Below are 128,792 nucleotides of genomic sequence, written 5' to 3'. Positions count from 1 at the left end.
GAAACTTAGGCTGGACATCAATAGTTTCTGTTTTTATTTTTAGAAATTCGAATTAGAAGAAGTCTTGACCTTGTGGCCTTAGCAGCTGAAGGCGGCGATGGTGGGGAGAATGAAAGGGGATACACAAGTTAAACAAGTGAGACTACTGTACGTAGACCCCCGTCTGGGACAGCACATAACCAGTCGCCACATTCCGGTGCTATCTTGCAACATTCAAGTCTCTGAAAAATCTGACCTTGGCCTAGGCAAAGGCCTAAGGTAAGGGCCTTTTTAAATTTGTCTCCTTTAGGCTCGGTATCGTGCAGTACTGAATTAATAAAGCAGGGTTGGGCTTGGCCCAGTGTAGGGATAGGAATACTTCATTGTCACATGTGACTAGGCGCAGTGAAAACACAATGTATACAAATAGCGGCCACCTACACGGCTCCTTCTTTTGTCCCCACCCCCCTTACAGTTCCCCCACGCTGGGCCCTTCGTTCTCCCAACACTGTGGGTCTCCGCGCTCCCATTGACCATTGACCACAGGTCGACTAGCGAAGCTTTGCCGCCACCGAGGCCTCACCGCTGTCGACGCCCCACTTCACGCCTCCCCAGCCGCGGGCTCGGTCGGCCACGCCACCTGACCCGGACCTACCAGCGAGGCCCCGACCCGGGCATCGAGACCGCAGTGCCCGCTCCGGCCGCGTTCCCAGTCCTCAGCCGCGGCCTCTCCCTGCAGCTGCTGCCGGCTGCAGTCAATGAATTCGTTCACCCGGCTGGTACAAGGCTGCAGAGTTGACTGGAGGAACAACATAAACAGCTAACATGACAGAAGCCCCTTCTGAAGTAATAAGTAAATGGCTTTCTTGATCGTAGGCACTAAGTTGAGTAAAGTTGACCTGGAACAACATGTTGGTCAGAGCAAGTGCAGGTGATATATTCCCTTCATGCGGCATGCATCAACTGCCTTCAGATTCCTCTCAACCCTAGCAGAATTAGGTTTTCCCAATATTTCCTCCTGCTGAACTTGGGATCATTTGATTATTTTGGTCTGAGTTTATTATACAAAAGGAACAGCTCAGTCAGTTCAGGAAGTAATATTACTGAGGTAGTACCAAAGGTTGTGGTTCAATGGAGTAGACCCAATGCATTGAAACACACCCCAAGAGATACGTTGGTGTCGAGTGGCTTCTTGGGTTTTATCCAGATAGATGAGAACTTGAGTTTTAGCTTTAGTCTCTCGATGACTCGGGCTATTTACCTTTGAGTGCCAAAATCCATGGGACGGGTTCTTCCTCATTTCTGATGCTTTTCCTGTGGTTTGTCTCAGCTTGGACTCTACACAAATCTACACCGCGTCTTTGCTTAAAACAAATTGCTGGAAGAACTCAGCGGGTGAGGCAGCATCTACGGAGCCAGCGACTGTTGTGACCCTTCATATTGGTTGATCTTTGACCAAATTCTTGATATTTTCTGGATATAGAAACATGTAAAATTCTTTGGGGATTGAACAGGCAAGATGCAGGGGGGGGAAAAATCCGATGTTGGGGGTGAACCAGGGGTCACAGTTTAAGAATAAGGGGTAGGCCATTTGGGACTGAGATGAGGAAAAACTTCACCCAGAGAGTTGTTAATCTGTGTAATTCTCTGCCACAAAAGGCATTGGAGGCCAATTCACTGGATGTTTTCAAGAGAGAGTTAGATTTAGCTCTTAGGGCTAAATGAATCAAGGGATATGGGAAAAACCAGGAACGGGGTACTGATTTTGAATGAACGGCCATGATCATATTGAATGGCGGTACTGGCTCGAAGGGCCGAATGGCCGACTTCTGCACCTATTTTTCTATGTTTGCCCCACATCCTTTCAGTAATTTAAAAAAAAAACCAAATATATAAATAAGTGGTATCAGGACCTGGTAACGGGAGGTAAAATAACAAAAACAGACTTGGTTGGTAGTCCCCTTTCTGCGGAGTTTAATGTTATAATAGAGCGATTGTTTCTATTTTCTCTCTCTTTCTTTTCTAGGGTCTATTTTCTCACTTTACTTCCTTCTCTAACTTCTTTCCTAAGGGGCTTTCTTTTCCCAACACTCTTGCACTGCACGACTCTCTTGCACTTTCTTTACTTTCCTTACTTCTACCTTTTTCTTAAAGCTCAAAAAAATGAAGCGGTACAAAAAATGTATTAAGATATATGTGTTGTGTAGGATTGTAATTTACCGTACTTCTAATAAAAATAAAATTAAAAAAAATAAAAAAAGTAATTCTCTGCCACAAAAGGCATTGGAGGCCAATTCACTGGATGTTTTCAAGAGAGAGTTAGATTTAGCTCTTAGGACTAAATGAATCAAGGGATATGGGAAAAACCAGGAACGGGGTACTGATTTTGAATGATCGGCCATGATCATATTGAATGGCGGTACTGGCTCGAAGGGCCGAATGGCCGACTTCTGCACCTATTTTTCTATGTTTGCCCCACATCCTTTCATTTATTTTGTCAATATTTATTAAAATGTTAGATTTAACATTAGTAATTTAGTTGGGATCAATGGTCATTTTCAGAAGACAATCCAAACTTAAATACCCTTTACAAGTTGCAATGTTTCAATCCTGTTTTCAGACCGTGACCCTGGCCCTAATCACCTCCTTCCACCTCCCAAGGTGGTGAAATATTTCCTGTCTTATAAGGAGTAAACACAAATGCTCAAAAGTTGTAAACAAGTTGACAAATAGTAAACAAGTTGCTTTCTCCTTTTTTCCCCCTCCCCTTTCCAGCTCTCCTACAGCCCAGTCTCCGCATCTTCCTTTCTTCTTCCCGCCCCCCATCAGTCTGAAGCAAATATAGCATCTTTGGTCTGAAGAAGGGTCTCGACCCGAAACGTCTCCTATTTCCTTCACTCCATAGATGCTGCCTCACCCGCTGAGTTTCTCCAGCATTTTTGTCTACCTTCGATTTTCCTGCATCTGCAGTTCTTTCCTAAACAAGTTGACAAAGTGATTTAAATACATTATAAATTCTGCCATATGTAAACAGTCGGTTGGACTTTAAGAGTAAAGATTTTAAGCCTCTTTAAAACGCTGGTTCGGTTGAACACGTCAAATTCATGTAATGGGACTAGAGGAGATCACGAACTGCAAGAGTTGGTGCAAATAAATGTCTGCGGTGGTGGGCGGTCACAGCCAAAGATCCTATAGCAAGCAAGATAGATCACTCGACGTAGTACGGTCATGGGCAGATTCATGAGTCATTTTAGGCCCCATTTCTGTAACCGGCTTCCGTCGCCGCACCAAAGATCCCATAGGATAATATTGCGGAGACAGAAGCCGGTTACGGAAACATCCTCGTAAAAATCAAAGTTATTTGGGAAAAATGTTCTCCTCATTTTCAGAATTATAATTTATAACAGAAATATAATTTTTAACAGAATTAACAACTGTTCTCCCGCAACGTTGATTACACTGCGAGTCGGGTTACTGAAATGGATGAAAAAAAGGCCCACGTTCCGCTCCGCTGCGTACTACACGTCAGCCCATTGCATTTAGCAGGATTGGTCTATCTAGCTTGCCATTGGAGAGGCGATGGGAGGTGATAAAGCAGCGACAGCGCCATCAGTGGTGGGAGGCGTTACAGGCAGTGAGAGCGTTGTCGGTGGTGGGAGGTGGTACAGCGCCTCTGTGGTGCTGGGAGGTGGTACAGCAATGACAGCGCCATCAGTGGTGGGAGGTGATACAGACAGTGACAGCGCCATCAGTGGAGGGAAGTGATACAGCAATGACAGCGCCATCAGTGGAGGGAAGTGATACAGCAGTGACAGCGCCATCAGTGGTGGGAGGTGATACAGGCAGCGCCATCAGTGGTGGGAGGCGATACAGCAGTGACAGCGCCATCAGTGGTGGGAGGCGATACAGCAGTGACAGCGCCATCAGTGGAGGGAGGCGGTACAGCAGTGACAGCGCCATCAGTGGTGGGAGGCGATACAGGCAGCGGCACCGCGGTGGGATGTGATAAAGGCGGGACCCGGACACCGGAAGTGTCCCCACATCCCCAGAGCTTGTCTGGAGGCGAGGGTGAAGTGATGGCGGCTTCGCTGGAAGATGGCGAGGTGCTGGACTCGGATTCGGAGTCGGACTCGGACTCTGAGATGACGACCGGCGCCGACCAACAGGTACGGGAGAGGCGCGGTGTGTGCGGTGCTGCAGCGCTGTGCCGGGAGCGCGGCCTGGTGCAGCTGCGAGGCTGCAGGAGGAGGCTCTCCCGGTAAAGCCGCTGCCTACCTACCTACCCCACACGTGGAGGTGAGAAGGGCCCAGGCAATGCGAACAAGAGCTGCCATTCATTATGTTTGATGTCTACACATGTATCATGCCGGGAACACACCATCCCTTTCTCAAATACAATCCCTATCTTTGTAGACCCCCCCCCCCCCCCGATACATTTTCCCATTATCCATGTTGAAATTTCAGTTCCATGTTTGAATTCTACAATTAAGATTTAGCATTTACCATTTGCATTTATCAGAACATTGATAAATAAATTATCTGATTAAAGAAATGTATACTATGGATATGGTAATCCAGCCCATGCGTAAATCATTTTGCAACTTTGCTGCCTTTTTCCCCGTCTATCCCGAGGACCACCTTTCTAATATTTCTAATATTTAAGAAAGAACTGCAGATGCTGGAAAAATCGAGGGTAGGCAAAATTGCTGGAGAAACATGGAAAATAGGTGCAGGAGTAGGCCATTTGGCCCTTCAAGCCTGCGCCGCCATTCAATACGATCATGGCTGATCATCCAACTCAGTATCCTGTACCTGCCTTCTCTCCATACCCCCTGATCCCTTTAGCCACAAGGGCCACATCTAATTGTCTCTTAAATATAGCCAATGAACTGGCCTCAACTACTTTCTGTGGCAGAGGATTCCACAGATTCACCACTCTCTGTGTGAAAAATGTTTTTCTCATCTCGGTCCTAAAAGATTTCCCCCTTATCCTTAAGCTGTGACCCCTTGTTCTGGACTTCCCCAACATCGGGAACAATCTTCCTGCATCTAGCTTGTCCAACCCCTTAAGAATTTTGTAAGTTTCTGTAAGATTCCCCCCTCAATCTTCTAAATTCTAGTGAGTACAAACCGAGTCTATCCAGTCTTTCTTCATATGACAGTCCTGACATCCCAGGAAACTCAGCGGGTGAGGCAGCATCTATGGAGCAAAGGAATAGGTGACGTTTTGGGTCGAGACCCTTATATCAGACTGATGTGGGGGTGGCAGGGCAGGAAGAAGAAAGGAAGAGGTGGAGACAGTATGCTTTGGGAGAGCTGGGAAGGGGAGGGGAAGGAGGGAGAAAGCAAGGATTACCTGAAATTGGAGGTCAATGTTCATACCGCTGGGGTGTAAACTACCAAAGCAAAATATGAGGTGCTGCTCCTCCAATTTGCAGTGGAACTCACTCTGGCCATTGAGGAGGACCGGGACAGAAAGGTCGGATTCAGAATTGGAGGGGGAGTTGAAGTGCTGAGCCACCGGGAGATCAGGTTGGTTAATGCGAACTGAGCGGAAGTGTTGGGTGAAGCGATCGCCAAACCTGCTCTTGGTCTCACCAATGTAGAGCAGTTGACCCCTAGAACAGCGGATGCATTAAATGAGGTTGGAGGAGTGGGGGGATGGGGAGTGAGAGCGGAACTACGGGATATAGAGGAGAACCTGTTGACAGCCTCATCTGTAGTCGAGGAGAACCCCCGTTCCCTAAAGCATCTGCACCCAGGATGAGTTATTCCAAATCAGTGCATCGGAGATGTCCTCATTCTTTAGGGAACGGGGGTTCCCCTCTTCGACTATAGATGACGCTCTCACCAGGGTCTCTATATCCCGTAGTTCCGCTCTCACTCCCCATCCCCCCCACTCGCAACAAGGGCAGAGTCCCCCTTGTCCTCACCTTCCACCCTACCAGCTATCACATACAACAGATAATCCTCCGACATTTTCGCCACCTCCAACGGGATCCCACCACTGGCCACATCTTCTCATCTCCTCCCCTTTCCGCTTTCCGCAGAGACTGCTCCCTCCGTAACTCCTTGGTCAATTCGTCCCTTCCCACCCAAAACCACCCCCTCCCCTGGTACTTTCCTTTGCTACCACAGGAAATGTTACACCTGTCACTTTACCTCCCCCTCGATTCCATCCAAGGACCCAAGCAGTCTTTCCAGGCAGAGATTCTCATGCACCTCCTCCAACCTCATTTAATGCATCCGCTGTTCTAGGTGTCAACTGCTCTACATCGGTGAGACCAAGCGTACGCTTAGCGATTGCTTCGCCCAACACCTCCGCTCAGTTCGCATTAACCCACCTGATCTCCTGGTGGCTCAGCACTTCAACTCCCCCTCCCATTCCGAATCCGACCTTTCTGTCCTGGGCCTCCTCCATGGCCAGAGTGAGTCCCACTGCAAATTAGAGGAGCAGCACCTCATATTTTGCTTGGTAGTTCACACCCCATCGGTATGTACATTGACTTCTTCAATTTCAGGTAGTCCTTGCTTTCTCCCTCCTTCCCCTCCCCTTCCCAGCTCTCCCACAGCCCACTGTCTCCGCCTCTTCCTTTCTTCCTCCTCCCCCCCCCCCCCCCCCCCCCCCACATCAGTCTGAAGAAGGGTCTCGACCAGAAACGTCACCTATTCGCTCCATAGATGCTGCCTCACCGCTGAGTTTCTCTAGCAATTTTGTCTACCTTTGATTTCTAATACTTTAATTTCTGTTTTCATTTTCTTCTATACTTTTACCATATTCATTTATTCATCTATTCATTGATACTTGTGCATGTACCTCCACGATGCCTTTCAGTCCTGCAATATTTCAACATTTCTGTTTCCTTATAAATAATGTACATTACTAATTTTGATTGCTCCACCATTGATGGTCAAATGTCAAGACTATAAATTATTGTTTTCCCTGAACACACTCCAAGCCTCTATCTTTTAAGACACTTAACAATTTCTCTTTGATCAAGCTTGTGATTACCTGCCCCAGATCTTGGTGTTAAATACCAGGGTCTCAACCCAAAACGACACCCCTTTCCATCTTTCCAAAGATGCTGTTTGTCCCGCTGAGTTACTCCAGCTTTTTGTGTCTATCTTCGGTTTAAACCAACATCTGCAGTTCCTTCTTACACAGTTTATCATACAATTTGCATGAACAAAATATTTGAAAATTATGATTTTAAGAATTTTGGGGTAAATAAAGTTAAGAAATTAGAGAGTGGAGGGAGAAATTGACAATAGTTAGATTATGTAATAATACCTAGTGATTACTCTCATGGCATAAACGGCTGAAAAATAAATAATTGATTAAATTGTTTGAGATATTCATTCTTGTTAATTGTATTTTACTTCTTTCAAAGATTCAGCAACCTGCTCTTCCCAACTATCCTGCAATACTGTTTACTGCGCAAGATGATTTTCAACCTCGTCCATCATCATTTGATTTGAGCAGTCGTTACCAAATCATAGAATCTGACAACTCGAGCGAAGACAGTGAGCAAGACTCTGAAGAAGAAGAAAGACTCTTGCGGCGAAAACGGCAGAAATGTTCACACAGCGGGAATGTGCGTACAAAATCAGCGGTGATGCCTTTTGGCACAGATGGGGAAAGTGTTGCACCTTCTGGCAACTTTGCCAAACCGGCTGGTCGCAAAGTTAACAATATTTGGGGCTCTGTGCTGCAAGAACAAAATCAAGATGCCGTGGCAACCGAGCTAGGAATTCTGGGAATGGAAGGCAACATTGACATGGATTCTCGTCAGTCTGAGACTTACAATTATGTACAGGCAAAGAAAATGATGGAAAAAGAACGTCAGGAGGAGGAAGAAAAGGAAATGACTAAATTAGAAAAAGAATTGGATGACTATGTTCAGGATGGAAAGGGCAGCAATCGCCAGCAAGCATGTAACCCCAACAACCTCAAGCGAAAAAGGCCTGTCAAAGAGCGTCTGGGTGAAGTACTTGAAATGGACTATAAAGGAAAATGTGATATTACAGAAGATGATAGTCCAGATAAGATTTCTGATGAAATAGCACACAGGTTAGTTGGCGCTGAACACTGTTGGAAATACGTGTTGCTAACGTGCCATTAACAGTTTGGATACATTTAATGTGGCTCTCAATATTTTTCACTGCTCAGTGTGCTCGGAGCCTTTGGCGTGTCCAGTGTAAGCAAGAGTTATTACATTTTGATTCTGTCCTGTTTATTTTTTATTATTACTCTTTGACAAATGAAGTCAGTAATACTAGAATATAGAGCACATTTCTTGCAGGATCAGGAAGTGGCCTATCAAAATGTCAAGAGAGTTTTATTGTCATGTGTCCCAGATAGGACAATTAAATTCTTACTTGCTGCACAATAGATTATGTAAACATAGTACAAAACAGAAGATAAAAGTTCAGTGTGTCTACAGACCATTGACCATATATACACAATAAATAGAAACAGACATAGAAACATAGAAAATAGGTGCAGGAGTAGGTCATTCGGCCCTTCGAGCCTGCAATATGATCATGGCTGATCATCCAACTCAGTATCCTGTACCTGCCTTCTCGCCATACCCCCTGATCCCTTTAGCCACAAGGGCCACATCTAACTCCCTCTTAAATAAAGCCAATGAACTGGCCTCAACTACCTTTTGTGGCAGAGAATTCCAGAGATTCACCACTCTGTGTGAAAAATGTTTTCCTCATCTCGGTCCTAAAATATTTACCCCTTATCCTTAAACTGTGACCTCTTGTTCAGGACTTCCCCAACATTGGGAACAATCTTCCTGCATCTAGCCTGTTCAACCCCTTAAGAATTTTGTACGTTTCTATAAGATCCCCCCTCAATCTTCTAAATTCTTGCGAGTACAAGCCAAGTGTATCCAGTCTTTCTTCATATGAAAGTCCTGACATCCCAGGAATCAGTCTGGTGAACCTTCTCTGTACTCCCTCTATGGCAAGGCAATAAACAGATATAGTGCAATAATAATAATAGACTGTTAATGTTCAGAGCTGATTTGATGTTGTGTTTAATAGCCTGATGGCTGTGGGGAAGAAGGTTCCTAAACCTGGATGTTACAGATTTCAGGCTCCTGTACCTTCTTCCCGTTGGCAACGGTGAAATGAGTGTGTGATCAGGATGGTGTGGGTCTTTGATGATGTTGGCAGCCTTTTTGAGGCAGTGATGCGATAGATCCTTTGATGGTGGGGAGGTCAGAGCCGATGATGGACTGGGTAGTGATCACAACAGTGGTCACTGGACACCCTATAATATTTCTTATGGGCAATAAGTTACTGCCGTATGTCAAATATGCTATAGCTGAAAATCAGACAATTGAAAAGTGGGTATGTTTCACATGAATCTTATAGACCATATATTGTGTTTTCAAAGTTGCTACACATGGGTCAGTTAGTAGTAAATATGTGATGGTTAAGAAATTGCTCAGCATTTTGTTTTTGCTTTTGGCCTCACAAGGCAAGGCATGTACTTCAATGCTTCCGCTACAGTGCTTGTACATACCAACGTACTCTGCCCACCCTCTGTTGCATATATGTTCAGTCTTATAAGACATAGGAGCAGAATTCAGCCCATCGTGTCTGCTCCGCCATTCGATCATGGGTGATCTATTTTTCCCTCTCAACCCCATTCAACTGCCTTCTCCCCGTAACCTTTGACGCCCTTTTAATTCAAGAACCAGTGAATCTCTACTAAAAATATCCAATGACTTGGCCGTCTGTGGCAATGAATTCCACGGATTTAGTGCCTTCCGGATAAAGAAATTCCTCCTGATCTCCATTCTAAACATACATCCTTTTATTATAAGGCTGTGCCCTCTGATCCAAGACTCTCCCACTAATGAAAACATCCTCTCCACATCCACTCGGTCGGCCTTTCATTATTTGGCAGGTAATCACTTTAATTACCCGTAATGCCAAATAAAGTAATATATTAATTGCAAATTACAAATGCAAATGACCAATCAATTATAATGCATCCAAATAACAAAGTTATGATAAACAGTGAAATGAATTAGAAGATAATCTGTTTCTGTGATGTTCTTTTGAGATATACTTATTGACAAGGACATCGAGAACTCGGCAGGAAAATTTGAAGCAGTTTGGCAAAGGTTTAGGTCTTCAGGTTCTGCGAGGCTCCAAATATTTTATACAGGTGTACTGTTCATTATCCAACCTCTGATGTCTTAAAATCTAATCAGAAAAAGAAGATAACAAGAATAAACTGAACCTGGCTTCTTCCTCCCCCACCCCCCATAAGGGCCACATCTACCACCCTCTTAAATATAGCCAATGAACTGGCCTCAACTGCCTTCTGTGACAGAGAATTCCAGAGATTCACCACTGTGTGAAAAATGTTCATCGCATCTCGGTCCTAAAAGACTTCCCCCTTATCCTTAAATTGTGACCCCTTGTTCTGGACTTGCCCAACATCGGGAACAATCTTCCTGCATCTAGCCTGTCCAACCCCTTAAGAATTTTGTAAGTTTCTATAAGATCCCCCCTCAATCTTCTAAATTCTAGCGAGTACAAGCCGAGTCTAGTCTTTTTTCATATGAAAGTCCTGCCATCCCAGGAATCAGTCTGGTGAACCTTCTTTGTACTCCCTCTATGGCAAGAATGTCTTTCCTCAGATTAGGAGACCAAAACTGTACGCAATACTCCAGGTGTGGTCTCACCAATACCCTGTACAACTGCAGTAGAACCTTCCTGCTCTTATACTCAAATCCTTTTGCTATGAATACTAACATACCATTTGGTTTCTTCACTGCCTGCTGCACCTGCATTCCTACTTTCAATGACTGGTGTACCATGACACCCAGGTCTCGTTGCATCTCCCCTTTTCCTAATCGGCCACCATTCAGTTAATAGTCTACTTTCCTGTTTTTGCCACCAAAGTGGATAACCTCACATTTATCCACATTATACTGCATCTGCCATGCATTTGCCCACTCACCCAGCCTATCCAAGTCACCTTGCAGCCTCTTAGCATCCTCCTCACAGCTAACACTGCCCCCCAGCTTTGTGTCATCCGCAAACTTGGAGATGTTGCATTCAATTCCCTTGTCCAAATCATTAATATATATTGTAAATAGCTGGGGTCCCAGCACCGAGCCTTGCGGTACCCCACTAATCAATGCCTGCCATTCTGAAAAGGACCCGTTTACTTCTACTCTTTACTTCCTGTCTGCCAGCCAGTTCTCTATCCACAGCAATACTGAACCCACTATTCCATATGCTTTAAGGTTGCATACTAATCTCTTATGTGGGACCTTGCCGAAAGCCTTCTGAAAGTCCAGATATAACACATCCACTGGTTCTCCCTCATCCACTCTACTAGTTACATCCTCGAAAAATTCTATAAGATTCGTCAGACATGATTTACCTTTCATAAATCCATGCTGATTTTATCCAATGATTTCACCACTTTCCAAATGTGCTGCAATTCCATCTTTAATAACTGACTCCAGCAGTTTCCCCACTACTGATGTTACGCTAACTGGTCTGTAATTCCCCATTTTCTCTTTCCCTCCCTTTTTAAAAAGTGGGGTTACATTAGCTACCCTCCAATCCTCAGGAACTACTCCAGAATCCAAAACGTTTTGAAAAATTATCACTAATGCATCCACTATTTCTGGGGCTACTTCCTCAAGTACTCTTGGATACAGCCTATCTGGCCCTGGGGATTTATCGGCCTTTAATCCATTCAATTTACCTAACACCACTTCCCGGCTAACCTGGATTTCACTCAGTTCCATCTCATTAGACCCCCGGACCCCTGCTATTTCTGGCAAATTATTTATGTCTTCCTTAGTGAAGACAGAACCAAAGTAGTTATTCAATTGGTCTGCCATGTCCTTGTTCCCCATGATCAATTCACCTGTTTCTGACTGCAAGGGACCTACATTTGTTTTAACTAATCTTTTTCTCTTCACATGTCTATAAAAACTTTTGTAGTCGGTTTTTATGTTCCCTTCCAGTTTTCTTTCATAATCTATCTTCCCTTTCCTAATTAAGCCCGTTGTCTTCCTCTGCTGGACTCTGACTTTCTCCCAGTCCTCTGGTAGGCTGCTTTTTCTGGCTAATTTGTATTATTCATCTTTTGTTTTGATACTATCCCTGATTTCCCGTGTTATCCACGGATGCACTACCTTCCCTGATTTAGTCTTTTGCCAAACTGGGATGAACAAGTTGGTCCCATGGTCATGTGGGACAGTAAATCTGTTATTTTTTAATATTATGCATATGGTAAAATATTTTTCCTAGATATTGTGAACTGCACATTCTGCTTAATTAAGATGAGAAGATTTGAGTTCAAATTGGTAAAGGTTTGTGATTAGGCTTGCCTAAAGCTAAGAATACCAAATCCCATCTGTTAGATCACTCGTGTTCCAAATAACATGTCGGGATGATAAATCAAGTGTTCAAGAGTATTTATTTGTCATGCACACAATATATGAACCGGAACAATTAAATACTTGCTGCAGCTTTAATGGTGCATAAAATGCAACAATAACAAATTTAACATATAACAAGTTAGTTTAGTTTATTGTCAGGTGTACTGACGTACAGTGAAAAGCTTTGCTGTTACATGCTATCCAGTCAGCGGAAAGAGTATACATGATTACACTCAAGCCAACCACAGCGTGCAGATATAGGATAAAGGGAATAACGTTTAGTGCAAGGTAAAGTCCAGTAAAGTCTGATTAAAGATAGTCTGAGGGTCTCTAACGAGATAGATTGTAGGTCAGAACTGTTCTCTAGTTGGTGATAGGATGGTTCAGTTGCCAAATAACAGCTTGGAAGAAACTATCCCTGAATCTGGAGGTATGCATTTTCGCACTTCTGTACATCTTGCCTGATGGCAGAGGGGAGTAGAGGCAGTGTCCGGAGTGAGTTAATCTAAGTAAACTAGACAATGTTATTGCAAACACCAAATTACGTAGAGCAATCTTAGTCCTGCAGTCCTCAGTGTTGAGGTATGGTTGTGATTGGAGTTGTGCGGGATAGTTCAAAAAAGGTGGATGGGAGGAAGGTGTTCTTTAACCTGGTGGTAATGAAATCTTCCTGCAGATCAATTTGATGATGGGAAGTCAGTACCCGTGATGCACGAGGCAATGTCCCATCACTTTCTGCAGCCTCCTTCATTCTTAGATGTTTGAATTTTCTAATCAGACCATGATGCAACTAGTCAGTCTGCTCTCCACATTACAATAGGTGCAGGAGTAGGCCATTTGGCCCTTCAAGCCAGCACCGTCATTCAATGTGATCATGGCTGATCATCCACAATCAGTACCCTGTTCCTGCCTTCTCTCCATATCCCTTAACTCTGCTATCCCTAAGAGCTCTATCTAACCCTCTCTTGAAAGCATCCAGAGAACCAGCCTCCACCGCCCACTGAGGCAGAGAATTCCACACACTCACAACTCTTTGTGTGAAAAAGCTTTTTCTAATCTCCGTTCTAAATGGCTTGCCACTTATTCTTAAACTATGGCCCCTGGTTCTGGACTCCCCCAACATTGGGAACATATTTCCTGCCTCTAGCGTGTCCAAACCCTTAATAATCTTATATGTTTCAATAAGATCTCTCATCCTAAATTCCAGAGTATACAAGCCTAGCCGCTCCAATCTATCGACATATGACAGTCCCGCCATCCCGGGAATTAACCTTGTGAACCTACGCCGCACTCCCTCAATAGCAAGAATGTCCTTCCTCAAGTTTGGAGACCAAAACTGCACACAATACTCCACTACGGCCCTGTACAACAACAGGATGACCTCTTTGCTCCTATGCTCAACTCTTGTTATGAAGGCCAACATGCCATTCGCTTTCTTCACTGCCTGCTATACCTGCATGCTTACTTTCATAGACTGATGTACAAGGACCCCCAGATCCCGTTGTACTTCCCCATTTCCCAATTTGACACCATTTAGATAGTAATCTGCCTTCCTGATTTTGCCACCAAAGTGGATAACCTCACATTTATCCACATTGAACTGCATCTGCCATGCATCTGCCCACTCACCCAACCTGTCCAAGTCACCCTGCATCCTCATAGCATCCTCCTCACAGTTCACACCACCACCCAGCTTTGTGTCATCTGCAAATTTGCTATTTTTACTTTTAATCCCCTCATCCAAATCATTAATATATATTGTAAATAGCTGTGGTCCCAGCACCGAGCCTTGCGGTACCCCACTAGTCACTGCCTGCCATTCTGAAACGGACCTGTTAATTCCTACTCTTTGTTTCCCGCCTGCCAAACAATTTTCTATCCATGTCAGCACCCTACCCCAAATACCATGTGCTCTAATTTTGCCCACTAATCTCCAATGTGGGACCTTATCAAATGCTTTCTGAAAGTCCAGGTACACTACATCCACCGGCTCTCCCTTGTCCATTATCCTGGTTACATCTTCAAAAGATTCCAGAAGATTAGATGATTCCCTCTTCGTAAATCCATGCTAACTCAGACCAATCCTGCTACTGCCATTCAAATGTGCTGCTATTTCATCTTTTATTATTGACTCCAGCATCTTCCCCACCACCGATGTCAGGCTAACAGGTCTATAATTCCATGTTTTCTCTCTGCCGCCCTTCTTAAAAAGTGTGATAAAATTAGCTACCCTCCAATCCACAGGAACTGATCCTGAATCTATAAGAACATTGGAAAATTATCACCAATGCGTTCACGATTTCCTTCCTTAAGTACCCTGGGAGCCACTTCCTTAAGCACCCTGGGATCCAGACCATCAGTCTACCCAACACCATTTCCTGCCTAATGTGAATCTCCTTCAGTTCCTCCGCCACCCTAGATCCTCTGGCCCCTAGTAGATCAGGAAGATTGTTTGTGTTCTCTTTAGTGAAGACAAGCCAAAGTACCTGTTGAACACATCTGCCATTTCCTTATACTTATAGAAGCTCAATACATGCTGCAACATGGTTTTTGAAGTTTCAGAGCAAGTGTGGGCACTATGCAAGAGACTATTCTTAGCATTAAAACGTGGCTGGTAACTGAAATGGCATCTACCAGAGTAGCCTAACGCTGTTAATGCACATTTCAATAGATATTTGGCCACATGTCAAATCTAAGGAAGAGGTGGCATTGGTGAGCTTTCATCGTGATTACATTAACATGCTGGGTTCAGTACAATCTTCAGAGAATGCTCCATAGTTTCAATATGTCTGTATCGTATCTCCAAAGAACTCGCTTCCTCACTACCAAGAAAAGTCACTAGTCAGTGTGGTGTTGCACTATATTCACAGTTAAGTTATAACATTTCAGGCCTGGAAAACTGTGATTGTGGACATCTGTAAGTAGTTCTGCTTTTTAATTTTGAGAGGACAATTGCAGTTGTATGCTGTTTATTTATATTATCAAGAACAAAAAATGTATTTCGCTAAGACAGTTATAATATATCTGGCGCATTGACCTGACCTTTGTTTTGGAGGGGATAGAGACCAGGTCACTCAAGTTTGGAGCTCATATGTTTATTATCATTTGCAGAAAATAATTTTAAAAAATGTGCCCTATCCATAATTTGACCTCAGCATAATTAATTGCTTTGATGAATATAAATGTTGTTAAATAAGTGATGTAGAAAGCTGCTCTCAATTTTTTATTTCAATTTTCAGACTCCGAGAGCCAAAAACTGCCTTGATTCAAAGGGTTGTAACAGCCATCGGGAAGAAGAAAGCAATAGAACTCTTGGTGCAAACAGCTGAGGTTGAGCAGAATGGCGGACTCATGATTGTTGTAAGTAACAGTTTTTCTATTTCTTTGTAATGATTTGTCAAATACAACCTATTTCAGTGATAACTAAAAACATCTGTAAAGTCTGTTCAGTTAAGCAGTATTGCCCGTTAATGATGGGAGAGTTATATTTGGCGTCTGCACTTTCGAGTTTGGGAGAAATAATGGTGCCAATATGTCTTCCTTGCAATGTTATTTTTATTGTGTTGCAAGTGATAGCTTGTGGAAGAGACTTGCTCCAAGGAGACGTGGTAATAGGGAAGTGTGGCAGTTAAGATAATTGGTTTTCATTAATAGAATTTCACCCACTTTAAAACTAAAGGCATTGCTCCAAATTTGTTTCTTCTCTACAGGATGGCAGTCGCAGAAGAACACCTGGTGGTGTTTACCTACAGTTGTTGAAAAGTACTCCAAGTATCACTCAAGACCAAATAAAGGTCAGTGATTAAATATTTTTTGGTTATTAATGTAATAATTTTATAAATAAATTAAAAATAATTAAATGAATACATTTAAAAATGGTCAATATTTTTTCTTTTAACTTACCACTTGCATAAATAGAAACACTAGGAGGCAATAGTAATTGAAATGAAAATGTTTTGCTTTACTTTTCATAATCACTGCACTCCACCGCCACGTCATGGGAGACGATGGGTGCTCTATTGTCTGGGCATTTTTGTTCCTGATATATGTGAGCCAATCTAGTGCAGACTACAGTGTGGATGTGAAATTTTGCTTCCTCATCACATAACCTCTAATCTTTATATGGGAAGAACTGCAGAGGTGTACATGTATTAACAGCGTTAGGCTACTCTGGTAGATGCCATTTCAGTTACCGGCCACGTTTTAATGCTAAGAATAGTCTCTTGCATAGTGCCCACACTTGCTCTGAAACTTCAAGAACCATGTTGCAGCATGTATTGAGCTTCTATAAGTATAAGGAAATGGCAGATGTGTTCAACATCTATTCAAATCCATTCATGGCCTTGCACTAATCTCTATCTCCAAACTTCTCATACCTTTCCTCTGACACCACTCCCTCTCTCTATTCCAGAACTTGGATTCCATTGAGTGATTTTCTGTTAATCAAGTGGTTAAACTCTCAAAGCGTTATTTAAAAAATGCAAAATGGATCATTTTTTCCCCCGTAGCAAGAAGGCTTAAACTGTACTTATCTAAAAATAAAAGCATCTCTTGATTTACATCAACAGGAAATATTTTATGATGAAAATCAGAGGGAATATAATTCCAAAAAAGCAGCGAAAAAGAGGAGGCGCCACATAATTGGAAAAAAGATGAAGCAGGCAATTAAAGAGCTGAATTTGCAAATGGATGATGACGCTTCACGAGAGACTTTTGCTAGTGACACAAATGATGCCTTGGCTTCTGTTGAAGATACGGAAGAAGTTCAGATGGAAAAATCAACATTAGATCCAGAAGATGTAATTGAACTTGATCATAGTAATGACCTGGAAATATTTTGAATAATGCTGAACACACTGATATTGCAACAAAACAAATGTAATTCGTATTCCTGTATTGATTTCATTGAAATTTCCATTTGAAATATGTTACATTTATAACACCATAGTTTCATTTTTGATTCTTTAAGGTGGCAATTGTTTGTCAACTTGTGAATTAGTGTCTTCATTGTTTCAGTCTAACAATATTGCAAAAAAATCTAGCATCAAACAACATTCGTTATGGCAACAGGTTATTTCCCTTCAACATTCTGTAAATTTAACTTTATGTACATCATAATTTTCTACTCTTTCAGCCAACTTTTTATAATGAATTAAATGCAGATACTCTTTGCCGCTCATTTTATCCTTTTCAGCAGAATGATTTTGATTTTAAATACAACAAAAATGACTGCCAAGTTATAGGGATCACAATGTAAAAGCTACTCTGACCACTGGTAAGAATGTTAGTGAAGATTTCACATATAATTATAGAACATCGTCTTAATTAAATATAATCAAAATCAGATCAGTTACCATGTGTTCAGTCTAAAGAAGGGTCTCGACCCAAATCGTCACCCATTCCTTCTCTCCAGAGATGCTGCCTGCCCTGCTGAGTTACTCCAGCATTTTGTGTCTACCTTCGATTTAAACCAGCATTTGCAGTTCTTTCCTACACCATATGTTCATTGGTAATTGGTGATCATTTCAAGATCCTGAGGCCTTTGCTGACACTGATGCCTGGTCATCCTTGACAAAGACACTCCGAACACAGTTGAAATGCCTTGGCTACCCTCGGAGGTGGAAAATCTCTGAGGTAAACTATCTAGCTGAGGCAAACATGATAGCCTGACTTGCTTTCAGGTGATGTTTGCCATCTACCTCCAAGCTGATTTCAAGTTGAATTTTAAATCAACACCAAATATAACTCCATCATCCTAGCCTAAAATCCTCATCTGCTCCCTGGCTGAACGTTCAACTGAATTTACCATTTGCCTGCTGATACCAAATCAAACTTTAAATGAATACCCAAAATAAACCACTCATCCATGTCCTGCCTCTTGGGCAGCTGCCTCCATGTGCTAGAGTCCCGGGTTCAACCTGACTAGGTGCTGTCTGTACAGTTTGTATATTCTCCCTTGGACCTTGTGGAGTTTCTCTAGGTGCTCCGGTTTCCTCACATTAAAAAAGACGTGCAGGTTTGTACGTTAATTGGCTTCTGCAAATCGTCCCCGGTGTGTCAGAAAGAATTAGTGCTGGTTGGCATGGACTTGAGCCAAAGTTTAAGGAACCAGCTAATGCTACTATCATCCTATGATACTGGGCTGGAAAGGCACAGACCAGCTTAGTCTGAAGCCAAATATTTAGGCAGCACATTGACCCACCCTGAACAGCAGGGCTGTGGAGTAGATACCCAAAACACCCGACTCCGACTCTGATTTCTTGTGTCCGGACCCTGACCCCGAGGTATAATAATTCTAAATCTGCTATGATGACATTACACAAGATGGCATTTCATAGTAACCACATGAATCATCAAGCTACCTTTTAAACCCATGTCCTTAAAGTTTTGAGTCTAATGGTTGTAGCTTTGCTATTGTGGCTTTTTTAATGTTTATTTTAGGAAAAAAACTTAATTCATTATGCTAAAAGAAAAAAAATTACAGAAAGGATTATGACAAAATTTAAATTCCATTGAATTAAAAAAAAATTACAAAAACATTACTCCAAAATTTATTAAATCAAGGCCACAGGTATGAGCTAAATGGCTAAATTATGACAAAAAAAATCTCACGTGAAATAGAAATTAAAAGTAAATGCATAGGTAGTTAAGTTTGCTACAAAAGTACACACCTAAAATTTATTAATAATGTCCTTAGGAACAGAATTGCTTCCACAAGATCCTCTTTCATTGAAACCCTTAAATCTAATTTAATTATTTTCAGTGCGGAGAACAGTCTCCACGTTGACCTGAGTGGGTGGAATGGCTGTTAGTAACATAGCTGCAAATTTTACAATTTCTGGATAAGCAGTGATGACAGGGAATTATAGAGCAGTTAGCCTGACATCAGTAGTCGGGAAGATGCTGGAGTTAATTATTAAAGAAGTAATAACGCTGCATTTGGATAGCAGTATAAGGATTGGTCCAAGTCAGCATGGATTTATGAAGGGGAAATCCTGCTTGACTAATCTTCTGGAAATTTTTGAGGATGTGACAAGTAAAATGGATGAAGGAGAGCTAGTGGATGTAGTGTATCTGGACTTTCAGAAAGCCTTTGAATAAGGTCCCACACAGGAGATTAGTGGGCAAAATTAGAACATATTTGGGGTAGGATGTTGACATGGATAGAGAATTGATTGGTAGACAGGAAACAAGGAGTAGGGATAAACAGGTCCCTGTCAGAATGGCAGGCAGTGACGAGTGGAGTGCCACAAGGCTCGGTGCTGGGGCCACAATATTTACACTAATGAGTTAGATGATGATGGAATTAAAAGTAACTTGAAAAAGTACTGGCAAATTTGCTGATGACACAAAGCTGGGTGGCAGTGTGAACTGCAAAGGGGATGCTAGGAGGTTGCAGGGTGACATAGACAGGTTGAGTGAGTGGGCAGGTGTAGTATAAAGTAGATAAATGTGAGGTTATCCACGTTCGCGGCAAGAACAAGGAGCCAGATTATTATCTCAATGGTGTCAGATTAGGAAAAAGGGACCTGGGTGTCCTTGTGCACCAGTCACTGAAAGTAAACATGCAGGTACAGCAGGCAGTGAAGAAAGCTAATGGCATGTTGGCCTTCATAACGAGAGGATTTGAGTATAGGAGTAAAGAGGTCCTCCTGCAGTTGTACAGGGCCCTGGTGAGACCACATCTGGAGTATTGCGTGCAGTTTTGCTCCTAATTTGAGGAAGGACACCCTTGCTATTGAGGCAGTGCAGCACAGGTTCACGTGGTTAATCCTGGGATGGTGGGACTGTCATATGAGGAAAGAATGGAAAGGCTGGGCTTGTATTCACTGGAATTTTGGATGAGATGGGATCTTATAGAAACACATAAAATTATAAAAGGACTGGAGAAGCTAGATGCAGGAAAAATGTTCCCTATGTTGGGGGAGTCCAGGACCAGCAGCCACAGTCTAAGAATAAAGGGGAGGCCATTTAAAATTGAGTTTTCACCCAGAGAGTTGTGAATTTGTGGAATTCTCTGCTACAGAAGGCAGTGGAGGCCAATTCACTGGATAAATTTGAAAGAGATAGAGCTCTTGCGGTTAGCGGAATCAAGGACATTCAAGGAAAGAGCTGAATGGATAGAAAATAGGCTTCAGGGAAGGAAGCAGAGGGTGATGGTGGAAGGTTGCTTCTGGAGGCCTGTTACAAGTGGTGTGCCTCAAGGTTTGGTGCTGGGCCTGTTACTGTTTGTTATCTACATCAATGATTTGGACGAGAACATACAGGGCAAGATTAGCAAGTTTGCTGATGATACAAAAGTGGGTAATTTTGCAGATAGTGAAGATTGTGAAAACTTGCAGCAGGATCTGGATCGATTGGCCAGGTGGGCTGAGGAATGTTTGATGGAATTTAATACAGAAAAATGTGAGGTGTTGCATTTTAGGAAGTCTAACATGGGCAGGACCTACACAGTGAATGGTAGGCCTTTGGATAGTGTTTTAGAGCAGAGGGATCGAGGAGTACATGAACATAGTTCATTGAAAGTGCCATCACAGGTAGACAAGGTGGTCAAAAAGTATTTTGGCACATTGGCCGTTATCAGTCAGAGTATTGATTATAGAAGTTGGGCGCTCATGTTGCAGTTGTATAAGACGTTGGCGAGGCCACATTTAGAGTTTTGTGTTCAATTCTGGTCACTATGTTATAGGAAAGATGTCGTCAAGCTGGAAAGGGCACAGAGAAGATTTACAAGGATGTTGCCAGGACTAGAGGGTCTGAACTATAGGGGGAGGTTGTGTAGGCTAGGACTCTATTCCTTGCCCACTCCGCCTATTATTGTGGATAATTGGCCTGTACGTCACGTGTGGGAGAGATGCCTGCTGTGTTTTTAAAAACAAGTTATTTTTGTGATCGAAATTCAATTGCAGGCACAAAGCTCCTTGAAAGTGGTCACAGGTCGACAGGATGGTCAAGAAGGCTTTGGTTACATTGGCCCTCATCAGGCAGCGCATTGAATATAGAGTATTAGTCACCGTATTGTAGGAAAGATGTTGCCAAGCTGGAAAGGGTGGGCAAGGTGGGCTGAAGGCCCTCTTTCCATGCTTTATGACTCTTAAGAAAAAACATTGAAGACATTGGATGTTATTTGCATCACGTTCAACATGGACATTGTGGGCCGAAGGGCCCGTTCCTGTGCTGGCCCGTTCCTGTGCTGGACTGTTCTATGCTCTATTCTATTCCATTACAAAGACTATATTCTACAACAATATGCTATATTCTGTTCTATAATAACTATGATATTTATATTCTTTTGCATAAATATATATGTCATAAGGTCACGTCGTAGGAATAGAATTAGGCCATTTGGCCCATCATGTCTACTCCGCCATTCAATCATGGCTGATCTATCTCTCCCTCCTAACCCCATTCTCTTGCCTTCCCATAATCCCTGACGCCCATGCTAATCAAGAATCTATCTATCTCTGCCTTAAAAATATCCACTGATGGTCTCCACAGCCTTCTGTGGCATTAAATACCACAGATTCACCACCCTCTGACTAAAGAAATTGTTCTCAAAACTCCAGCGAGTACAGGCCCAGTGCCGACAAATGCTCATCATAGATCAACATACTAATTCCTGGGATCATCCTTGTAAACTTGCTATGGACCCTCACCAGAGCCAGCACATCCTTCCTCAGATATAGTGCCCAAAATTGCTCACAATACTCCAATGGAGCCTTACCAGCGCCTTATCAAGCCTGATTATATGATTCTATGTGCTGAAGTTCTCTCTCTCTCTGTGTAGCTGCTTTGGAGCAACAGGGTTTTATCGGCATAGCAATGTGTATATTTGGGCAGAGGTTGGGCATATTTTAAAGATGTTATCGTTTGTGGGTGGTGATGGTATCATTGGCATTTATGATCCACCCCTAACTAACAGAGTGCAGATTTCACTGCTGAGGCTTAGCGTTATGTAAGGGTGACATAACATCACCCCGAACGTCCTTACTGAACTACCTGGGATTTGTAAAGTTTACAGTAGTTCAGTTCAGTTTCAATTTATATGTCGGAAGGAACTGCAGATGCTGGTTTAAACCGAAATGCTGGAGTAACTCAGCGGGACAGGCAGCATCTCTGAATAGAAGGAACGGGTGACGTATAGGGTCGAGACCCTTCTTCAGACTTTCTCTCCAGAAATGGTGCCTGTCCCACTGAGTTACTCCAGCATTTTGTGTCTTAGTTTCAGTTCAGTTTAGTTTATTGTCATGTGTACCGAGGTACAGTGAAAAACTTTTGTTCCGTGCTAACCAGTCAGCAGAAAGACAACACATGATTACAATTGAGCCATTTACAGTGTACAGATATATGATAAGGTGATAACATTTATTCCCTTAAGGTAAAGCCAGCAAAGTCAGATCAAGGATAGTCTGTGGGTCACCAAAGTGATAGATAGTAGTTCAGCACTGCTCTCTGGTTGTGGTAGGATGGTTCATGCCTGATAACAGCTGGGAAGAAACTGTCCCTGAATCTGGAGGTGCGCGTTTTCACACCTGTACTTTTTGCCTGATGGGAGAGGGGAGAAGAGTGATGGCCAGGGTGAGACTCGTCCTTGATTATGCTGCTGGCTTTGCGGAGGCAGCGTGAGGTATAAATGGAGTCAATGGAAGGGAGGTTGGTTTGTGTGATGGTCTGGGCTGCGTCCACAATTCGCTGCAATTTCTTAATGCTTGCTGAACTTATTTCTTTTTCTGGGGAGAGTTAATTTATTGTCATGTGGACCGAGGCATAAAGTCAGCATGGCCTGATTCTGTTCAGTTTAGCTTTCTTACCATATATTCATCTTGAGAACATACACAGCATGATTAGCAAGTTTGCAGGCACTAAAGTAAAATTGGTTAGTACAGTGTCAGGGGTTATGGGGAGAAGGCAGGAGAATCGGGTTAGGAGAGAGAGATAGATCAGTCATGATTGAATGGCGGTGTAGACTTGATGGGCCGAATGGCCTAAGTCTTCTCCTACTTGTGGGAGAGTCTAGGACTAGAGGTCATGGCTTCAGAATTAGGAATGAGATGAAGTGGAATTTCTTAAGTCAGAGGGGGGTGAATCTGTGGAATTCTTTGCCACAGACGGCGGTGGAGGCCAAGTCAGTGGATAAGGCAGAGATTTACGTAGTTTCTGATATTTGTGTTGAGGTCGGAGGCGGGACTTTTTTACTGACTCTTATTCCAGCAGCACAAATATTGCTCCGACTCCACGACTCCGACTCTACAGCCCTGCTGAACAGAACATTGGTTCTAATATTGAAGTTACATGAAGAATGCTACTTACTGGATGTTGTCTGTTTGGACTGAGGGCTGCCTTCAATAGCACATAAGTCCTTAAATTATTTATCAAAGTAGAGACAGGAATGGAATGGCAAGATTTCAGGAATTGAGAGCCATCTGTAGAACTTAATGGTAACCAGTATAAACAGGCTTCGGATCCATTAGTCTAAAAGGTTGTACTTAACGAATAGCATACGTTGCAATTATTTGAACAAAATTGTCCATGGAAATGGCAAATCACAGTATAGGTTGTTCTGCTATAATGCATGTCTTCACATTGCGATTGGACATAATGCAATTGGTAAATTAAACACTTTGTATTATGCCGGCTAAACTGATTATAATGTGATTTCTATCGGAAACGAGAGAACCACTTGAAAGTTACTTCGGAAATTGACAGGCAAACAAAAAGATCTCTTTGGAGAAAAAGTCGAGCGAAAATAAAATGTTTCCACGTAACATCCCTGAAGTAGGGTGGTACAGTAGTACAGCGGTAGGGTTGCTGCCTTTCAGCACCAGAGACCCGGGTTCTATCCTGACAATAGGTGCTTGTCTGTACATAGTTTGTATGTTCTCCCTGTGACCTACGTGGGTTTTCTCCAGGATCTCTGGTTTCCTCCTACACTCCAAAGACATACAGGTTTGTAGGTTAATTGGCTTGGTATAATTGTACATTGTCCCTAGTGTGTGGAGGATGGCGTTAATGTATGGGGATAGCTGGTTGGCGCGTACTCAGTGGGCCAAAGGGCCTGTTTCTGCACTGATTGATAAAAATACATCTTTTGATGCTCCTGAACACATCATCAATGATGTAACCTGGGGTCATTGGGTGTTTCGGGTCTTTCAACATCAGACACCCTCACCCAGGCGACCCAGCCGTGGTTGATCAGAACACGACTTGTGGATCAGGTGGCATTCGCTCCTCCCCATGGACCTCCTCTCCTGATCCAGAGCCATCTCGAGGCCTTCTCCGCTGCCTCTGTGGTGTTCTTGATGGCTCTTCTCCTCGCCACTCTGTTGACGCCCAGTGCACTCAAGGCTTTATAGAGCGATTGCCCTGCAAAACCTCTGCAGCCAACCTCGATGGGCATACACCTTGCCTTCCAGCCCTGCTTATGGCAGTCTATGACCAGCTCTTCGTACTTGGTCATCTTCCTCTTGTGGGCCTCCTCCAGACGGTCCTCCCACGGCACTGTCAGTTCCAACAAGGCAATGTTTTTGGTCGCCTCTGAGACCAGGAGGATGTCTGGCCTCAGGGTGGTCGTGGCAATGTGCTGTGGGAACTTCAGCTGTTTCACCAGGTCTACGGAAAGTTGCCAGTCCTGCGCAGTTGCCAGGATCCCTGACTAACACCTGGCGGCCGTGGTTCTTGGCAGCTGCACTCCAGCCTTCACGAAGGTGATCATCTGGGTGGTGGGCCGTTCACGTCTGCAGCTGCTGATTCCCGTGCTGATGGCTTATGCAATAGGTTTAAGAACCTGGTCGTGACGCCATGTGTACCGGCCCTGCCCAAGAGGCTTTGGGCAGCAGCTCAGGATGTGTTCCAACGTTCCCTTGCCTGAGCATTGCGGGCAATCTGGAGATTCCGCTTTGCCCCAGATGAAGAGGTTCGATGGGCTGGGCAGGACATCATACACTGCCTGGACCAGGAACTTGATGCGCTGTGGTTCAGCCTGCCAGAGCTCAGTCCATGGGACTTTTTGGTCCAAGGCCTGCTCCCACCTTGGCCAGGCCCCCTGCTGCCTCAATCCAACTGCTCTGGCACACCTCTCCTTCTCCACCACTGCCCTGACTTCCTCCTGGACCAGCCTGCGCCTCTCCTTCCCCTTGGCTTTGTCAAACTGGGGAGATGGGAAAATTCCCAGGCCAGCTCTTCCCCGAGTCACTGCTCCCACCAGGACTCTGGCATATCCGAGACTCCACTTCCACTTCCTCCCAGTTTTCACCTCCGCCCCTGCCACAGCCACCTTGGGGTCGCTGGAGTCCCTGTACAGCATCACCTCTCTGGCCCGAGTCACCTTAAACTCCTCCTACAGGGACTTCAGGGGCAGCTGGAGCTTGGTGTTGTTTCCGTAAAGGGCGATGCTGCTAAGGCTCCTGGGCAGTCCCAGCCACCTCCTGAGGAAGCTGCTGACTTTCCTCTCCAATCTCTCTACAATGGATATTGGGACTTCGTAGACAAGCAGTGGCCAGAATATCCTTGGCAGGATACCATGTTGGTAAATCCACACCTGGAACTTGCCGGGAAGCCCCAACCAGTCCACCGCTCTCAACCAGCTCTCCAGCTCCCGACAGGTTTCCTGGACAGATGCTGTATCCTTCAGGCTGCTGTTAAACACCTTGCCTAGACTCTTCACTGGCCTTTTGGAGACAGTTGGGATTGGTGTCCCTTCGATGCTGAAGCGGAACCTGTCCATTACTCTGCCCTTCTTCAGCACCAGTGACCCTGATTTTCCTATCTTAAATCTCATCCTTGCCCATCCAATCAGTTTCTCCAACCCCTAGAGGATCCACCTGCCTCCTGGCACTGACTCAGTGGTGACAGTCAGGTCGTCCATGAAGGCTCTGATTGGTGGTTGGCGCATTCCTGACTTGGTCAGAGGGCCCCGGCACTCTGGCTCAGCAGACTTGACGATCATGTTCATCGCCAAGGCAAAAAGGATCACAGAGATGGTACAGCCTGTGATGATCCCAACCTCCAGTCTGTGCCACTCTGATGTTACTGACCCTGATGAGACTCTCATGCTGAACTGGTTGTAATAGTCCAGGATGAGATCTGCCCCTTGGCCCGGCACAAGATGCTTGCCCACGTATCTCTAAACTAAACTAATCAGCCATCTTTGTCTCAAGAACAGTTTACCAAGGGTGACCACTGAATTGACAAGCAATTGCTTCTACTGACACTTGTGCAACAGTACTCTATTAAACAATGTAACATAGTATTTTAAAAATAGATTTGTAGTTATTAAAATGAACCCTTTATTGAAAATGCTAAGTGAGAAACAACCTCTTTACAAAAATAAACACAGCTATTAAAAGACCCCTTTTGTTTGAAAATCCGTGATTTGCAATTCTAGCCCCCAACTTCCTCTCCCCCATTGACACAATTGCTTCTATGACAATGTTGTATAATGTGAGACCTCTTACAAATGCAACTATCATGCTAAAGCAGAATTACCTGAGAAGGGAATTCTATACTGTATTTCAAAGAATAGTTTTGCAGCACTGCAACTGCCAAGTTGTGAGTTTCACAGTTCACAACCAACCAACTTTAACCAATAAAAACTACTATGGAACAGATTTAACTTATAATCATACAACATAAGCTTCAGTGAATATAATTCGACCTGTACAACAGGCCAGATAGTTATCATGCATTCTTTGGAAAATTTATAAAATAATTCAGTCTTATGATAATCCAAGTGCTGAACAGATAATGTCCAAATGTAATCCACATGTAAAGCTTTAAAAAAACAAAACAGCTAGCACATCAACGGAGGTTGCACCCAAAAGAAAAGTACTGTGTTGTGTTCAAATGATCCACTCCCACTGACCTCCAACTTGGCCAATGTTACCATGACAATGGGTCCACTTCTGAATGTAATACATATCGGTTTCTGTCCTTCACAGCTGGATGAAAGCACATCATGTTCCTTCCCAACTAATCCCAGGCCTGGCACAACAGTCATACACACCAACGTCAAGGATGAAATGCTAAAAAAAACTGGCATTAGAATATGATCTTGGTCACACAAACCGAGGGAACGACCTCAGTACAGAAACCTGTAGAGAAACATAGAAACATAGAAACTAGGTGCAGGAGTAGGCATTCGGCCCTTCGAGCCTGCACCGCCATTCAATATGATCATGGCTGATCATCCAACTCAGTATCCCGTACCTGCCTTCTCTCCATACCCTCTGATCCCCTTAGCCACAAGGGCCACATCTAACTCCCTCTTAAATATAGCCAATGAACTGGCCTCGACTACCCTCTGTGGCAGAGAGTTCCAGAGATTCACCACTCTCTGTGTGAAAAAAGTTCTTCTCATCTCAGTTTTAAAGGATTTCCCCCTTATCCTTAAGCTGTGACCCCTTGTCCTGGACTTCCCCAACATCGGGAGCAATCTTCCTGCATCTAGCCTGTCCAACCCCTTAAGAATTTTGTAAGTTTCTATAAGATCCCGTCTCAGTCTCCTAAATTCTAGAGAGTATAAACCAAGTCTATCCAGTCTTTCTTCATAAGACAGTCCTGACATCCCAGGAATCAGTCTGGTGAACCTTCTCTGCACTCCCTCTATGGCAAGAATGTCCTTCCTCAGATTTGGAGACCAAAACTGTACGCAATACTCCAGGTGTGGTCTCACCAAGACCCTGTACAACTGCAGTAGAACCTCCCTGCTCCTATACTCAAATCCTTTTGCAATGAAAGCTAACATACCATTCGCTTTCTTCACTGCCTGCTGCACCTGCATGCCTACTTTCAATGACTGGTGTACCATGACACCCAGGTCTCGCTGCATCTCCCCTTTTCCTAGTCGGCCACCATTTAGATAATAGTCTGCTTTCCTGTTTTTGCCACCAAAATGCATAACCTCACACTTATCCACATTATACTGCATCTGCCAAACATTTGCCCACTCACCCAGCCTATCCAAGTCACCTTGCAGTCTCCTAGCATCCTCCTCACAGCTAACACTGCCCCCCAGTTTTGTGTCATCGGCAAACTTGGAGATATTGCCTTCAATTCCCTCATCCAGATCATTAATATATATTGTAAATAGCTGGGGTCCTAGCACTGAGCCTTGTGGTACCCCACTAGTCACTGCCTGCCATTGTGAAAAGGACCAGTTTACTCCTACTCTTTGCTTCCTGTTTGCCAGCCAGTTCTCTATCCACATCAATACTGAACCCCCAATGCCGTGTGCTTTAAGTTTGCATACTAATCTCTTATGTGGGACCTTGTCGAAAGCCTTCTGGAAGTCCAGATACACCACATCCACTGGTTCTCCCCAATCCACGCTACTAGTTACATCCTCGAAAAATTCTATAAGATTCGTCAGACATGATTTACCTTTCATAAATCCATGCTGACTTTGTCCAATGATTTCACCACTTTCCAAATGTGCTGCTATCCCATCTTTAATAACTGACTCTAGCAGTTTCCCCACTACCGATGTTAGACTAACTGGTCTGTAATTCCCCATTTTCTCTCTCCCTCCCTTCTTAAAAAGTGGGGTTACGTTTGCTACCCGCCAATCCTCAGGAACTACTCCAGAATCTAAAGAGTTTTGAAAGATTATTACTAATGCATCCACTATTTCTGGAGCTACTTCCTTAAGTACTCTGGGATGCAGCCTATCTGGCCCTGGGGATTTATCGGCCTTTAATCCATTCAATTTACCCAACACCACTTCCCGGCTAACCTGGATTTCACTCAATTCCTCCAACTCCTTTGACCCGCGGTCCCCTGCTATTTCCGGCAAATTATTTATGTCTTCCTTAGTGAAGACGGAACCAAAGTAGTTATTCAATTGGTCCACCATATCCTTGTTCCCCATGATCAACTCACCTGTTTCTGACCGCAAGGGACCTACATTTGTTTTAACTAATCTCTTTCTTTTCACATATCTATAAAAACTTTTACAGTCAGTTTTTATGTTCCCTGCCAGTTTTCTTTCATAATCTATTTTTCCTTTCATAATTAAGCCCTTTGTCCTCCTCTGCTGGTCTCTGAATTTCTCCCAGTCCTCCGGTATGCTGCTTTTTCTGGCTAATTTGTACGCATCATCCTTCGCTTTGGTACAGAAGACATTCAACCAAAAGTTCGGATTCATATAGGAACTGAAAGCAAGGAATAATAATATGGAGGCTCAGCAATCAGTGCTGCTACCTCACAACTCCAAGAACCCTTTTGCAATTCTGATTTTAAGGATTATCCATGCAAAATTTGTGCATTTTCTCCATAAGTCTTCATAAACGATACACGTGCATCAATTGATCCCTGTAATTTATGATTAATTATTGGTTAATGGCAAAAAGAACCAAAATGTTGACGAGGGGTTTGTGTGAGATTAAGTCGCAGGGATAGAGAAAGAGGGGACGAGTACCAATAAGATTGCTCTCATGACAGCTGGCATGGACTTGATGGGCCAAATGGCCCTTTTCAATGTCATTATATGTATGAATTCTTTATGCAGTTTGAAGGCACAGATACAAAGCAGAAATCTAGGACACAGAAACTGAAAGAATGAGATGAAAGTCTTTATGGATAAAGATGCAATGAAGTATGATTCAGCAAGTTACATTTGCTGCTCGCAGCTATTGTGATGCAGTGTTGTAAAAGTTATTGGCATACAGTATTTGTAGTATTTGGTTTGATATCTTTACAAAGATCAAAAGACACACTTTGTGTAAAGCAATGTGCACCCAGAAATGAAAGCAATTGTTACATCAGTTAAGTCATAGGCCATTCCTGTTGCTAAGCAAATATAAAGGTCATTGAATTGACATCATAATAGTATGATTCATATAATTAGCAAATTTATTCTTGTGATATATTACTTGGATATTCAGTGAACAGGGTCGACAAGGGGCTTCTCGAAGACAAAAGTGTACAGTCCCTACACTCAATCATCATGAGCTCTTCAAAAGTCGATGCAGCGACCAACACCAAAAGGAAAATGTGAGGAAAATGTGTCAGAATTTCTCATACTATAACCCACATTGAGTAATAAGGTTACTTCTATTTTCCTTAAATGTGAAAAAAAATAACATTCAATTTTAGACTTTTATTTTCATTTTTTCTGCACCAAAAAAATAGATTTGATAGTGGCTTATAGAAACATAGAAAATAGGTGCAGGATTAGGCCATTCGGCCCTTTGAATGCACCGCCATTCAATATGATCATGGCTGATCATCCAACTCAGTATCCTGTACCTGCCTTCTCTCCATACCCCTGATCCCTTTAGCCACATCTAACTCCTTCTTAAATATAGCCAATGCACTGGCCTCAACTACCTTCTGTGGCAGAGAATTCCAGAGATTCACCACTCTCTGTGTAAACTCGGTCCTAAAAGATTTCCCCCTTATCCTTAAACTGTGACCCCTTGTTCTGGACTTCCCCAACATCGGGAACAATCTTCCTGCATCTAGCCTGTCCAACCTCTTAAGAATTTTGTAAGTATCTATAAGATCCCCCCTCAATCTTCTAAATTCTAGCGAGTACAAACCGAGTCAATCCAGTCTTTCTTCATATGAAAGTCCTGCTATCCCAGGAATCAGTCTGGTGAACCTTCTCTGTACTCCTTCTATGGCAAGAATGTCTTTCCTCAGATTAGGAGACCAAAATTGTATGCAATGTTCCAAGTGTGGTCTCACCAAGGCCCTGTACAACTGCAGTAGAACCTCCCTGCTCCTATACTCAAATCCTTTAAACTATGACACATTGTAGAAAGGGTGCAATTGCTCTGGAGAGGATCCAGGGGCGATTTATGAAGATGTTGGCAGGGCTGGAATTTTTTTTTTTACTTTGAAGAAAGATTTGATAACTGGGATTATATTCTCTGCAGCAACGGAGGTGAAGAAAAAACTTACTTGAGGTGAATAATATGAGAATAGGACCTGTTTCGCTTAACAAAGAGTGTAGGAAGAAACTGCAGATGCTAGTTTAAACTGAAGATAGACACTAAAAACTAGGAAAAACTCAGCAGGCCAGGCAGCATCTCCGGAGAGAAAGAATAGGTGATGTTTCAGATCGAGACCTTCAGACTGAAGAGTTTGAAAACCAGCCATAAAACACAATGACTGGAGATGTGTGTTATCCAACTAAGGGTAGAAATCAGAATGATGTGTTCATCTTTATTGACGTGACACCATAATAAATATATTACAGAAAAAATAATTTAGTGGGGTGGCACGGTGGCGCAGCGGTAGAGTTGCTGCCTAACTACGCACATGGGTTTTCTCTGGATATTCCGGTTTCTCCCACATCCGAAAGAAGTGCAGGTTTGTAGGTTAATTGGCTTCTGTAAATTGTCCCTGGTGTGTAGGACGGACAATAGACAATAGGTGCAGGAGTAGGCCATTTGACCCTTCGAGCCAGCACCGCAATTAAATGTGATCATGGCTGATCATCCCCAATCAGTATCCCGTTCCTTGCTTCTCCCCATATCCCCTGACTGCTATTTTTAAGAGCCTTATCTAGCTCTCCCTTGAAAGCATCCAGAGAACCTGCCTCCACCGCTCTCTGAGGCAGAAAATTCCACAGACTCACCACTCTCTGTGAGAAAAAGTGTTTCCTCGGCTCCGTTCTAAATGGCTTACTCCTAATTCTTAAACTGTGGCCCCTGGTTCTGGACTCCCCCAACATCGGGAAAATGTTTCCTGCCTCTAGTGTGTCCAAGCCCTTAACAATCTTATATGTTTCAATGAGATTCCCTCTCATCCTTCTAAACTCCAGACTGTGCAAGCCCAGCTGCTCCATTCTCTTAGCATATGACAGTCCCGCCATCCCGGGAATTAACCTTGTAAACCTATGCTGCACTCCCTCAATAGCAAGAATGTCCTTCCTCAAATTAGGGGACCAAAACTGCACACAATACTCCAGGTGTGGTCTCACTGGGGCTCTGTACAACTGCAGAAGGACATCTTTTCTTCTATATTCGATTCCTCTTGTTATAAAGGCCAACATGCCATTGACTTTCTTCACTGCCTGCTGTACCTGCATGCTTACTTTCATAGACTGATGTACAAGGACCCCCCAGATCCCGTTGTACTTCCCCTTTTCCCAACTTGACGCCATTTAGATAGTAATCTACCTTCCTGTTTTTGCTACCAAAGTGGATAACCTCACATTTATCCGCATTAAACTTCATCTGCATTGCATCTGCCCATTCCCCAACCTGTCCAAGTCACCCTGCATTCTCGTAGCATCCTCCTCACAGTTCACACTGCCACCCAGCTTTGTGTCATCTGCAAATTTGCTAATGTTACTTTGAATCCCTTCATCCAAATCATTGATGTATATTGTAAATAGCTGCGGTCACAGCACCGAGCCTTGGGGTACCCCACTAGTCACTGCCTGCCATTCTGAAAGGGACCCGTTAATCCCTACTCTTTGTTTCCTGTCTGCCAACCACTTCTCTATCCATGTCAGCGCTCTACCCCCAATACCATGTGCCTTAATTTTGCCCACTTATCTCATATGTGGGTCCTTATCAAATGCTTTCTGAAAGTCCAGGTACACTACATCCACTGGCTCTCCCTTGTCCATTTTCCTAGTTATATCTTCAAAAAATTCCAGAAGATTAGTCAAGCATGATTTCCCCTTCTTAAATCCAAGCTGACTCGGACCGATCCAAATGTGCGGCTATCTCATCTTTTATAATTGACTCCTGCATCTTCCCCACCACCGATGTCAGGCTAACTGGTCTATAATTCCCCGTTTTCTCTCTCCCGCCTTTCTTAAAAAGTGGGATGACATCAGCTACCCTCCAATCCACAGGAACTGATCCTGAGTCTATAGAACATTGGAAAATTATCACCAATGTATCCACGATTTCTGGAGCCACTTCCTTAAGTACCCTGGGATGCAGACCATCAGGCCCTGGGGATTTATCAGTCTTCAGTCCCATCAGTCTATCAACACAATTTCCTGTCTAATGTGGATTTCCTTCAGTTTCTCTGTCACCCCAGATCCTCTGGCCACTACTATATCAGGAAGATTGTTTGTGTCCTCCTTAGTGAAGACAGATCCAAAGTACCTGTTCAATCTATCATACACCAGGATGGAACTGGTGTATGATAGATTGTTGGTCGATGTGGACTTGGTGGGCTGAAGGGCATGTTTCCATATATATGTTTTACATATATATCTTAATTTCATTGAACCATATACGATTGAATATGTGGCATTATTTTCGTCTTGTTTCTATAGTCAAAGGGTAAGGTTGATTGATTTATTTGTGCAGAACAGTGATGGAAGTCCGACTCTTGCCTTGTTTCTCTGTTTTTATCTTTATATTACATATGCATCACAGCATGAATTATAATCTGATTTCCATACATGAATATATTAAGGTCATTCATGTGCTGCACCTGTTGATCAGAGTCTGGTTCGACTGTAGATTGTAATTAGGAATGTAATTTAGCCTAACCATATTCATACCTAATCCAATTTAAAGCATAAATGTTGCATTCAAGTGTATATTAAAAGACTCTCAACAGTATGCACCAGATTGCACAATTTCAAGCTAAAAAACGCGACAGCTACCTACCATGGGAGAGGGGACATCCCCCTCCCACACCCTCCCGCCCTCGGTCACTGTGCTCCATTGTAAACAATGAATGAAAGATATGCAGAAAAGTAACAATGATAAAGGTCTCCTCCATTGTCAGAGTGAGGCTAAACACAAATTGGAGGAACAGCATCTCATATTCCACTTTGGGCAGCTTACAGCCCAGTGGTATGAATATTGATTTCTCTCACTTCAGGTAGCCCCGCCGGCATTCCCTCTCTCTCTATACCTCCCCCACCCAAGTCACACCAGCTTCTCATTTTCACCCTACAAACAGCTTACAATGGCCCGTTTCCTTTACCATCCTTATATTTTTGCATACCTTTCGTTCATTCAAAGGATCACAAGCTTTCCCACCTCCAGACCGGTCCCTCCACCGACACTCCTCGACTCGACCACCCGCAAGCCTGTGACTCCACTGCTGGACCGCGACGCCTGCCTGAACACGAGATTGCCACCACAAGGAGCAGCACCACCGCCTCTCCGACCTTCACCGCCTTCCCGGCCGAACCCAGGCCTAAAACACCAAAACTGCCACGGTCGCCGACTCTCACCGCATCTCACCGCCTCCCTGGGGCCACGGCCGTCACTGGCCTTCACTGTCTCCCCGAGACCACCGATGCTGCTGCAGCTGCCGCCGTCCCTATCTACCCCAGCCCCCCACGGGCCTCCACCAGCGACTCCGCAAACCCTCGCCTCTCCAACTCTCCACCGCCCACCAGCGGGTCGGAGCCATTGCCTCACCCGAGTTCCAGGCTCAGCGCCAGACCCACAGCCTCCACGATGCAGACTCCAACACCACGTGGCCTTACTCTGCTAGGTTCTAGTGCCCCCTCACCCCTCCTACAGGGAACCTCAGTAGTGATGGGTCTTCCCCTTCCCCATCTTTTAACCAGGTTACCCCGACCACCCCACCCCACCCATACTATAGTCCTCACGCCACCCTCCCTCTCTAAACACCCACCACCCCCCCCCCCCCCCCCCCCCCCCCCCCCATCAGATCTCGCCTCGGCCTTTATCCACAACCCGGCCCTCCTCTGACCACATTGATTTCCACATACCTTGACTCCATCCTACCCACCTGGTCCAATCTCTCCCGTCCTATGTCCAAGATACTTCACATGCCCTTCGTCTCTTTAATACTTCCACTTTCTGGGCCCCCACTCCCTCCTCTTTACTATGGAGGTTCAGTCACTCAACATCTCCATCCCTCACCAGGAAGGTCTTAAAGCCCTCCGTTTCTTCCTTGACCACAGAATCATCCAATTTCGCTCGACTAACACTCTACTCCGCCTAGCGGAGCTGGTCCTCACTCTTTACATCTTCTCCTTTGACACAACCCACTTCCTCCATCCAAGGTATAGCTATGGGCACTCACATGGGCACCAGCGATGCCTGCCTCTTTGTAGGGTACGTTGAACAATCCCTGTTCCAGGCATGCACTGGCCTATCCCCAAAATCTATCTCTGTTACATTGATGATTGCATCGGTGCTACCTCCTGCACCCATGCAGAATGCATGGATTTCATCCACCACCATCATTATTCATCCAGCACTCCAATTTACTTAGACCATCCCCAATACCTCCCTCCCCTTTCTTGATCTCAGTTTCCATCACAAGAAATAGACTATTGACTGACGTCTATTACAAACCCACTGGCTCTCACAACTATCTCTTTTAAAAATAAAAAATTAATTTGTATTTTTATTAGAGTAGTAGTATAAACCGCGGCATATGACAAAATACATTTAATGTACTATTTTAAATTTAACAAGAGAGAATTAGAACAAGAGAGAAGGAGCGAGAGAGAGAAAGTGAGAGAAATAGTGATGTGTAAACCCCTAGACTAGCAGATAGTGCAGTCTAGGAGTGAACGAGTAAAAGCCCATAGAAGAGTAAGAAGACAAAAACCAAAAATAATAAAGAAAAAGAAAAAAAGAGACCGTTATGTGTTGATATACCTGCTTCATTTCTCACCACACCCATCACCCTGTTCGTGAATCGGTTTAATTCCAGAGTGTGTTGCACCATACTATACTTGTACTTGTAAAAACTGGCTTTCGACACTGGCTGAGACATTGTTCCTGTTTTAGTGCTTTTAATGTGTTTTTATAGTCCTGTCTTAATGGTTGCACTTTTTGTTGATTTCCCTGTACAGCACTTTTGGTACTATACTTGTAATGAATCAATGAAAGGTAGTGATTGAGGGAGATTTCAAATTTCCACACATAGACTGGGAAACACATTCTGTAAATGGGCTGGATGGTTTGGAGTTTGTAAAATGTGTGCAGGACAGTTTTTTGCATCAATACATAGAGGTACCTACTAGAGAAGGGGCGGTGCTGGACCTCCTGTTAGGAAATGAGACAGGTCAGGTGGCAGAGGTATGTGTTGGGGAACAGTTCGGGTCCAGCGATCACAATACCATTAGTTTCAATATAATTATGGAGAGGGTCAGAACTGGACCTAGGGTTGAGATTTTTGATTGGAGAAAGGCTAACTTTGAGGCAGATGCGAAAGGATTTAAAAGGAGTGACTTGGGACATTTTGTTTTATGGGAAAGATGTGGAAGAGAAATGAAAGACATTTAAAGGTGTCATTTTAAGAGTACAGAATCTTTATGTCCATTTGGTTGAAAGGAAATAGTAAAAATTGGAAAGAGCCATGGTTTTCAAGGGAAATTGGACACTTGGTTCGGAAAAAAAGAGAGATCTACAATAATTATAGGCAGCATGGAAGTAAATGAGGTGCTTGAGGAGTATAAAGAATGTAAGAAGAATCTTAAGAAAGAAATTAGAAAAGCAAAAAGATATGAGGTTGCTTTGGCAAGTAAGGTGAAAGTAAATCCAAAGGGTTTCTACAGCTATATTAATAGCAAAAGGATAACGAGGGATAAAATTGGTCCATTAGAGGGTCAGAGTGGACAGCTATCTGCAGAGCCAAAAGAGAGATGGGGGAGATATTGAACAATTTCTTTTCATTGGTATTCACCAAGGAGAAGGATATTGAATTATGTGAGGTAAGGGAAACAAGTAGAGTAGCTATGGAAACTATGAGATTCAAAGAAGAGGAAGTACTGACACTTTTGACAAATATCAGGGGCTATGACTGAAATATTTCAAATGTCATTAGAAACGGGATTAGTGCCGGAGGATTGGTGTACTACGCATGTTGTTCCATTGTTTAAAAAGGGTTCTAAGAGTAAACCTAGCAATTATAGACCTGTTAGTTTGACGTCAGTGGTGGGTAAATTAATGGAAAGGATACTTAGAGATAATATATATAAACATCTGGATAAACAGGGTCTGATTAGGAACTGTCAGCATGGATTTGTGCCTGGAAAGTCATGTTTGACTAACCTTGAATTTTTTGAAGAGGTTACTCGGGAAATTGATGAGGGTAAAGCCGTGGATGTTGTATATATGGACCAGTAAGGCCTTTGACAAGGTCGCTCATGGAAGGTTGGTTAAGGAGGTTCAATTGTTGGGCATTAATGGTGGAGTAGCAAGATGGATTCAACAGTGGCTGAATGGGAGATGTCAGAGAGTAATGGTGGATGGCTGTTTGTCAGGTTGGAGGCCAGTGATTAGTGGGGTGCCACAGGGATCTGTGTTGGGTCCACTGTTGTTTGTCACGTACATCAATGATCTGGATGATGGTGTGGTAAATTGGATTAGTAAGTATGCAGATGATTGTATTGTATTGTATTGTATTCAAATTTATTGTCATTGTCTCAATTAGAGACAACGAAATGAATTTCCCTTTACAGTCAGCATCATAAAAATAAATAAATAATAAGTAATAAAACATAAAAAATAAAATAGAATTTAAAAAAAAAGCACAAACACAGAAGTCCACGACACAACATAACACAATGGCACCAAGGTGAGGAAGGCACCATAGTCCAGCCAGCCTCCCTCCGATCTTCCCAGATGTTCACCCGTGGTCGGGGCCTTCCGAACACCCGTAGTCGCCACCCCCGGGCGGCCTGATGCTCAGGCCCTCTCGCCGGGCTGATGGAACGCCGATGCCCGACAGTGAAAAATCCTCCTCAGCGGCCCGGACCTCCCGATCAGCCGCCTCCCACGGGAGTCCACAGCTCCCGAGTCCACAGGCAGAGCCGGGCAGAGTCGCAGGACCCTACGATGTTTGTCAGCGCCGCCCGCGTTGGGAGCTCCGCGAACCACAGCTCCAGGATGTCGGTGCCACAGGCCCAGCACTCCGGGCTCCAGACGGCGATCCCCGGTAAGGCATCGCCAGCCCCGCGATGTATCAGCGCTGTGCCGCCGCTGCTGGAGCTCTGGTCGGTCCAGGCAGGAAAGGCCGCGCCAATCCAGTGGGTATGCCGCTGGGGGGGGGGGGGGGGGGGGGGGAGCGAGGACGCGACTCGAATAATAGTCGCGCCCTCTCTAGGAAGCGACTGAAGGACGGTATCCCCCTTACCGTACCCTCTTCCCCCACATTAAAACATTAAAAAAAAAACATAAAAAACACACTTCAACATAACAAAAGAAACGAAAAAACAAAAAGATACCGGGCTGAAGGTGGAGGCAGCTGGCACCAGCGCCACCGGAAGTACAACACCATTTGATGATACTAAGATAGGTGGTGTTGTGAATAATGAAGTAGATTTTCAAAGTCTACAGAGAGATTTAGGCCATTTGGAAAAGTGGGCTGAAAGATGGCAGATGGAGTTTAATGCTGATATGTGTGAGGTGCTACATCTTGGCAGGACAAATCAAAATAGGACGTGCATGGTAAATGGTAGTGAATTGAGGAATGCAGTTGAACAGAGGGATCTAGGAATAACTGTGCACAGTTCCCTGAAGGTGGAATCTCATGTAGACAGGGTGGTAAAGAAAGCTTTTGGTGTGCTGGCCTTTATAAATCAGAGCATTGAGTATAGAAGTTGGGATATAATGTTAAAATTGTACAAGGCATTGGTGAGGCCAATTCTGGAGTATGGTGTACAATTTTGGTCGCCTAATTATCGGAAGGATGTCAAAATTTAGAGAGAGTACAGAGGAGATTTACTAGAATGTTGCCTGGGTTTCAGCAACTAAGTTACAGAGAAAGGTTGAACAAGTTTGGTCTTTATTCTTTGGAGAGCAGAAGGTTAAAGGGGGACTTGATAGAGGTCTTTAAAATGATGAGAGGGATAGACAGAGTTGACGTGGATAAGCTTTTCCCACTGAGAGTAGGGAAGATTCAAATAAGTGGACATGACTTGAGAATTAAGGGACAGAAGTTTAGGGGTGACATGAGGGGGAACGTCTTTACTCAGAGAGTGGTAGCTGTGTGGAATGAGCTTCCAGTGGAGGTGATGGAGGCAGGTTCGATTTTATCATTTAAAAATAAATTGGATAGTTATATGGACGGGAAAGGAATGGAGGGTTATGGTCTGAGTGCAGGTAGATGGGACTAGGGGAGAATAAGTGTTCGGCATGGACTAGAAAGGCCGAGGTGGCCTGTTTCCGTGCTGTAATTGTTATATGGTTATATGGAGACCATATCTTTAAAAATTGCTCTGATTTTACTGCGAAGATTAGTCTCATATCTTCAAGATGTAGCGTACTATCTCACAACTATCTCAACTACACTTCTTCCAACCCTGCTTCCTGCAAAGACTCTATCCCCTACTCCCAATTCCTCCATCTACACATCTGCAGCCAAGATGAGGTGTTCCATACTGGACCAACTGAGATGTCCTCATTCTTTAGGGAACGGGGGTTCCCCTCTTCCATGATAGATGAGGCCCTCACACGTCTCCTCAGTACCCCTAAGCTTCGCCCTTGCTCCCCCTCCCCGCAACAGAGACAAAGTCCCCCTGGTTCCATCCCATCAGCCATCGCATCTAATATTTCCGCAACCTCCAACGGGATCCCACCTCTAGCCAGTTTCCCATCTCCACCCCTTTCCGCCTTCCGCAGAGACCATTCCCTCCGCAACTCCCTGGCTAACTCGTCCTTTCCCACCCAAACCGCCTCCTCCTCAGGTACCTTCCCCTGCAAACGCAAAATATGTAACACCTGTCGACAGTCCTTTCAGGTTAGGTAGAGGTTTACTTGCACGTCCTCCAACCTCGTCTACTGTATCCGTTGTTCAAGATGTGGGCTCTTATACATCGGCGAGACCAAATGCAGATCGTTTCGCGGAACACCTTCGCTCAGCCCGCGTGAACCAACTTGATCTCCCGGTTGCTGGACGCTTTAATTCTTCTTCCCATTCCTACACAGACCTTTCTGTCCTCAGTGTTTTCCAGTGCCTTCGCTTGGTGGTATGAATATTGATTTCTCTTAATTCAGGTAGCCCCGGCATTCCCTCTCTCTCTATCCCTCCCCCCACCCAAGCCACACCAGCTTCTCATTTTCACCCTACAAACAGCCCGTTTCCTTTACCATTGTTACTTTTTTTGCATATCTTTCATTCATTGTTCTTTATCTCTCCACATCACTATGTCTCTCATTTCCCTTATCCCTAATCAGTCTGAAGAAGGGTCTCGACCCAAGAATCAAGAAAGAAAATCACAGGAAATAATGAAACAGCCCAAAACCAGTTCATTTTCACTTAACTAAATAGAGATTCAAATAACTTACAAGTTTTTTTTACATGCATACCTTATGCAATGCCAACAAAATACAAACAAAATAGTAATACTAACAAAATGGTATTTAAATTTAATTAAATTGTTAGGCTGTAACAGGTGAAATCCAGCAAAGGTTAGTATTGGGATATCAGCAATTTGTGATCTGTAATCAGTGATTTAAGCAAGGAAAGTTATTGATTTGTTAGTGATAATCAGATGACTGGTTCTTCGATAATTGTTAATTCCAATTTCTTTTGGAGGACAGTGTTGAGGTAGATTAGGTGATACAGTTAGTACAGTTTTGCCTCAGCGATCCTGTGACCAGGAAGTAATCCTAACCTCCATTGCTGTGTGGAGATTACATGTTCTCTCTGAGATTGTATGGATTTCCTTCTTTCCACTCCCCTCTCAACCCAAAGATATGCTCTTACCAGCGCCTACCCTGAGACAATTGTCTAGCCAGACCATCACTTTGATGTTTAATGTAAACTAGACCAAGTGCAGACCCGTTGTTCTCACCTGTTCCCCAACGCAATATTGCACCACTCATGCATAGCCCCCAGCTACGCAGGAGCGGCTCATTTCTCCTCATCCCCCAGCACTCCCTCCTCCTCCTCTTCACCCTCCCTCTTCAATCCCTAGAGAGGGAAGGGGGGGTAGAGGGGGGGCGGTATAAGAGAGGGGGGCGGGAGGGGAGGGAGAGGGGCACTTTGATTTTTAATGTAAGACTAGACCAAATGGGGATCCCGTTGTTCATCACCTTCTTCCCCAATGCAATATCCCCCATCTCCTCTCCACCCCCCCCCCCCCCCCCCCCCCCCCCCTACAGCTACCACCCCACTCCATCTCCCTCCTCATCATTTCCCTCATCCTCTTCCATTCCCTGCCCCAGGTCCTACCTGGACTCTAACCTCTGCTCACCCTACCGCTCGTCCATTCTGACATCCTGCATTAGCATGGTAGGGCTGCACCATGGTAGAGAGGGAGAGGCTTCAGAGGGTAACCAGGACAGCGGGAGGGGCTGCCCTCTCCCCTCCCTGAGACATCTACACCTCCCGCAGCCTTAGCAGGGCAAAGAAGATCATCAAAGACAGCTCCCATCCTGCACTTGGACTGTTCGACCTGCTGCCCTCTGGAAGGCGCTATAGGTGCATCAAATCCAGGACAAACAGACTCAGGAATAGTTGCTTTCCGAGAACTATATCTACTATAAACTCAAATTCACACATGCACTGACTACAACCGCCCAACCGGACTTCCATCTGTATATATGTATATCCCTATCTAGCGCCACAGAACCCCCCCATCCCCCCCCCCCCCCCCCCCCCCCCCCCTCATCTCCCTCTACTTGTTTTTTGTGCCATTCTCCCTATGCCTCAGTCATTTCTGTTTATGTTTTTTGTTTCGAGCAGCTTTCCTGTACATGTATAGTGACAATAAATGGCCTATCTATATCTATATCTATATCTATATCTATCTACCCAGGCGTAGAGCAGCGTCAGGGCCTGGAACTCAGCCTGGTTCTCGTACTCGGCCCGGCCCTGGCTGTAGACTCCAGCCGTCGGCTCAGCCGCCGCTTGGGCTATAGTTCAGGCTACGAACTCATCTCCGGGCTCGTCCCTGACAACGGTCCCAGGCTCGTCCTTGGTTCCAGCGGAGGCTTATTTTTCGGCCCCGGTCATGGCCCCATCCAAAGCCCCGGCCCTCACTCCAGCTCCAGCACCACCCTCGGCACCGGGCGTCGGGCACCAGCAGCGGCCGCCACATAAGTACTGGAGTGCCCCTCCCTCCCGGAGTGTCCCGTCCTGCCTTGCGAGTGCATTGTGACATCACTCCGGGTTTTTTTCCAAAATGGGTGAGTTTTCGGGCTGTTTTTAAAACTTTAAATGATTAAAAAGTTCGGAAATATAGGTGGGAATGCGACGTGAAGATGTTTATCGCCTCGACGGGAAAAATGTGAGTAGAATGTGTGAAAATGGGAAGGCTGTGGCCTAGCGTTTGGAAGAAAATAGGAATTAACCAGATTGTGCCCAGATGACACACACACATATACATACACACAAACAAGAGAAGAGTTTTAGTAATATAGATATATCTGGAAGAATGTATACAAGGAACTGATCATCTCAGGTATTCATTACAAAACTATAATGGTTTGCAACTGTAGACCATAACGTGAGATTTGATTTGTAACCATGCCAGTCTTAAAAATAAACTTATATAGGCAATTGGTAAACTCAGATTTCGGAGAGACTAGACTAAGTGGGACCCGTTGGGTCCCAGCTTCACACAGGAGGGCTGGTCCCCCAACGCAATATTGCACCGCTCCACCAATTCCAATATTGCTGGCCAGTGGTGGGAGGGGGAGGGCTTTCTGGAGCGCTAGCATGGTGTTGTGGGCCGAAGCAGCTGGTTGCCAGAGGGATAATATGGACATTGTGGGCGAATGGATTCTTGGCCTGGCAGCTCAGTCACTGAGACCACTCACACACACACACACACACACACACACACTCATACACACACACACACATACATACTCACACACACACACACACACTCACACACACATACACACGCACATACACACCCACACACTCACACACACATATACTCACAAACACATACACACACGCACTTACATACATACTCACACACAAACACTCACACACACACACACGCAGAAACTCATACATACACACACACACACACACTGACATACTCACTGACTCACACACCATATATATGGCAAAACTTTCTTGAATACTCACATGGCAGTCAGCGACACTTCCGCAATCAGCGTGACCTCTGCACTCACCGGAAATTACGCAATCAGCATGACCTGTCCACTAGGCGGAAGTCACGAAATGAGCGGGACCTTTGAACCAAACACAGTCGGACCTAATAAAGCATTTATTCCTTCCAAACACAGTCGGAACTAATAAAGCATTGCAGTTTCAAGCACAGGCAGGGCAACAGGCCAAACAACTCATGGCATTGTCATTAAGGGTTAACCAATCATTTATTGCAAGTACATTACAGACTCATAGTTCAGTTGATTCACAGCTTATAATGAGAGTCGTGGCCTCTCACTCGCGATCTTGCAGACCCCAGGCATCCAGGGTTTTATAGTTCTGCCCCCCCCCCTCCCCCCGGAAGGGGCGTTACCTTCATCGTGTTGATTGACAGGCGAGAGGATCTCAAGGTTTTTTAAACACTCAGAAATGTTTTATTTTTCATCTATTGGGAAAAATCCTCAGGGCCTGCTCAGCGGAGGAGTGTGAGTAAGATGGCCAAAAATCATAGCGATATATGGTTGCATTTTTTCTAAAATCAATATACAGCGCAGATAGGAAGTGGTCAAGATGAGACTTTTAATTATATAGATATAAGGGGGAAAAGATCATTCTTCTTCTTGCGTATGGCGTGCACAGCCTAAAGTTGTAGGACAACTTGTTCTATTTGATCTTATTTGATTGTGCATGCCAGGTTGATTGCATTTGTCGAAACAGGGCAGATTCTGTGAAGGTTGCAATCTCCCACCCCAAAAGATCATTGAAAACCCTTCAATCAATGAAATTGATTAAAATTTGATTTATTCAATAACGATAGCTCTGAAAAACATTCATCAGTTCTTGAAAAATAAAAGTTAATTCCCAGATAAAAAGGACATGCCATATGTTCTGAAGGTTGTATTGAAATATATCTTTCAAATATTAGTTTTCAAATAAACAATGCTTTAAGTAAATTATGAGCTGTGTTGTCTTTTTATTTATTTTTAGATGCGATGCAACTCATAATCCAGTTTTCTCAACCCTTCACCCCTGTATTCCAAGACTCTATGTAATGCCATGGAAACAGAACATGAAAAACAGGAGGCTGATTTTACTGGTATGTTTCAACAAATCCAGCAAACTCCCCCGAAGCATCACCTATTTCTTTTCTCTAGAAATGCTGTCTGACCCCCTGAGATACTACAGCTTTTTGTGTCTATCCCAAATGGCCTGATGCTGGAATAAAATCTATCACTCAGTCTTTTTACATGCACTATGATAATCATTTGCAGAGGTCATATAAAGTGAAGCTCTTTTGATATGGTCTCTGTAATGTTGCATGTTTGAGTTATGAAGAAATTCTACAGAATATGGCACTTATAGAGTCATGCAGTATGGAAACAGGCCATTTTGCCCGTGCCAACCAAGATGCCCCATCTATGCAAGTCCCACCTGCCCATATCCCTCTAAACCTTTCCTTATCCATGTACCTGGCCAAATTTATTTTAAATGCTGTTATGGTACCGGCCTCAACTACCTCCTCTGGTAGGCATTGCAGAGGGTGGTGAAAATTGCCCAACGCATCACCGGTTCCACGCTCCCCTCCATTGAGTCTGTCCAAAGCAAGCGCTGTCTGCGGAGGGCACTCAGCATCGCCAAGGACTGCTCTCACCCCAACCATGGACTGTTTACCCTCCTACCATCCGGGAGGCGCTACAGGTCTCTCCGTTGCCGAACCAGCAGGTCGAGGAACAGCTTCTTTCCGGCCGCTGTCACTCTACTCAACAACGTACCTCGGTGACTGCCAATCACCACCCCCCCCCCCCTTATTATTTTTTTTTTATTCAAAATCGTTTGCTATGTCGCTCTTCAAGGGAGATGCTAAATGCATTTCGCTCTCTGTACTGTACACTGACAATGACAATTAAAATTGAATCTGAATCTGAATCTGAATCTCTGACAGCTCATTCCATATACCCAGCAATATTAAAAAGTTACCTCTCATGTTCCGATTCCACTACTCTGGGTAAAGACTATTTGTCCGCCCATCATGATTTTATGTACCTCTGTAATATCACCCCAGCCTTTTATGGTCCAAAGAATAAATTCCGAGCCTGCCGAACCTCTCCCTTAAGCTCAAGCCATCATGCCCATGCAGCATCTTGGCACTCTTTCCAGCTTATCTACTTTTCAATTAAGAAAGGAGATCGGAGGTGATCACATGGATAACCCACTGACTCCAACAACTATCTCAACTACACTATCTCAAATACGAATGGCGGTGCAGGCTTTTATGTGCGGTCTTAACCATGTAAGAGTACAAAAATGCATAACTTGTTTATTGTGTATTTATAATATAGTTTATTGCATATTATATGTCATAGCTGCTTTTTTGCATCTCTCTCTCTCAGCCAGACGAAAGCAATGATCATATAGTGGAATAGATGGCATTTCGGGTTGAGACCCTTCTTCAGACTGACAGTCACCCTCCCATTCTCAATCTAACCTTTCTGGCCTGGGCCTCCTCCATTGTCAGAGTGAGGCCCAGCGCAAATTGGAGAAACATCATCTCATATTTCGCTTGGGTAGCTTAAACCCCAGCGGTAGGAACATTGACTTCTCTAACTTCAAATAGAATTTGCTTTCCCTCTCTCTCCATTCCCTCCCCCTTCGGAGTTCTCCCACCAGTCTTACTGTCTCCGACTGCATTCTATCTCTGTCCCACTCATCCCTGAAATCAGTATGAAAAAGGGTCTCGACCCGAAAGGTCACCCATTCCTTCTCTCCAGGTGATGCTGCCTGTTCCGTTGAGTTATTCCAGCATTTTACATAGATACACAGGAAATAGGTGCAGGAGTAGGCCATTCGGCCCTTCGAGCAATTCAATGTGATCATGGCTGATCTTCCACAATCAGTACCACATTCCTGCCTTCTCCCCACATCCCTTGATTCCACTATCCCTAAGAGCTCTATCTAACTGTCTTTTGAATGCATCTAATGAGTCGCCTCCACTGCCTTCTGAGGCAAAAAATTCCACAAATTCACAACACTCTGGGTGAAAAGGTTTTTCCTCATCTCAGTTCCAAATGGCCTACCCCGTATTCTTAAACTGTGGCCCTTGGTTCTGGACTCCTCCAACATCGGGAACATGTTTCCTGCATCTAGCGTGTCCAATCCCTTAATAATTTTATGAGATCCCCTCTCATCCTAAATTCTAGTGGATACAAGCCCAGTCATTCCATTCTTTCATCATATGACATTTCTGCAATCCCAGGAATTAACCGGGTGAACCTACGGTGCATTCCCTCAATAGCACAAATGTCCTTCCTCAAATTAGGAGACCAAAACTGTACACAAAAACCCAGGTGTGGTCTCACCAGGGCACTGGACAACTGCAGAAGGACCCGTTTGCTCCTATACTCAAATCCTATCATTATGAAGGCCAACATGCCATTAGTTTTCTTCACTGCCTGCTGTTTGTACAAGTACAAGTACATCCAGGTCTTGTTGCATTTCCCTTTTTCCTAATCTAACACCATACAGAAGAAGGGTCTCGACCCGAAACGTTACCCATTCCTTTGCTCCAGAGATGCTGCCTGACCCGCTGAGTTACTTCAGCATTGTGTCTACCTGCCATTCAGATGATAATCTGCCTCTTGTGCCACTAAAGTGGATAACCTCACATTTATCCACATTATACTACATCTGCCATGCATCTTCCCACTCACCCAACCTATCCAAGTCACCCTGCATCCTCATAGCATCCTCTTCACAGTTCACGCAGCCATCCAGCTTTGTGTCATCAGCAAATTTGCTAATGTTACTTTTAATTCCTTCATCTAAATCATTAATATATATTGTGAATAGCTGCGGTCCCAGCACCGAGCCTTGAGGCACCCCACGAGTCACTACCTGCCATTCTGAAAGGGAACCACTAATTCCTACTCTTTGTTTCCTGTCTGCCAACCAATTTTCTATCCTTGTCAACACCCTACCCCCAATACCATGTGCTCTGATTTTGCCCACTAATCTCCTGTGTGGGACCTTATCAAAGGCTTTCTGAAAGTCCACAAACTACATCCACTGGCTCTTCCTTATCCATGTTACTGCCTACCTGAACTTAGTTGTTAGGGATAACATTCATTTCTTTTCATTCATTTTTGAATGACAAATAATTTCAATTCAATTCAAAAATGTACAGGTCTATTACCAAGATCTTGGAACATTTCACATTGTTTGTCAATGCTCTGCATAGTCTACTCTCCTGCCTCACTTTCCCAAAGTTTACTTAAATTTAGAGCCTTGTTTTCTGACTGACCCTTCTCCCTCTTAACTAGTATATCGAATACCATTCAACGGTGACTGCTAGCCAAGCGTTACTGCACCATTAACTAATTGACTAACAGACTAATTATTCATTATTTTTGTTAGCTGAAGGAAATATCGTTCCAGAAAAATTGAGCACAATATTCTAACTATGCCACAACCAATGATTTATAAACATTTTCTATTAGCTTCTTAAGCATTATTTCCCATTTGAAAATGTATCATATCATTTGCTTTTTAAGGTTTGTATATCTGAACCCTGATTTTTTAAATGTGCACAATTTATTCATCTCCTTTCTACAAAATACCTCCCAAAATACACCATCGAGTTTTCGAGAGCGGGCAGAGCAGGGGAGAGAGCGGAGAGCGGGCGAGAGGCACGGAGGCAGAGAGGCACGGAGGCAAATAAAATAACGTGGAATAATAAAACGTGACTTTACCTGAGCCCATGCTCGCGATCCGGTAGCCCTGACTGAGTTTAAGAAATTCTCACTTGAATTTTATTCAAAGGAACGCGGTGTTAAAACACAATTACATTTACTGAGTACTGTGGATCGATGTATTGATGACACATTGTATAACTACTGTTAATTACTGGCTGTTAAAAAGTCCTAACAGTGGCAGTTAACAAATCATTTTCGTCTGAGTTGATTAAAGTGAGAAACGGCTCGAATCTTTCTGCAGTACTCATTAAACCCGAGCTGTTATAATTGTTATATGTCAACATGCAACAAAAAATAGACTAATAACCAGGATATTTTTTCTTTCTGGTTATTTTATGGAGATTGACATTATGTTTTACCCACAATTCTTCTATCTTGTTCTCATTTAACATTAACAATAAAAAAGAAAAAAATATCAAATGGAAAGGGCCACAAGAAGCTGTTCAAAAGGAAGGCTGTTCAAGTGGAAATAACAATATTTTACATCATTCTTTGTGCCATGAAGAAAGAACCCTGATTAAAATGAATGACACTATACCTGCCCATTCACAATCCAAATAGGTTAAATTAAGATCTTTGTATTGCAAGTTTTAAAAGTGCTGAATATTGAAGCTGGAAAGATCTGACAGTTAATCTTAATGAATTAGTGAAGTACAAAATTATGATTTAATGTTTTGTTACTTTCCTTTATGTAGCATCAAAAGGTACACAATATTCCAGATGACGAAGGGGAGGAGAGCCTTTTCTGGGAAAAACGTGAGCGACTTTGTCATGGAGAGGACCGGCTCTGCCTTGAAGATCAAATTAACCAACTGACCCCAGGCCATATACTTAATTTTCCTATGTGGTCCCATCTCTCCCGATATGGTAGTACTATGATACGTCGTTGGGGCAGATCTCGTGTCTAGACACTTTCTGTCTGATCGTTCATAGGCCAATATATGAGAAGTAGTCAGTATTTCTGGGCCTGCTAACTGCTATTCTGTAGCTGTTAATTGTTGCACTTGTTCCAATAAAAATAGTCATATCGCTGTTTCAATAAAATTGTACCATTAACTTGCTTGTGATGTGTTTGGTTATCTTGTTTAAATAAAAATTAAAAAAGCAAATATACAGAAATTAACTTTAAAATTATCTTATTTACCCCAATATACTAGTTGGCAGGTTGAATGGAATTGGCAAAACTTCTGAAATTAGCTGTTTTTTTAGAACATATCTTAAAAAAACAAAGATTAAATGTTCAATTTTTGCTCTAATGTAGCACTTTGCCTGATAGCAATATGTTGAAAATATGTGCAGGTAATGTTTTAACTATTTAAATAATTCATGGGACTATTGCATTTGATAATGCACTATGTATTGCTAGGTTTTCCCTGGATCTTATAGAAACATATAAAATTCTTAAAAGTTTATATTAGTTGCAGGACAAATGTTCCTGATGTTCGGGGAGTCCACAACCAGGGGTCACAGATTAAGAATAAGGGGTAGGCCATTTGGGACTGAGACGAGTCAACAAATGAGGTGTTTAAAATAGTAAAAAATAGCAACATGCCATTTCATTTAATAAAATCACCAAGGAAGAAAAAAAGAGAAAAAATAGGCTTCCCAGAATGCTGTCTGGTTTACAGAATATTACCAAAAGGTGAGGTTGGAGAAACGTTGATGGTTTTCTCTAAAGCATGGGAGGCCGAGTGGAGACCTGATATAAGATAAGGTAGACAGTCAGAACCTATTCCCCAGGATTGAAATGCCAAAATCTAGAGGGCTGAGCTACAAGGTCAGAGATGGAAAGTTCAAAGGATATGTACGGAGCAAGTTTTTTTTTTAACATAGGCTGGTGGGTGTCCAGAACACACTGCCAAGGGTGGTCATGGAAGCAAATAGACAGTAGTGTTTAAAAGGTTCTTTATTTTAGATACACATGAATATGCAGAGAATGGGGGAATGTACAACACGTCCAGGCAGAAGGAATTAGGTTAAATAGGCACCATGTTCATCTTCATAGACATTAAGGGCTATACTGTTTTATGTCTTATCTACCATCAGGGGAGGGGGCAGGGCTTCCGTGTGACCAAACATCACACGTGACTGACCTCCACACATGACCAACTACCACACCTGACCGACATCCACGGCAGGGGTCACAGGCAGCAGAGGAAAGCACCAATCAGAGGCCGGAAAACGGGGTGGTCAGGGCTTCTATGTGATCTATATCACACGTGATCGACCACAGCACGTCACTAAATACCACGGAGTGAGCAGGCGGAGCAGTAAATGCACCAATCAGAGGTGAGGGGCGTGGTTTTGGTGGGATCTACATCACATGTGACTCGTGCAGAACCCGCCCCCCGCTCTAGCTTGTGACCAAAGATAACCACTGACTCCCATGGCTATCTGGACCAAAGATCCTATAGCAGATCTTTGATCTGGACTACACTTCTTCCCACCCTGCTTCCTGTAAGGACTCCATCCCCTACTCCCAATTCCTCCGTCTACGCTGCATCAGCACCCAGGATGAGGTGTTCCAAAACAGGGCATTGGAGGCATTCGTTAGGGAACGGGGGTTCCCCTCTTCGACTATAGATGAGGCTCTCACCAGGGTCTCTTCTATATCGCGTAGCTCCGCTCTCACTACCCATCCCCCCACTCGTAACAAGGTCAGAGTACCCCTTGTCCTCACCTTCCACCCTACCGGCCGCCACATACAACATATAATCCTCTGACATTTTCGCCACGTCCAACGGGAGCCCACCACTGGCCACATCTTCCCATCTCCCCTTTCGGCTTTCCGCAGAGACCGCTCCCTCCGTAACACCCTGGTCGCTTCGTCCCTTCCCACCCAAACCACCCCATCCCCAGGCACTTTCGCTAGAATTTAGAAGATTGAGGGGGGATCTTATAGAAACTTACAAAATTCTTAAGGGGTTGGACAGGCTAGATGCAGGAAGATTGTTCCCGATGTTGGGGAAGTCCAGAACAAGGGGTCACAGTTTAAGGATAAGGGGGAAATCTTTTAGGACCAAGATGAGGAAACTATTTTTCACACAGAGAGTGGTGAATCTCTGGAATTCTCCGCCACAGAAGGTAGTTGAGGCCAGTTCATTGGCTATATTTAAGAGGGAGTTAGATTCACCAAAGGGATCAGGGGGTATGGAGAGAAGGCAGGTACAGGATACTGAGTTGGATGATCAGCCATTGAATGGCGGTGCAGGCTCGAAGGGCCGAATGGCCTACTCCTGCACCTATTTCCTATGTTTCCCTTGCAACCACAGGAAATGCTACACTTGCCGCTTTTCCTCTCCCTTCACTCCATCCAAGTAGGTATGTTACAAAACGTACCTGAATCGTGGCTGAGCATCTGCCCCTCCCCTTGTGTGTGATTTTGGAGCTGTTTGGAGGGGGCGGGTTTAAAACCCGATTTTTACTAGGCTGTTCCAATCGCAGATGTTCAGCCTAGTAAATCATTAACGGAGAATCGCTGCAAGACCCGGGGGATTTTATAGAGGCCTCGAAGAGTAGATATAAGGGGTTGGAAAGGCTAGATGCAGGAAGATTGTTCATTCCCGATGTTGCAGCCCCTGGGTTTTATAAAGTCCACAATTAAAGGGGTACCTTATTTTTAGTTAAATGGGGATGTATATAACCCTATAATTATAATTTTCTATAGCGAGTAGCTCATTTTGGGCTTTTTATATCCCGCAGTATTTTTCTCGGCATTTGAGGGCACTAATCCAGCGCGCTGTCAACATTCTAAACCTGCGCGTTCCACATGAACCCACTAGAAAACCGATTTAAATGGGCATTTATTTACAGCAATTGAACACTAAATTCCTTCCATTTGGCCTATAAATTAATGTAAATTAGATATAAAAATCATGTTATATTGTGAATTATTTGTGAATAATCTTTGGACACTTAGGCTATTTAAAAATGTTAATCTTTCCTTAAGAAATGTGCTTTTGACTATCTAAGATCACAGTTTTTTTGTAATGCCCATTGAAAATCAATAGGGAACAAGATGCTAATTTCCGAGTATGAAAATGGTCATAACTTTTTTAATACTTGAGATATGAAAGTGAATTTGGTGTCAAATTAAACTTATTGTTATGCTTTATCTGATGGGATAAATTGCAGACTTGATTTTTTAAATCTCAAAATTTTGTAACATTGCTAATCCAAGGACCTAAACAGTCTTTATAGGTGAGGCACCTCCTTCAACCTCATCCATTGCATCCGCTGTTCTAGATGTCAGCTGCTCTACATCGATGAGACCAAGTGTAGGCTTGGCGATGGCTTCGCCCAACACCTCCGCTCAGTTTGCTCTAACCAAACTCCGCTCAGTTTGCTCTAACCAACCTGATCTCCCGGTGGCCCAACACTTCAAATCTATCTCCCATTCCGAATTTGACCTTTCTGTCCTGGGCCTCCTCCATGGCCAGAGTGAGTCCCACCGCAAATTGGAGGAGCAGCACCTCATATTACAATTGGATAGTTTAAACCCCAGCGGTATGAACATTCATTGACCTCCCATTTCAGGTAATCCTTGCTTTCTCCCTCCTTCCCCTCCCAGTTCTCCCACAGCCCACTGTCCCCACCTCTTCCTTTCTTCTTCCTGCCCCCTCCCCCTCACCAGTCTGAAGAAGGGTCTCGACCCGAAACGTCATCTATTCCATCGCTCCATAGATGCTGCTGCACCCGCTGAGTTTCTCCAGCATTTTTGTCTACCTTCGATTTTTCCAGCATCTGCAGTTCCTTCTTTGCTTGTGACGGCCTTTGTCCCTCCTCCCCGTATGCGAGTAGTTGCCGTTGGTCCAGCTCCCCGCTCGCGTTCTAACCTGAACAAGGGTCTCGACCCCAATTTGAGTTCGAAGACTGTTCTTGCCCATCTCTCAAATAGTCCAGAAATCTTCCAACTCAAATAGGCAAGACAGTCTTCCAACTGGAGTCCGGCGATGGGTAGCGCGGAGTTTACATCGCGGGGATTGAGAGTAGCGCGGAGTTTATAACAAGGATGTTGGGGGGGGCAGAGCGGATAGACCCACAAAGCTGGAGTAACCCAGCGGGACTCGCGGGCAGCATCTGTGGAGAGAAGCAGCGGGTGACGCCCTTGTTCAGGTTAGAACGCGCGCGGGGAGCTGGACCAACGGCAACTCCTCGCACGCGGGGAGGAGGGGCAAATGCCGTCACAAGCAAAGGTCCTAGAGGAGCTCCTTGGTCACAAGCTGGAGCGGGGGGCGGGGTTCTGCACGATGCCGAGTCACGTGTGATGTAGAACCCGCCCCCGCCGCCCTCCTCTGATTGGTCCCTCCTCTGATTGGTGCATTTACTGCTCCACCTGCCCACGCCGTGAGGTTTAGTGACGTGCAATGGTCGTTCACCTGTGACGTAGATCACATAGAAGCCCTGCCCCCTCCGTTTTCCGGCCCCTGATTAGTGCTTTCATCCACCGCCTGTGACTCCCTGCCGTGATGCGGGTCACGTGTGGTAGTTGGTCACGTGCAAAGGCTCCGCTAGTATCTTTGGTCACGTGTGGCGGGCGGGCGGTTGGTCACACAGAAGCCCCGGCCCCTCCCCTGATGGTGGTTTCTCAGCTCTCGCCGTGCGGCGGCTCACGAAGCCGGGGGTTGGCGACGGCCGGTGAGTGCGGGCTTCGGTGAACGCAGATACAACAGTTTGGAGAGTTTTTGTTTAGGATATCTAACTTAACTGTAAATAAACCTTAATTTTTAAAATGAAAAAGATTAGAGCTGGCTTCATGCCGGCGAATGTTTGCTTCGGGTTGTTAATCTCACGGACCGGAGAGCCCTTAGTTGGTCGACATCCATGGTTTACTGGGTGGACCAAGCGGACTGCCTGCTGGTGGACTGACATTTAGAGTCTATCCAGGAGCCGGCACGGATCGGTGTGAATCGCTGGCACTCTTGTGGAAACGACACAACGCAACATTGTAGTGTGATGTGGTCTGTCTGAGTGGGAAGGTGATAAATTCACCGTGAAGACTAGGTGCAGTAAACTGATTGTTACAATGAATGAATCATCCATCCCCTCCATATCAGGAGTCTTGAGTAATCTGCCAGGAACCACCCATATTGACTCACTGGCAATGTATTTCAAATAGTGGTTGTTAATTGAATTCCGCTTCATAACTGCTCCATATTTTGCTAATTAGTGCAGAGGTCGCTTCAGAAAATATACTGGATCTTTCAGGAGTGTCATGGGTTGGAGTATGAAATCATTGCCTTTGCCTGTGTTTCTATTAATCATGATGTGACTGTATTGATGTGGCAGAGCATTCATTTTCATGGAACATAATCTTGCACTGCGTTATATTGAGGGTGGCTTGTTTTTTTAATTATGTTCAGTCAGTGGTAGTTTTGGCTGGTATGATTGCCTAGGTATACTCAATGAGAGTTTGTTACAACCGTTTTTTCTGTTGTATGAATATTGTTCTATTATATTCATAGACCGATTGAAATCAAATGTTACTTTGGTGACAGCAACCTATTTGAATTTTTCACATAAGTAGGTTTAAACTGTTGTGGACTGCAAACTCACTATCAATGACAACAGACTGTTGTATTATTAGTAGTGTTGTCTTTAAGATGGCATTGAACAAAGAAAGACCTGTCAACCTAAGATAAGAATGTCAGAAATTGTGAAATGAGGAAGTTTAGATAGAACATAGAAACATAAAAAAAAATAGGTGCAGGAGTAGGTCATTCGGTCCTTTGAGCCAACATCGCCATTCAATATGACCATGGCTGATCATCTAAAATCAGTACCCCATTCCTGCTTTTTTTCCCCATATCCCTTGATTCCTTTAGCCCTAAGAGCTAAATCTAACTCTCTCTTGAAAACATCCAGCAGAAATTCACAGATTCACAACTCTCTGGGTGAAAAAGTTTTTCCTCATCTCAGTCATAAATGGCCTACCCGTTATTCTTAAACTGTGACACCTGGTTCTGCACTTCCCCAACAACGGGAATTTTATTTCCTGCATCTAGCCTGTCCAATCCCTTAAGAATTTTATATGTTTCTATATACCTTCTCATCCTAAATTCCAGTCGACACATTCTTTCATCATATGTCAGTTCCGCCATCCCGTGAAATAACCTGGTGACCCCATGCTGAACTCTCTTAATAGTAATGATGTCCTTCCTCAATTTATTCTCGAAGCTCCTCCCCTTTTACTAATCTGACACCATTCCGATAATAATCTGCTTTCCTGTTCTTACCACCAAAGTGGATAACCTCACATTTATCCACATTATACTGCATCTGCCATGCATCTGCCCACTCACCCAACCTATCCAAGTCACCCTGCAGCGTCATAGCATCCCCTCGCAGTTCACACTGCCACCCAGCTTTGTGTCATCTGCAAACTTGGAGATGTCACATTTAATTCCCTCATCTAAATCGTTAATATATATTGTAAATAACGGGTCCCAACACCGAGCTTTGCGGCACCCCACCAGTCACTGCCTGCCATTCTGAAAAGAACCTGTTAATGGCACTTTTTGCTTCCTGTCTGCCAACCAGTTCTCTATCCATGTCAATCTCTTGTGTGGGACATTGTCAAAGGCTTTTTTGAAGGTCAAGATACACCACACCCTTATCTCCCTTATCCATTCTACTTGCTACATCCTCAATGTTGGTTTAAAAAATACATAATTGCTGGGATAACAGCAGATCAGGCAGCATCTCTGGAGAAGATTTGCTTCTCGAGTCTGAAGAAGGGTCTCTACGCAAAACATTATCCTATTCCTTTTCTCGAGATGTCCTATCAAATTGTTTTAAAGTTTGAACCACTGACTTTTCCACCTAGTTCGAATAGAATCACTAGAATAGAATAAGGGGACTAATATAACAACATCAGAACTAACCACATCTACTGCATTCAATGCCCCAAAAGTGATCTCCTTAATGTCGGTGAGACCAACCGTAGACTGGGCGACCTTTAGGCTGAACCTTCACGCTAGATCCGCCAAGATCTGCTGGATCTCCCGGTTGCTAATCATTTAACTCGCCTTCCCTTACTGACTTTTCTGCCGTGGGCACCTCCATTCCCAGAGTGAGGTCACATGCAAATTGAAGAAACAGCACCTTGTATTCAATTTGGCCAGTTTACGACCCAACAGTAATAACATTGAATTCTCCAATATTGGGTGGTAACAATCTTTTCCCCCATCTCCATCCATCTATACTCCTTCCTCTGGCTTGACATTTTCTACCTCTTATGTCTTTTCTCACTGGCTTTTGTTATCTTCCCATCTCTAGCTTTTGTCCAACCATCTGCCAATCAAACCCCCATCCACTGTGTCCACCTGTCAGGCTGTCTCAGCTTTCTCTGTTTGAGGAATAGTTCCAACATGAAACATGGCATGACCACGCTCTGTTGAGATACTGCCTGGCCTGCAGGGTTACTCCAGCACTTTGTATCTATTTATAATAATTTCAAGGGTTTTATAATGCATCAAATGTGCTGAACTAGTGCTACATTCCCTATTGTGTTGTAATGTAATTAATGACAACTATTGTACTGAATATGTACCAATTGGAAAATTTGGATTTTTAAAATGATTTCTTCCATTCATATTTTGAATGAATTGAGTATAATACTTTTGCAAAAAAAAATTGTGCATCACATGGCTGGTAGAACTGCCAGCTCGGAGCACAAATCCTGACCTTGGATGCTGTCTGTGTGGGGTATGCACAATCTCGCTGTGACCACGTGGCTTTTCTATAGATGCTCTGGTTTTGTTTAATATTCCAAAGATGTGAGAATTGATAGGTTAATTGGCTACTGTATATTACACGTGTGTCTGAGAATGGTAGAATGTTGGGAAAGTTGATGAGAATGTGGGGTGAATGGGGGAAAAAAAGCATGATTACACTATGTCCCCAGGTTACAACAGGGTCTGTCCCCAAGAAATGTTCGTAACTTGAATTGTTCATAAATCAGACATGAACAAAACACAATGTATGTGAGGTGTGATGGGAGAGAAAGCAAGTGCTGGAAGAGCAACTGCCACTCTACCTTACTGACTTAGTGAATGTCTGATCACCGGTACCGGTGATACCGGTAGGCGGCGCGACTCTCGTCAGCAGCGGCCTCTGCAGCCCGTCCGCGTTTTTATTATTTTTTGTCTATGTTTCTATGTAGTTTTTGTTATTTTTTGTTGGGGTGTGTGTGTGGGGGGGTGGGGTGGGAGGGAGGGGGTAACTTTTAAATCTCTCCCTGCATGGGAGACCCGACCTTTTCTTGTCGGGTCTCCGTTGTCGTTGGGGCTGCAACGAGGAGCGGCCTCCAACAGGAGAAGACCGGGGACTCTGGTGCCGACGACTCACCGTCACCGTCGCGGAGCTGGCCGAGTCTGGAGCGGTGGTGGAGCGCTGCTGCTGCTACTGCTGCGGCCCGACCTCCGGAGATTCGGAGGCTGCAACTGCGGGTCTGGCGGACAGCGGCACCGGGAGCCCGCGGGTCCCTGGAGGGAGACCGCTTTTCAGGGCTCCTGCAACGGCGACTTCTCCCGCCCGAGTTGCGGGGTTGAAGAGCTCCTGGAGGGGGGCCTGACATCTCCACCCCGCGCGTCTTGGAATGGCCGCGGGACTCTGCGAGCGCACGCCGGGGGCTCTAACACCAAGACCTCGCACCACCCGGCGTGGCTTTAATGGCCGCGGGACAATCGCCATCGCCAGCCGGGGACTTTGACTTTGACTCTGACATCGGGGGGGAGAGTGCAGTGGAGAGAAGTTTTTTTTTGACCTTTCATCACAGCGATGTGATGGATGTTTATGTAAATTATGTTGTGTCTTGGGTCTATTTGTTTGTAATGTATGGCTGCAGAAACGGCATTTCGTTTGGACCTCAAAGGGTCCAAATGACAATTAAATTGAATCTTGAATCTTGAATCAGCGCATCGAGCACTGCTCAACTCCACCCAGCCCCAATCGTGGCAGTTTGGGAAGTTCTGGTCGGGGAGAGAAGGCGCATCACCCATTCCCATTTGACAGAATATGTGTGTAGCAGCCGGCAAATTTATCCTCATCCATTTGCAAATTTCCTAAATGCTCGTCCATATGCAGATGCAGAGGGTGTTCATAAGTTGGGTGTTTGTAGCCCTGGGAGGATTGGTTGATGATTAGTCTGGATTTGGTGAGCTGAATGGTCTGTACACATTGTATGTCTCTTTAAAATAACCTTTGCGATAAGACTAACTTCATTGTTTAAATGACCAACTGAGTGTTTTCATATTTAACATTTGAGCATGCTAAGTTACAGTATTTGAACCATATATTGCTGTGTACATTCTCTCTGTCATCATTTATAGAATATTTTCACCTGAATTTTTGATAATTAGATTAGTGATAAAATGTATAAATGAGTGATTGCAAATACTAACTTTGTTTTAGTGCAGCCAATCCTTAACGGTACCCAGAGAAGAGTGAAAAATAAGAAAATGTTACAGTTTGCAGAGATGATGTACCTTCTAGTCTACCTATGTACAATATGGAGTGTGTTCACATCTTTCAGGTAAAAGAAAGGTTTCTATACAAATTAGTGATATGTTTGATCAGTTTTGTCATCAACTTTCTTTTGTTAAAAGTGTAGGCTTACTTAAAGCTTTAAAGTGTTTAACGATATGATAGAACTTTATTTATCCCAGGAGGGAAATGAATTTGCCTACAGTCATAAAAAACACAAAATAAATGAAACATGAAAATAAAATGACAAGTAGTAGGGCTTCGGGGATGTGCAAAGATTGAGGGGGTGGGGGGGGTCCAGTCTCCGTCTACCACACGACGGAAGGGGGAGGAGTTGTAAAGTTTGATAGCCACAGGGTAGAAGGACCTCCTATGGCATTCTGCATCTTGGTGGAACCAGTCTGTTGCTGAAGGTACTCCTCAGGTTGACCAGTGTGTCATGGAGGGGGTGAGTTGTATTATCCAGGATGCTCTGCAGTTTCAGGAGCATCCTCCCCACCAAGACCACCTCCCAAGAATCCAACTCCGCCCCCAGGATGGAGCCGGCCTTCCTGATGAATTTATTGATCCTATTGGCGTTCACAGCCTTCGCCCTGCTGCCCCAGCACACGGCGGCGAAGAAGATGGCATTGGTTACCACCAATTGGTAGAACATTTGCAGTATCTTCCTGCAGACGTTGAAGGAGCGGAGTCTTCTAAAAAAAATACAGGCGGTTCTGTCCCTTCTTGTACAGGGCCTCATCGTTCATGGATCAGTCCAGTTTACTGTCCAGGTACACTCCCAGGTATTTGTACTCCCTGGTAAACAGCACGTCCACACCATTAATGGAGACGAGACAGGGGTGTTCCTCTCCTAAATTCTACCACCAACTACTTAGCCTATTCGGTATTGAGCTGCAGGTGATTCAGCCCACACCACTCAACAAAGCTGTTGACTACATCTCTGTATTCAGCTTCCCTCCCCTCACTGATGCAGCCCACAATTGCAGAATCATCTGAAAACTTCTGCAGGTGGCAGGAGACGGAGTTATATCTGATGTCCGAGGTGCAGATGGTAAACGGGAAGGGAGTGAGGACCATCCCCTGTGGGACCCTGGTGTTGCTCACTACCATGTCCAAGACCCAGTCTGTAGCCTGACATATTGTGGCCGTCCAGTCGGGTAGTTGGTGATCCAGGACACCATTGGTGCATTCACCTGCATCTTTTGCCAATTTGCTTATCCAAGTGAGCATAGGAATGATGGAGCAGGTGGATGATGGTGTCCTCAACCCCCATCTTTGCTTGGTAAGCGAACTGCAGGGGGAACCAGATAGGATTTAACCAGGGGTCGCAGGTGAGTGAGCACCAGCCTCTCCAGGGACTTCATGATGTGCGAAGTCATTGAAGGAGCTGGAGTGCATCCTCTTTGGTAGAGGAACCAGACAGGATGTCTTCCATATCACAGGAACCCGCTCCAGACTCAGGTTGAAGATATTTGTAGCACTGGCTGGCACATGCCTTGAGAACCCTAGGACTGACACCATTGGGACCTGTGGGTTTGCTTAGGTGGAGTCGACTCAGCTCCTTCCTCACCTGCTCAGCCTTGATGGTCAGGATCAGCAAAGAAAGGGTAGGAGAAGTGGACCAGGGGGATTGAGGGGGAGAGACTGTCGGGGAGCAGTGGGGAGGGTGGGCGGAGGCCCCACCATCAAATCTATAAAATAAAAAAAATAAAAACAGGTTTAGCTCATTGGCCCAGTCCTAATTGCTTTCCCTCCCCAGGCCACTGGTCTTCTTGTAGCCTGTAATGCTCTTCATCCCGCTCCACACATCCCTCATGTTGTTCTGCTGAGGTTTCCGCTCTAGCTTCCTCCTGTAGTCATCCTTGCCCTGTCTCAGTCTCGCCTTCAGGTCCTTTTGTACCCGTTTCACCTCCTCCGTCACCATTCCTGAAGGCCCTCTTCTTCTGGTTGAGAAGGGCCTTTATGTTACTGGTGACCCAGGGCTTGTTGTTGGGGAAACAGTGTACAGTCTCCTCGGGGACAATGTTATTCACATAGAACTTTCTGTAGCTGGTAACTTTGCCTGAGTGAACTTCAGAAAGTAATTTGCTTTGATGTTAAACATATTATTTTAAAGTGCTTGGTTAGCTCTGTGATTTCAGTGTATTTTCAGGAAATATGTAATTGTAAATCTGGCCTTTGTAGAACTTCTGGGGTTTTTTTTTAGTAAACTTTGGAGAAAATTAATCAATGCTTGTGTTTGTTTGGGACAGACAATTAAAAAAACTGATGCTCCTGTAAGCTTTATTTTGAAGTTGCCAATTGTTGCTTATCGTTTTTCTCGTTTTTTTTTAAATGACCTCTGCTGGAAGGAATGCAAATACGAGTGATGTTTATAATTTGTAACATATAGAAATTCTAGGCATGTATCAGGTGAGTTCTTTATCCAAGGGATGCAAACTCACCCAACATTGGGAACATTTTTCCTGCATCTTGCTTGTCCAGTCCTTTTATAATTTTATATGTTTCTATAAGATTCCCCCTCATCCTTCTAAACTCCAGTGAATGCGAGCCTAGTCTTTTCCATCTTTCCTCATATGACAGTCCCGCCATTCCAGGGATCAATCTAATGAACCTACGCTGCACTGCTTCAATCACAAGGATGTCCTTCCGCAAATTAGGAGACCAAAACTGTACACAATACTCCAGATGTGGTCTCACCAGAGCTCTATACAACTGCAGAAGAACCTCTTCACTCCTATACTGAAATCTTCTTGTTATGTATTTATCCCGATTAGTCATTGTTTCTTGGAAATCTTTGATTCCACCATACAACTTGCCTCTATCACTAAAAATGAGTCAATTCTCCCAAATTAAAGTGCGAAGAAATAGTACAGTGGGCCATTTAGCTCCTTAAGCTCCTATAACAGAGAAGAAAAATACTAAATTCTCTCTTGAATAACCTCAACAAATGTTCAATTTGATGCAAATAGAGAAAATGATATATTGTTTGTGTTTGCCCTCTCTAATAGCTCTCATTTCACAGCTTTCCCTTGTTCATGTTCTCCCTTTTTAAAAGCCTCATTTCACTTGATTAATTTACCTATATCTTATCCTAGTGACAATTACGGCCACATCTATCAGGCCCATTCCCTTTCAGTTCCTTCTCCAAACTCTGCAACTGACAAATAACTTGATTTCTTTCTATCCCAGGTCTGATGATGTTTTTTAAACTGTAACATCTCTATTTCAATTGCCACAGATGCTGCTTGATGTGCCAACGTTTTCCAGCATTTTCTGTTTTTATTTCTGCTTTTCAGCATCTACAGGTTTTGATTTTCACTTTGTATGTTTCATTGTTTTACTGTCCACTATGAAAGGATGATATTGATTAGTTTATATATCTTTGAACCTTCTTCAAGGTTAATGCACTATGAAGTCCTCAATATTTGTTTATAAAAAAAAAACTATCCAATAAAATGAATAAGTGCAATGTTCTGGTGCAATTCATCAATATTTTTCCCGTTTACAAAATGCAATCTAATAAATATGTGGTATATTGGGGTAAGATTTCAAAGCTCTTACTCGAATAGCTGGCTAATACAGAAGCTGGGAATTAATTAAAATTCAGATGCTGGAAATCTGAAATAGAAATAAAGCGCTTCCAATAATCAGTCGGGAAGAATCTGTGGAGGAGGAGCAAAGTTTTGTAATTAGTTATCACACTGATTTACCAAATTCTTTTATGAATATTATCTAATGTCGTGAAAGAAAGTGCAATTTAGGTTTAAAATGCATGCAACATTTCCAGCTTTGGTCATTATATTCAAAAAGAGCTTGTTTTAATAGCTTTTGATTTATACTGAATTTTAATGTGTAACATAGCAGTTTGGTCATATGTAATGGTTACATTTTGTTCTCTTTACTGCCTGGATTCCTTCAGGATATGTGAAGCTGTGCCATTCCAGTCACAAAAGAATACAAGTAAGTGCTGTAATAGTAAAGTAACAAGTTGTCTCAACATTTTACATTTTTTGAAATATGAAAATAAAAAAAAATGTAAAGAATGGAAATGGGCAACAATGAAAACAAATTTAGATTACTGGAAGACAAATTACAAGATTTGGACTGCAGAAGTTTAATGTTGAAAGCTCTATGGGAAGGCTGTGCTGGAATATAAAAGCAAGTCTGAAGAAGGGTCTCGACCCGAAACTTTGCCCATTCCTTCTATCCAGAGATGCTGCCTGTCTCCAACATTTTGTGTCTTATCTTCAGCAAGAATATCAAGTCGAGTTTCCTATTGGAAGATTGTATGATCTAAATGACCAAAATAAGTTAAAATGAGAGAAAGGAACAATGTGAAAGGTGAAGGCAGTGTAACCAAAACCATTAATTTATAGTGGGAACATGAATACAAATTTCAAATTGCATTGTGCAAGATTAAAATAGTAAGTTACTTTGTGCAATCTTGGTGTGTGTCATCTTCCATTAGGCTTAACACCATATAACCAAGTTAAACATTTTCGCTTTAAAGTTATGCAGCACAAAATATTCTTGAACTTGAGCAGCTCCTGAGGAAAAACATGAATTAATTTTTTTTTCAGTGTTACTTGGAGCCAGTTTATAGATTTTATGGAGTTCAATTTCTCCCCTGCCACCACCATTAATCATGTTTCCCTTATTTTCTCCCAGTCTCCATCTTCATAGATTTAGTACCTATCATGTACAGATTCTCCAAAAATGGAGTGTCTGACCTACGTACAACCTGTGCATACGAATCAGTGTTTGGGAAATCAGTGGGATAGATTAGCCAGCAGCAACAGGACTGTAGGCATCTTCTTCCATGTGAGAATTCAATTAGCGGCAATTTCTGAATGATTAAGTTAAATGCCATGGTTTAACTACACACCACCCACAGTTAGTGTACATTTTTATTAAACTATATTGGCAGGTGGCTAGATTCTGATTTGTGAACTGTTCTAGTTTCGAACAGTTCTCGGGAACAGAATCCTACCGTAACCCGGGAAGGAAATGTATTGGTAATTGTTGAGATGATTTTCTGTGAAAGATGGCTGTTGATTCAATAGACAATAGGTGCAGGAGTAGGCCATTTAGCCCTTCGAGCCAGCACCGCCATTCTATGTGATCATGGCTGATCATCCCCAATCAGTACCCCGTTCCTGCCTTCTCCCCATATCACCTGACTCTGCTATTTTTAAGAGCCCTATCTAGCTCTCTCTTGAAACCATCCAGAGAACCTGCCTCCACCGCCTTCTGAGGCAGAGAATTCCACAGACTCACCACTCTCTGTGAGGAAAAAGTGTTTCCTCGTCTCCGTTCTAAATGGCTTACTCCTTATTCTTAAACTGTGGCCCCTGGTTCTGGACTCCCCCAACATCGGGAACATGTTTTGTGCCTCTAGTGTGTCCAAACCCTTAACAATCTTATATGTTTCAATGAGATATCCTCTCATCCTTCTAAACTCCAGAGTGCACAAGCCCAGCTGCTCCATTCTCTCAGCATATGACAGTCCCGCCATCCTGGGAATTAACCTTGTAAACCTACGCTGCACTCCCTCAATAGCAAGAACGTCCTTATTAGGGGACCAAAACTGCATACAATACTCCAGGTGTGGTCTCACTAGGGCTCTGTACAACTGCAGAAGGACCTCTGTGCTCCTATATTCGATTCCTCTTGTTATAAAGGCCAACCTGCCATTCGCTTTCTTCACTGCCTGCTGTACCTGCATGCTTACTTTCATAGACTGATGTACAAGGACCCCCAGATCCCGTGGTACTTCTCCTTTTCCCAACTTGACGCCGTTTAGATAGTAATCTGCCTTCCTGTTTTTGCTACCAAAGTGGATACCTCACATTTATCCGCATTAAACTTAATCTGCCATGCATATGCCCACTCCCCCAACCTGTCCAAGTCACCCTGCATTCTCATAGCATCCACCTCACAGTTCACATTGCCACCCAGCTTTGTGTCATCTGCAAATTTGCTAATGTTACTTTGAATCCCTTCATCCAAATCATTGATGTATATTGTAAATAGCTGCGGTCCTAGCACTGAGCCTTGTGTTACCCCACTAGTCACTGCTTGCCATTCTGAAGATTCACGAGATATATTGTTACAGTGCATTCAGAAAGTATTCAGACCCCTTCACCTTTTCCACATTTTGTTACGTTACAGCCTTATTCAGAAATTGATTAAATTCATTTTTTTTATCAGCAATCTACACACAATAGCCCACAATAAAAAAGTGAAAACGGGTGTTTAGAAATTTTTGCAAAAAAATTAAAAATAAATAACTGAAATATCACATTTACATAAGTATTCAGACCCTTTACTCAGTACTTTATTGAGGCACCTTTGGCAGTGATTACAACCTCAAGTCTTCTTGGGTATCACACTACAAGCTTGGCACACCTGTATTTGGGTAATTTATCCCATTCTTTGCAGATCCTCTCAAGCTCCCTCAGGTTGGATGGGGAGTGTTGATGCACAGCTATTTTCAGGTCCCTCCAGAGATGTTCGATCGGGTTCAAGTCCGGGTCTGGCTGGGCCACTTACGGACATTCACAGACTTGTCACAAAGCCACTCCTGCGTTGTCTTGGACGTGAGCTTTAGGTCGTTGTCTTGTTGGAAGGTGAACGTCTGCCTCAGTCCGAGGTCCTGAACGCTCTGGAGCAGGTTTTCATCAAGGATCTCTCTATACTTTGCTCCCGTTCATCTTTACCTCGATCCTGACTGGTCTCCCAGTTCCTACCGCTGAAAAACATCCCTACAGCATGATGCTGCCACCACCATGCTTCACCGTAGATATGGTATTGGCCAGGTGATGAGCGGTGCCTGTTTTCCTCCAGACGTGACACTTGGCATTCAGGCCAAAGAGTTCAATCTTGGTTTCATCAGGCCAGGGAATCTTGTTTAGGTGCCTTTTGGCAAAATCCAAGCGGGCTGTCGTGTGCCTTTAACTGAGGAGTGGCTTCTGTCTGGCCACTCTACAATAAAGGCCTGATTGGTGGAGTGCTGCAGATATAGTTGACTTTCTGGAAGTTTCTCGCATCTCCACAGAGGAACTCTGGAGCTCTGTCAGAGTGACCATTGGGTTCTTGGTCACCTCCCTGAATATGTTAGCAAATCTCTATCCTAAGGCCCTTCTCCCCCGATTGCTCAGTTTGGCCAGGCTCTATGAAGAGTCCTGGTGGTTTCAAAGTTCTATTTATGAATGACGGAGGCCATTGTGCCCTTCGGGACCTGCAATGCTCCAAAAATGTTTTATACCCTTCCCCAGATCTGTGTCTCAACACAATCCTGTCTCGGAGGTCTACAGACAATTCCTTCGTCTTCATGGCTTGTTTTTTGCTCTGACATGCACTGTCAACTGTAGGACCTTATATAGACAGGTGTGTGCCTTTCCAAATCATGTACAATTAATTTAATTTAACACTTGTAGACTCCTATCAAGTTGTAGAAACATCTCGAGGATAATCAATGGAAACACGATGCACCAAAGCTCAATTTTGAGAGTCACAGTAAAGGGTCTGAATACTTACGTAAATGTGATATTTCAGTTATTTATTTTTAATTATTTTGCAATAATTACTAAACACCTGTTTTCGCTTTTATATTATGAGGTATTGTGTGTAGATTGATGATAAAAAAATACGACTGTAACCAATTTTAGAATAAGGCTGTAATGTAACAAAATGTGGAAAAAGTGAAGGGGTCTGAATACTTTCTCAATGCACTGTATATTGCCTCAAAGGTAACCTTTCTAGACTTTGCTGTGTGGTGTGGGATTCTTAGGTAGAAATAGATTGGCTATTTTTTTTTTAATGTTAAGATTTTCACTTGCAAAGTAAGATTATAAATATATTTTATTTATAAATTAAACAGCAAATAATTTGCACCCAAGACCTTGCTGGGAAATTGAAGAATACAGCATTGTAAGAGAATGTAGTCCTTGCACTGATTACGAAAAGGTATTTTGCATGTGTGTATGTGTGAGATATTCAAATATTTTTGTCCTTTAAGAGATTAGTGTGATTATAATTTTTCTTTGAGAGAATATTCTAACTTTACCTTAGATCAGATGTGTAAGAAGGAACTGCAGATGCTGGTTTAAACCGAAGATAGACACAAAAAGCTGGAGTAACTCAGCGGGACAGGCAGCGTCTCTGGAGAGAAGGAATGGGCGACGTTTCGGGTCTAGAAGGGTCTCGACCAGAAACATCACCCATTCCTTCGCTCCAGAGATGCTGCCTGTCCCGCTGAGTTACTCCAGCTTTTTGTGTCTTAGATCAGATATTGTATTTTTAAAATTGTTAGCAATGACACATTATACAAGTAGATACATTGTAAAAAAACAACAGTATCTCTAATCATTATTGGCTATTAAATAATGGTGAAGCTAATAACTTATTAATTATGCTATAGCTGCTATTATTTATGATCAAATGCTACATCAACTTGATGTGAGGATCAAATTGCTTGGTTAAATATGTTGAACCATTTCTGTTATGTTGCTGTCAGCACCCTGAAAATTATTTGATTTTTTTTTTTTGCCTTATTCAGATTTCTCTTTCCTTTTTATTTTCCTCGCTTAATTTACCATTGAGGTAACATTATAATTTCAGATTTCCTTCTTGGTTCATATTTCCCTGCCCAATCAGCATAACTGAAAACAAAACTACTGTCTGCCAAATACCAGAAATTAATTGATTATGGGATCTTGCTGTGCATCATATTTCTGCTATGTTTTCTATAGTGCAGAGGAAGCTAACTTTAAAAGTTGCTTAATTCGCTATAAAGTATTTTTTGGCATAAAGAGATCACGAAAGCTACTATATGAATGGATATTCAGATATTTTTAACAGCAGTAGATCTAAAATGTATCCGGTCTCTTCAGTGTCTAGAAGTCCTCAGAATAACACGTGTTGGTAAAATGAAAGGTGGATTAAAATATCTAAATAAAGATGAATGTGGAGAAAGATTACTTCCTTTAAATGTAACCCTTACAGCTAAAAAATATTGTACAAAATACGCAAGTAACCCTTACAGCTAAAAATATTGTACACAAAGTCTTGTATTTCCTGAAAGTAGAAATACTACTTGCAGTGACATGCATTGAATTGTAGCATTTTGCATTCAACATTCTAATGCCAATCAGAAGGTAAAGATTTTGATTGCCTATTAAAATTTTAGTGTTTTTCTGGATCAGATCCTTTCATATACTGCTTTATTGCTTAGTTTTGAGATCTATGGAAGGGTCCCTGTTCCAAAAATCATATTTTATTTTTCCACAGGTGCTGCGTGACCGGCTGATTTCTTTCATTTCTATTTTTTGGGGGATTTCAGTCTCTGCAATTGTATTTGTTTTTTGTCCTTCTGTTTTTGGTTATACAAAGGAAATATAGAAATAGCAGAAAAAATGTCACGTTGGATAAAGTACCAACATTTATTTTTTACTTATTTCATATTGAAAAGATTATGATCCATCCTTATGAATGCTGATTAAACTAAATAATCAAGTTAGAAACTGTTTTAAATGAGCAAATACACGATTTACAAATGTGTTATAAATTTGCCAGGTGTTCAAGAAACCATATTCTAAGTAAAAATAAATCCAATTTCTGGCCTAGTTTTGTTGAGTTTTACCATGTCATATACTTTGTCTTTAAAATCTCATTGCTATAATTCCGTAACATATCATCTCACTTTCTGCAGACCGTGCATATAGAATGTAAATTTACTGGATTTGTTGAAGATGTAAAATGTACGAAAGACCACAGATACAGAAGGTAAGGCAACTGCAGATTTCCCTTCAGTTCGTATCCTTGTTTGTAAGGAATCATAGGTTTTTGAAAGTCTAATTTAATCAGTAAATTTTATTTTATTCTCATTAGATTCTAATACAAGTTCAGAAATAGTATTATCTGTATATTTTACCTATTCATTGGGCAGATTCTTTTTGGGAGCCACATGAGCTCTTGTTATTCAAGATTCAAGAGTTTATTGTCATGTGTCCCTGATGGGACAATGACATTCTTGCTTTGCTTCAGCACAACAGAATATAGTAGGCATGACTACAGAACATTCACCAATTGGGCTTCACTTTTGTTGCTTGCAAAAGATCAATGAAGTAAATTAACCACACTTACCTTGTTGCTTAATATCACGATGCCAAGCTTCAATTTCTTTATTGCTAATTGTCATGTTTGATATTTCAGCAGAGATTACAACATTCATTTTGTAATCATACAAGCACTGATGCTTAATTTTAAGTTTGCTCTTACTGTTGACATCCTTGCTATATGTAATGTAGCTGTGGCAAATTATGTTATCCAGTTGCCAATTGCTACAAATCATCTTCACTGGGTGGGTGTCATTCGCATGGTTTTCTTGCAGCAGTATTTCGGCTACCACTTAATAATTGGTCATGAATGCAAACGTGGCAGGATCAGAAGTTCTGTTGGGCTTGGAGCTATGATCCCTCCTTTTCAATGTGATGCTATTGATCAAAATAAACAAAATGAAAGCTTATTTATATATAATGCCAAAAGAATTGATGCTATTGGAGCTTTTGTGGCAATAATGCGTTTGTAGAGCACTTTTAGTTTGGTGCTTTAGAGGTATAACAGAATGGATCTTAAACCACAGTAGGATTTGAAAGGAGATAACCTTGGCTCAGATATGAATTGAAATAGGACAAATAGGTACTGGTAATGGAGGTGAGTTGGGATTAAAAGCTCATTTTGAATAGGACACTGAGGTTGTGATTATACAAATAATTACTATTTTGCCTTTCATCCTATTTCATTTTTAGTCATACGTGGCCCTTGACGATTAAATTTGATAATTGCATGTCATCTAAATCTGCCAAATGATGTCCTTTCTGCACTCTTACTTTCTCCAAACGTATCTATTTGAAGGCATTTTATGTAACTTTTGTAACTATAGAATGTGTAACAGGATATTTGCTCAAATTGGCAGTTTTTGTGAACCTCTACCTATCTATTTCTATTCCTAGCCTTTTCCCTTTTAGATGCATCTATTCCATTTGTTATAATTGACGTAGCATATTTCACATCCTTATCACACACTGGGCAAAGAAACCGCTTCTGTATCGGATTCACAAGTGACTATCTTTATGGTGCCAACTTTTGGATTTATTCACAGGTGGCAATATCTATTCTACTGAAACTCACCGTAATTTTAAGTATGGTGTATTGACATTTCTGATTCTTGGCCTCAATGTTACAAAAATAGATTATGAATATCAGGTTATGTTGCAGTTGGTGTGAGTATGTTGTACAAATTAGCTGCCTATTATAAAAACACTACAATAACTTTGGGATTTCTCATGGCTGGGAAGGGCACTACTCAAATGCAAGCTTATCTAATCATTATTTAAACTAACCTGAAGATTTTTTTCTTTGCTGATGGGAAACTTCCTCGAGCTATCTGTTTGTAGCCTTAGGTGTACATAACTGGTTATGAAAACTGATGCAAATAAAGTGGTGGTGGGAGTTGTGTAGCGGGAGATTGTATCAATTTATGAACTCGATTAACCACTCGTAACTTAATTTAACAATTTGCTGTTTGGTGATTAGAATAAACGCATCAAATTTGCTGTTGCACTAAATCATCATTATCCTGGAAGAATAGGGTGATAAAGATTGCTATGGAAAACAAAAATTGCAGACACCCTAAGACCTCTTTATTGGGCAATGACACCAAGACTGCAATGAAATACATTGATCAAACTATCTACAGATAAAACAATTCCTGTACATGTTTCACATCTCAGCTTGTCCAAACAACCTTGGTTTGCTTTTAATCGAAGGTAGACACAAAATGCTGGAGTAACTCAGCGGGACAGGCAGCATCTCTAGAGAGAAGGAATGGGTGATGTTTCTGGTCCACCCCCTTCAGACTACTTTTAGTTGACTGCAGTCTTATAGAGAAGAAATTGATGTGATTTCCGCCATCCATCAAACATAGAATTTTCAAGACAACCACACATGTACCAGATCCTTTCTTGGGCTGTAAATCTACCATGCTCCCGATACATCCTATCGGCACACACCTGGTCCACATTGGAGGTCTTAATTCTATCTGCACACCTAATCTATACTTTGGACCCTGGTTCTGGCTATACATCAATACAATTGTTACTTTAACTGGTGATTACAGGACTTGGAAAGTCACATTATATAGAAATAATGTATAAACTATATTTACTTTTACATATTTATGAAAATGGGAGCAAACAAAATAATTGACCCAGGTTCCCTACCCAGCCACACAGTGACTATTGATATTTGACTACTTGCCATTGTGTTGAATACATAGTATACAGGATTCATTGGACACCATAGGAGAGGGCCCTGAGAAATAGTCAATGTTTGCAATTTCCCCAGATGTTTGTGGGGAGGAATTTAAGGGCGATTGCCTTTGCCATGTCTGAATTGGCTGTCTAGATTGAAAGCACATCCAGAGTTATTCATTCTCTATTTAAATGAGGTGGTAATGGTACAACTGGGCGAGCTTGCTTGGCTACTCACATGTCAACCACATGAGTCTGGAGTCGCATGAAAGGCCAGATCTGGTTAATGTACCAGTTTTCCTTCCCTTAATGTGTAATGAACCGGTGGGTTTTAATGATAATTCAGCAGTTTTCACGTGCAAACTATTTGGGGTTTTGTTCCAAATTCCAGTTTATTTACTAATCTAAATTCTATGGCTGTTTTAGTGAGATTTGAACTGGGGTTTCTTGATTACCAATCACATAACTGAACCTTTGCATTATGTCATTATCCATCACATGTACTTGTTTATCTGATGCTGTACAGTAAAGGTAAATTATGAACTTCAGTGAAATATTCTGACCTTCCACTCTGCTGAAAGGGCAGTCCTCAGCACCCTTTACCTTTGTACCCCTGAGCTTGCACCACCTCAGCAGGTTTAGGGCCCATCATGATGCTAAACTCTTCTTTTGTCACCTCCACGTCTCTGCCTATTTCTTTGGCAGCCAGTCCACACCTCCCACTGAAAATCCTTTTGCTTGCCTAAGACCTCCCTTCCTCTTGGATACCCCGTTCAGGCCTTTTCACCTCTTGATATTTTGTCATTTCCAATTTCCACCACAATATCTCCTGCCTTAATTTCTCCACTCACCTTGCCAATCTAACCTTAACCCCTCCCCATGAAAACGCCCAGACAAGAGTGGTGCCATTGTAGTTTGGCAGACTGACATCTACCTTCCAGAGTCTAGACAGCGACTCTCGGACACCTATTCGGACCTACCCCAGGACCATGATGCCAACAACAAACACCAGACCACTGTTTCCTGCTCTCATATAGATCATCTCAAGCATCCAACATGATCATGATCATGCTCCAACCCCATACTTCCGGCTTCTATTGTATACCCAAAATCTACAAACAGGACTATCCTTAGAGGCCTGTTTTTACTGCCTGCTCTTGTTCCACTGAAATTACTTCCTCATATCTTGATTCTATCCAGTCTCCCCTTACCATCCCTTCTCGTCAACATTCAGGATACCATGTATGTCAACCATTTTGACAAATCCAATTCCGAGGCCCCCACCACCTCATCTTCACCATGCATATACACCTCCATATTCTTTCTACAACAATGATCTAACCAGTTCCTTTCTACCAACATACCTGGTTGAACTTGTTTTATCCTGAACAGCTTTTCTTTTGAGTCCTCTTGATTCCTACAAATCAAAGATAGACATAGGAACTAGCATGAGTCCCAGCTACAATCATCTTTTCATTAGCTACGTGGAACCATCCTTCTCTGGTATCACTCCCCCATTCTTTATTACATCGACGTCGACATTGATGCTACTTCCTGCACCTGTGCGGAACTCATCAATTTTATCACCTTTGCTACTTTCACTGGGAAGCAGTGCTCAAATTCACTTGGACCATCGCTTTTCACCCTCCAGCAGCTATCTCCACCTTCACCGACCCCTTAGCCCACCTATCTCCATCATCCAGAGAGTTGTGAATCTGTGGATTTCTCTGCCACAGAAGGCAGTGGAGGCCAATTCACTGGTTGTTTTCAGTTAGATTTAGGGAATCAAAGGATATGGGGGGGAAAAAGCCAGAAAGGGGTACTGATTTTGGATGATCAGCCATGATCATATTGAATGGTGATACTGGCTCGAAGGGCCAAAATGGCCTTCTCCTGCACCTATTTTCTATGTTTCTATGCCTTTTTATTTTACTTATCTACTTTCACCTATCGCCCATCTGCCTCGGTCTTCCAACTCTGACCTTGTTGGTGGACGGACCTACCCCCTACCCACACACACACTTTCAGTCTGGATCCAGCTGCTTGATATTCTTGACTCCTTCTCAAACCACCAATCACCAACTGGCCCCTATCAAACCTCTTCCCCTTTAGACTGGCTGACTTCCCTCTCAAATCCGTCGTGAAGCAGGTTCTTGACCTGAAAGGCCGACAATTCCATAGATGTTGCTTGACCTACTGAGTTGTGCTTGACCTACTGAGCATTGGGTGGGCGGCGCGACTCGCATCACAGCGGCCTCTGCAGTCCGTCTGTCTTTTTTTACTTTTTTTTTTTGTCTCGTTTGAATGTAGTTTATAGTGTATTTTTTAACTGGGTATGTGTGTGGGGGGTGGGGAAACTTTTAAAATCTTTTCCCTGTACGGAGAACCCAACCTTTTCTTTTTCGGGTCTGCATTGTTGTTGGGGCCTAACACCGTGAGCGGCCTCCAACCGGAACAACCTGGGGCTTTAGTCGCGGAGCCTGCAGAGCTGCGGACTTACCATCGCGGAGCTGGCCGAGTTCGGAGTGGGGTGAGCGGTGGTGGCGAACTGCTGCAGCCCGGCCCCGGAGCTTCATAGGCTCCAGCCGCATGTCTGGTGGACGGTGACACCGGGAGCTCGCGGGTCCCTGGTGGGAGACAGCTTTTCGGGGCTTCCGCAATGGCTACTTCTCCTGCCTGAGTTGCGGGGTTGAAAATGACCTGGAGCGGGGCCTTACATCGCCCGGCGCAGCTTTAAATGGCCGCGGGACTTGCTAGTGCCCGCTGGGGGGCTCCAACATCAAGACCCGGAGCTTGGCCTTGCATCGCCCGAGTCAAGAGTTAGATTTAGGGAATCAAAGGATATGGGGGAAAAAGCCAGAAAGGGGTACTGATTTTGAATGATCAGCCATGATCATATTGAAAGGTGGTGCTGACTCGAAGGGACGAAGGCCTTCTCCTGCACCTAATTTCTATGTTTCTATGCCTTTTTATTTTACTTGTCTACTTTCATCTATTGCCCATCTGCGATACTTACCATCACCCGCCAGGGGCTTTGACTCTGACATCGGGAGGAGAATGGGGAGTGCAGAGGAGAGATAAGACTTTGTCTTCCATCACAGCGAGGAGGAGATGCGCTGTGATGGATGTTTGTAAATTGTGTTGTGTCCTGGTTCTTCTACTTGTGTGTATGACTGCAGAAACTAAATTTCGTTTGAACCTCAATGAGGTTCAGATGACTACAAATAAATTGTATCTTTGTATCATTGTATCATTCCTTCAGCAGATTGTATTGTTGCTCCAGATTAAAGCATCTGCAGTCTCTTGTGGTTCCACCTATTGCACCCACTTGGCTCTACAGATTGATTCTGTCTTTGGCTTATCAGCACTTTCTGGGATCTATATCACTTTTTTTTCAAAAGGGTTGTGAGACTTGGTTCTTTGTGGTTAAACATGGAAATAATAGAGTAATATATCAAATGAATATATCTTAAGATTTATAGTTTCCTAGTATTTAAGCTTTGTTGCATACAAGCAGAAGTAATCTTATCCCCTCCCCACCTCCTCACTGCCACCCAACCATCCTGCTGTTATTTAATAAGATCATCACTGATCTGATTGTATCTTCTGTTGATCTGCTTGTGCCATCTACTGTGGAAGAACACAAATGTGCTACATTGTGGCCTGAAATACATTCCGTATAGATACCGTTTGATTTCTGTATCATTGCATATGTCATTAATCTAACAACTCTCTTTAATGTTGGATACATGGAATTTATTAAAAAATATTAAACGTTTATTTTTGCTTATAGCTGTTTTCACTTTGCCCCATAGCTGTCGTTCAGTTGCAATGGAGGAAGTGAAATTCTGGAAGTTTGAAGGAATTGTTGTTTTGGTTGGTGTAATCTTTGCCATCATTGTTACTTACCGACAAAGAACCCTAGACAGGCATGCTGAACAAAAAGTACGACGACAGCTTGAAGAGATTTAGTTTTACAACAGTTACTGACACTGCTTTTGCATCTACAGCCGTTCAGGTTTTTCAGTGTTTTATCCTTTTATATTCACCAACCACCCATTGATGTTGTAGGAAATATTATTCTGTCTTAAAATAGCTTTCAAGGCAGTCAAAAATGTTAGGATATAATTACTTTGTGTTAGACATTAAATGTGTATAATATTTATATGGAGAGGTAAATTGTAATATAAAAGTTCTATTTATGTAGACTATAAAATGGAAGAGAATAGTTTGTTCGGTACCTTATTTTATTAGATGTTAGGAAATTTGATTAAGAGTACTTTTTCATATCTATAAAAGTATATTGGTACTGATTTCTGTACAAAGTTCTTGTGCCAGTGTTATTTTTTGTACTTTGAACTGAATTTACTTGTTTGTATTCCACCCCACCTGCCACTGTTCTCCCCTCCACTAACCTAACAGGAAAAAGTATTTTAATTATTGTATAAAATGCAAGATAAATTGTCACTGGGTTTGTTTGCAGATAATATTTTGAAGAAATAAAGTACAACACCCAAGAACTGCCTGTTGTGTTTCGTCTAGGAATCTATTTTTCTTTAAATAAGTTTACTCTGCATTTTATATCTTGCCTGGGACCTTCAGATTCTCAACGGGCATGACCAACCTGATTGAGTAGTCACCAATGTAAAACAATCCTGCTTCCCAGAGAGGTTTAACAGTGAGTTAATGGCTAATGAAGAGTTTTGCTTTTCAAGATTTCCAGTGAAGAAAATACACGAACTGGGGTTCGAAAATGTATCTTTTATTTTCACACTTGTAAATTGAATGCAATTGTATTTTTTCCTCAACGTAAAGTGCTTTTAAATGCGCACAAAAATAAAGGTGAAGGCAATAGTTGAAGAATTGAGTTTTGGCTTTTCATTGCTTTAAAAGTTGGGGTTGTTAAATGTTTCTCTCAATACAGGTTATCCCACATGGTCTACCAGAGTATCATTTCTAGTCTCATTCCCCTACCTATTTCCTTGTAACGTATTCTGTCCTGTGCCTTTCAATTCCTATGATCCTCCTGCCATCCATCCACATGAGGGCAATTTATATTGGCTAATTAATTTATCAATACAACTTTGGGATGTGGAGAGGAAACTGAGGCATGCATAAATATAACAAATTGAAAGAGCCAGACAAAGACCAAAGTGGAAAGCACCTTTGAAATACTGTATAGTTAGGAAAGAGGAGTTTTTCTTTGTGGCAAGATGCTGTGAGCAGAGGAGTGAATTACTATCGTTGGGGAAGGAAGAATTAATTGGAACAAATCAAACAACCCCTCAGGAAGATAGTGTGGTGGTGGTATTGCATATTGTTGTTGATCAATAGACAAGGATTTTAGAGCAAAGGTGAGAAGGATCCCATGCTGATTCAAGGAGTGAGGAGAAAGAATATTAAGGCATAAGTGTACTTAATAGAACAGACTAACATAAGAGTCTTGTTGAACTCAGTGGAGAGGAGCCCAGGGTTGATGAAATATCATATTGTCATGGAGGTATTGGTATGGAAGATGGCATTATAACAAGAGTTATAGCTGCACAGCACAGAAACGAGCTTTATACCCCAACTCATCCATGATGATCAAGTTACCTTTCCAAGCTAATCCCACTTGACTGTCTAGCCCATGCCCTGCCATTCTTTTCCTATCTGTGTGCCTGTCACTGTATGTCATTGTCACTTGCAGGGGGAGCACCAAGGCAAATTCCTTGTATGTGAATACTTGGCCAATAAACCTATTCATTCATTCAAAGTATTTACTTTTTAATATTGCAACTTCCCTACCGTGGGGAAAAGACTGGCTGTTTGTTGCATTTAGGCACCAGCCTCTGTGGAAAAGATTGTTCCTCTGATGCCTTTTAACTATTTCCCCCCCTCTCCTTAAAGCTATGCCCTTGAGTTTTAGACTCTAGTTGAGAGAAGACCCAGTCTTTTCTTACTTAAACCTTCCAGACCCAGTAACATTCTTGTAACACTTTCTTGCACCCTTTCTAGTTTAATGGTATCCTTCTTCTCAAGACAACCAAACCCTTCCTATTACCGGCCTTGCTTTCTTCTGACCTTTTTATTACCTCCAGTTCCCTCCCCCCTACTTTCAGCCTGAAGAGGGGTCCAGACCTGAAATGTCACCCAACCTTTTTCTCCAGAAATGCTGCCTGTCCTGTTGAGTTACTCCAGCACTTTTTGTCGTCTCCTGTACTCAATACCTTGATCGATGAAGGCATGTATGCAAACATCATCTATACCACACTGTCCATCTGTGCTGCCACGTTCATGGAAAAATGTACAGGTACTGAAGGTCTCTTTGTTCTACACTCCCCAGGGGCCAACCACTTGCTGTGTAGATTCTGCCTAGGTTGGCCCGACCAAACTGCAACACCTCATATTTATCTGAATTAAACACCATCTGCCATTCCTTGGCCCAGTTGGTCAGGATCCTTCTTCAATGTCCACCAAACCATCAACTTTAGCGTCATCTGCAAACGTACTAACCATGCCATCTGCATTCACATACAAATCGTTAATATAAATAACAAACAATAGTGGACCCAACACCAATCCTTGTGGGACTCCACTCATTACAAGTCTCTAGCCTAGACCAACCCTAAACCACCACCATCTGTTTCCAATCTTCAGTCTAATTTTATATCCAATTATCTAGTTCTCCCTGTATCCCATCTGATCTAACCGTTCAGACCAACCTATAAATGTGGCGGGCTGAGAAACCAGGAAGTCATCGGGTAGTAGCGGCAATCTGTGTGCTTGCAATTGATACAGCTGACAAACATGTGCCCTGAAATGGAGATACAATGCATCAAATTAAGTTTTTTTTTTAAAGTAAACCAAGATCAATTAATAAGCATAAACTAAAATCCAGATTTTAAAAGTTTTTAAATCCTTGGATTTATTCCAGATAAGTGTTCTGACATTGATAGTATTGAATTACAATGTGAATTCTGTTGTTGTTCACTGAATGATCTTGTGCTATGAGGTTTTTGTATAAAATTAGATTTGCTTTGTTTCAGATTATAATTGCAACAATTTAACAAGCTCAACAGTGACTGCTCAATTACTGCTGATGTATTTTAATACATTTGCGAGGGTGAAATTAAGATTCGCAAGAACTAATTTATTCCTTTAGCCACTAAATTATGTTAGCATTTAATACAATTAAGTAAAATTGACAAGTTTGCTTGATGTCAATTGCTTTTTTTTTAAATCCCTAACTTTGATCCTTGTGAGGAAAATTACTTTTGATTTCAGAAACTGAACATGAAAAATATTAGATATATAAGAATAATTCAAATATCTTTACTTCATAAATTAAGAAATTCTGTTTTCCTACCTAAAGTTCCAAACTGAGTGTCAAGTCCCATGGTAATAATCAGCATGATGAAAAACAAAATTGACCATAGAGATGCCCATTGCAACTATGCAAGAAAGGCAATGAGAGCAAAACCTAAACGGGATACAATGGAAATGGTACTGAAATGGTTTCAATAAGGCTTAAAAAAATACCTGTTGTAAACAGATGGTATTTGCCCAATAAAAATGATCTGGCAAAATCAATCATCAATATATATTTCATTTGTTCAATGTAAATCACTGCTTCTACATTTATACAACAAAATTCTGATAATTCTGCACTTCAGGGCTTTGATGGTGCTGAACTGAGATTTTCAATGCTATAGGCTGTTTGTTATTCACTGCCACAACCCACTTTAATCACTTTTTTTAATCTGATTTTTTTCCCCCGCAAAGGCAAGTGAGTTTAAAGACAGCATGGAAGTAAGGCCCTATAGAATTAAACTGAAAATGGGGCACTGGTGAGTTTACAACTGGTATGGAAATGGGATCTCAGTGAGTTTATAAGATGAATGAGAATAGAGCCCCCACGGGTTAGAGTATGCTAGAACAGCACATGATGAATCGGTTGCTAAACTGGTGTTTTAATGTATTCAAATGTTATAATACTGATTTTACAACATTGGCATTTAAGATGCTTTTAGATAGGCTGATGCATTTGCCGGGAATGGAGGGATGTGGATAATATGTAGGCAGATGAGATTAATTTATCTTTGCATTATGTTGGGTGCAGATATTGTGGGCTGAAGGGTGTGTTCCAATACTTTTCTATGTTGAATATAAGTGTCGCAGGTCACTTCTGATAAAGGTTTTTTTCCTTGAAATTTGAACTCTGTTTCATTTTGCACAGATGCTGTCTGATCTGAGTGTTTCCAGCATTTTCCGTTTTAATTTTTGAATGGAAAATGTTGTTTAATAAAACAAATTGTGTTGCTCCACCACCCTCTTCAGTTATCTTTTGACATTATTTGATGGAAAGTTCTATTAATGGCCAGGCTAATTTTAGCCCCTTGACAAAAATGTATAAAAATAATCTCATTGCTAATTGGACCACCTTTAAAATTTGGCTGCTGCTACTCCTTTAATATCACCACACAAACTGTAATTAATTTGGCTGTAGAGAATTTTGGGTCTCCTTAGGTTGCAAAATATGTATTGTAAATAGACGTACTTGGAGTTCTGCTGTAAGGCCATATTTGCATTCCAAATAAATCTTGTGTTGTAGAAAATCGCTTAAAAAAACAATTGTGTCAATGTGGAAGAGAGGATTAGTGGCTAAAGAATTTCACTCATTGCACGTGTCAATAGAAGTGATTGCTACTCGATTTCCATGGCTACCACATTGAACTGTAATGTTAAGAGACATTAGAGTCCCATTACAGCAGGAAGGCTAATGATGATCAGTCTGAAGAAGGGTCTCGACCCAAAATGTCACCCATTCCTTCTCTCCAGAGATGTTGCCTGCCCTGCTGAGTTGCTCCTGCATTTTCAGTCTATGTGTATTATAACCAATTCAGTCCGCATAATACAAATGGTGTTCCGTAAATCATCAATACAGTTATATGCAATTCGCAGTTTGGAAACGCGCTCAGTTCAGTTTATTGTCATGTGTACCGAGGTACAGTGTACAGCTTTTGTTGCATACTAACCAGTCAGCAGAAAGACAATACATGTTTATAATCGATCCATTTACAATGTATAGATACATGATAAGGGAATAACATTTAGTGCAAGGTCAAGCCAGCAAAGTCTGATCAAGGATAGTTTGAGGGACACCAAATAGGTAGATAGTCGTTCAGCACTGCTCTCTGGTTGTGGTAGGATGATTCAGTTGCCTGTTAACAGCTTGGAAGAAACTGTCCCTGAATCTGGAGGTGTGTGTTTTCACACCTCTATACTGTTTACCTGATGGGAGAGGGGAGTAGGGAGTGGCCAGGGTGCGACTCATCCTTGATTATGCTGCTGGCCTTGCCGATGCAGCATGAGGCATAATGGAGTAAATAGAAGGGAGGTTGGTTTGTGTGATGGTTTGGGCTGCATCCACAATTTGCTGCGATTTCTTGCAGTCTTGGATGGAGCTGTTCCCAAACCAAGCTATGATACATCCTGATACAATTATTTCTATGATGCATCTGTAGAAGTTGGTGAGACTTGTAGGGGACATGCCAAACTTCCTCAGCCTTCTAAGGAAGTAGAGGGATTGGTGTATTTTCATGGTCATTACTTCGATATGGGCGGTCCAGGATATGTTGTTGGTGATATTTATTCCTAGGAGTTTGATGTTTTCAACCGTCTCTACTTCAGCACCGACTATCACAAAATCATAAGATGAAAGACTGACTACACTACAACTACAGTATCAAAACATCAGTGCCAGCAGGGCTAACTGCAAATCATGGCCATGTGACAATTGTATTGCTTATCTGCTCATTAATCCCAAAATCGCTTGCATTCTCAAATGCCCAACCATACAAAAAAGATCTGGCAGGTTTTCAATGCTGCCTTTCATGTTATCGGACAAAGGTCAAATCTCAGATAATACGTATACTGAGCACATGATAGTCTCATGGGATCACTTCTGGATTTGAAAATTCGTTTTTTTTTTTAAATTCCAGAAAGTTATAAAATTAGGCAAAAGTGAAGCCAACGTATTTGCTGCCTGCCACAGACCATTTCCCACGCACAGTGTGGAGCAAATTCACTCTGAGAGCATGAATCATTACCAGTATTACTTTAGTGGGTAATTATTATAGAATGCCCACTAAAGTAACACTGGCAATTCTACTGTCCCAACTTGCCTTCTGCTAATTCCGGTTATACATCCTTCAAGTTCAATTCGTCTTAAAATCTAAGGATGGCACAGTGGTGCAGCAGTAGAGTTGCTGCCGAACAGCGCCAGAGACCCAGGTTCAGATTTTTTGGAGACAATTGAACTAATCTATCAAACTTTCTATCCCCAGCGATATCTCTATTATCTCATCATCCTGCAGGGAGAAGAGCGGTGTTTAATACCTGCAGGGTTTAAACGCCTCGGCACCAACGAATTTGCGGAGTAAAATCGAACAAGCAGTTTATCGAGTTTAGCCTTCGCTGTCCCACAAATACTATTCATTCAGAAGAAAACAAAACAGCTCCGAGCCATTCCTCACTGAATTTTCCCACATCTAACTCCTAACTTTCGATGGATGCACTTTGGTTCAGTTCATTTTGAAACGGAGGGGGAAAAAAACCTAACAGGCGATTTGCAGTTTAAAACAAATAAAACCTTTCAAACTTTGCGACCTCTGGCAGTGTCGGGAGGAGTCATTCAGTCTCGCGGTACAATTGGGCCCTTTGCGGTCACGTTGTGGAGCTCCAACGCGAAAGCGAGGAGCCATTTTAATAGTGGATTTATCAGTGGATGCGGGGACGAGGCGCGGGCACAGACTGGGAGGAAGAAGCAGGTGCTGCTTATGTTTCTCGTTGCTTTGATTTCCCTTCCTCGAAATAACTTTATGTTGCAGTTTCTCCCCGCCGTTGTGGATAATTAGCTTAATCTCTTTTTTTTTTCCCTCCCTGAGGAAGAGTTGAGGGAATTCCATGGCGATGGCCACTCCCAAGAGCCAGCAGCGGACGAGCGGCAGGCGAGCGGCCGCCACTCCGCTCAGCCCGACCCGCATCTCCCGGCTGCAGGAGAAGGAGGATCTGGGCAACCTGAATGACCGGCTGGCCGTCTACATCGACACGGTGCGCTCGCTGGAGACAGAGAATAGCACCCTGCAGTTGCGGATCAACGAGAAGGACGAGGTGACCAGCCGGGAGCTGAGCGGTATCAGGAGCCTGTACGAGAATGAGTTGGCGGACGCCCGCAAATCCCTGGACGAGACGGCCAAGGATCGCGCCCGGCTGCAGATCGAACTGGGAAAGCTCCGCGGCGACCACGATAGCCTGTTACAAAAGTAAGTGCCGGCGCCATTCACAACGCTGCCGGTTTCGTTTTTTGATTACAACTCGCAATTTATAGGCGATAAAAACGTAAACGTAAAAACGTGCCTGGTTACAGACCTGACGCCATCGCTCATCGCGCGTCCAGTGTGCAAGGTGGTGTGAGCTAAGCGCGAAAATATTCTGGGGAACACGGTGGTTACATTGAAATGAGAACATTAGAAATTGCTCACAAATTTGTGACCCACGTTAACGACGGGGTTAAATTGCTTACAAGTTGACCGAGGCCTTCTAAAAACAACCTTAAATATGGCAGATATTTGAATAGCTTACTTTGCAAGAAAACAGGGATAAGTGAGTCTCATACTTGTGGGCTTGATTTATTTACATTTTACTCGCTCGCATTAACAAGTTCAACAGTAACAATTTCTGGCCGCAGTCCAAGCTCTCATTGAGATTAAATGTATCATTAAAGGTGGGAACTTGTGATTTGAATTCGTGACACTGGCTGCCCGTGGGGCTTCGCTGTTAATTAAGGCTGCCCTCGGTGACTTGATCACGATAACATATCCTTACGTCGGAATCCTTGTTTTTGCTTAAGTCTTGTTTACTTAATTGGCACGGATTGAATGGATCAAAGCTGCCTGTACGCGGGCTAAAGGCGGGCATCGCTCTCGAGTTCCGGGGTGAGGGCGGGAATGAACATCTGAAATCTTAGCCCTTTCTACAAACGTCTCGCCTTCCTGAGAGCTGTAAATTTCCGCTTCTCTTGAGCGATGAAAGGGAGTGAAATCTGCAATAAACGTGCCCGGGAAATCGGAGGGAATCTGGGGTGGACAATGGCCATCTGTCGCATGGTAGCGGCCGCCGTGCAGACAAAGAGCCGCTGTACAATTAGCCGGGTCTCTGCAAAACACCAGACTAGCCTAATTCAGGCGATGGTGCTCGTTATCATTAAACCGAAGATAGTGGGAACGTCTCTGAAATATTCTGAATAACGATAGTGTTGCACGCAGGGTTACCATGTAAGGCACGAGAAGAGACTGTGCAGATGCTGGATTATTTGTTTTTTTACAACAAATAAGCAAATACTGGAGGAACGTTATCTGATTAAGGGTCTCGAACCGAAACGTATCCTATCCATGTTCTCTAGTTATGCTGCCTGACTCGCAAAGTTTGCCCCAGCACTTTATGTCCGTTTTTGCAGGAGGAGCTCGGCGGGTTAGGCAGCGTCCGTGGAGGGAAAAGGCGGTTCGGGTCGGAACGCTTATTCAGACTGATTGAGGGTCCCGATCCCGAACGTCGTCTGTTCATTTCCAGGCGATAAAAACGTGCCTGGTTTCAGACTTGACGCCACCGCGCGTCCAGTTTGAAAGGTGAGCTCAGATTTTCGCTGAGTTCCTCCAATAGTTTATTTTGTGTTTGGTTGACCATGTGTTAACTTTCCTCTTTGCTGTACACTGGCGCTCAGGGCAACTATAAGAGCCATTAAACAGCAATTAAAGTTCTGACAACTGAGCAGCTGTTTGTGTGGTTTGCAGTGTTTGCATAGTTTTGCCTCCACGGTATAGCTGAAACTTGGCCTTAAGAGACCACCATTGGACGTCAAGCAATTCCTATGATGTTTTTAACCTCCTTGTAATAACGGGAACAATGTATATCTGGAAGCTAGATGGAGGGTTTGCTTTCAGCCAGCAATGTGTTTTCCCACGTTTCCTCAAAGCCCTGGTGCTGGTTTAGCAGCTCGCAAATGGCCACTTTACTAAAGTGGAGGGGATATATGTCAAACTCGCTCCCAATGCCATCCTGCAGATGAGGTTCTTTGATGTCAATGTAGAGCTTGAATTACTTTATAATATGTAAAACAATAGTTAAAGTCTATATTAAAGTTGACTCGTGTATGCCCTTGCTATTCTTTGCACAAAATTAGCTGATCCTCTTACCACCCTGCCCTTTTGGTTTGCTGTCCTCTGCAGATTTGACTGGTTTGCATTTGGCCATATTCAGCATGGCAATGCTTGTATTCAGCCAGAAGATAAGCGTAGGTGAGGATGTAATGAAGAATGTAAAGTTAATGCTGCTACTTAACATTTTGATATGAGAGAGAGAGAGAAAATGTTTTTAACTGCAATTCATTTAGTTATTAATTAGTTTCAACTGGCAGTAAGCATAATATGGTCCCTTTCTTGTTGTTGATAACTTTAGGGTAATGCAGTGTCTTCCATACAATATTAGAAGCTCTTGTTCCTATGTTTGGGATTTAAAAATGTCACCTTGAATTATTGCTTTTGCTTTTCAAAAATACATTAGGAGCACGATTTGAAATTCCAGTAGTACCAAAATCTTTGTGGAAATTTTGAATATTTGTGGCAGTGTTTTTGGGTTTTTTTTTGTCAATCAGCTTAAACCATTCAAAAATACACATCAATATGATCAGCCATATCATATTGCATGGCGGTGCAGGCTCGAAGTTGCCGAATGGTCTACTCTTGCACCTATTTTCTATGTTTCTATCACCTGGAATGTTGCTAGTAATCCAGAGGTGGTCATCATTTGAATCACTACCTTCATTTCAGCAAGCTTGAGTTTTCTAGGTTCTTGAGATAAATATTATTAAGCTGTCCCCTCGGTCGTTGAAATAGAATGGCTATATATCCCTCTAACTAATTTCTCATTGTATGATCTATGGCCCTTCTCAGTATTTTGTTCCTTCCAAATCATCAGAGGCACTATCACAATGGCCCAATATCTAAATTACTACGACGAATATTCAGATCTTTGCATTGCGAAAATTGTATAAACAATTAACCTGCATATACACGATTCCCTTGAGTCGCAGGTGATTCTCTAGTCCTGTTTGGCTGAAGTGTTTAGTCATGTTTTGCATACAAGCTAGATATAAATCAAAAAAAATATCAGTGGTCTGAAAAAACGTAAGAGCATACAGATGCTGCAGATAATTAAGAGATGTATGTCGGGAATCCTCTATCTATCTTTGGATAGTACTTGAGGTAAGTGACTGGTCTGTCAGGGCTGAATTCTTTATTGTAGTTGTAAATCTTTGGAATTCTTTAATTTGTTGTTGTGATTATGATGATTTTTGAGGGCTCGTGGTTGGAATCGGTAGCTTTGGGATGAAAGGCATTTACAAAAGATACTGGGCAGGAAAATGAATAGAGCCCCCACAAATTTAATGGTGATTTTATTAAATGACAGAGCCAACACAAGGAGCTATACAACCCACTGTTTTGACAGTCAGAACTAAGACAATCTAATTTGAAATTTTGGTTTCCATAAAGTTCCTCAATGTGGGGAGGGAAATTAACTTAAATCATGTAACTTAAATTATTAGCATGAACTGGCAAGGAGAGCAATACATTGAGCTGTGCTCCATGTCCACTTGACGTGCTGGGGAATTGCTTGCTGCCTGTCTACCTCAAATGGTGTTGCAGAGCCCTAGAGCAAAGTAATTCCATGGTTTTGACACAGCAATAACAGCAGAATAATGATATTTCCATGGTGAGATTTAGAGTGGATCTTGCAGGCAGTGGTGATATTTTCTTGCAGCTGTTGGCCTTTGGTGGCAGAAGGTCACATGTTGAAGGCGTCTCGAGTTGAGCTGCAATCTCAGCTGTTGCTGCTTATCCAAAGTATGGGACACTTGGACAAGGTTTTAATTCAAATTGGAATTTGTCTTGTAACATCTGTAATATTAAACCACATTTAAGATAGTAGGGCTCCTTTATCTTGAATCCATCAGATGTTCATTTCTAAAGCAGCTGCAACACTAGAGAACCAACTGCTTTATTTGACAGATGTTTGAATAACGACTGCTTTATCTAAGGAGGTGTTTCGGCTGAAGCAATTGTGCTTGCAGCCCTATTCAAACATCAGTTGTTGTCTCAAATGTCCCATGCAAATTGTGGGCAAATTTTCATCATTGACTAGTTTACATAATACTTGAAACAAGCTTGTGTGTTTTAGTATCCTCATGTTGCTGTTTGTTTACTGGTAACTTGAAAAATCAATTTTTTAAAGAACAATCGTTGAGGTTTATCAACTAAGTACAAGTAGTTTTGCTATAACTTGTGACTCCATAACATGAATTGGATATAACACAAGTGATGACTTGGGGAACACTATTTCCATTGCGTAGACTAAATTGTTTATAACACAATTTTGGGGACTAGAGATTGGTTTCAAAGTTACTTTGGAAATTGACAAGCAATTTTTAAAAATTGCTGTATTTTAACAGCACAGAGGAGAAAGGGGCCTGTTTCCAAAACTTCCCCCACAGTAATCAGACACTTAAGAACCCAGCTGCTTCTTTACACAGGTCGCTACTGGAATTGACAAGCAATTACTTCTATTGACACTTGTGCAATGATATGCTATTAAACAATGTAACATGTGGCCTTTAGTAACTTTAATGCAACAACAAAAAACCTTTGATATTTGGGGAGAAAACCTTTGCAGGAAAAATAACTTTGTTGCGAGTCTGAAATTCTCCAATCCCTTGCCCCCATTGACACAATTGTCTTTACAAGCATCTTTTTTTCTGCAACATGAAAATTCTTAAAGCCCTGTCCCACTGTACGAATTAATTCAAGAGCTCTCCCGAGTTAAAAAAAAAAAATCATACTCGTGGAAGCACGTAGAATGATAGTAGCGGGTACGTAGGTGCTCGGGGACGTCTCTTAGCTGCTTGTAACACTAACAGCAGGTACTCGGGGATACGCGGTAAGCTCGGGAACACTCGTGAAGATTTTTCAACATGGTGAAAAATGTCTACGAGAGCCCTGAGTACTGACGAGCGGCCATTACTGAAAATCTCAGAGTTCGAATCGGGGCACTCGGGAGAACTCTTGAATGAACTCGTACCGTGGGACAGGGCTTTTAGGAACACAATTATCACATTATAGTAGAACTACCTGTACAGGCACTCCCTGACCAGCACGTCAGATTTTTTTGCAAGTTGGAATCACCATCCCCACTCACTGCTCGAAATAATTAACAAAGAACATTAACTGTCTCAGGAGTGTCCGCTGCATCCGGGGAACATTCTGTGATGCGTGGCCTTCTGGGTACGCACCACCGCCATTGCTGGCTTGTTTCCGATGTAAATCTGAGTGATTGTACAGCATTGTAGAAATTACAAACTGCCTTGATTGATCTAGGGCAGGGGTTGGCAACCTACGGCCCATGGGTCGAATCAGGCTTCTGCTCTAGGGATTGAGTACAGAATTGTTTATGTAAGTGTGAGTTTATGTAAGTCACCTTTTAAGTCGGGGATTATCTGTATATGGGAAAGGGAGTGAGAAGGAAACCAATTTGGTCTTGGGGCTTTCTGAACTTTGGCTACTTATGTGTCTGCTTTTGTAGATTTTTATGCCCAGGTCTAGTGTGGCTATCCCTATGCATTTTGTGTGGGAACAATAACTTCTGACTACTGGAGATGGACACTTAAATGGCAATGTGCGGACCATCATGGCAGGTGACCTGCTTTTCTAGAAGATATGCAAAACCAGTATCTCTCCCACCATTTACAGTGCAAAATCTTAATTGTGTACACGAGCTGATCTCACACTGGTGTTACAAAAATACATATGATGCAAATGGACATTGCAAAAGTTATAGGAAAGGTGCAAAAAAAAAAAAAATGCTGAAGGAACTCGGTGGGTCAGACAGCATCTCTGGAGGGAAATGGACAAATGATGTTTTGCGTTGGGACCCTTCTTTATACTCGAAGATCTGACCCAAAAGGTTGTCTCGTTCCCTCTGCACTGATTTCCCTAACCCACTGATTCCTCCAGCAATTTGTTTTGTTTTGCTCAAGATTCCAGCATCTGTGAGTTCTTGTCTCCATTATAAGACAGGAACTGTATAAGGAATGCTGCTTGGGATGCAATTTGTATTATATTCTACACATGAATTATGTTCGATCCACAAGAAAAAGAAGTAATTCAGCCGGTCAGTCAACATCTCTGGAAAATGTGAATAGGTGACATTTGGTGTCAGGCCCCTTCTTCAGACTGATTTGTTCTGGGTATGTTATTTCAATCAAACTTTACTAGCTATTTCAACGTCATGTTTCTGAGACCTTGCTGCTTGAAAAAAGGTGCCACAGTTGTGTCACTTCAGGAAAGTTATTTTCGTTGCAGGAAAGGTTTCAGCTTGTACCATGAGCATGTAGTAACAGTATTTTGGTGGCCAGGTCATCTTAAATCCAGGCTGCTGTGTGAAATCGTTGCTTGTGTAAATCTGTTTTTGATACAGATTGACTGGCCTGACCATCTGCAGCTGAGAGGGATCCTACAGGTAAAATGAACTCTGCTTCAAGCTATCAAAGATTCCACACTTTCCCCTCCCCCACCTTTGTAGACGCATTTGGTAGCTCATGAGTTGGAACTGCCTTTAAATGCCTCTAATGCTCAGAGACTACTATTCAATTGATTTAAAAATTATAAAAGTAGTGGGGAAACTGTTTAATTAAAAATAATAATTGGTATTAAGGTTGAGGTTTATTGTCATGTGGTGTTTTGCATGCTATCCAATGAGATCAGTTATGCAATACATAAATATAATCGTTAAACTTAACACCACAGATGAAGTGCAAGATAAAGTGCAGAATGTAGTTCTCAGCATCAGTTCCAGAGGCATTTGATAAACATCAAATTGTTTGATTTGTGCCAAATAAACAATTTAACATCATTTGGATTGTGTCTGAGGACTGTGGGTCAGAGTGTTCTCCTGCTGGCCAACTCTGCTAAGTTGCAGATATTGAATAAATATTGATTTAAGAAGTAAGTATGTCCTGCTATCATGTGCCAACTCTATAATGAATGGAGTAATGGATCAAGGGTATAAAATTCCTGTAGCCTGGCTTGCAGTTCAGCACAGACTTCCACAATTGACCGAAGAAGAGCCTCGAACCAAAAAGTCACCCATTCCTTCTCTCCAAAGATGCTGCCTGTCCTGCTGAGTTATTCCAGCATTTTGTGTCTATCCACAATTGACCATGTGTGGGGATTAGAGACCTGCTGAACTAGAAGCGGCAGAAAGTCAGGGTTCCCGATTGAACCACCCCACTGCAGGTCAGCTTGGTCTGAGCCATTATATCTTTTCAGGTGGCCAGCCTTCTACATGTTCTCCAGCTCTGTTTTGCAATTTGTTACTTTTGATTATTTTCTCAATTTCTAAATGCCCTTGGTTCACAACTTTTATGTTCTTTTCTTCAGATTTTTTTTCTTTCACCATTGCTTGGATGACTAATTTATAATTCATCCCCATTGTAAACCTGGTATCACCTTGTCTCATCCATCCCTGCCCCACCCTCTTTGTAACTTTGTTTTCTCTTTCCAAATGTGATTAAGGGTCTTTGACTTGAAATGTTACCTGGTACAGACGCTGCCTAATGTGAGAATTTCCACAATTTTCTTTTTGTTTGCATTCAGACCGTGAATGAATATTGGTAATTATTCAATATCCTATTGTTTTTCATTTTAACATATTCTTTTTGTTTAAAATGTACTCATTCCATTAAAAACATTACAACATGTGCAATGGAATGCAAGCAATGTTGGAGCCTAATTACACTGTCTCTGAGAGTCAGTTCATAACAAGTTGTGCAAAGGTCATCAGGTTATGTTCAAGTGTATTGTGTTTTATGCTCTACTTTTTTTAGATGTTTTTTAGGAAAAATCAATTATTGCTTTACTGTCCATATATGGGTTTGGAGCTTTGCCTAACTTAAATATAAATTTGAGCTGATCTATGTATTATCCAGTGTTGCAAGGACAATTTGAGATTGAAGTGGTGGTGTTGGGGTTCTCGAAGAGCAGCATTTGGGTGGATAAATCCCCAGGGCCTGCTGCGATCCACCCCAGGTTATTGAGAGAGGTATGTTACTGAAACGGGGAACCTTGATGAAGATCTTTGTCTCTTTAACCACACACGAGTTCCTAAAGAACTGGAGTGTAGCTAATGTTGTTCCTTTAAGAAGGGGAAAGAATCCAGGGATTTATAGGCCAGAGAACCTCTCTTCAATGGCAAGGAAGAGATAGGATTTACTCCCATTTGGAAGAGAATGGGTTAATTAGGGACAGTCAGCATGGCTTTATATGTGGCAGGTCTTACTAACTCATGAGGTTTTTGAGAAGGTGATTAATGCGGGTAAGGTGGTGGATGTTGTCTACACGTATATTGGTAAGGCATTTGATAAAGTCCCCCCTGTAAACTGATCCAGCAGATTGCACAGTCGTATGGATTGAGACTTACTGATGGAAAAATCAATGGTAGACAAAATTGCTGGAGAAACTCAGCAGGTGAGGCAGCATTATGAAGCGAAGAAATAGATGGCATTTCGGGTCGAGACCCTTCTTCAGACTGATGTGGGGGGGGGGGGGGGGGCGAGAAGAAAGGAAGAGGTGGAGACAGTAGGCTGTGGGAGAGCTGGGGAGGGGATGGAGGGAGACAGCAAGGATTACCTGAAATTGGAGTAGTCAATGTTCATACCGCTGTGGTGTAAACTACCCAAGTGAATTACGAGGTGCTGCTTCTCCAATTTGCGGTGGGCCTCACTCTGGCCATGGAGGAGGCCCAGGACAGAAAGGTCGGATTCGGAATGGGAGGGGGTGTTGAAGCGCTGTGCCACCGGGAGATCAGGTTGGTTAATGCGAACTGTGCGGTGTTGGGCCAAGCGATCGCCAAGCCTGCGTTTGGTCTCACCGATGTAGTGCAGTTTTCACCAAGAGCAGCGGAAGCAATATATGAGGTTGGAGGAGGTGCAGGTGAACCTCCGTCTCGCCTGGAAAGACTGCTTGGGTCCTTGGATCAAGTCAAGGGGAGAGGTAAAGTGACAAATGTAGCATTTCCTGCGGTTGCAAAGGAAAGTACCTGGGGAGGTGGTGGTTTGGGTGGGAAGGGAAGATTTTTCCAAGGAGTTACGGAGGGAGCGGTCTCTGCGAAAAGCCTAAAGGGGAGGAGATGGGAAGATGTGGTCAGAGGTGGGATCCCATTGGAGGTGGCGAACGAAAGAGTGTTATGATGGATGGACAATATACAGGCTGGAGGTCTGTGACCAGTGGAGTTCTGCAGGGATCTGTGCTGGGATCTCAGTTTGTGGTGTATGTCAATTACTTTGTAAACATAGACAGGTTGGTAAGTTTGCAGATTGCTGGCATCATTGACTGTATGGACGGCTGGGATATAGATCAGATATAGAAATGGCCTGAGAAATAGCAGATGGAGTTTAATCTGAGCACGTGTTGCACTTTAGGAGGAACATGCACATTTAATGGCAAGACCATTAATAGCATTTACGTACAGAGGGATCTTGGGCTCCAAATCCTTAACTCCCTGAAAGTGGGAACACTGGTAGTAAAGAAGGCATATTATATGCTTGCTTTATTTGGTTAGATCATTGAATATGTCAGGAAATCATGATGCAGCTATACAGGACTTTGGTTAAGCCATAATTGGTGCATTGCATATAGTTCTGGTTGCCCCATTACAGGAAGATAATGGAGGCTTTGGAAAGGGTATAGATTTCTTTCTTGATTCTGAAGAAAGGTCTCGACCCAAAATGTCACCTATTCCTTTTCTCTAGAGATGCTGTCTGACCCATGGAGTTACTCCAGCTTTTTGTGTCTATCTTCAGTTTAAACCAGCATCTGACATTTTGCCAGCGGCTCAACAGAAAATCTTCAAATATAGTATTTCTGAGCTCACCTGTATCAAAGAATTTGCAGAAATCAACTATGTAAGTAGCGAGCTGGTAACGCATATAAATGCATTAGCGCTACTGCAAACTCCCGAAGATAGCGACTGTAAGGGAATCCCCGATCGGAGGGGAGTCCCTGACCTCGCAGAGGCCTGTAAGTACTGTACCTGTAAACACCGGGGAGGCCTTCATCGAGTCCGGAATCAAGGCCGTCGGGCAGGATCCCCCAGCAGCAACAGAGCTGGAGATGCCGACTGTATGGGAATCCCCGATCTCAGGGGAATCCCCGACCTCACGGAGACTCGCAAGTGCTCTACCTTTAAACACCGAGGAGGACTTCATGGAGTACCGACACGTCATCAGGCAGGACTACAAGTAAGACTGAAGCGTAGGGGACTTTGGGCCCCCTCTCCCTACCATCCTACTGGCCAACGTACAGTTACTAGAAAACAAAGTGGAGAACTTAAGGGCAAGGCTGCTTTACCAAAGGGAGCTGAGGGAATGCTCTGTGTTCTGTTTCACAGAGGCATGGCTCACCCCCAGCTCCCCAGACTCAGCAGTCCAGCCTGAAGGGTTCTCTATCCACCGTATGGACCGTATGCAGACATCTGGGAAATGGAGAGGAGGGGGCGTCTGCCTCATTGTCAACTGCGTGGTGAGTCAACAACAGGTGAGTTGATCATGGGGAACAAGGATATGGCGGACCAATTGAATAACTACTTTGGTTCCGTCTTCACTAAAACGGGGAATTACAGACCAGTTAGTCTAACATCGGTAGTGGGGAAACTGCTAGAGTCAGTTATTAACGATGGGATAGCAGCACATTTGGAAAGTGGTGAAATCATTGGACAAAGTCAGCATGGATTTACGAAAGGTAAATCATGTCTGACGAATCTTATACAATTTTTCGAGGATGTAACTAGTAGCGTGGATAGGGGAGAACCAGTGGATGTGGTGTATCTGGACATCCAGAAGGCTTTCGACAAGGTCCCACATAAGAGATTAGTATACAAACTTAAAGCACACGGCATTGGGGGTTCAGTATTGATGTGGATAGAGAACTGGCTGGCAAACAGGAAGCAAAGAGTAGGAGTAAACGGGTCCTTTTCACAATGGCAGGCAGTGACTAGTGGGGTACCGCAAGGCTCAGTGCTGGGACCCCAGCTATTTACAATATATATTAATGATCTGGATGAGGGAATTGAAGGCAATATCTCCAAGTTTGCGGATGACACTAAGCTGGGGGGCAGTGTTAGCTGTGAGGAGGATGCTAGGAGACTGCAAGGTGACTTGGATAGGCTGGGTGAGTGGGCAAATGTTTGGCAGATGCAGTATAATGTGGATAAATGTGAGGTTATCCATTTTGGTGGCAAAAACGGGAAAGCAGACTATTATCTAAATGCTGGCCGACTGGGAAAGGGGGAGATGCAGCGAGACCTGGGTGTCATGGTACACCAGTCATTGAAGGTAGGCATGCAGGTGCAGCAGGCAGTAAAGAAAGCGAATGGTATGTTAGCTTTCATTGCAAAAGGATTTGAGTATAGGAGCAGGGAGGTTCTACTGCAGTTGTACAGGGACTTGGTGAGACCACACCTGGGGTATTGCGTACAGTTTTGGTCTCAATCTGAGGAAGGACATTATTGCCATAGAGGGAGTGCAGAGACGGTTCACCAGACTGATTCCTGGGATGTCAGGACTGTCTTATGAAGAAAGACTGGATAGACTTGGTTTATACTCTCTAGAATTTAGGAGATTGAGAGGGGATCTTATAGAAACTTACAAAATTCTTAAGGGGTTGGACAGGCTAGATGCAGGAAGATTGTTCCCGATGTTAGGGAAGTCCAGGACAAGGGGTCACAGCTTAAGGATAAGGGGGAAATCCTTTAAAACCGAGATGCGAAGAACTTTTTTCACACAGAGAGTGGTGAATCTCTGGAACTCTCTGCCACAGAGGGTAGTTGAGGCCAGTTCATTGGCTATATTTAAGAGGGAGTTAGATGTGGCCCTTGTGGATCAGGGGGTATGGAGAGAAGGCAGGTACGGGATACTGAGTTGGATGATCAGCCATGATCATATTGAATGGCGGTGCAGGCTCGAATGGCCGAATGGCCTACTCCTGCACCTAATTTCTATGTTTCTATGGTGCTCAGACGTGGCAGTCCTATCCAACTCCTGCTCCCCACATCTCAAACATCTGGTGGTGAAGTGCCGTCCCTTCTACCTACCGAGGGAATTCACCTTAATCCTGCCCGCGGTCTAAATGCTACCCCAGGCAGACGTCCGTCTGGCATTGGAGGAGCTGCACGCTGTTGTCAACACGCACCAGACGGCTTACCTCGAGGCATTTACCACCATAGCCGGGGAATTCAACAAAGCCAACCTGAAGAAATCGCTCCCTAACTTCCACCAACATGTCCCCTGCAGCACCAGGGGGGAGAAGGGGGAAACTGCTCTTCCTTGTCCCTACCTGGTCGGAGAGGCAGCTTTTCTCTGGGCTGCATCTTCGACCCGTTCTCGCAGCCTAATATCGGGGTCTGGAGCGGCGTTTCCTGAGGGGACTGGCCAGAACCACGGCTTCGGCAGCGGCACAGCGCTGGAGCGCTATCGTGGAGAGGGCGATGCCTTACCCGGGTCGCCGTGCTGGAGCTCCGGAATGCTGAGACCGCAGGTGAACATTGCAGGTCTGTGGAGCGGCCAGCTGCGGGTGGCGGCACTGAACTTTAACATCAGGAGCCTGGGATCTCTAGCTGAGATCACCAGTGGTGGAACTCCGTCCAGCGCGGCCTGTCGGCTTCGGAAGCCACGGTCTCCGGTAAGGAAGCGGCTGCTCCAGGTATCCCAAGCTGCTGAGAGGATTCTCCCGACGCCGGAGCACAATCACCCGGCGAGAAGGGCCTGAAAGACCGGGCCGCTGTAGCGGTGACTGCAGGGGCCTCAATAGGCCCGACTATGGGTGGACAAGGGGATGGGGACTGGACTTTGTGCCTTCCCTCACAGTGGGAACCATTGTGGGGGGATGTTTTTATGTTTATTGTTAAGTTCTTTAATGTTGAGTTTTATCTTTATCTGTGTGCTGCATGGTAAGTCAAATTTTACTACACCAATTGGTGTATGTGATAATAAATGTCCTTTGTACCCTTTGTATGAGTCGGAATTTCGGCAACTGTGGCAGGGCGTGAATGCCATCACCTTCACAACAAGAACATATTCTGTTGTGCTGCAGCAAGTAAGAATTTCATTGTCCTGTCCGGGACATATGACAATAAAACACTCTTGACATCAATTCACATGCATCACAGTCATCTCCTGAAGTCAACTTTACCTCCATTACTGACTATTTTGGCTAATAAACATTGCTTTTCTTTAGATAGGAGAAGAATGGCCTTTTTAACTTGTTTTATTATCATCCCCTTGATTGACATTTCTATCTTCCAGCTCATCTTGCATCATTCTTGGTGAATCTCTGGAATTCTCTGCCGCAGAATCTAGTTGAGGCCAGTTAATTGGCTATATTTAAGAGGGAGTTAGATGTGGCTCTTGTGGCTAAAGGGATCAGGGGGTATGGAGAGAAGGCAGGTACAGTTGGATGATCAGCCATGATCATATTGAATGGTGGTGCAGGCTCGAAGGGCCGAATGACCTACTCCTGCGCCTTTTTTTCTATGTTTACCGTCTTATTTCACTCACCCTGTCTGTCTTGTTCAAAAAGTTTCATTGCAATCCCTCCCTGCTTGGAATGTCGGCAGCTGAAATGTTGGTTGGTTATGATAAGCTACCTTATCTGACAAGTACAGTATTTTCTGAGTGATTAATGAGGTTTGGTTATCCAAGTTTATGGCAGAAATTTTAATCACGAAAGATAATCGTAACAATGGTGCTTTTTGGTTGAAGCATTTGTTTGGAACGACTGTTGATTAGACCTGCTAAACGGGCTTCAGAACTGGTTTAGTCAGAAGTAAAGAATGGTTTTTAGGCGTGTTTGCTTGTTTTCACATCCTATGTAGGATTTGCATTCCTTTCCAACTCCCACTACTTTCCCACTTGTTTTCAAACCCTCTGTGGGATTTGCATTGAGGAATAACTTTACATTGAAGACACAAGGAACAGCAGATGTGGGAATCAAAGATCATATAACGAGCAAGGTAGTCCACTCGATGAAAAAGACGTAGTACGTTCATGGGCAGATTCATGGGTAATTTTCGGCTCCATTTCCGTAACCGGCTTCCGTCTCCGACATCTTTGTCCGCCATATCGGAGTAAAGATACTAGTGCTGAGACAGAAGCCGGTTACGGAAACATCCTCAGAAATATCTAACATCTTTGGTAAAAATCTTCTCGTTTTCTTTCTGCCTCTGCCTCTGCCTCACAATAAAAAGCAAAACAACGCCTATGTTCCTTCCACAGCGTGTGGGAAGTCTGCTCGGATCAGCACGGCTGGGACGCCAGGGTAAAGTTGTGGGGAGGTTTGCAATGTATTTTTATGTAATGTTGTCCCTCGTCTGGGCCTTGAGTCCAAAATAAAGTTTATCATATATATATATATATATATATATATATATATATATATATATATAAAAATATGGAGAAATATATATGTGTGTGTGTTCTATGATTATATACATCTATATCACATTCATGTGTGTGTGTGTTCTTTCCTACACAATCTAATCAGTTGTATGGTTGCTGAATAAAACCATCCTTGAGTTATACATCGTTTTTTTAATCTATCTCAAAACAAATTTTATTTTGTTAAATACTTCATTTAGATAACCCCACCATTACAGACAGATCTCATTCCACACTCTGGCTATTGGGAAGACCAGACCCATTTTATTGTTGAAAAATGATTCCATATACACAAAAAAATCATTAATGAACATTCCAAGAGTAGAGCAACTGGAATCTTCATATTGCTATTATTTTTTCCAAATACCGCAGTTGTGAACAGTGTGATTAGATGAATTACAGAGTGCAAGTGTAATCCAAAAATCAACTCAAACACAGCACATGAGCCATTTAAAAAGAAAAGCTTTTTAAAAGAAAAACATTAAAAAAAAAAAGACAATTAACAGAATCATAATTTGTTAACAAAGTAATCTTTAACAGAATTATGAATCTAACCCTATATCACACACACAAATTGTTCCCCTGCAATGCTGATTACACTGCGAGGGATATACAAAGTTGGGTCGGGTCGGGTTACTGAAATGGACGAAGAAATGGCCCACGTTCCATTCCATTGCGTACTACACGTCAGCCCATTGAATTCAGCAGGAGTGGACTATCTTGCTCGCTATAGGATCTTTGGTGGGAATCTTGAGCTAAACACAAATTGCCAGAGAACCTCAGCAAGTCAGGCAACATCAACGGAGGAAATGGTCAGACTATGTTTTGGATTTGGAGACTAGTCTGTTTCATCTAAAGATGTTTCATAAAATCATAAGTGATAGGAGCAGAATTTGGCCATTCGGCCCATCTACTCTGCCATTCAATCATGGCTGATCTATCTCTCCCTCCTAACCCCATTCTCCTGCCATCTCTCCATAACCTCTGACACCCGTACATCAAATACCAGATGTTTCCTGACTTGCTGAGTTTCTCCAGCACTTTGTGTTTTGTTTCTAAAGTTGAAGCCATACAAACTGTGTCATGGGCATAATTACCCTGGTAATTATTGAAACTCAGTAACTGGATGTAGAGTTCCCACCCCGCCCATCCTCCATGATTGGCAAAACAAGCAGTATTCCTTTAAAAGTACAATTTAAAAAAACTTTCATTTGGGATGAAAATTGATCTTTGCTACTTTTGTTTGGGAAGTCACATGGCATCCAAAGTTTCATATGAAAATAAACTACTAGAAGAACAGCATCTGGAGTGGCAAAAGGGATGGTTGTTGTTTTGGATTGAGACCCTGCATCTGGATTGCGGGTGAAAGAGGAAACACGGCCAATTTATAGAAGTGCTGGGGAGGAACGGATGGAAACAGGTGATGGGCAGAAGGAGACGGAGGAGTTGGTGTGTGGAAGGAATGCAAAAAACTGAACCCGGCAAGATAACCTGGGAGGACTAGTTGGAGTGGGAAAGAAATGTAGGATGTGAGTTATACGAAAGTAGAAAATTCAATGTTCATACTATTGGCTTGTATGCTACCCAAGTAGAGCGTGAGATGTTGTTCTTTGAGTTTTTCTTTTGGCATCACTGTGGCAGTTGAGAAGACGGAGGACAAGCTGGTTGGTATTTGAAATTAGATGCCACCAGAAGCTCAAACCGGGTGTTATGGACAGAATGCAGGTGTGCTGCAAAACTGTCACTTAAGCTAGATTTGGTCTCACTGATGTAGAGGAGGGCACATCATGAGCACCAAATGCAATAGATCAGGTTGGAGATGCTGCATTTGAGTGACCTTATTGTACTCAAGTATTTTACCAATCCAACATCCCCCTCACCTGTACCCACCTATCGCCCGCCAAACTTAGTCCTGCCCCAGCCCTCTTCCAACTTTCAGAAGTTGTAGTCATTAAGCATGGAAACAGGCCCTTCAGCCCAAGGTGCCCTCAAATTGATGTTCTGCAGAAGTGGATAAAGATTTGGGAAGAATGTTGTTGTATTTTTGGACCAAAATCTTTTCTATGGAGCTACTAAAGGTGGTTTGTAGCTGGGGCCCATGCGAGTGCCTGTGGATATTCCAATGATCAGTAGAAAATAGGAGGAATTGAAAGAGAAGTTGAGGATAACAAGAAGTTCTGCCAGGCAGAATAGATTATTAATGGTGGGGAATTGGTTGTGTCTTTGTTCCAGAAAGAAGTGGAGGGTCCCAAGACTTTATTGTGTATGGAGACTGGATGCCCATGGTAAAGATGAGATGGCTGGGATCTGGAAATTGGAATTTATCAAACTGGTATAGGTCCCAGCACTCCACGGGGGGTCTCCTTGTTCTCCCCTTCATTTCTACTTTCCACAGGGAATATTTTCTTTGACTCGCTGGTTAGCTCAACCCTTCCCATCCACATCTTCCAGCCATCTCTTCACTGTAGGAAGTGCAACATTGGTCCCTTCACCTCCTTCCTTTTCTCACTACCATCAAGGGATCTAAGCAGCAATTCAAGTGCACCTACTTGTTACTGTTATATTGGCAAGAAATGTAAGTTGCTTTCAGCTTGCTGATTGTGTTGGATTTGGGACAGTCAATGAAGGATTATAAAGGATGTGAATTGTAGTTGCATTGGTTTCCTCAAATAGTTTACTTTGACATTTTGACAAGGCGGAAATGTGCACATTGAACCATGTGACATTTTTGATTCTCAGTGCCAAGAATAAAACAAAACAACTCTTTTTGGAATCTTGCACTGCCCAGTTAATGCTTAATTTACCTTTTTAAATGAGATATTACCTTATTTGTTCAAAATGTGGTATCATCTTTATACCCAAATGTTATAGCAGTCAATGTACAATTGACAAGACGCTAACATATTTTCCCAAGCGCAGGTTTCAGCTGTTGTTTTACTGGATAACTTTTTTTGTTATTGCTTCAGTTATACCAAGAAAGAATCTGATCTACATGCATCCCAGATCCATGTTAAGGATCTTGAAAGTGCACTTCATTCCAAGGAAGCTAGCCTCCAAACTGCATTGGGTGGGAAAGAGGCCCTTGAAGAAGAAGTTGAAGATTTGCAGGCACGCCTTTCAAAGGTAACTTTAATAAAAGGACAGTTCATTTTCTTTTAGATTTCACTACACTTGCAGTCAAAATTTGGTTTGTATTCTGGTCACTTGAATTTCTTTCCCATCCTTAATTCCATTTCCTTTTAGATGTAAAGTACCAACCAAAAAGATTAGTGTTTTTCTTTTTTAATGTGAGACCATTTATTTTGGTTCTCCTGCAAACTTTATCCAAACTTTTGTCTTTTGAGTTACGGTATTTAATTTGACACAAACATATAAGTTTGAAGACTATGCTACCATTAATTTGTATATATCACAGTTAACTCTCCAAAATGCATGGCTGAATTAAAGATCGCAATAATTTCAAATTAGTTTTCAAATTTGACAATTGCTGTGATGATTTTACTGAATTCAATTGTATGTCTCTCTGAAGCTCTTAATGTGATTTTATTTTGTCACTTTGGGGCATACAACACTGATTACTTGAACTGTTAACCATTTTACATGGGATTTTTAAAGAAGCAGAAAATTTGTGTATTCTATCAGGATAGTCAAAACCTTGCTATGGAAAGAATTGATGGCCAAATGGTCTTGTTAGAAGGGAATATACATTTTGAAAAAATGTTTGCAATAAAAGTTAGTAATTTTGCTTTTGTAATTTGAAATTTTAAATCTTTCCTGCAGCTAGAGGTTTCTTTAGCAGCTGTGAATAAGAAACTTGAAGATGAAACACTCTTGCGAGTTGACCTTGAGAACCGCTGTCAGAGCTTTACAGAAGAACTTGAGTTCCGAAAGAGTATACATCAGGAGGTAAGGAAACATTCCATTGCGTGAAAGGTACATTTTATTGGATTTGCCATTTTTTTTTAATTTATAGCAATTATTTTAATTGTGAGGGTGAAAAAAAGCTGGAAGAAGAGGTCAGTACCAATGCTACCAAGCCCTTTTTATACAGAAAGCACTCTGGGTGGGGAATTTTATTGCTCATCACTAAAATGAGCTTAGGAATACAATGAGTGAGCAAACGACCAAGCCCTGAAGGATATTGCTGACAGGCTGGGTTTGTAGTAGGAACCAGTACAAGGGTTAAATTTACAATGCATCCTGCATGATAAACACACTTGATATCTGCCTTGCTATCTTCCTGGTACAGATGGATGCTTCTGTTAGCATATAGAAGTGAATTTTGTTGGAGTGGAGGGGGAGGGGGGGGGGACCCTTCACTGTGTTGTGTGGTGCTTGAAGTAAGTTAAACGTGATGCATTGAGAGCAGATCTGACAAATCAAAAATATATGGGGCCGTCAGGAGCAGCAGAAAGGTAAAAATTCCACCATTGCAATCAAGGCAAATAGTCAACCCTGGTTCGTTGAGTTCAGAAGAGTATGGAAGGTCTACCAATGAAATACGATGAGCTGTCAGTGCAGAGAACCTGCAGCTCAAACTCTGTGCTTGTTGAACAAAGTGCAGCAGACAGAGCTTGGATTCAACGATTAAAGCAGAGGATAACTCTGCAGACCCAGTATGTATAGGTGTGGATCGTGATAAACAATTATTTTAAACAGCTAATGAAAGGAGTTGGTTCTAAAAATATCCCCATACTCGATGAAGGTGCAGCTCAGCTTGTGTGCTGAAAATGAGACGCAAGCATTCGTATCCATGATCAGCCAGATACAGCTCTGCTTTCTTCTGTAGCAGCCCCAATCACATGCCAGACTTCAGGCAATTCTATTCATGCCATGTGATATTAAAATTGGCTCTTGGCACTAAATGCAGCAAAGGCTCTGAGGCTAGACAATATCCCAGGTGTACTACCAACAATTATATTCCAGTTCTGGCTGTGTCTCAACCCAAGCTTTTCCACGACAACAAACAACATGTAAGATTAGTGATCAACACACAATGTGTAAAATTGCCCAGTTGGCGTATTCACAAAATGGAAGAACAATCCAGCTAATTATCACACAATCAGTTAAAGCAATGGAAAGGTGCTATGAAGCAACACCTGACCACCGTTAATCTCCTGAATGATCATTGGATTCGCTGGGACCATTTGCCTCCAGAGCACATTGCAGTCTTGGCCAAAACATGCCTCAGAGCTAAATTCTAGAAATTCAGTCAAATGCAGCCATGACATTCATACTCTGCACGTTTCGATCCGTTTTACAGCAGCATGCCTCTCGCTCTTGCTCTTGCTCTTGCTTTCTCCCCCCTCCCCCCCGTCGACGGCACTGATTGCGACTCAGCCTGTCGGTGAACCCCTCTCGTTCAGAAACTTGAGCTAACCTCTGGCTTCCTGGCGCCTGCCTTTATACAGGTGAGAAATCAGCCGTTGAAATAACCGGCCGTATGTCCTGGCCAATAGCGCTGCTCCCAAATTCAATCTACAACCAATGGCAGGGGACTGCATCCCAGCAAGCCCCCCCCCCCCCCCTTTGGGAACAAAGCGCTATCAGCCGCAGACTGGCACGTAAGGCAATACACACTGCTACAGACTTGCCGAGTAAATCAATACACACTGCGTTGCGGGTTTGGCGCACAAAGGTTTAAACTGGGTGGTGTCGGCTTAGTCGTGGGAATTTAAACAAAGAGCTGTTGGCTGCAGCGCTATGGGTTCTAAATATAGTGCTACCGCCCACAAGTACGCTACAGGGTTTAATTAAATGGGTCACAGACTTTACGGGCAAAATTCCCGTATAACAAATGAGTATTGTGTTTAGTTTAGATCACCCGGAATAGGAAAGATGATGTTAAGCTGCTATGGGTGCAAAGATGATTTTCGATAAAGTTGCCTGGACATGAGGGCCTGAGCTATAGGGAGAAATGGTGCAGACTAGGAATTTCCCCCTGGAGTACAGGAAAATGTGGGGTGATCTTATAAAGGTGTATAAGATCATGAGAGTTACAGGGTAACTGCACAGAATCTCTTAACCAGAGTAGGAAAATCAAGAATCAATGGGTGGGGGAGGGATTTAATATGAACCTGAGGGGCAACATTTTTACACAAAGGGTGGTGTGTATATGGAATGAGCTGCCAGAGGATGTAGTTGAGACAGGTACTATCGCAGCATTGGAAAAAAAAAACATTTTGACAGGTATATAGGTAGGATGGGTTTGGAAGCATATGGGCCAAGGTTGGCAGGTGGGTTTAGTGTAGATGGGGCATGTTGGTCAGCGTGGGGGCGAGGGGCCCATTTCCACGCTGTATGATTCTGACTCTATAATTACGTCATGAATTTTTCCATTTCTTTTTCTTATTTGATATATTTTGTCTGTCTGCAGGAGCTCAAAGAAACTAGAAAGAAACACGAGACCCGTCTGGTTGAAGTGGATTCAGGTCGCTTTGTTGAATATGAGCATAAACTGACCAAAGCTCTTCAGGAATTAAGAGAACAACATGATCAACAAGTGAAAGCCTATAAAGAGGAACTGGAGAAAAACTTCCAAAACAAAGTAATAAATAAAACTGTGATCCCATCATTTACAAAAAAAAAGATGTGGATGGCACAGTAACATAGATTGCCCAAAAAGTGTTAATGTTTCAGAAAAATTGTGACTCAAATGTAACAATTTTTCTTTTGGATGGGATTAAGCTGAAGTGGGTGCAGAAATGATTCAGAAGGATGTTTCCAGGACAGGATACCTTGAGTTACGAGGAGGACAGGCTGGTCGAGGAGGGAAGAAGGCTGAGTGGTGACATTACAGATGTCTATGAATTCATGATGACTATAGATGAGGTGGATGGATACTGTATTTCCTCCAAAGTAGGGGAGTCTAAAATAGCGGGCAAGATTGAAAGAGAATTAAAGGACATTCTTTTAGGATGGAGATGAGGAGAAATATCTGTAGTCAGACCATAGTAAACCTGTGGTATTCTTTGCCACAGAAGGCTGTAGAGGTCAAGTCTCTGGATATTTTTACAACAGAGATAGATAGATTTTTGATTAGTACGGGTGTCAGAGATTATGGGGAGAAGGCAGGAGAATGGGGTTAGGAGGGAGAGGTAAATCAGCCAGGATTGATAGGTGGAGTAGACTTGAAGCGCCGAATGGTCTAATTCTACTTCTATCACATGACTTTATGACCTTGAAAGGTTACGATATAAGGATATTTGAGTGGCCACTTTTTCACAGCGAGGGTAATGGGTATATGGAATGAGCTGTCGGATGAAGTGATACAATAGCAATGTTTAAAAGATATTTGGACAGGTATGTGAATAGCAAGGGATATGGGCTATATGCAGCGATGAGAATACTCAGGAAAGCATTTTGGTCAATATACACGAATATGGCCAAAGGGCCTGTTTCTTGGGGGTCACATGACTTTTCAGTTACTAAACATTTTAATCTTTCAGTTGCTAGGTTTGCACCAGCCAGAATAATAGGTTCCAATTTTGTGTGATGTTGAGTGTTTTCTTGTGGCTTTGAATAATTCTTTTCAGATTCAGAGATTCAGATTCAATTTTAATTGTCATTGTCAGTGTACAGTACAGAGACAACAAAATGCATTATCAATCATTGACTTTCTGTACCTTCATTGTGGCAATAACATTGGCTGCTTGCAAAAGTCTAGAAGTTTTGTGAAAGTTCAATATATCTATATGAAATGTCAGAATGTTCTCTCACTGATATACATTAGATTCTGCAATGGCAAGTTGAGTTTTTTGAGTAAGTACAGTGAGATACTGGTACAATGAAAATCTTGAAGCGACAGCAAACGTGCATAGACTTAGACAGCATGTAAAACATACAGTATAAATTGCACACACTTTAAAAGACAGTCAAGAAAAAAGACTAGTGCAAAAACACAATTGGGAAATTCAATGGTGGTGCATGAGGTAGTCCACAGTGTTCCATTGCTGAGGTAGGATTGGAGTTCACTTCAAGAACCTGATGGATGTAGGAAATTAGCTATTCCTGAACCTGGTGGTTTGAGACTTTCAGCAGGGACATTGTAGTTTGGTGTTAACAATCTTCTATTTCAGTGGAGCAACTCATTAGCTTGATCTAATCAGTAATTGGATATTATTTCTGCAGATTATTGGCATATTGTAAATAATTTGAGCCTTGATTGTTCTGTGTACTCATGGCAGTCAAAATCTGGGGAAAATTGGCAGTGTTTATAAATTGCGATATTTCAATTATTGAAATTTCAGGATATGTTTTTCAGCTTGAAAATTCAAAGCTTGCATTGGAGATGAACACCAAGTCGGCTAAGGCAACTGAAGAGGAGCTAAAGGAAAATTACATGAGGATAGAGAACCTCAGTACTCAGTTGTTAAACTTGCAAAAAAATGTAAGTCTATTCGCTGATAGAATTTGCATTATCAGTAATCTTAAAAGAACAATTTTAACCATATTTTATTTCCGTGGCCTAGGCAAAGGTTTGGCAAGAAAGAGCCCAGGAGTTGGAAGCATCCCTGGAAAAAGAAAAAGATGGAAATCGAAGGCTCTTAACAGACAAGGAGAGAGAGATGGCTGAGATTAGAGCACAGATGCAGCACCAGCTAAATGAATATGAAGATCTGTTGGATGTCAAATTAGCTCTGGATATGGAAATCAGTGCATACAGGAAACTATTGGAGGGTGAAGAAGAGAGGTAATCTTGGATCCAATGTCTAAAATTTGTAATAGTTTTAACTTTTCAAAAGGAAGCTGTATCTGTGCCTTTTATTATTCGGTGTAAAGTTCTGTTTAGTTATTGTACAGTTATTTGGTTGGGCTGCATCTCTCCTGTGAATCCAATTATTTTTATAGAAAAAAAAAACTATCTAATTGTTCTCCTTTGAATTTTGTGAAACACCATCTACTCTTGGTTTTCCACAATAAAATGTTAAAAGTGGTATCTCAATACCATTGACCATCTCCCTCTGATATTTCTGAGACAAATATCAAAATCGGAGAGAGTCTTAGAAATATTCAGAACATTTCTGATGCAAGCAAAATAGTAATTTTATAGGCTAGGCTAAGATGTTTTGAGATTTCTATCTGAAAAAGATGGACAGGTAGAGTTTTCCAGGAGCTTGTACATTTTGATGTTAGTTGGAAGCTTGACATTTGATATAGCAACAAGGCCACTTAACCATTAGTCTACACTTGTCTTCTGGGGGAAAAAACGTTTGTTCCCCTAGACTCCTTTTATAACAATTCTCTTACTGCAAATCCCAGAGAAACTGCCCTTTCTTTGAAAGTAGTAACTATCAATTTCCTCTGCTCTTTGAACAGGCTGTCTATTTTTCTGAGTAGGTTGGCATTCTTTGCACAGTAGACTGCTGAGTCGTTAATTTCCTCAACTAAGAGCACATCGGCTGACTTTTTGTTCTGTTCAAATTTTGAGGATTTAACCACATGGTTTGAGAATGGGATGGAGACTCTTGTTGTTCACAAGTTATAGAATTAGGCTATTCGGCCCATCGAGTCTACTCCGCCTTTCAATCATGGCTGATCTGTGCTTCCTAATCCTATTTTCCTGCCTTCTCCCCATAAACTTTGACACCCATTCTATTCAAGAATTTGTCTATCTCTGTCTTAAAAATATCTACTGACTTGGCCTCCACAGCCCTCTGCGGCAATGAGTTCAACAGATTATCTACCCTCTGACTAAAGAAATTCCTCCTCGCCTTCTTTCCAAAAGAGCACCCTTTAATTCTGAGGTTTAATTCTGGTCCTAGACTCGCCCACCAGTGGAAACATCCTTTCCACATCCACTCTATCTATGCCTTTCATTATTCTGTAAGTTTCAATGAGCTCCCCCCTCAACCTTCTAAACTCCCGTGAGTAGAGGCCCAGTGTTGTCAAATTCTCATCATATGCTAACCCAGCCATTTCTGGAATCTTTCTGGTAAACCCCCTATGAACCCTCTCCAGAGCTAGCACATCCTTCCTCAGATATGGGGCCCAAATTTGTTCACAGTTCTGGAATTAGTTACTGAAATGTATATTTATATCCACAACTATTTTAATTTTTCCTGACTTGGAACTTGACTTGAAAGTGGACATATGGTCACCAGCTACTCTGTCCAGGTACTACAGGTGCACAACCTTTTATCCGAAAGCCTTGGGACCAGACACCTTTCGTAATTCAGAATTTGTCGGTCTTCGGAATGGAAATTTTTTTGCGTAGATTTTAATGGCTGGCTCAGTGGTAGAGTGCTCGGGTCATATCCGCAAGGTCGCGAGTTTGCGCCTTGATCCCGGCAGAAGAAGTTGGAGCGGGGCTGGGCTGGGCTGCTGCTGGCTGTGGGTCTCTGGGATCTCTGTGCTTGTGGTGGGCCTGGTGGTCGACGTCCAATTGGTCCTGACGTCTCCGGTGACTGCACTGACCTGCAGCCATCGCCGACGTGAAGACAGTACAAAGCCCCCACGCCGGTGCAATGAGCGGGGAACTGGAGAGGGGAGGGAAGGGGTCACACACATGGCCAGGAAGCAGAGGGGTGTAGGTGGGGTGAAACTGAAGGGAGCGACAATCTGCTGCTGCCTGCACGCTGAGTTAAAAAGTTCCCATGCAAGACTCACGATACACTGTGTATCGTGTCTACCGTGGGAACTTTTTAACTGAGCGGGCAGGTAGCAGCATATTGTCAATTATTAACCCTCCCGCGCAATATACCCTCACCTCTTTTATGAATGGGGATTTAGTTCCCCTTTCTTCGAGGACCGACCGGAGGTTCCGCTGTCACCTCTGCGGGCCGCCCTCGGTGAACGTTTTCAAGGACCTTTCTTCAAGGACCGAAAAAATGTCGCTATTTGGAGGTTTTCGTTATTTGGTTCGTCGGATAAAAGGTTGTGCACCTGTACTTCCTACAGAGTGAATCAGTACATGCACAAGCTTGCCCTCTGGTATCCCAACTGGCCATCACCTGGAGAAAGATTGGCTTATTCCTAGTCTCTGAATGGTATGGTTTGCCTCATCCATGCCAAAGGTGGTGCCTATGTACACTAATCTGTATGCCTGCATTTGGCCTGGATTGCTCTACTCCTTTTCTATCAAAGTACTTGTCTAAATGTTTTTTAAATGTTGTAGGTGCATCGGTCTCCGCCACCCTTTGTGTAAAAAATATATATAACCCTGGGATCTCCTTTAAATTTCCTATCCTCTCTTTCCACCCTAAACATGTGCTTTTTAGATTACCTATTTTGGACTCCTCGGCCCTAGGGCAAGGAAAAATTCTGACTATATATGTACCCTCTGATTTTTCCAAACTTTGTTAAGATCTACCCTCAGCCTCTGTTCCAGAGAGATTATGCCCTGCTCATCTTTTCTTGCGACATCAGGACTGCATTCCGGGCAATATTCTAGTGACTCTCCACCACACTCTTAGTTTTGCTACCACATCCTTCCTGAATTGTAGCACGCAAAAATATACTGAGTATTCCACTTTAACAACTATTATGTACGATTGCAACGTGATGTCCCAACTCTTGTTTCACTACTTTTGGGTAGTTTGGTATTTGCATCTGATTTCAGTACATCAACATGCCCTGCTCCTTACTTTATGTCCAACCAGAATTTTACCTCCCAAAGTGTATTACCCAATGCATCAACAGATTACATTCTATCTGCCACCACTGTCTAATGTTCCAGTTGATCTGTGAACCATTGTATCCTTAGACAAACGTTATTATCCATGATTCCACCAGTTGTAGTGTAATCTGCAAACTCATCATTTATTTATATGAGCAGACCACTTGTTACAGATTTCCAGTCAGAAAAATACCCTTCCACCACTATACTCTTCCTCCTATTCCCCAGCCAATTTTGGATCCAGTTCATCCACATGCTTGGAACTTTTGCATTAATCTGTAGGACCGGACTACAGTGCAGGACCTTGTCAAAAGTCTTATTAAAGTCCATATTGGTGGCACCATCTGCTCTGTGGCCTTCAATCTCCTTGGTTATCGATCAGATTTGTGAAACATGTTCTCACCTGCACAAAACTGCTGACTCCTCATCATTCCCTGCATTTCTAAGTGAACATCTTATCATATAACTATTAAAAGTCTGATCTTGTATGTGGATGTATTTATTTGTTTGTGTATAATCACATCTTCTCGAAAACCCGACGCCCTAACGGTAAATATTTACATATTCTGATAGAGATTTATCTCCTGGAGTCTGAAATCATCTCATCTGAAAATTTCTAGCGTTATTTCTTGAGTTATTCATGAAAATGCTAAAAAAAATAACTGAAAATAAACGAGCTGATGACGTCACAATGGGTCTGCTCGCGCCGCCTGCTGCGCATTGTTTTCCACGTGCTGCGAGTTACATCGTCACCCCCCCCCCCACTCGCAGTCATTTGGTCGCCGTCCACACTGCTCACCGAGTTCAAGTCCGCCCCCTCTCCTCTCTCTCCCCCTCTCTTCTCTCTCCCCATCTCTTCTGTCTCTCCCCTCTCCTCTTTCTCCCTCTCTCTCTCTCCTGCCCCGCTGCTCACAAGACCGGCCGCGCACCTCTCAAGCTCGGCCGTGCCGCTTGGCCTCACTCGAGTCCATGCCCGCAAGCAGCCCTCTCTCCGTCTCTGCCTTCGAGAGTGAACCAGCCCTCCCCTGTGATGACCCCTCACCTCTCCCACTCTAGAGTTGGGGGCAATGCATGAGTGGATCGGGCGGGGATGGGGGTAAAAGGAACGAATGAATAATATTAATATAATCTCTCTCTCCCCCTCCCCCTCCTCCCTCTCCCCCTCCCCTCCCCTCTCCCCCTCCCTCTCTCCCCCCTCCCTCTCTCTCCCTCCTCTCTCCCCCCCCCCCTCTCCCCCCTTCCCCCCCCCCTCCCTCCCTCAATACTACTAGCACCTCCTCAGTCCTGACCTTCTTGAAGCAACCGTGCACCAGAATATCCATATATCCCTCGACTCGCCAGCCTCACCCTTCCTTCTCCTTGGTGAATGCTGAGAAGTAATCATTTAGGACTTTGTTCATATCCCCTGACCCCTCATGTAAATTACAGCATTCCTTCCATAGATACACTCTGCTTTTGATATACTTGCAAAAGATTTTAACATTTCCCTCGCCCTGCCTGGCAAATACAAGTTTCCTATACCTGACAAACTCTTTCTCCTTCTCCCCGATCGAACATAATATCTGTTATTAACCAAAGTTTGCTAAGCATATCTACGTCCCTGTCCAAATGTCTTTTAAATCTGTGACCGTGTGGGTTTTCTCTTGGTGCTTGGGTTTCCTCCCATATTCGAAAGACATGTCATTTTGTAGGTTAATTGGTTTATGTAAATTTCATGTAGTGTGTAGTATACAACAGTGGAATGACATAGCACTAGTGTATGGGTGATCGATGGTCGGTGTGGATCTAGTGGGCAGAAGGGTCTGTTTCTATGCTGTATCTCTAAACTAAAACTAAACCACTGACACAGTGCATTGTATGAAATGTAACAACGTTTTATTTTATTTTCAGATTGAAGCTGTCACCAAGTCCATCTTCACGGGTGACTGTTTCTCGTGCCACATCAAGCCGCAGTGTCCGCACAGCTCGTGGCAAGAGAAAGCGTGTTGATGTTGAGGAGTCTGATGCCAGCAGCAGTCTTAGCATTTGCCATCAGGCTTCTGCCACTGGAAATATAGTCCTCGACGAACTGGATGTTGATGGCAAATTTATACGCCTAAAGAACAATTCTGAGCAGGTACAAGTGGGAGAAATGACTTGCGAGATGCATTAGATCCAAGTTAGATGTGTGCTGATTTTTGTTTCTTAAAACAGGATCAACATATGGGTGGCTGGGAACTGATCCGAAAAATTGGTGATGGAGTTGTCTCCTACAAGTTTACCACTAAGTATGTGTTGAAGGCTGGACAAACGACTACTGTAAGTTCAAGCTTAATATAAATTCATATTGATGTGCTGAAAAACTACTCTTTAGAATCTACTGACATGCTGCAGTGTAATAGAAGGATAAGATCAAAAAATAATTTAAATGGAGATGTTAGAAAATCCAGTGGAGCTTATAACCAGCAACTTCTGAAATGTCTGGTCTATGATAGAGAGAAAAGACTTGCTAAATTGAAGAAACTTGGATGCTTCTCCTTTGAAGAAAATCAGATGGAAGTGTTTAAAACAAGGTTTTAGACATTAAATAGAGAAACCTATTTCAGAATTGAAAGAGCCAAAAACCAAATATGATTTGCAGAAAATCGTCTTTGCATGTTTAGGGTTGGGAATGTATGCCTGGGGTAGGAAATGGATTCAATTGTAGTATTTAAAGGGGAGCTGGTTAATTATCTGGAATGAAAGAATTTGCTGGGGTGCGGGTTGTGGGAATACCTGGGTTGCCTATTTAGGGTTGACGTGGATTTGCTGAATGGCTGCCTTCTATGTTTTAACTGTTCAGTGGTTCTGTATTTTATCATAGAAATTGATAGTTGATACATTTGTATGAAGCTTATAGTAACCGAGAACCTGATTTTGGCCAATTAAAACTGGAGAACCCAAATTGAGTCCAAAATAAATTTAATGTACATCAAGCCTTATTATTGCTGTTCCTTTTATTTCCTGAATCCTTTTGTCTAGATAGTAATAGAGTCTAACCTTGCATTCGGCTTTTATCCAATCTATTTTCCTAGGTATAGTGGGTATGCCATTTTCCCATTTATTACCCAAAATGGTGGTCTGTGTGTATCGAGTCATTAACTCTGGTTTATTCTCTATTACTATATGTTATTGTGTACTATGCGCCTGCAGGTTTGGAAGGAAGATCCATATGCACTGTAGGATCATTTATTTATTTTCTTTCAGGGTGTATCTTTGTTGGCATGAGGCAGCATTTAATTATTTTCCAAAATTACACTGGAGAAAGAAGCTGTTCTTTTGCTCCACAGTAGTTCTGGTGTAGTTGCATGCTGTTGGATGAGGAGTTTCAGGGCTTGGATAATACATTTCCAGTTTTGTTGCTTAAAGGGGATTCTGCAGCTGTTGTTTCCATGCATCTGCAACCTTGGTCCTTGATTGTGAAGGATGTAGCCACCCGTGTATCTACCTACTCCATTACTACCCCCAGCTCTTTATGTACTTGTTTATCCCAATCATTTTAGGTTGGTTAAAATATTCTGTGCTGGTTTTTTTTTTTAAATTTTATTTGTGTTCCTGCTTATTTACTCCTTTTCCCTTCATTATTCTTCCCACTAACTTGTAGTCTCTGGACTAAATCTATGGTATTGTTGAGAAGACACAAAGTACTGGAGTAACTTGGCAGGTCAGGCAGCATCTTTGGAGAACATGGATGATGTTCTCTGGACCAGTAGGCACATAGTACATGAAAACCTCGCATGAGGTTTTTGGTCATGGCTCTTCTGGTCACCTATGCATGTTCTCCAGAGATGCTGCTTGATCTGCTGAGTTCCCCCAGCACGTTGTGTCTTTTGTAAACCAGTTTTTAAGAGTATTATGTTTAGTTTTGGTCACCATGTTATAGGGAAGATAGTCAAACTTGAAAGGGTTCAGAGAAGATTTGCCAGGACTCGAGGTTGAACAGGCTGCAGCTTTATTCCATGGAGTGCAGGAGGATGAGGGTTGATCTTGGAGGTGTACAAAATAATGCGAGGAATTGATTGGGTAAATGCACAGTCGTTTGCCCAAAGTAGGGGAATCCAGAACCAGGGAACATAGGTTTAAGGCCACGGTTCCCAACCTGGGGTAAATTCACCCACACGGGGTAAATTTGTTGATTCTGGATTTGTACATATTTTTTCTCATTGACTGACTGTTTCTGGTATACTGGTATCTGTTCATCATTAATTGTTCATAAATACGCGTTTAAAGTTGCCAGGGGTAAACGGGATGAAAAAGGATGGGAACCCCTGGTTTAAGGTGAGGGGGGGGGGGGGGGGGTCGATTTGATGGGAACCTGAAGGGTAACCTTTTTACCAAAGGGTGGAGGGTGTATGGAACAAGCTGCTGGAGGAGATATTTGAGGCAGGTACTATTGCAAAGTTTTGAGGTTCTTGGGACATCACATTAGGCAGGTACATGGATAGGTTAGATTTACAGGGATATGGGCCAAACGCAGGGAGGTGGGATTAGTATAGATGGTCGGCATGGGCAAGTTGGGTCGAAGTATCTGTTTCCATGCTGTACGACTCTCTATGACTCTCAACATCTACAGCTCCTTGTTTCTCTAAGGTTAGTTGATCATTTATCCGGGTTCTGTTGTTTTATTGATTAACATTTTTGTTCTACTGGCATTGTTAGCTCTGATACTGCGTTCAATTTTTTACAGTTTCCAATTGTTAATATCCTGCAGTGTTTAGTTCCGTCCTGCTTTTTCTTCAGTCTTTTTGTAAATCTTCATGCCTGGTTCATCTTAATGTATTATTGCCTTTTCTTCTGGTTTGATTAGGGATAATATATGCCCTGCTGTGCAGAAAATCTTTTTTCTTTTTTTCTTTTCGTATTTGTTGATTCACTGATTAATTAATGTCCTTGCTTGGTTTAATCTGATCTGTGTTTTTATCTACTATTTAATCCAACGAGCCCTTAACTTCAAAAAAAATGTTTACCATGAACTGTGGACACTGGTGATAAATTTATGTTGGTTGTGCTTAATGTTCAATAATCTCACCTCTACAGATCTGGGCTTCTGATGCTGGTGTAGTGTCTTCTCCTGCCAATCTGATCTGGAAGAATCAAAAAGCTTGGGCCACTGGGGCAGATGTGAAAGTAGTTCTCAGGAATTTGCAGGGAGAGGTAACGTTTCTTTCAATTACTGAGAGCAATTTCGCAAAATCATACCACGTTTGTCTTTTAAAATTGGAAGATTGTCGATGCTTCTGTGTTCCTATGAATATTTTTTTCTTAAGATTAAATATATTGTCTGTATACTGTTGAGAGAAAAGGGGTATGACGGTATTGTACGCAATTGAATGAAACCGCTATCAAATGTACCGTATTTCCCGGCAATGAAGATGCTATTTTTTTTACCTTAAAATAAAGCCTGAAAATTTACCTATGTCTTGGAGGCCAACGGTTAGATTGTTCACCAAGAAAGATAGACTTGGCTATCCCTCAGTACAGCAACATGAAGAACGATGTTGCTGTATTTGGCTGTACTTACTGCCAAGTCTATCCCTCATTGCTGGCAGCTGATTTAAAAGGACAGTGCCATGGGGGGTGGGGGGGAAAGAGTTCCTTTCACAGCATATGGGGAGTCTGGCCCAAGTCAGCACAAAGTAGCAAACTTGGCTGGGCAGCCAGGGTTAAAGTTGCAGAGGGGGGGCAGGAGCGTTGAGAAGGAGGGGGTCGGGGATCATGCCCCCAACTCACTCAGTAGCTCGGGTGGCTGCGAGCGGCCGCCGGGACCGTTCTGCGGAACCGGCCACCACCTCCACGCCTTCTGCCAGCCAGCCAGCCACTGTGGCCTTTGGCACAGGCTCAACTGGTAGAGGTGGTGGTTGGCAGGTAGCTACTGAGGGTGCGAAAAGATAAACGGCTACAATCAGCAAACCTGTTAGTTTGCTTTTTTCCAAAACATATTTATTTATCTGTAAATCTAAAGACATTTTATAGAACAGGGTTTGCAGTGCTATTCTACAGTTTAGCTAAGTCTCATTTGGAAATTAACCTTGCTGATTTCTCCTGCAGGAAGTGGCTGAGAGAAGCACAATTTTTACCACCACTCTTATTGAGGAGGAAGAGGAAGAAATCGAGATTAAAGATGAAGACCTTTTCCATCAACAAGTAGGTCTACCTCTAATAATTGAAATCGTACAATGGAAATTTGAAGGAAAACTACTGTGGTTTTGATTAACTGGTACAACAAACTTTGTTTAGGACCAGTAACGGAAAGAATGCTCAACTGATTGCAGGTCCTCCCCAATTTACGACAGGGTATTGTTCTTGAAAATTGTTTATAACCTGAACAGCTCACCAGTTGGAAATGTGGTTTGACAGAAGATGCCTACAGAAATGAATTGTCCAATAGGAATAGATCATCTGAAGAAGCTTTTTTAATCTCGTTTTGCTATTCTTAATAAAGCTGACGTTAACAAATTTAACCCAAGCCTATCTCGGGCTAATAATATACTTTAAAAAGATTTTGCTGCAGATAAGGTTCTAAATGCTATTTGTGCATTAAAACAGACAGCACCGTTAGCCTAGAAGGTGTATCTCTAGATAGTATTCACAAACTGAACATCAACATGTTAACTAGAATGTATTTCTCATGGATTTGATGTGGCAAAACTCCAGTTAATATCAAGAATAGTCAGGTGTGGCAAATTCATGCTGTCTGCGCCGCCCCCCCCCCCCCCCCCCAAATGCTCACTTGTGTTTTGGTGGTGCGTAAATTGTATATTTGTCACCCAGAGATGTTTTGTGTACACTGATGCATGGGTTGTTATGTGGTGTTAGGGGACAAATAATAATAATAATAATAAATTTTATTTATGGGCGCCTTTCAAGAGTCTCAAGGACACCTTACAAATATTTATCAAGTAGAGGAAAAACATGTATGCGGAATGAAATAAATAGTAGAGACATGACTAGTACACAAATTAAAGACAGAATTTAATTCAAAACACAATAAGAGGCAATTCAAGCACAGATGAAAAGAGAGGGGGACGTGGGGCTAAGGATAGGCAGAGGTGAAGAGATGGGTCTTGAGGCGGGACTGGAAGATGGTGTGGGACACGGAATTGCGGATCAGTTGGGGGAGGGAGTTCCAGAGCCTGGGAGCTGCCCTGGAGAAGGCTCTGTCCCCAAAACTGCGGAGGTTGGATTTGTGGATGGAGAGGCGATGTTGCGGAGATGAAAGAAAGAGGTTTTAATGACATGGCGGATGTGAGGCTCAAGGGAGAGGGTGGAATCAAAGATCACGCCAAGGTTGCGGGCCTGGGGAGATGGGGAGACAGTGAGATGGTGAGAGTGGGGTTATTGAGTTTGCTGAGTGTGGATTTGGAGCCTATGAGGAGGAATTCTGTTTTATCGCTGTTGAGTTTGAGGAAGTTATGTTGCACCCAGGTTTGTATAACTGACAAACAGGAGTTGATATGGGAGAGGGGGTGGGGTTGTGGGGGGATTTGGTGCCGAGGTAGATCTGGGTGTCATCAGCGTAACAGTGGAAGTCCAGGTTGAAGTGGCGGAGTATCTGACCAAGGGGGAGGATGTAGATGATGAAGAGGAGGGGGCCGAGTACGGAGCCTTGGGGAACGCCTTGAGTGACTGGCTGTAGCAGAGGTGTGGTTATGGAGGGAGATGAAGTGGGATCTGTTGGAAAGGTAGGAACGGAGCCAGCTGAGTGCAGAACCTTCAATGCCCAGGTCCCCAAGTCTGGTAAGCAGGATGTTATGGTTCACTGTATCGAAGGCTGCACTCAGGTCAAGGAGGATGAGGATGTTGAGGGAACCAGTGTCAGCAGAGGTGAGGAGGTCATTGAGGACTTTGAGGAGAGCAGTTTCTGTGCTATGGAGGGGGCGAAAGCCAGATTGGAGGGGTTCAAGTAGGTTATACGCAAGGAGGTGGGAATGAAGTTGTGCCGCAACGATACGCTCCACGGTTTTTGAAAGAAAGGGGAGGTTTGAGATTGGGCGGTAGTTAATGAGAGAGGAGGGATCAAGACCAGGTTTCTTTAAGATTGGTGTAACAGCAGCAGTTTTGAAAGCGGAGGGGACAATTCCTTGGGACAATGAGGAGTTGAAGAGATTAGTGAGGTAGGGGCAGAGAACGGGGAGGCAGGACTTCAGCAGGGGAGTGGGGAGAGTGTCGAGGGAGCAGGTAGTGGGTTTGGAAGAGCTGATGAGTTTGGAGATTTCAATAGGGGTGACCAAACTGGGAGAGGAGGCAGTGTGGAGGAGGGGTAAGAAGGTCAGTGGAGATGTTGACAGGAGGGGCCTTGGTAGGTGGTGGAGTAGATGCTGGATAGTCGGGTACAGGGGATAAAGATTGATAGATGGTGCTGATTTTATCAGCGAAAAAGCGGAGGAATGAGTTGCAGAGATCCGGAGTAGAGGTAGGGAGAGTGTTGGCTCGAGGCTTGAGGAGGTTGCCCACTGTGGAGAAGAGGGTTCTGTGGTTTAGGCAGCGGTCGGTGAATATGGAGGAGAGGTAGGCAGATTTTGCAGCAATGAGGGCATCTTTGTAGTCAGTGAGGTGGAGTTTGTAAGCTTCAAGGTGGACTGTGAGAGATGATTTCTTTGTGAGTCGTTCAAGTCGGCGACCCGTCTGTTTCAGCTTACGAAGTGCAGGTGTGTACCAGGGTGAAGATGTGTTAAACGTTACGGTTCTTGTTTTGAGGGGGGCCAGAATGTTAAGGGAGGTAGACAAGGTGGAGTTGAGATGGTTTGTGAGATCATCAGGTGAGATATGGGTTGAATCCAGGGGGAGAGTGGTGGAGAGAGATGGTGGGGATCGATATCGGAAGGTGATTTCTCAGAGGAATCGAGGTGTCGGAGAAGGGATGGTGAACCGTATAAGCTTATGATCAGAGAGGGGGAAGAGGCAAGGATGGAGGTCGAGTACCGGTTGATTTGTGGAGCAGACCAGGTCAAGGATGTGACCTCTGTCATGGGTGGGAAAGGTGACGTGCTGAGTGAGAGAGAAGTTGTCAAGTAAAAAGGCAAATTCAGATGCGAGCTTGCAGGTGGGGGAGTCCATATGAATATTTAAGTCACCAAGTAGCAGCAGACGTGGGGAGAGGGATGAGGCAAGTGTGAGGAGTTCAGTGAAGTCAGATAGGACGGAGGGGTTTGGTTTAGGTGGCCAGTAAATGAGGATGACTGTCATGGAGGAAATGCACCCTGGATGGCATTGGTTGGCATTGAGAGAGGTTCTAATGGTCAGATTTATTTTTGCACCATGTTGTTGATGAAGCGAAATAGAAGCAACATGATATAATCCTGTAAAGAGCAGCATCTTTATCCCGGCTTTTTCATACGATCGCCATGCCATAGGAAGCTTAACCTTATGAATACTTTCTTCATCTTGCCACCCTTCTTTGCCCGTTTAGCTACCTTTTAGGCATTCGTAGACATACACACCAAAGCCCCTTGGCCCTCCACGCTGAATATCTGCTATTTATTATGTATTCCCTTCTCTTGTTACACCTCCATCTATTAATTACCTTGCACTGCTCTGGTTTAAGATCCATCTGCTCCTTTTATTCTCCAACTGTCCAGATGAATCTCCCTAGAGTTTATAGCTTTATGGCCATGTCCCACTTTCCCGAGTTACACACGAACCCCCGAGTTTTCCCCTTGATTCGAACTCATAGAATTACGGTAATAGCCGTTCGTAGGCACTTGGGGCTATTTTTTTAACTCGTGGACATTTTTCAACACGTTGAAAAGATGTCCCGACTTACTTGATGCCCCGAGATCCTACGGCTGGCATTACGAGCCGCTACGAAACATCTACGGACTCCTACGACCTCGCTACCGACATTCCCCGAGTTCGAATCAAGGGGAAAACTCGGGAAAGTGGGACAGGGCCGTTAATATTTGAGGGTTAATCTCGTCTTTTTTGTTCTACTTGCAAACCACTTTACCTTGTCCTCTGCATTTGGGTCTTCAACCATAATATGAATAAAGAAGCAAAGGATGAGTTACTGAGCCCTTTAGAACATCGCCTGTTAATGGTCTTCCAGAGATACAACCATCTATAAATAATTTCTGTTTTCTGCCAAAGAGAATGGTGGACAGTAATCGTCAGATTTCTTTGCTTATGATTGACCGATCGATACCAAGAGTCTGACGTTGGTGGTGTGAATCGCACAGTTTATCACTGCGCCACCATGTTTGGTGTGTGTGATGTATATGTAAATGCCAGTGCCCCTTTAATATAAAGGGCTATGCCTCGTGATTGAGAGCAGGTGACCTTGGAGAAGTGTCCGTGGGTGGGGCAGAATAAATCATACTTACAAGATGTCAGACGTGTTTTCCTTTTGCTTGTGCTAGTCACAACAGGGCCTTACGTGGTCTCAAACATTACATGGTGTCAATGTAAAAAACAAAAAAACTAAAGAAAAGAATGGCAGGACTCAAGCCACCGGGACGGGACCACTCTCCATGCAAGGAAACGTGGCCAAGAATTATAAGGACTGGATAAGGGCATTCCAGCTGTACGAGGCGGCAACAGAACTAACAAATAAACCAGATAATATTCGCTGTGCAACATTCCTCCACGTAGCCGGGCCGGCAGCTCAGGAGATTTATGAGACCTTTGAGTTTACCCAGGAGGAAACTGACAAAATACAACCCCTGAAGGATAAGTTTCAGACATACTGTAAACCAAAAAATAACTTAACTGTCTCAAGATATGTCTTTAATACACGTAATCAGCAGCGAGGGGAGACCTTCTCCAGCTACCTGACTGCAGATAAGTCTTTAGCCAAAGATTGTGAGTTTGGCATTATCCATCTCATTGCTACGAGACAGAATTGTCTGCGGCACCACCAGTCAGCTGCTCCGGGAAAAAACTACTACAATGCGATGATTTAACACTAGAAAAATGCAGTGACATGTGTCTGATAGCTGAAGCAGCAGATGAAGCAGATTGCCCCAACCGCCATCGACACCGAAGAGACAGTTGATTATGTGAAACGGGACAGCGCCAGTCGGCCTTGGGGCCGAGGCAGGGATTCGCGACCCAGACAACCACAGACAGAAATCCGTGATTCTGGTAAGGATACCGTCTGCCGGTCATGCACCCGCGGGCATAAAGGCAACTACTGCCCTGCTCAGTACATGAGATGTTATACCTGCGGAGAGATTGGACATCTTTCCAGATCCCCCGACTGCCCGTTAAATAGAGCGCCCAACAGCCGCCCACGTCCCCGACAATATGATCGGCGAATCAGCCAAAAGGCTGCGGACTGGAGCCGTGACGTCCGCAACGTCGAGTTCCAGATGAACGCCTCACCGCTGCCTGAGCCAGTGGACGACGAGGTTGGTATCTTCTACATTGACGCCGTGACTGATGCTGTGATTGGGTCGACGTGTGAATGGGGACAGATGTGCAGCATCAACAATGTGAACATTGAGTTCAAACTTGACTCTGGAGCTCAAGTGGACATCCTGCCCGAGCACTTGTTCAGAAAGACTGGTCTTGACTTACTGAAGACGAACGTGACACTGAGGTCCTATTCTGGACATACAATGAAGCCCGTGGGGCAGGCAAAAGGGAACGTCAAAGTAGGTAAGAAAGAACACAGGGTTGTCTTTCAAATAGTGAGGGGGAATGTGAAACCCATATTTGGGAAAAGTTAGGGTTTCTTGTGCGAAAGGAGGCGGTTGATAGCGTGAGTGCGAGCCCATCATACACTGCAAGGATCATTGAGGAAAACCGTGAGATTTTCCAAGGGCTGGGAAGGCTAAAAGACATGAGTACAACATAGCGCTGCAAGAGAACGTGCAACCTAAGCAAAACCCGCCACGCACTATCCCCTATAAGATCAGGGATAAGGTCAAAGCCGAATTAGAGCGCATGGAAAGCTTGGGAGTCATAAAGCCCGTGAGTGAACCGACAGATTGGGTGAATTCAATGACTGTGGTCAGCAAACCTAATGGTGAAGTTCGCATATGCCTTGACCCACGTGACCTCAATGCGGCCATTCGTAGGGAGCATTTCCCAATGCCGACGTTCGAGAACATTGCAGCCCGCATGCCGAAGGCAGAATGGTTCTCAAAATTTGACGCTACAAGTGGGTACTGGCAGTTCCCACTGAGCGATGACAGCTCGCGTCTGACCACATTTAATACTCCCTTTGGGAGATACCGATACCTCGTGCTTCCATTTGGAATCTCATCCGCAAGTGAGATTTGGCAGCGGGCGATGCAGGAAGAGTTTGGCGATTTACAAGGGGTGGAGATAGTTGTCGACGACATTCTCGTTTGGGGTGTGAACGCAGCACAACATGACGCAAGGGTGAAAGCCCTACTCAAACGGGTGAAAGAATCCGGCCTAAAGCTCAATCCCCGAAAGTCGGTAATGCGCTCAAATGAGATTGAATATGTGGGACATGTCATCTCGCAAGCAGGCGTGTCACCAAGCCCATCTCGTGTCAGCAGCATGCTACAAATGCCATACCCGACAAACAAGACTGAAGTGCAAACGTTCTTGGGGATGGTGACATACATGGCTAAGTTTATTCCGAACCTCTCAGAGATCACCGCCCCACTTAGACAGCTAACAGAAAAGGGAATAGCGTGGCATTTTGAGCAGAAGCACAGACATGCAGTAGACAAGCTGAAATGTCTTCTCACTTCACCACCCATACTCAAACTGTACGATGTGAACGCGCCCGTGTCAATTGCCACAGATGCTTCCAACAGCGGATTTGGAGCGGTCCTGATGCAAGACGAGAGACCTGTTGCATACGCATCACGACGTGTGAACGCGGCCGAGCGCAACTATGCAACTATAGAGAAGGAGCTGTGCTCCATACTGTATGCATGCAGAAAGTTTCATGACTTCATTGTTGGTCAGTGCACAGTAATTCTTACTGACCACAAGCCATTAGTAGGCTTGCTCGCCAAGCCACTACACAAATTAAGCCCCAGACTCCAACGCATGCGAATGCACCTGCTACGGTACGACCTGGAAATACGGTGGAAGCCGGGACGGGAAATGTTTGTCCCCGATGCCCTGAGCCGGCTGCCCAGTGCAAACACACCTGCGGAAGAGTACACCGCACTGCCGAACGTGAAACATGCTGTAGAAGCCATCCTACACATGTCAGACGAGCGCCTTGCGCAGTTCAAGGCTGAAACAAAGAAAGATCGAACCCTAACACTGTTGTGCGAGTGTATAAGGAAGGGTTGGCCTAGTAACAGGCGTGATCTGCCCTCGGACTTGACTCCGTTTCATACATACCATGACGAGCTGGTTGAAGTTGATGGATTAGTCTTGAGGGAAAACCGAATCGTAGTCCCTAAAGCATGCGGAGGCAGATGCTGAACGCGCTACATGAATCACATCTGGGAGTAGTGAAACTTAAACAACGAGCCCGCAATTTATTTGCATGGCCAGGAATGAACGCACAGATTGAGGACACTGTGGGAAATTGCTCGATATGCCAGGCGACAAGGAAAGCACAAGCAAGCGAGCCGCTCCAACCACACTTCATCCCCAGCAGACCTTGGTCTAAGGTCGGCGCAGACATCTTCCATCTGGATGGAGTTGACCATTTGCTTGTAGTGGACTATTACTCCAAGTACCCAGAAATAGCGCAACTGACAGACATGACGTCACATTCGGTGATACGTGAGATGAAGGGCATGTTTGCCCGGAATGGCATTCCTGACTTGGTGATGACTGACAACGCGAGACAATTTGTCTGTGCTGAGTTTCGTAGGTTCCAGGATGACTGGGAATTTGCCCATGTCACCTCAAGTCCCATATATCCACAGAGCAACGGGCAGATAGAGCGCTGTGTGCAAACTATAAAAGGTATCATGAGGAAAGCCAAACGCAGCGGCCGTGACCCGATGTACGCCATCCTCGAATACCGCAACACCCCACTTGATGGGACAGGCGGCTATGCCCCCTCACAGTTACTGAACACTAGACTGTTAAGAAGCAAATTGCCATCACCTCTATCACTCTTACTGCCTCATCATGTCCCTCCCATGGGACCACAACTGGCCATCCAACAAGAAAAACAGGCAGCATACTTCAATGTGAAGGCAAGCGTCGAGCCGCTGCCGCGCCTGGAACAACAACAACAGGTATGGTTTCATGCCAAACCAACTGAGTGGCAACGTGGCCGTATTGCAAGAGAAAACCTGTCCCCCCGGAGCTACGTCATCTCTACACCGAGCGTACAGAATTCCGCAGGAACAGGAAGGACATACGACCTGTGCACGAAGCAGCTGAGCCATGCCCTGGCAACACGCAGCAGACAAGTGCGGACACTCTCCCACAAGGAGGAACCCCTCACCCAGAAGGAGCTAGTCTCCCAAACTCAAGCGAACTATCACAGGCCGCATCACAAGGTTCTGTGGTGGGGGAATCGGCTCAAAGCGAGCCAAGCCACACTCGCACACAACAGAAATACGACACAGAACGAGTTGGAAAGACGACTTGCACGAGAAGTGGGCGATTGTCAAAACCCCCAACTCGACTTGTTATGCAAAATTGTTGGGCAATTTTTTTTATAGTTTTGTAGTATGACGAGCACTGTGTTATTTGTGGTACTTTATCCACTAAATTAATTAAGGTTCAAGTTATTAATTTTGACCAACGTTGAAGGGGGGGGGGGGTGTAAGGTAATTTAAGGGAAGGGGGAGAATTGTAATTAAAGTAAAGGGGGAGATGTGATGTATATGTAAATGCCAGTGACCCTTTAATATAAAGGGCTGTGTCTCGTGATCGAGAGCAGGTGACCTTGGAGAAGTGTCCGTGGGAGGGGCAGAATAAATCATACTTACAAGATGTCGGACGTGTTTTCCTTTTGCTTGTGCTAGTCACAAGAGGGCCTTACGTGGTCTCAAACATTACAGTGTGTTGTCCTGTAGGCAGGATGTAGTCAGATTGTGTGCAATGGCTTTCCTGATTTAGACATCCAGATATTTGGGAGAGTGAAAAATAAAGTGCTAGAGTAACTCGGTAGATCAGACAGCATCTCTGGAGAATATAGATAAACAACATTTTGGGACAGGACCTTTATTAGTTTACTTGAGAGAGGGACTGTGGAAAACAAGTTGGGGGAGGAATTGCATGCCTTGCCGCACCCAATTTGATTGCACTAAATGACAAACATGGCTATTGGGCGTATGGATTGGCGCCATTGGCTTGACGAAATGTGGTGGAAAATGTCCTTGAAGAGTATTACCCAATCAGTATTTTTGGCAGTTTGGTTTCATGGTTACCATTGTTGTATGTATTTTTCAGTTCAATGTTTTTTAATTAATTGGATTCCTTTCCCTTCCCATCAATCCCACTGCCATGTTTGGATTTACTCTCCATTCTGAGTGTAATTTAAAATACTTCTCTTTACTATTTCCCATTGGTATTATATACTGCATTTCTGAATTGCATTGGAGCCAAAGACCTTGTATTAAATTGTGTTAACCGGCTTGTTCATCTGCAGCAAGTAAGAATTTTATTGTTCCGTTGCTGGTACATCGGGCAACTTAATACTCTTGGATTACTCCAACAGTAGAAAATGCTCGTTTTCAACGCTTGGTTGCATCAGTTAATGTCAATTATAATCATACAACTGTCATCACTGCAAATACTACTTCTTTTATTTTTATATATATGTATATATAAATATAATGTTGTATTTGCAGTGATGGTAGCTACATATATAGCTGTCTGTTATGTTGGGTGAAATAATCATTGTTCTTCATTCCTCTAGTGCACTAAAACTGGTGCTTTAATTTGTATATTGATTTATTTTTGTTTTTAGGGAGACCCAAGAGCAGCCAACAGAAGCTGTGCCGTAATGTGATCATCTTCCAAGACCACTTCTTCAAAAACATACTGCCTATGTTAAACTTTTACTATTTAGAAATTGAAAATATTTTTGTATTTCAGTAATTTGTATTTTAGATATTTTGTTAATTTCTTTTTGTATACATGACGTGGTTCAGGACTTTTTTTATACTGTTACTGAGAATTTTTAGAACATTGCAAGGATTAGAATTTAACAAAACCTAATGTGAATGACTTTTTAAAACTACAGAAGATGTTTATCTGAGCATGATTACAGATCAAACCAATGAGATGTAATTTGTGTAGATGCAGAAACCAGTCATTTTGGGCAGCTTGCAAATGTTACTGAACCTTGACTTAAAACCTGCAGCAGGAAAGGGGCGAATAGGCATCTTGGTAAAGACTTATAAATTTACAATAGCACAGCACTGAGCTTAATCTTAATGTCTTTTTTTAATGTTTAAACCACTTTGGCCAAAATGTAACACAAACTGGGTTGAACATTTCTTGTTTGGTAGCATTTCCTTGTAGTGAGGGGAACATGGTGTGCTTGAATGCAATGTTTTAATGTAGTGGTGACCGGCTTGAGTTTTCATGGCAAATATAAATAAAACATTGTTTAATAAAATGTTATTTCCTGAGATTGAATTTGCTTCTTTACAGTTCAAGGCACATCAACGTTTCTGTTTTTACTATAAAATTGCCAGTGTAGATCATTACCAGTGCCTTGTGTTTTAAAAAAATTTAATATGGCCTTTTGATAGTTTTTAATTTATTATTGTTAGCTGTTGTGTGCTCTTCAGTCGGTGAAAAAATAATAGCGGATTTCAATCAAACTGTCCAGTGTACAGATAAAGGGAAGATGCAGTAAAGTCCGATTAAAGATAGTCCAAGGGTCTCCAATGAGGTAGATAGATCAGGACTGCACTCAAGTTGGTGTTAGTGTGATCACAACTTTCTCTTGGGCACATTTATTCTAGTTTGCATGATTATGATAGTGGGGTCCAGAGGGCAACAACTGTGGATGTTGCGAAGTTCACGGAACATTGAAATTTGCACTAAATTACTACACAAGCTGTTTTGGAGAGGCATTGGGAAGCATTTACATTTCAAGGATTGGGAATTTCTTGCACAGCTATTGTTTGTTAAGGTTATTTGCTTTCTCCTAACCTCTGGCCAGAGAACAGCAACAATAGCAAATGCTTTCTGAAGAACATTTGGATAAAGAAAGCAACGGGTAGTTGAGCAAATTTAATCAGCTCAGGCGGATAAATTTGCCTTAATGTTGATTCTGGCTAATAATTAAAAAATAGTAGTAATAGCAGGAGTGGGACATTCATCTCCTAATGTTTGCCTTGCAGTTGGTTAGATTTAGTGTAATGACTTACCTCTAATTTTCCTGCACTAACCCCATATCGTTTGGTTTAAAGTAATACGGGGGTGGGGTTAGTGTGAAACATAGAAAACAGGTGCAGGATTAGGCCATTTGGTCCTTCGAGCCAGCTGATGAACCTGCCAACATGAACCTGGCTGATCATCCAAAAATCGGTACCCAGTTCCTGCTTTCCCCCATATCCCTTGATTCCATTCACGCTAAAAGCTATATCTAACTCTGTGAAGGAGATGTGTGGCAGATTTTTAACACAATGATGGGTGTCTGGAACTCTGGTGTTTCATTGTTGACCAGTTCCTTATGCCTATGGAGTGGGCTACCAGTGTGAGTGTTATTGATATCTGCAGGGGAAGCTCATGGTGATGTGTAGCCAATGGAGTTACTCATATCCATGGGAAATCCATCATTCCCACACGTGACCCATGGGACATTGGATATATTTGGCCAAATATAGCCTAAAAATGCCACCACTGCCTGCCTCTTCCTCCCAAATACAGAAATCGTTAATACAGTAATAGGTGTTGCATTCTGAAAGGAAACTACAAGCATTCATGCTTGCAGCCATGTTGATTTTCAAAGCTACAATTTGAAGAAGGGTCTTGACCCGAAACGTTGCCTATTTCCTTCGCTCCATAGATGCTGCCTCACCCGCTGAGTTTCTCCAGCATCTGCAGTTCCTTCTTGAACATCAGTAATGTCATTGTTTGGTTTCCAACAGGAAATCCACTATTTTTCTAAAAAAATTCAAGGATCCTGGAATTAGGATGTGAATAAATGTAGTAAATTACAATTAATATTTCTTTAATCTTTATTCAACATGATGAATTGAGTTCCAACTGATTCTGTTGTGAGGAATATGTGTGTATCAGCTTATTTCAGTAACCACTAGATGTCACAGTTGGGTATATTTTCTAACTTGGATTTAAGCTATTTTTGCTGTTTCTCATTGATCTAGTATAAATGTGCATTTCCATAATGCAAATTGCATGTGGCATGATTGATGAATTTGAGAACAATGCACTATAACCAACTTGGCCCATGTTATACAAGTAATGCTGATTGCACACCAAGTGTTCCTGGACCAGAAACAATGGATGAATTGTGAGGTCCATTCCCAGGTGAAGGCCGACCACTGTGTACATGTCAAATTATCCTGAGTGGTACAAGAAATCTTGCTATGATCTTCTCAAAGCCACCAGGGATGCCAAGAGACGACACCCGCTGACTGTAGCAAGGCCAGCGTACAATAACTGGCTGCAAGGCAATGTCAGTCAACATCATCGCTGATAGTGCAATCCTCCCTGATAAATTTACTGCATTCTGAGCTTGCTTTGAGCAAAAGGCCAACAGGGTGATGACATCCATCCCGTCAGCCTCTAGTGTACCTTTTCCCATGGTCCCTGTTGCAAAATTCAGATCGGCCTTCCTGAGGGGGACTCATGGAAAACAACTAGCCCAGACAGTCCTTGGCCATGTCCTTAGGACAATGGTTCTTAACTTTTTTGGCACCAGTACGCGCATACGCGAACAAAAAAACGTATGTAGTATGTACCTTTGTTAGGTTCCTAGAGATGGGCTCAACAAATTGATATGTTAGAAACATAGAAAATAGGTGCAGGAATAGGCCCTTCGAGCCTGCACTGCCATTCAATATGATCATGGCTGATCATCCAACTCAGTATCCCGTACCTGCCTTCTCTCCATGCCCCCTGATCCCTTTAGCCACAAGGGCCACATCTAACTCCCTCTTAAATATAGCCAATGAACTGGCCTCAACTACCTTCTGTGGCAGAGAATTCCAGAGATTCACCACTCTCTGCGTGAAAAATGTTTTTCTCATCTCGATCCTAAAAGATTTCCCCCTTATCCTTAAACTTTGACCCCTTGTTCTGGACTTCCCCAACATCGGGATCAATCTTCCTGCATCTAGCCTGTCCAATCCCTTAAGAATTTTGTAAGTTTCTATAAGATCCCCCTCAATCTTCTAAATTTTAGCGAGTACAAGCCGAGTCTATCCAGTCTTTCTTCAGATCAAAGTCCTGACATCCCAGGAATCAGTCTGGTGAACCTTCCGTGTACTCCCTCTATGGCAAGAAAGTCTTTCCTCAGATTAGGAGACCAAAACTGTATGCAATACTCCAGGTGTGGTCTCACCACGACCCTGTACAACTGCAGTAGAACCTCCCTGCTCCTATACTCAAATCCTTTTGCTATGAATGCTAACATGCCACCATTCAGATGTTATTTGTATCCCCTTCATGAGCCCCAAACGGCCCCCATAGGGGGTGTCGACCCCCGGTTAAGAACCACTGCCTTAGGAAGTGCAGAGACTAAATAGCCAGTGTTCACAGACATCTTTAATCTCTCCCATCTCTGTTCTGAACACCTGCTCCGGAGGCACAACGCTGGCCGTCGTCTCACTGATTATTTATTTCTGTTAGTCCGGGTTCCTGCAATTTCTTCTCTTGCTTTCCAGAGTGTCCTCGGATATATGTGATCAGGCCTGGGGTATTTATTACCTTCATACACCTTAGGATGGCCAGCACCGCAACCATAATATGGACTTACTTCAAGACATCTCAATTAACTGTCCTAAGTTGCCATGTCTTGTCTTTCTCCATGGTAAAAACTGGGGAGATACCTGTTGAGGACTTTGCGCATCTCCTGCAGCTCCACACACATGACTGCTTTAGTTGCTGAGGGACCCTATTCTCTCTATAGTCAACTAAATTTATCTTGATATACACAAAATCTCTTTGAATTCTCCTTATTATCTGCTAGAGTTGTCACCTGCCCCCTTTCCTGATTTCCTTAAGAAAATATTTAATGGGGAATCTTGAGTGACTTTTTCCACACAAAGGGTGGTAGGTGTATGGAACAAGCTGCCAGAGGAGGCTGTTGAAACATTTAAGAAACAGTGAGACAGGTACACGAACAGGACAAAGGTTTGGCGGGATATGGACCAAACGTGGGCAGGTGGGACTGGGACTGGGACCTATTGGGCCTGTTTCCACACTATCTGACTGTATTAATGATGAATAAAAAATACAAATTATACTGATTTTAACATTTTTGTTTAATAAAAGAAAATATCTGGAACGAAACTAAAGTTGCCCCATAGAAAATTAATTCAGTAAATGATTGACTGCACATTTTTGGAATATTGCAATTATTTGCTTCAAAATTTACCAAAGCTCCTAAAACTGAGGTGAAATGATTTCTTTAAATCATTCGGTGGAAATAGACATACATAAACTCTATACCGGAATAAACATTTGGTGTTAAAAGTCAGAGAAAAAAAAGAAGCTTCCTCTATTGTTGGGTATTTACTTTACCTTGTGATAATCTCTATATTGGGCAGGTGCTAAATTTAGACATTTACATGGACAATCAAATCATAT

The 128,792-nt window shown here is 43.1% G+C and overlaps 4 protein-coding genes and 1 long non-coding RNA gene across 7 annotated transcripts; 4 read left to right on the top strand and 1 right to left on the bottom strand.

Moving 5' to 3' along the window:
* The first annotated feature begins 3,983 nt into the window (after positions 1 to 3,983).
* Positions 3,984 to 17,589, top strand: phax (phosphorylated adaptor for RNA export). Its single transcript, XM_055633094.1, has 5 exons — positions 3,984 to 4,145; positions 7,371 to 8,050; positions 15,650 to 15,770; positions 16,121 to 16,204; positions 16,979 to 17,589. Exons 1-5 carry the CDS (start codon positions 4,056 to 4,058, stop codon positions 17,249 to 17,251), a joined length of 1,248 nt encoding a protein of 415 aa, XP_055489069.1. The 5' UTR covers positions 3,984 to 4,055; the 3' UTR covers positions 17,252 to 17,589.
* Positions 17,590 to 30,277: 12,688 nt separating this feature from the next.
* On the top strand, positions 30,278 to 49,232 carry LOC129695787 (testis-expressed protein 43-like). Its single transcript, XM_055633093.1, has 3 exons — positions 30,278 to 30,398; positions 44,382 to 44,490; positions 48,838 to 49,232. The coding sequence occupies exons 1-3, from the start codon at positions 30,352 to 30,354 to the stop codon at positions 49,048 to 49,050; spliced, it is 369 nt and encodes a 122-aa protein (XP_055489068.1). The 5' UTR covers positions 30,278 to 30,351; the 3' UTR covers positions 49,051 to 49,232.
* A 4,363-nt stretch (positions 49,233 to 53,595) lies between these two features.
* On the top strand, positions 53,596 to 75,582 carry jtb (jumping translocation breakpoint). Its single transcript, XM_055633092.1, has 6 exons — positions 53,596 to 53,779; positions 58,556 to 58,676; positions 62,553 to 62,593; positions 66,516 to 66,601; positions 68,346 to 68,419; positions 74,763 to 75,582. The coding sequence occupies exons 1-6, from the start codon at positions 53,611 to 53,613 to the stop codon at positions 74,917 to 74,919; spliced, it is 648 nt and encodes a 215-aa protein (XP_055489067.1). The 5' UTR covers positions 53,596 to 53,610; the 3' UTR covers positions 74,920 to 75,582.
* Positions 69,006 to 81,457, bottom strand: LOC129695786 (uncharacterized). Its single transcript, XR_008723226.1, has 5 exons — positions 81,328 to 81,457; positions 78,296 to 78,409; positions 77,652 to 77,743; positions 72,312 to 72,364; positions 69,006 to 69,129 (listed from the first exon to the last, which is right to left on the bottom strand). It is a non-coding gene; the product is annotated as an uncharacterized LOC129695786 (long non-coding RNA).
* A 161-nt stretch (positions 81,458 to 81,618) lies between these two features.
* Positions 81,619 to 124,626, top strand: lmnb1 (lamin B1). 3 transcript variants are annotated; one of them, XM_055633089.1, is made up of 12 exons: positions 81,619 to 81,758; positions 81,880 to 82,253; positions 99,493 to 99,649; positions 100,307 to 100,432; positions 102,903 to 103,073; positions 104,790 to 104,915; positions 104,998 to 105,218; positions 110,034 to 110,259; positions 110,337 to 110,441; positions 113,199 to 113,315; positions 114,210 to 114,305; positions 123,973 to 124,626. In XM_055633089.1, the coding sequence occupies exons 2-12, from the start codon at positions 81,895 to 81,897 to the stop codon at positions 124,012 to 124,014; spliced, it is 1,746 nt and encodes a 581-aa protein (XP_055489064.1). In that variant the 5' UTR covers positions 81,619 to 81,758; positions 81,880 to 81,894; the 3' UTR covers positions 124,015 to 124,626. The 3 variants fall into 3 exon arrangements, with proteins under 3 accessions (XP_055489064.1, XP_055489065.1, XP_055489066.1); XM_055633090.1 differs by having other exon boundaries at positions 81,621 to 81,758; positions 81,876 to 82,253; XM_055633091.1 differs by lacking the exon at positions 81,619 to 81,758 and having other exon boundaries at positions 81,781 to 82,253.
* The last annotated feature ends 4,166 nt before the right edge of the window (positions 124,627 to 128,792 follow it).

This window comes from Leucoraja erinacea, chromosome 3 (genome assembly GCF_028641065.1).
Source record: "Leucoraja erinacea ecotype New England chromosome 3, Leri_hhj_1, whole genome shotgun sequence".
Taxonomy (NCBI): Eukaryota; Metazoa; Chordata; class Chondrichthyes; order Rajiformes; family Rajidae; genus Leucoraja; species Leucoraja erinaceus.
This window is presented reverse-complemented; position numbering and strand designations above follow the sequence as displayed.

Bases quoted from the DNA above. Each gene is read 5' to 3' on its own strand.
- lmnb1 (XM_055633089.1), top strand. From the start codon at position 81,895: ATGGCGATGGCCACTCCCAAGAGCCAGCAGCGGACGAGCGGCAGGCGA. The intron at 100,433-102,902 runs GTAAGGAAACAT...GTCTGTCTGCAG, and splicing joins GAAAGAGTATACATCAGGAG to GAGCTCAAAGAAACTAGAAA. The intron at 104,916-104,997 runs GTAAGTCTATTC...TCCGTGGCCTAG, and splicing joins TGTTAAACTTGCAAAAAAAT to GCAAAGGTTTGGCAAGAAAG.
- jtb (XM_055633092.1), top strand. From the start codon at position 53,611: ATGCGGGTCACGTGTGGTAGTTGGTCACGTGCAAAGGCTCCGCTAGTA. The intron at 66,602-68,345 runs GTATTTTGCATG...CACTTTCTGCAG, and splicing joins CTTGCACTGATTACGAAAAG to ACCGTGCATATAGAATGTAA. The intron at 68,420-74,762 runs GTAAGGCAACTG...TTTGCCCCATAG, and splicing joins AAAGACCACAGATACAGAAG to CTGTCGTTCAGTTGCAATGG.
- LOC129695787 (XM_055633093.1), top strand. From the start codon at position 30,352: ATGAGCTCTTCAAAAGTCGATGCAGCGACCAACACCAAAAGGAAAAT. The intron at 30,399-44,381 runs GTGAGGAAAATG...ATTTATTTTTAG, and splicing joins ACCAACACCAAAAGGAAAAT to ATGCGATGCAACTCATAATC. The intron at 44,491-48,837 runs GTATGTTTCAAC...TCCTTTATGTAG, and splicing joins ACAGGAGGCTGATTTTACTG to CATCAAAAGGTACACAATAT.
- phax (XM_055633094.1), top strand. From the start codon at position 4,056: ATGGCGGCTTCGCTGGAAGATGGCGAGGTGCTGGACTCGGATTCGGAG. The intron at 4,146-7,370 runs GTACGGGAGAGG...CTTCTTTCAAAG, and splicing joins CGACCGGCGCCGACCAACAG to ATTCAGCAACCTGCTCTTCC. The intron at 8,051-15,649 runs GTTAGTTGGCGC...TTCAATTTTCAG, and splicing joins TCTGATGAAATAGCACACAG to ACTCCGAGAGCCAAAAACTG.